At 39.7% G+C, this 144,179-nt stretch overlaps 2 protein-coding genes across 3 annotated transcripts in view; one reads left to right on the top strand and one right to left on the bottom strand.

Moving 5' to 3' along the window:
* The window catches only part of LOC108712232 (PH and SEC7 domain-containing protein 3), a 291,364-nt gene extending 248,098 nt beyond the window's left edge, over nucleotides 1-43,266 (bottom strand). Inside the window, exons 1-2 of one of the 2 annotated variants that reach the window (XM_041561322.1) lie at nucleotides 43,133-43,266; nucleotides 33,611-34,438 (exon numbers count right to left, since the gene is read on the bottom strand). In XM_041561322.1, coding sequence (XP_041417256.1) covers nucleotides 33,611-34,327 — 717 coding nt within the window. In that variant the 5' untranslated portion in view covers nucleotides 34,328-34,438; nucleotides 43,133-43,266. The remainder of the gene's footprint in view (nucleotides 1-33,610; nucleotides 34,439-43,132) is intronic. The other variant, XM_018254300.2, reaches the window with a different exon arrangement.
* Nucleotides 43,267-84,115: 40,849 nt separating this feature from the next.
* Nucleotides 84,116-129,034, top strand: sh2d4a.L (SH2 domain containing 4A L homeolog). Its single transcript, XM_018254283.2, has 10 exons — nucleotides 84,116-84,264; nucleotides 92,600-92,954; nucleotides 108,113-108,272; nucleotides 110,089-110,245; nucleotides 114,474-114,551; nucleotides 124,243-124,384; nucleotides 126,240-126,438; nucleotides 127,020-127,159; nucleotides 127,436-127,650; nucleotides 128,459-129,034. The coding sequence occupies exons 2-10, from the start codon at nucleotides 92,774-92,776 to the stop codon at nucleotides 128,549-128,551; spliced, it is 1,365 nt and encodes a 454-aa protein (XP_018109772.1). The 5' UTR covers nucleotides 84,116-84,264; nucleotides 92,600-92,773; the 3' UTR covers nucleotides 128,552-129,034.
* Nucleotides 129,035-144,179: the final 15,145 nt, after the last annotated feature.

Genomic DNA, 144,179 nt, shown 5'->3' with positions numbered 1-144,179 from the left:
ACTTATACTGGCATGCACACCCATTGGCACAGGATGTTTAAAATATCACAAAAATTTATTTTTTTATACATCCAAGAATGAATGAGTGGGAACATTCGGGAGGCTTAACAAATCTGCTTATGTCATTGGGAAATGCCAAGATCCTTAAAATATAAAATGACATCCTTATAAACAGTGAGTAGTGATGTCATCAGTTATAAGCGATGAGTAGTGATGTAATTTTTGTCACACGACTCACTAAAACTTGTGTATTATAATAAATAAAGTACCCCTTGTTGGAAAATATGAGGATATTAGAAGTAACTTCGGAGTTCCGTGACCTGTATAAACGTTTTATATGGTCACGAAACTCCTTGGTGACATAATATCCTTATATTTTACAATAGGGTGTACTTTATTCACTATATAATTGGGCTTTAGTGATGTAATTTCTGTCATGTGACACTTGTACACACTTGTGTATCATAAAACATAAGGAACCCCCTGTTCTAAAATATAAGGATATTATAAAGTGCCATGTTCTTTTATATGGTCATGGAACTCCTCAGTGCCTTATATTTTATATTGTATCCTTATATTTTATGATAGGGGGTACTTTATTCACTATAAAATCTAAAGTTTGGTCAATTGTCTGTGGGATCAAACGGTAAATCATATCCCTATAAATGGTGCATTCCTACGTTCCCTCCCAGCAGCTCTTCCTCCACACTCGGAGTGTTGCATGGGTACAGAGATAACAAACTGATACTGTTGCTTAAAAAAGAAAAAAAAAATGCTGGCTCCCTAAAAAGGTCAATGCTGCCCCCAATAATGGTCCTGCATACATTATTGATTCAGCTACTCTGCAAAAGCAACCAGACAGAATTTAGTTTTCACTCTTTTTACCTTACGTGACCAGTCAGAGCTAATCAGAGGGACTGCTGTAAGACGCCATAGTTACTACTGGTGGAGGGCTGGTTGAATCTCTGTGTACTTGAAATGCCAGGGCCTATTTAAATCCCAGTCTGAACCTGCCTGTGGCTTAGGTTATCCAGGATACATTCCTACAAGTTACCTGTCTATCTGAGCTGTCTAGCTAAGGTAGACGTGCCAGCAACCCCACCCCACAGTGGCTGAAAAGGCAGCAAATACTTGTTCTAATGAAAAAAAGCAAGCAATAGCATCCTGTGAGCAAATTTACCATGCTGGCGATAGGACTTATTTGCTGATATTTAGCTGTTCTGAATGAAAGGCTTTCAGCGGATATAATACATTTATTTCTGCCAAAGTTTGAAGTAGAACATAGAGCATTGTTTACTACATAACATCTTTCTCCATCATTAAACAAAACGTACTGCTATAGTTAAACCATTGTCTCTCCCATTAGTAATCTATGCATAATCTGTCACATTACAGTAATGAGTCTTAGGGTGCATGAACTGTTTTATGTGCAAGAAATCAATTATAAGACATACATTTCCATGTTTTATACCTACTATGCAGCATTTTTCCCCATGTTCCAGCATCCAGGCCTGGGTTTGAGAAGGCCACAAAGGCCAGGGCCTACAGCAGCAGGAATTCAGGGATGGCATGCTGCCCAGCCACATCTAAAACATTTTCGGAGCACAGACAAAATCCTCTGTGCTCTGGAACCTATAAGAAACATCATTGCAAACTTGTGAGAAAGGGAGCGGGGTAGAGTGAGTACAGGGGCCGCCTGGCCTAGGAGAGCACAATTTAGAAATCTGGGCCTGTCAGCATCATTGAAAATTCCTTTTATCCAAAGATAGCTGTCCCAAGGCTTACTTTCCATAAAAAATTTTCTTTATTTAAATTAGCATTAAAATTCAAATACAAACAGACCCCACCAGGCCCACCTTACGCGTTTTGCACCATCCGGCGCTTAGTCATAGGTGTATCTGTAAACAGCATAGCCTCTGCGGGATTTATACCCTATCAATCCCTCCCATTTTCCTTAAAACCAATCAAATTCTATGAGGGATTAACCCTATTTTGTTAATTGCTTCCCAAACTTGCCTGTATGGGGTGTTTGTATTCCTTTACATGTATCACTGTTTGTAAATTCAAATGTTATTTAAATATAATAATAATTATAAAGTACGTACAGCATATATCACGACAAAAAAGTGTAATTACCAAAAGTCAATTGCACTCACTTCTTTTGCACTTATTATTCATAAATCGTCAATGGCTTCCTCTTTAGTCTAGATAACCCCATCTTAAACCCCTAAACCTTGTTAACCCTTTCAAGTATAGCAGGTAACATCGAATTCATGGTTGAGTCCCAAGGGCAAACGTGTGCCCAGATGGAATATCCAAAATACTTCTCTCCTCTCTAAAAGGCTCAACTGATCACCTCCTCTCTCTCCCAATCTAACTCTCTCTATCCCCTGAATACTGAAAAATTCCAGGGCACTTCCATTACATGCAGTAAAGTGTCTAGTGACATTGCTCTTTTCAGCCATTCGCGGGTTTTTTATCTGGCTCATATGTTCCCTTGCTCTTTCCTTCAGTTTTCTAGTCGTACAACCCACATATTGCATTTGACATTTAAGGCACGTAATTAAATATATCACAAAAGTAGTATTACAATTGATATAACCTTTAATGTCAAACTCCCTCCCTGTCACTGTTGATTTAAATTTTTTTGATACTTTCATATGTCTACACGTTATGCATCTGTGGCTCCCACATCTGTAGTTACCAATTGATGTAAGTGGCCCTAAGTCTCGTCCTTGGCCTCTCTTTTTAAAATGACTGGGTGATAGCATATCTTTCAGGGTATGGGCTCGCTTGGGAATCACATTGATTCCTGGATTCAGTACTCTGAAAAAGTGCTCGTCACCATAGAGGATGGGCAAAAATTTTTTAACAATCCTAGATATTTCAAAAAATTGTTTACTGTATCTGGTAGTGAGTACTACTTTATCTGACCAGTTAGAGCTCTTGTTCTGCTTTGTTTTAGTCCTTAACAAGTCCTCTCTAACACTCCCTTTTGCCCTCCGTAAAGCTTTCTGTATAGTTTTGTGTTTATAACCTCTCTCCTCAAATCTCTGCTGCATGTCCTGTGCCTGGTTCCCAAAATCCTTACTTGTGGAGCAGTTTCTTCGAAGCCTCAGAAACTGTCCCACCGGTATTCCTTCTATTAATTTTTTTGGGTGACAGGAAGAGGCATGCAAAAGAGTATTGCCACTACAAGGTTTACGAAAAATGCTCGTATTTATTGCCTGATCCTCTACCGTTAACATCACATCCAAGAATTCTATTTGATTTGGGCTAAATTGACTAGTAAAACCCAAATTCAAGTCATTTCTATTGATATCCTTCACAAAATTACCAAATTCTTCCTGAGTCCCCTGCCATATACACAGAAGATCGTCTATATAGCGCATGTACAACTTTAGACGTTCTCTCTGTTTCGCAGTAATATGGGTTTCTTCCCACCACCCCATATATAAATTGGCAAACGAGGGAGCGAATTTCGCTCCCATCGATGTCCCCCTCCTTTGTAAGTAGAAGTTAGCGTCAAAGGTAAAATAATTATGTTTCAAAAGGAACCAAACAGCCTCTAACAGAAACTGTATAAGTTCACTTGAGTAATCACTGTATTTATTTAAGTGATACCGGATCGCTTGTATGCCTTTATCATGTGGTATCGAGGAATATAAGGAAACCACATCCAGTGTTCCCCATGCATTATTCTCTGACCATCCGGTATCACTTAAACGTTGTAATACGTGTGTGGTATCCCTAGTATAACTCTCTAATCGAACTACCATTGGTTGAAGATACGCATCCACCCACTCTGAGAGATGTTCATTTAGGGAGCCAATACCAGATATTATTGGTCTCCCCAAAGGTGGTCTCTCCTTCTTATGTACTTTAGGAAGGTGGGAATAGTTATTGATTGTGGGACCAAATAATCCCGCAATACCATATCAATTACTTTCCCTTCTACACCCTTTTGTACAAGTCCTTCCAATATTATCTGAAAATGTCTTGTGGGATTTCCTTTTAGTCTAACATATGCATCCTGATCACTGAGTTGCCTAAGTGCCTCTGCTTTATACACTATAGTATCCTGTATTACCACCATGCCTCCTTTATCTGCATTTTTTTTTAAAAAGTCTGTTTGCCATTGCTGAAGAGGCGGCCTGACCTCATCTATTTTGTTTGCCTGTCTGTAATTAAGAACTGTCATTTGAAACTTCACAGCAACTGGCAGTTTACACAAATCTAATGTAAACAGACCCATGCTGAGATGCAATGAAATCTTCCAGTTTACACCAGTATTTCCCTTTTAGGGCTAGTCCACACGGGGAGATAGCGACGCGTTTGCGGTCGCGGCGACAAAGCGCCGCGACAGTCGCCGCGACCGGCGCAGGCGACAGTTTTGTATGGGCGCCTATGTAAAAACGCCTGTGCTAACCACACGAGGCGATGCGCTTTTCAACAGTCGCCTGAAAATGCCTGGCGAGGCATTTTCAGGCGACTGTTGAAAAGCGCATCGCCTCGTGTGGTTAGCACAGGCGTTTTTACATAGGCGCCCATACAAAACTGTCGCCTGCGCAGGTCGCGGCGACTGTCGCGGCGCTTTGTCGCCGCGACCGCAAACGCGTCGCTATCTCCCCGTGTGGAATAGCCCTTAAAAAGTGAGACATTTTGCTGTGAGTGATCTATCTCTAGCACTGCAAACCTGTTTATGCAGGAAGTAATTTGAAAATGATGTGAAGGATTTTTGTTGGCTAATACTAACATTGTTTGCATTTTATCTTACTTGTTCCTCACATTATACTAATTTGCCCCACTGCAGTAACCATTAGTAATACTTCCTGCGGAATGTGTGCTAATCGTGGTGCAGGATGCAACGTAAGAAAAAAATGGCAGTCTGGGGTGGGGGAAATTTTTGCTGTACACGCAGGGGTCACCAGTACGAGGGGGAGGTGGCAGGGGGCCTTGCTGCACATTCTGCACCTGGGCCTGGCCACGGCTAGTTATGCCACTGGTCCTGTTAATGTTTGCATCCCAGTACCCAGGAGGGGAACAAAGGAGAGCTTACTTTAGCTACACTATTACATTTTTCATTAAGTAAATATTAGTCTGTAATCTTAAATATATTATAATATTTTACATTGATATACATGAGAACGTGTGTGCAAATTTGTTTTTTTTTTAATACTGCCTGACTTATGCTCTCCCATCTCAAGACTTGATACAAGCTTCATACAAGCTTTGTGGGGCTGTCCAAAGCTCTCATAGGTGAGGCACATTGGGGTATAAATATAAATAAATGTTGTAAGCTGCTTATTTTAAAACAAAAGCACAAAAGGTGCAACATTAAAATATTTTTAAAAGTGCAGCATTTCATATAATGCTACAGTTCACCTTTGTCATAAATTCCATATGTAAACTGTCTGACACACCCTATTTATAAGTGAAAGGTACTCCAGAAGGAAATAATAACAAAAATGCAGTGTGTAAATCTGCTTGGAAAGTGTCATTGAAAAAGCTTAAAGGGATTATGTAATGATTTTTACAATGCATTTTTTATTTCTAAATTACACTGCAAATAATTCACTCTACAATATAAAATTTCATTCCTGAGTGAACCAGCAAGTGTATTTTTTTTAATTGTAATATTGGTGTGTAGGCAGACATTGCAGGTCATTTTGCCTTGTCATGTGCTTTCAAAATGAGCCAGCATTTTAGGATGGAACTGCTTTCTGGCAGGCTGTTTCTCCTAGTCAATGTAACTGAATGTGACACAGTGGGACCTGGCTTTTTCTATTGAGTGATGTTCTTAGATATACCAGGCAGCTGTTATCTTGTGTTAGGGAGCTGTTATCTGGTTACCTTCCCATTAGGCTGCTTGGGGGGGGGAGGGGTGATTTAACTCTAACTTGCAGTACAGAAGTAAAGAGTGATTGAAGCTTATCAGAGCACAAGCAACATGACTTGGGGCAGCTGGGAAACTGACAATATGTCTAGCCCCATGTCAGATTTTAAAATTTAAATATTTTGCTTCAACACAATAGGACAATATTGTATGTATATTTTTATTTGTAAAGCGCTCCTTGAGGGCAAAGCACTGTATAACAAAACAATAAATTAGTAGCAACAAACAATGGGTCATTGGAATAAAAAGTAACAATAAGTGCATTATTAGAATACAATTCACATAAATATAAAATATAATTACAATGCAGATCAAGTGCTCAGTGTCAAGGAAACAAAAGGCTAGAGGAACCTACCCCGTAGGGTTTACAGTCTAAATGGGAGGGTAACATACAGACACAATTCAGAGGGGGTATTAAGGTGCTGTGGGTTACAGTTTGTTACACTGTAATATAAGTGCCAGTTCAGGTGTTATCCAGGTGCTCCCAGAGGTAGTCTTTGAGTTTTGTTTTAAAAACATTGAAGGAGGATTCTCTCCTGAGAGATTCAGGAATGGCATTCCAAATATAAGGAGTCTCAAGAGAGAAGGGTTTGATACAGGAAACAGCAGTAGTAGTGTGGGGTACAACCAAGCGGTTGCTCTGAGAGGAGCGGAGGTTTCGGGCAGGAACATATAGAGAAACAAGAGATGAGATGTAGTTAGGTGCAGAAGAATGAAGGGCTTTGAAGGTTATGAGGAGGAGTTTATAAGTTATTCTTTGTTTTATAGGAAGCCATGATAAGGACTTCAGCAGTGGATGGGCCTGTACCCTTTTGGATGAGAGGAGGATAATTCTTGCAACAGAGTTTAATACAGACTGTATATATACCAGTTTGGTAAGATTCTTTAATATGCCACTTAATATGATAAAATCTGTATTCATTTTGGGGGTATAGTTTTCCTTTAAGAAACGTGTTGATCTTCCACAACCACAAGTTGACTAACTAGCTTACTACACTCATGTTGCCTATTGATGCTTCATAGCTGCTTTTCAGCTTTTGGAAACATGTTGCTTTTTACTCTGTAATCAGTAACGTAAAAAGCTAAAGTAAAATAACATCTGAGAAATGGCAGTGAAAAAGCTTCATAAACATCATGCAATTGATTTTATGCCAAAGCTATTTTTATAGGTAGAAGCCATCACTTTTAGAATGAAGTATAAGACGAAAATGTCAATATCACATTTTTGATGTAAAATACTTCTGTGGGCAGAAAGATAAATTATTAAAACTGCAGTCATGTGATTTTAGATTGTTATGGGGAAAATAATATGTTTCCTTAATGAAAAGAACATTCGTAAAGACCACTGTGAACGTTAGCAACCAAGATTTTCATTGACTGCTGTCTTTTTGACTGATTTCAGACTTCAACGACTTTCTCATAAAGTTTGCTAACAAATGGCTTTTGTGAACATACACAGTGAATATAAATTATTATAATACACAAAAGCCATGAATATCTTGTAAATTATATCCTTATAAACGGTGAGTTCTGATGTCATCAGTTATAAACGGTGAGTAGTGATGTCATTTCTATCACATGACTCACTGAAATGTGTGTATTATAATAAATAAAGTACCCCCAGTTGCAAAATATGAGGATATTATAAGTTACCTCGGAGTTCCATGACCTGTAAACTATGGCCATGAAACTCCATGGTAACTTATAATATCCTTATATTTTACAAGAGGGGGTACTTTGTTCACTATATATTCACTGTGTATGTTCACAAAAGCCATTCGTAATCACAAGGGGGCAGATTTATCAAAGGTCGAATTTCGAAGTGACATATACTTCGAAATTCGATCATCGAAGGGCTATACTTCGACTTTGAATATCGAAGTTTTTTTTACCGAATTTGACCGGATTGCGGTCGAAGTTAAATCATTCGATTGAACGATTAAATCGTTCGAATCGAACGATTCAAGCGATTTCAGTGATCGATCTAATGATTTTACTTTGACTACAAAAAACTTAGAAAAATGCATTAGAAGGTCCCCATAGCCTAACATAGCACTTCAGCAGGTTTAATTTGGCGAACTATTGAAATCAAAGTTTTTTTTAAAGAGACAGTACTTAGATTATCGAATGGTCAAATATTCAAATGATTTTACTTCGAATCGAAGTTGAAGTCGTAGTAGCCTCTTCGATGGTCGAACTTCGAAAATTCACTTGAATCCACTTCGACCCTTGATAAATCTGCCCGGAAGTGTTTTTTGCGGCAAAACACGTAACAAAATACAGAGCAGGTATAAATGCTGATGTTTGCTAAGAGATAATGAGCAATGTAATATTCACCAGTGTATTATTTTAAAATGAGAGCAGCGCTAAACATTCGTAAAATTCGCTTTCGATTTTTAATTACATTTCCCCTTAGTCTTTTAGTGACTTAAAAAAAACACCAATGCTAAAAAAAATTAAATTCTGGTAAGTAAGGGTCCTGACTCCTAAGGCAACACTGTTGGGCAGTAAGTTCACTAAGGTTATGTGGACTTGTTTTAAATACACATGAAGGGGTTTTTTTTGTTTTGTGTTTTTGCTGCTCCAACAACCTTTGGCTATCAAGGAATGTAAAGATTGTCACTGAAAACAATGGAGTGCTGCAAGATTGTGCGTCACTTTTTGTGGGTCAGAACCAAACAGATCTAACCTGAAGATGCTGAGTTCAAGGAACTAGTCTTACATTCTGTGGTGTATTACATATAAAGGCAACTACTAGAAACTCATTGGTTAAAAAAATTCTAAAGTATTTTGCTTTATGTAAAGAAGATTAGGATCAATGGGGGTTTAAGTAAAACCAGAGTGCACATGTGTATGCACCAGTAATGTGGTCACAAACAAGCCAGATGTCAGCTTAGCAAGGTAGCAATAGGCTGCCCGTAGAATAGGGGAGCAAAGCACTACTTAATTTTAGCAAACAAATGCTTGTATTGCATTGCACACAACATGTTTAGTCCCATTTGTTCCCTATATTAGGTGGCAGGGCTTAAGGTGTAATTGTTGGGGTAGAGAGTCAGCAATCTGTGTGTGTCAGAATTTTTTTTTATTGTTTTCTACTAATAATAAACAATTTGGCACCTTTGCAAGAATCAGTGGCAACCAATCACATATTTGGTTTCAAAATGATTTTGATCCACCTCCTAAATAAATAAAATCTATACATCAAAATCTAACCTAGTGCTTCTAAGCTAGTGCTTTTAACTCACCAAAACATTTCTACCCTCATTCCCCCATATGCATTTTTATTGTACCCTTTGTTTTTATGATGATGACTCAGTGGAACCTTTCATCTCCTCCTAGAATTCATACCAGTGCCAAAATTGAACTCTGAACAAAAATAAACAAATCAGAAATGACACATTCTTCACTAATATAATTTTCTATTATTATATTGGTTTGTGCATTGTGATTCACGCCACTGAACCAATTCAAACAGCTCCTTTGCAGGCAATGAAGTGATTCTTTTCAGCAGAACAGCATGATTTAAATTATAGCTTAAGTAGTGTTCACTTTAGGGCTGAGACACACGTGCAGTTCGGGGAGATACATCTCCCTGAATCTCTATGTGTGTCTCTGCCCTTAATGGCACTTTTTTTGAAATTAACATAAAGTGAGATAAAGAATAACTAAACATAACTGCCTATTCTGACCACAAATATCTCCTTCCTTTCCAAAATTGTGCAAACTAACCTCTTGTACTGACACTGTATCATTACTAACAGCCATAGTTGTACAAAATGTCAGACATCCAAGGAAAGCAAGTAGGTTTTTCTGGAGTTAAAGGGAACCTGTAACCCAGACATAAAACGCTGTATAATAAAAGTAATTTTCAAATTAAACGTGAAACCCCAATTTTTTTTATTAAAACCTCCATACATGTTTAAAAGGTACTTTAAAATCTCAGCTGTCAATCATATCTTGACACAATAACTAAAAGTGACAAGGTAAAAACATTTTAGTCTTTTAACTTTCTCCTGCCAATCTTCACATAGTCTCTCAGTTGTATCCAGAAAAAATCTCCAAAATTTGTACATAGATCAGGGCCTATGGCAAAAGAGAAAAGCAGAAAACCAAAATAATGCAGTATGTTTGGATATTTGGACAGCACCCAGTGTTTAAAAATCGCTTTGTAAGGTGTGCTTCCCATTTAAATCTTCCACTGCTGTGAAAGCATGCAAAAGAAAGATCCCTTTATATCCAAGTAGTTGTATCCACCATGTGGCTAAAATGCCTACTAACAAGCCAAAATTAAGGTCAGACGAAAGTTCCTGTGAGGAACTGAAACGTGGTCTAATAAACCTACACTATGTTTTCAAGCTGATTCTGTTGTTGATGAGTCCTTGGTGTGCCGTCTATTGCTCCATATGTCTACTTTTTTCCAGGCTGGCACCCAGGCTTTGCCTTTGGCTTAATGGTATGCGTTCCGTATGCTCTTGTTTTATATATATATATATATATATATATATATATATATATATATATATATATATATATATATATGTGTGCTTTTATTATTTTATTAAATGGGGAAATTTGCATGCCTGCGATTGCACTAATGGTCATATGTGACCAGACCCCTGTCACATATTGCTCCCTTATATACCTATTTCTTGCACTTCATATAAGGCAAGTATTCCAGAAGGGAGGGTGGGATAATTAAAAAGGAATAGAACTGTACGCTGGTATATGGAATATTGACAGTAGCGAGAAAGGTGACACTGGGTAACGTGTAATAGTGACATACAATGCAGAGAATCTAAGAAACACTTAACATGTGCTTGATAAAGAGAAAAGGAGGAGTAGGAGGAGGAGTAGGGTTATTAACTGAATGAAATACAGAGGTCACACAAGACATATGATGCATGCCAATATATTCGGCACACCCCTTACTTGATTCACCTGGGTGCATTCAAATCCCAAGCTGCTTCCAAACCAACTGACATACTCAAGCTCCAAACAAGGAGGAAGCACACCAATACATGCCTGCTATGCCTTTAAAACATTTATTCAGCAGAATTGTGCCACATTTCTGCTGAATAAATGTTTTAAAGGCATTGCTGGTATGTATTGGTGTGCTTCCTCCATGTTAGCAATTGCCTAGAAAAATCTATATTAAATTCACGCAAAGGGAAATTTGTTCAAGCAGAGGCATACATTTTTACACTCAGTCCCATGGTCTTGTTTCTAGAACACTGCTCCCCAACCAGGAAGTGCTACAAAATGAAAATCTATAATCTGTGGTACTTAAATCCCTTTATCCACAAATCCAGTAAATCAATAAGCCAGGAGCCTACTGCCAGTGTAGCAAAATATGAAAATACAGTATATGATATATACTCTTTACATTTTTTTTTCTGATTATTATATATTATTTAAGAAACTATAAAATATAATTTAATTTGCTGTGAGGCCCAGTAACATATAGTTACATTACTGTCATGCTCTGTTATGAAGAGAGCTAGAGCGTGCTTACTGCCTCTTTAAGCAGGAATAACATTCTCAATACTTTAAGCAATACCGACACGTTCCTATAAAAATCAAAGGAACATGTCAGTATCAAGTAAATGCTGCACCCGGAATAGTTCACCTCAAAGCCCTCTCAAAGTCGCCCCCAGCCCCGCAAACCTGCGTTAACCTAATCCTCCGACACTGCTTAAAGATCTTCTGTACAGTTTCAGTGACGCTGGGCTTGGGGCAGCACAATCCTTCCATAGGCTAATTACAAATGAAAACAGCCTATGGAAGGAAAGCTCCGCCCCCAGCCCAGCGTCACTGAATCAACATGGAAGGTCCGTTGGTAGTGTCAGCAGGTCGGCTGCACACAGGTTCGCGAGGCTGGGGGCGGCTTTGAGGCATTTACTGACAAGATCCTATGATTTTTATAGGAACGTGTCAGTATCGCTTTAAGTAAATTCCTTCCCTACTACAAATGCACATTTTTTCAGACATGTAAAGCAACTAACTATGTAAAAGTAGATTCACCTACCTAGCAGTATTGGTAGTCTCTGCAGATAGTTGCAGGTTGCCACCTGGGCAGTTTTCTTTTCTATCACTCTTGGTGATTGACATTTGTACCATCCTATTGCACTCACACTTGCTTAGGTTGGAAGAAGGAAAACCCACATCATAAATTGTATGTTTAAGAATTCCAAACATGTTTTTTGACTTACTGTTGTCCTGTTTTGCCATTGGTGGCAACCCTAGAAAGCTGCTACTTGCTTCACGCTTCCACCTTTCCTTGCAGCTGTGCACCATATACAGTAAACTGATTTACAAAATAATGGGCTGAAGTCCCTGTTTGCTTTTATAAAAATTCTAATTATCTTTTGAATGATTATCGCACACTGCTGCATAGTGCTTTCATGGGATACACAATGAAGATATCTTGTGTGATTTATAGTGACATTGGGTGCCATTATATACTCAGTACTGCATGAGGGTGGAATATTTATATTTGTAATAAGAACTTTGTGATTAAAAGCTTGGGATAGTATTTTGCCAAATCTAATAATAATGTTATTTGTCTCATAGTTATTCCCATATTGCTTTATTTATGTAACTGAAGCTTACCTACACACAGAACTAGTACAACACTTTACAATAATCTTAATAAATGTATTTGTTTTGCAGACGACTTGCTTCATACAGGTCATGGAGTATATCTATCATTTTGAACCTGCTTAATTTGCTATTGAGCTACTAATTCCAGCATCCCCTATAGGAATAATTTGCCGCAACAGCATTAAGGCCATGGATTTTACTTCCTTTTCTAACCCAAGGGCCACATCCAGCCTAATTGTTTGCCCTTTGTGGGCTTTGGCTGTATATTATCCTGTCAGCTCTAACTAGAGAGATGAGCAGACATTAATCATAAATCATACATAAAATATATCAATGTGGGATTTACCACTGTATCTGCATTGTCTGAATGTTTTAACGTTGCCATGGTAAACTTAACTTAATTACATTATGATGATATAATATTTACATAATTTTCCTGCAGCCAGCTGTGTGCAAAAAACACTTTGTTCACTTCTGCATAGTTGCGCTTTGCTCCACTTAGAACTTAGAACTGAAGCGTTGTTGCGCCTATTGACACAGGGGAACATGTTGATGCACAACATAAAATGTACCTGCAGCACAGCTCAGTTCCATATTTTAAGTTTGGGTTTTAATATGCCATATGAGAAGATAGCATTGAAAATAGAAGACACAAAAAAATACCCCTATGTGCATAAAGACACTGAGGTCTACTGAAGCAGAAAATGTAAAATTGATCTTGGCAAAATTATTGCGTGTAGTGCACTAATATATTTCAGTTGCATAATACCTCAAAGCTACATGGTACCATGTTCTGTCTCAATACATCCCAGGGATAAGGTCGGAGATCCTGAGTATGGGGGGACAATTAAATTCAGCTTGGCTGGCATGAATCATATGGCAATATAAGTAGCTGAGGCAACACCTTGCTACCTATAATATTTGAACAATGAAAGGCTGAATCATCCTAAAGGGTGCTGATGAAAGACAAGGATAGCAAGCAGCGAGAGGAGATTACGTGCACGCTCAATTTTTCCACTGGGATAACTGTTTTATGTGGTGCTTTATTTCATTCATAATTTTTAAGAGTTTTTAATATACCATATAAGGAAACTGTACTCTTTTTTTAACTTTGTTTTTAAAATGTGCACAGTTGCTATAGATTAGATTAAGGTACTAATGTTCCAATTATTTCAACAAATCTGCATCACTATGTTGCCAATAAGATTTCTGTCAGAAAAGGACTACAAAGGGAAGGGCACTGAGTATTTAAGTCTTGTGATTATTACAAAAGTATTATAAAAACTCTATGCACTCTCTGAGTACAGCATGGACCTTTTTCCCTATGCACTTGTTTGGCCACAACCACAGAGACAATAGGGCCAATTTATCAACACTAGGCAATTTTACAACTGGGCAATAGCCCATAGCAACGTATCACATTTTGCTGTCATTATAAGAAAATAATACTGATTGTGTATTATTATTTATAAACACATTTATAAAGCCCCAACATATTATTTAGCACTGTAGTACAATAGAATGGTATATACATGAAGCATACAAATACTGATTGATACAGCAGGTAAAAAGGGCCCTGCTCTTACATGTGTATCACATAATGTTACGTGATATAAATACAGGGGGCATGTTTTGTATCTGGGCCAAACAGTTTCCATTATATTATAGGTACATTTCCCAAACCACCCACATATATTGCTGTGATTTATACTCGTTTCCAACCTTCAAAACTGCCTTTGTAATTTCTTCATGAAACCTCAGATACTAGAAGTAAACATTTTGTATGCTCTTGCCATATGTTTCATCAGATCAAGAGTGTTTTTCCCCTAAACCAAAGCTGAAAATCTCCTGCTTTGAAATTGCTGTTTGAAACCAGTTTGTAAGATGAAAGCTGAACATTTGTTGGAAATTGTGGGCTTTTGCCATTAACATGATGCTTACAAGTAATAGCTTATCGTTAGTTGCAGCATGCTTAATCCTTTTTTTTTTCATGTTGGAATTCTAAAGGGGAATTAATCAATTATGTGAAAAATCCAAAACATTTATATCATTTTCTTGCTGTCAGTGGCAGCAAATACTAGTGTATTCTGAACTACAAATCATTACTGGCCTGGGGGCCATTAAATAATATTAGAATATATTGTCCCTGAGGAAGGTCATTGTTACTGACTATGTTGAGTTGATTTAAATAAAATATACAAGCAGTTGTGTGCAGTAGTTTGTTCAGTATATAGTACAAAACAATTATAACTGTACCAAAGAACATGCTGTTTCTCAGCCTAACAGCAGGCTAACAGATTCCCAGGAGCAGCCTCCCATAGGCTTAAATGTAAGTAGCCTGAAGTGTTTGTATTGCCCTGAAATTGTCCCCCAGCTCTAATTTGCTTTATGTACAGTGTACAGAAGGACAAAACTAGACAGACATGCAAACACACACATAATGAAGTGTAGAAGTGGTAGAATGCTCAAACTAGAACAGTAAAAACAAAACCCCTATTGTTTCAAACTGCTGTGGGTCTTTACAGATCTGACTTCTTCCAATGTAACACTGACCAGTCTTGCAGCTGATGTACAAGTGGGAGTTTGTTGCTTTTGGAATAGATCTGTTATTGTTTTGTTGCCACAGAGGAATGTGGAACACTTTAGTGTATCCCTTCTATTCAGTAAGAACTAAAGTAAATATACTTAAGAGAGAAAACATGACTTCATTATTATTTATGAAGCAAATATAGAATGCAGTTGAGTAGAGACATAAAGTAAATAATGCTAAGGCACTAACCTAGCAAATTATTATACCCAAAGTAAATTATGTATGTATATACACAGATAATGTAGTGAAATAGCTGTCCTATAGAATTACTTTCAACCCTCCTGTAATCTGACTCATTTATGAAAGTGAGAAAAGCCCCAGGTAGAGTTTAAATGTTGGTGGGTCATTTCACATTTTGTGAAATAATATATGTTTTGAGATTTAAAAGGATAGGTGCTTCAGTTACTTTTTGTATACAAGTGATCTATATATAGTCATTGTGAATGATAAGCTTGCAGTTACAGAAGCAAATAAGCGGTCTTATAATTGCTCAAACATTAACTTCCAGACTAGGACATTTATCTCATGATGTGTATTCGTAAGGCACTGAGTAAATAGCCCAGCTGTAATCTCTAGAATATTAAATGAGCAAGAAGTGGGACAATTAACATGAATACTGTATAGTTGTGACTGTAAAGCTGACCATACACAGGCAGATTTAGTTGGCACTCTGTGAACAATCCTATCGGTTTAACGATTCTTTGAACAAGATCTGTTCCTTTTGTGGCAAGCTGGCAGCTTGAACATGTAACTTTTGGGGGAATTAGTCAATGGTAGGCAGGCAGCATAGGCCAAAGGAGCATAAAGACAGGGACACACAGCTTCTTCCAGGAAAACAGCAGTTTATTTTCCCACTTTAAACAAACAGTGAATTATCCACAGACACAGGGGTGACCATTGTATCATACAAACAAATCATAAAACAAAACCTAGCCCACTGGGCACTACCTTCCAACTTTGGAGCAGTCCCTAACTAGGCTGGGCCCCTTGTGGACTGCCAGCAAACAAAACAATGTTGTGGCTCACCCCTGTACTCACAGGACTCTTTCCTGTAAGATTTCAGCTTTCTGGCTTCCTTCACTCACGTTGCCTCAAGCTTGACCAACTCACGGTCCCAGTCACTTTCTGATTCAGGCAGACACAGACAGCACTCCCAGCTCCTCTGGGAGTTCCTCACACAGCCAGGTCTCCTACCTGCTGTGCCCTGCTGAGAGACACTCTCTCCCATTCTAATTAACTTTAAATAGCCTTTTCACAGGACAGCTTTCCTGTGGAAGGTGAACTCCAATCTCTGGACTGGATCTGCAGAATGCAGTCCCTGGCTACTAAAGTCTTTAAATAGAGCACTGTCTCTGTTTAGTAACTCCCTTCCTGGAGCCTATCTCAGTACCTGGGGAGCAATTAAAGGCTAGAGTGACCTTTTTCCACCTTTTCCTAGTCATTCTACCACACTTTGTTTAGTTTCCCAAAAGGCATGTGCAGTGAAAGATAATTCAATAATAATTATCGGTTTGTCCCATCCACTGACCAATTTCAGAATTTCAGAATGAAAATTTGTTAAAACTGTCCAATCTGCTCTTGGTACGATATGGGAATGATACGATCATTTGCACCCCATCAATATAATAATAAGTATCTTATTGGAGCATGCTAACAGAGGTCATTTCACACCATTAAATCTGCCTGTGTATGGCCACCATTAGGGTCTCTGTACCGTAGCTGAATAGGACACACTAACATATTTCTACTGAATAAATCTATTGCATGGGTGTGCACTGAGCGTGAGGGTCTGGAAATATAATCCATGCCTTGTGTATAACATAGGTAGGAGTGCAGAAAACCTAATAAAATGTACAAGCATGATTAACAAAATGATATATATATTTAGCAGATGATAAAATGGCTACTAGCATACTGCTGTTGCTTGAGTTTCGGAGTTAATCATTACATTGACGCCTAGTGGCGATTTTTGTGCAGTACTTGATAAAATATGATAAATGTAATTTATTAATTGTGATAAAATTATAACTAACATAGATCTTCTTGTACCTTAGCTTAAAGGATAGGATTAGCATGGTGTAAAAAAGGACCAACGTCAGAGAAATCATCATTGATTATAAATTTCAACTGAGGATGGCAACCCCATTAAAGTACTTCAATTGGAGTAGACCCTCGCACACCCGTTGTATAGATGTATAGATTTGCTCGGTGCACAGTGGATGGAGGATACGGTGACCTCCTAGTAACTGGAGCAAAAAAACACACTAGCTTGACAAAGGGGCGGAGCCCCGAAACGTTGCACCACCGCAGTAAAAACTTTTGCAAGGGCTTGCCCTGTAGATACAAGTCTTGTGTGCTAGTGTGGTTTTTAACCCCATTAAAGTTCCATTCAAATGACAAATCCATTGTAATAGAAATGATTCTGGGGTTCAAAATAGTTGTGTGTAAAAACCCGTATGAAATTCTCAACCTCACCATCACCCTCACACTGGTGACCAACAACCCAGCCTTCCCACCCGCTTTAAAACCAAATACATTCAAGGAGTGTTAGTAGAAGGACATCTCCAAACGGTACACCTAATGACAGGCAACCAACTAGCCACTTTAGAACTGCTGAGACAAGCCAGACCAACCAATATCCTGCCTGAGTTCCAATACTACCAGATCAAACATTTTTACAATTACGTAGGCGGTAACACTCACATAGGAAAAGACCTTACCTTCGAACAACTCTGTAACAACACAGAAACATACAATCAACCATGTACAGACTTCAAGCACAGCCGAAGGAAGTATAGGAAACACTTACATTTTGTCAAATCATGGGAAAGAGACTTAGACCTAAACCTCTCGGAAGAAGATATTGAAAAAGGAATGAGGGCACTGCTATGCAGCTTGCGTTGTTGTAAAATACAAGAGATGAACTATAAGCTCCTCAACAACTAAAACAGATATACCCTGATGCCAGCAACACATGCTGGATATGCAAAACTGAGGTTCACATCTTTTGGTACTGCAACTTGCTTTGTCCCTTTTGGGACAAGGTACTAAGCTGCTGCTCACAGATACTGGGACAGGATGTATTCTACACCCCGACACACTCCTTACTATATCTAGAAATAGGCAACAGTGATAGACCACCGGATTCTACACTTGAAAGACTACTGCTCAACGCAGCTAAAATACTCATACCTAGCAAATGGAAGACAATAGCCCCTCCCTCCATATCGGAATGGTTAGGAAAGATAAATGAATAAGCACAAACGGAGAAACAAAAACAAAACTTCAGAGATATCTGGCTACGCTGGTTTCTATATAAAGAAACAGACACATACAAACAACACAGCTAGGGTATCAGATATAGCAAAGAACCCCCAGTGACTACTATATCACATCCACATACCCCGCCTAGCGGGTTAAGCAACACAGTTAGAGGAACCCATTGACAGTCATGTAAGAAGGCATTACCCTACAACCACAAAGTGTACTATAATCATGAGTATAATGTAGATATTATGCTCAATGATATCCTGGTATAATGTCAAGATGAGAATGTGTATGTCAAAATAAAAATGTGTTATGTCATGGTAAACTGGTGCACTATTTCAATGCAGATATGACAATGTACCCTTTATGTGGCTATTCCCCCCCTTTTTTTCCACTCACCTTTTTTCCTTCTGTACCCTCCCCTTACATATTAGAAAATTACAATAAAAACTATTGAAATATAAAAAACACAAAAGATAAAAAATGAAAAACGATTGCAAATAAATAAATAAGTTGTGTGGACATACTTGGAATCTTTGTAGGGATATTCACAGGTCATTCATTTATACACAGAGGACCTGTTAGTTGACAAATTGCACAATTCACAACCATACAGAGTGGTCCAAATAACTGCATTAGCCCATAATGAACTGTCACTAAACTCGAACCTCTCCCCTAGCTTCTGGCCAGAGTCGTAACTAGATGTTGGTGGACCCCACAGCAAATTCAATTTAGGGCCCCCAAACCATTGATAAATTGACCCATTCTACCAAGATATATTAAAATTGTTAATTATGTGATTGGAACAATTGAAAGAAGGCCTTCCCGTGTATGTACCATTGTATGGCTTTCTTCCTTTGCTGTCCCATAAGTTCTTAGAAGTACGGCTGAAGAAATTTTTTTATGATCTGTAACTTTATTAAAGGGCAACTAAAGTCTAAAATAGAATAATGTTAGAAATGCTGCATTATGTATACTAAATATAAACATGAACTTACAGCACCAGCAGCCTAATAAGACAAATGATTTATGCTTTCAAAGTTGGCGCAGGGGGCTGTCATCTTGTAACTTTGTTAGACATTTCTGCAATATCAAGACTCGCACATGCTCAGTGTGGTCTGGGCTTCAGTTGGGAGGTTAAGCTTAGGGATCGTCATAAATTATCAAAACAGCACAAGTCAAATAATATCTGCCATAGAAGCCAATACAGCAAGACTGATTAATAATCATAATATAGAGACTGCACTGCGTCTCTGGATACAAATCTCTACAGGGAATCCAACAATGCTGCTCGAGTTCTGGGAAGTAAGGTGGGGGGGCTCCCCCTGCCATTTGAAAGTATGATCGTTTACCTGCACAGCAGTTGGGGACCATCTGACAATTCCTATCAACAGCAGTAAAAGAAGGGCGAATTGCACTGCATACAGTCAGGTTTATGATAAAAACTGTAGACATCTTTTAATTAAAGTATATTGGAGATTTATTTTTCATTAAAGAAAGTAAAAATGGGATTTTATATTTTTGCCTTTACATGCCCTTTAAGAGCCCTGATGAAATTTTGGACCTTAAAGGTGTGGTTCACCTTTAAGTTAAATTTTAGCATTTTATAAAATGCCAAATTATAAGCACATTTTCAAATGGCGTTCATTTATTCTTTTTTATAGTTTTTGAATTATTTACCTTCTTCTGAATTTTTCAAGCTTTCAAATGGGGAGTCAATGCCCCATTAAAATTTCTGTAAAAGTTAAAAAATTACAGTCATTATTATTTTTAATTTTAATCAATGCATGGTTGCTGGGGTAATTTGGACCCTAACAACCAGATAGCTGAAATTGCAAACCGGAGAGCTGCTGAATAAAACGCTAAATAAGTAAAAAAACACAGATAATAAAAAATGAAAACCAATTGCAAATCGTTTTAGAATATCACTCTCTACATTATATTAAAAGTTGATGAAAAGGTAACAACCCCTTTAAATGAAGCTTGGACTTAAAAACCACTAATCTAGACCTTTACAGTGTTAAAAATAAAAAATGCTGTCAAAAATGAACATCTAACGAACGGTCGTTATTAGTCAAATTGCGGATTTTACTAAATACCTCTTGCGCCAGAGTTGCCTTCTTTACCTCAGACCAGGTGAAGTGCATTAAAGTAGCTTGATCTTCCTCAATCTTCTGTCACTTACATTATATTCTGTGAGCCTAAAATGCATCAAAGTCCAAAAAACGCTGGCGTCTTTTACTTTTTTCAACCTGATTGCCTGCAAAAGACCTAACAAACTTTTTTGGGTAACCGGTTTTCCCCATACATTTGCAAACATATGGAACATTAATTTTACAATGGGCACATGTGTAGGGCATTAGAATAACTCTATTGTCTTTATTATGGTTCGCTGGACATGTGTTTTAAAAAGTGTAATTTGTAAGTATATGCGCCAACATTTAACATAAAGACGTCCATACAACTTTTCCCGCCCTATGCAAAGCGCATCTTCACTATCAAATGCTCGCATTGGCGAAGTAAAACACTGAAAAGTCACCAGTGTTCTGCGCCCATGGCGAAACTCCGCATTTCAGTGAATTAGTGTAATCTGAGCGCAATTGCACCTAAGTGTAGCAATGAGTGCGAAGTGGTCGCTGGCGACAATTCGCCATTTAGTAATACTTCCCAATAGAGCTTACAGTTTTGTGAAGAGATAGTCTAACTAGTCTACATAGGTTTAAAACAAATCTAGGATCTATAATTCTATCATGATATTTAATTTAGGAATCAAACATAAGATACCAACAAGCATGTTTGGAGAAGGGCAAATCTTTACATAATTTCTCTAAATTTTGTATTAAAATTAGAAATCGCACAGGTCTTTTTTATAGAAAATGACAAAATAACAATTGTTATGCACACAGTCTTCCAAGGGGTTGGTGTGGGAGTAGTCATGTGCATGTAATGTTGGTTATAATCATTAATACATGTTTCCACTGGTCAGTTGTTTAAAACATTGTCTGCTACAGAAAGGGCATGGAGGAATTCCCACATAAATAGTTACATCTGCAGAATGCTGCTTATCTTTTCCATTGATAAAGCAGTTATCACTGGGCAGTTTTTTCATAATATTGTATTCATGTATCTATGAAATACATACATTTTGACTATGACAGTTCAGATTTAAAATAGTAAAGTTGTTTTTTTAAGTGCCTTGAGGAAAAGTAAAGTTTTAAAAATCAAATAAGCAGATTGTATTTTGACCAGATTCCTGTAGGTAGGAGTGGCCAAATAGGATCTCAGTTGTCAACTGTCCTTTTTTACAGGGATAGTCGCTGTTATATTCTCCTTCTGCCCCAATGCATGTTTGAATTCTATGACCAGATGCACAGTTCAGTGTCATTTCTCATGTAGAAACACACAGGTAAATGAGTACCGGTAGTTCTAAGTTTTAGTATGTTATAAAATGTCCTTTTCATAGCAACATTTAAATTTGTTTCTATTTCTTATTTCGTATATAATTCTAAATAATTTTTATTCCTCTTCTCAATAATTTTTATTTCTATACCTCTTCAGATTTCAAATTGGGGTTTGAAACAACAAACAACTCTTTCAAAAAACATAACTCTCTTTAAACTACTCTTGCTTTGTGAGGTTATAATTTTAATTGGTATTGTTACTTTTTATACTAACCTTTCTTTTCTATTTATTTTCCAGTCTCTTGTTGAAACCAGGCTTGGTTTCTAGGGCAAGTTGGACCCTAGCAACATGATGGCTGCTGGAATTCTAAGTTGGAGAGTTGCTGAACAAAATTATTTAAAAAACTACAAGACCTATTGAAAATTGTAAAATAACTACCGTATATACTCGCGTATAAGCCGAGTTTTTCAGCACCCAAAATGTGCTGAAAAACTCAACCTCGGCTTATACACGGGTCATACCGTAGATATGCCCAGCAGTGCGACCCCCTGTGACCCGGCCCCAGCAGGACTGTCTGTGACGCCGCCCGGAGCAGGTCCAGGAGCTCCGGGCGGCGCGTCCTTCCCTGCCGGCGTTCGCTCCCAAAATGGCGGCGCCCATGGCCGCCACGTGGGTAGCGGCGCCGGCCGCTACCCACGTGGCGGCCATGGGCGCCGCCATTTTGGGAGCGAACGCCGGCAGGGAAGGACGCGCCGCCCGGAGCTCCTGGACCTGCTCCGGGCGGCGTCACAGACAGTCCTGCTGGGGCCGGGTCACAGGGGGTCGCACTGCTGGGCATATCTACGGTATCTACGCCGGCAGGGAAGGACGCGCCGCCCGGAGAGTGGACACAGTGAACCGTCCTGCAGCTCTTTCACAGGGCCCCTGGCGGCCATTGTTAAAAGGTCCTAAAGCTTGATTCCAAGTTTGCCAGCAGCAGAGTGCTATCTGTGGAGCTGTACATGTACATATAAATTGCCTTGTCACTCCCCTTTCATTCTGTCATCATTACGCCAGGTACATAGGGCGGAGAACAATGCTGCCTGGCAAGTTCTTGCTGTTGTCAGATAGAAACATGCCAAGCTTGTGACTTATGGTGGGAGTCACAGGGAACTCCAACATTCAAATGTACTGGGTGCCAGTATGTGAGGTTCAATGGCTATTTATAACCTGGCCCACACTGATCCTTCTCAGGGTAAGCATATTTTTGCAGTGTCATGTTCCTGCTGATGGAATTATGGGGAGGCTCTTTTAAATAGTTTTAGATAGATTTCTATGCCATAAAACATGATTACACATTTACACATTCACATTTTGAAATCTGACATGGGGCCCCTAGGCTTATACACGAGTCAATACATTTTTCCAGTTTTCTTAGGTAAATTAGGTACCTCGGCTTATACACGGGTCGGCTTATACACGAGTATATACGGTATGTCTGCGTCATACAAATAAAAAGAGTTCTTAAAAAAATTAATTTGTAATAATTTTTAATGGTCAGTTGATATGACAAATGTATGGAGCAATACACCTGTTTGTATTTACAAAAATGAGCAAAGTAAAAAGTAAATGAGAAATGGATGCAAAGCTGTGCTTCATACAGCTCTGCATGTAGCAGGGGTGATAGCCAACGGGACTTGAAGAGCTAAATACAAATTTTAATGTGATTTTGTGCCCATGATAACTCCTACGGCTATGACTAACCCCATTTTACAGCACCTTTTTTATACTGTCGAGCAACAACAGTGTCTGGAATTTCTTCAGAAATATTGACATCTATGGAAGATGGTTCCAGTTTGGAATGTTTTCTAATTCATCGAAATTAAAATGTATGTCAAAATATCATTGTTAACTATCATATAGATATAGCTGATTTGTACTCTGTTGGTTATTCTCAGATAGTATGACAGAATAAAAAGGATTGCAACTCCCTCTGCCGGTTCAAACTTATTCTTATTCCTCCAGTTTTCTCATTCAACTGTTTTGAGGTGTATACCCTTCAGATCTTCCATTCTCTCTCTGTATGGGTGGATGTCATTTACAGACTTAAAGACTTACATTTAAAGTGGAATACACAACATAGATCTACAAAACTTTGCTCACATCACTGACTCATTTGCACCCTTACAAGCTAAGCAAACTCTTGCTTAAACCCAAATGCTCTTCTATAAGATATGCAGTACGTATGTGGAGGAAATGTCTCAATTCTACCCTGTCAAAGGCCAAACAAAAGTACTGCAGTACTCTCATAAACAATAACAAATCCAATCCATGATACCTGTTTTCTACATTCAATTCATTGATTAACAGAATCCCACAACTTCATACACTCTCCTCAGGACTGATTTTTTCAAAAACAAAGTAGAGTCCATTCTCAATCGGATTTTAACCTCTACTAACACAGACCAGCTCCACTTTTTATGCCCCTTTCTGCATGACTTAATTCTTCCCAGCCTCAGAAGTCTGACTAAACTGAACTAATCCATCTTCCACCTAAACCTGGTCCTGCTCCCTCCTTTACTATCTTTGTTGATGGCATGCTCTTTTACTCTGCCAACCAATATTTGACCCCTCTCTATCCTTCTCTGACCACTGTCGAAACCTGTAACTTTTTTTATGCAATATTGCCAAAATTGGTCCCTTTCTTTCACAAGTAACAACTAAGATGCTCATGCATCCTCTCATCCTATCCTGGCTGGACTACTGCAGTTTGCTACTAACTGGCCTTCCAGATTTCTTCCGTCCCCATTATAGTTTGTATTAAATATTGCTGCCAGAATCCTCCTCCCCACATCCAAGAGGGTACAGGCTATTTTCCTGCTGAAGTCCTTATAATGGCTTACCATAAAACAAAAAATAACTTACAAACTCTTTCTCATAACTTCAAAGCCCTTCATTCCTCTGCACCTCACTACAACTCTTCTCTTGTCTCTCCATATGTTCCTAGTGGACTCCTCCACTCCCTTCAGAGCAACTGCTTTATTGCACCCCCTATGCTGTTTCCAGCCTTAAACCTTACTGCCTTGCTGTGCCTTACATTTGGAATGCAATGCAATTCCTCTGAAGAAAATCTTCCCTCAGTCTCTTGAGGGAGGATTCTCTCCAGAGGAATTGCTCTGCATTCCAAATGTATGGTTTTTGTGAGCACTCATATAACATCTGAACTGGGAACTGGCATTTATATTGAAGTGTCAACCACCTACAGCAATTAAAGGAGAATTCAACCCATAACTAAAAAAAACCCTACCCCCTCCCTCCTCCCCCCAGACTAGCTGCCCCCCCCGGGCAAATGCACCTAACTTTTTACTTACCCTTTTGTCACAATCCGGTAAATTGCTCCAACTGCGCATGCACCACTTTGCTAGTCTCAGTCTCATCTTACCAAAGACCCGGAAGATGGCAGAGAGGTAAGTAAAAAGTTAGGGGCATTTGCCCGGGCGGGGGGAGGCAGCTAGGCTGAGAGGGAGGAGGGAGGGGGGTCTATGTAGGGTAGGGTTTTTTTAATTATGGGTTGAATTCTCCTTTAATATCCTCCTATTTGTGTTTGCAAGTTACCACTGGCTTAAATTGTAAATTGTACAGGACAAGGACCTAATTCCTCTTGCCTATTTGACACTTTGCTCTTAATCTTTAATGCAACTGTACTTTGTATTGATTTGCATTTATTATTGGATGTACAGTGCTGTGTATATAAGTAGCACTATATAAATCAAAACATACATACATACAAATTTCAACTCTGAACTCTGTCAATGTCTAAAGTGGTCATACATTGGCAATTTTCAAAACAAGCAGATCTTTTCCAATCTATTTTGACCGGCCTCAGAACCATCAGAATACAATATCTACCCAATATATATCTGGCTGTGGTTGGTTGGGTAGGCCTATCAGAAAGTAGATAAACTGTCTGGAGGGGACAAAAGAGTTCATACAGTAATCAGATTAATAATCTAAGTAGAAGTTTGTAAAGTTAAGACATTTGCATTCTGAGTAGGGAGGAACAGTACAATAAATTAATAAATAACTGATGAAAAGTTTAAAACAGTTCCTGCCAGTGACAGGTTTATAAGCAAAGCAAACAGTACATGTTGTCAATCAGCTGGTTCTGAAACAGTTTACATGACAGTTTATCTCTGACAGCGCTTTTACTTGTGAATTACACTAGTCATCTGCTTTTCTCTGAAGACCAGATTCTGCCACTTTCAGTGTGCTTTCTTTCTAACTAACTGCAAATTGATATATTGTTACATGGTATAGCAATGTATAGTAAGAGTAAATGGACAGGAAATACTACACATAAAAAAGCACAGCCAAAGAATAGGGGAAGATTGGTCATGAGCAGCCTTTTGAAATGTTACTTTCGTATGCATACTAAAGCACACCATTTTCTCTGACTGTTGTCTTAAGTTGTTTCTTGTTTTTTCCCTTTGGTTTTTAGAAACAGGATTGCTTGTCAAGCTTATACCATCATTTTTAAAGCATTCCGGTGTTTTTTTAATAAAACGAAAAAGAAAAAATAGGCATTGGATGTAAGAAGCACACACTTATCCCAAACAGTAGAGCAGTAGACCCAGTGGCTGCTGGAGGGGTTGATGGTATAGGGGCTCCAGTAAGGGAAATAACAAACAAACAATATCCCACTGGGATGGGGTGCAGGGACAGTAAGTTTCACGGTTAATGCTCATACAATCGCCAGCAGTATGAGTGGAATATAAATTCAATCTATTAAGTGCACAGAATAGCCAGACTTATAAATGCAGTGTAAACTTCATGTTTAAAGCCAAAAGAAAATATTATAAATGCACTGGAGCTGGCAAACAGGTGGGTGAGCAAGTGAGGGCATGGGAGAATAGAGGGAGCAGGTGCAAGACATACTCGCCCTCAGTGGCAGTACCTCTTAGCCTGACTTTTTTCTAGTTTCTCTCTTTTTTCTGTCTGCTGTTGTCTCCATTCCCTTTCTCTTCTTTTTTCACTGTCTGTGTGTAACGGGCCCGAAGGCACAGTAATAGTGTAGACCAAAGAGGAGACCAGACCAGGTTCGAGGTACAAAAGGGTTTATCCAAAGAATCGTCAAAATACAGGCAAAAGGTCAGACCAGGCAGAAGACAAGCAAAATCGAAGAACAGGCAGGAATCGGTACACAAGAATCAAAATAGATAATAACACCCAGGAACACTGTAGCAGGAACCTATAGTTGGGCAAGGACTGGAAGGGGAAGTGAGTTTAAGTAGTCCCTGGGTTGGCGCCAAATTTTGACGCGCTTGCGTCAGACGCAGACGCCAGCGTCCCCACGCTGACGTCTTGACGCCGGCGCCCGATTTAGACGCCGGCGTCCATTCCGTCGCCGACGACCAATCCTGGACTGGGAAGGAGATGAGGTCATAGACCTGTGCCCGGCAGGAGCCATGTGGTGAGGCAGGCGGTCGCCATCTTGGACGCCATCTTGAAGACTTGGAGTAGATTCCATTACAGTACCCCCCTCCTTAGGGGGGGCCTCAGGACCACCGAGTCTAGGGGAGAGAGGGAATAATTTATGGAATCTACGAACCAAGATGGGCGCATGGACATCTGAGCTCCTGACCCAGGAGCACTCTTCGGGACCGAACCCCTTCCACTCGATGAGATATTGAAGAGTGCCCCTGGAAAGACGAGAGTCCAAAATCCTCTTCACTTCGAATTCCTGGTGATTGTCAACCAGGACTGGAGCTGGGGGAGAAGAAGAAGAAGAAAGAGACACAGCAGGCTTAAGGAGAGAGACATGGAAGACATTCGGGATCCGCATCTCTGGGGGGAGTTGAAGACGAACCGCCACCGGATTGATGATTTCAATGACAGGATAGGGACCGATGAATCTGGGACCAAGCTTTGGGGTAGGAATCTTCAGGCGGATGTTACGGGTGGAAAGCCAGACCTTATCACCAGGAGCATAGGGCGGAGCAGGAATCCTCTTCTTGTCGGCAAACCTCTTTTGGATCAGAGAGCTCTTCTGTAGATTAGAGGCAACAGCAGCCCAAATCGCCATCATGTGGGCAGCCTGGTCTTGGCGGCAGGAACATTGGTGAGGAGAAGATCCTGGGGAAACGCCAATGGATTCTGACCGTAGACACAGAAGAAAGGGGACTGATGTGATGAAGAATGCAAGGCGTTGTTATGGGCGAACTCAGCCCAGGGAAGGAGATCCGACCAATCGTCTTGGCACAGGGAAACATGGCAGCGAAGAAATTGTTCCAACGCCTGGTTCACTCTCTCAGCAGCTCCATTGGATTGCGGGTGATAGGCAGAAGAAAATTGTAAAGAAATGTTGAGAGCTTTGCATAAGGATCTCCAAAACCTAGAGACGAATTGTGAGCCCACGGTCAGAGACGATCTCGGCAGGAAACCCATGGAGACGAAAAATATGATGGATGAAAAGCTTGGAAAGTTCGGGGGCAGAGGGAAGTTTGTGGAGGGGAATGAAATGAGCCATCTTGCTAAACCTGTCAACGACAACCCAGATGACAGTGTGACCGGAGGAGACAGGCAGTTCCACAATAAAATCCATGGCAAGATGAGTCCAAGGACGAGATGGAATAGGTAATGGAAGAAGGAGTCCTTTAGGGGGAGAATGTCCAGACTTGGAAATGGCACAGATAGTACAAGAAGAAACAAAGTCTTTGACGTCTTTCTTCATGGATGGCCACCACACCAGGCGAGAAAGGAGTTCGGTAGTCTTCTCTACTCCGGGATGACCAGCCTGTTTAGAACTGTGAGCCTGGGATAGAATAGACTGGCGACAATCAGGAGGAACAAAGGCAACCCCTAGAGGAATATTGTCCGGAGCAGAAGCTTGAGCGGAAAGGATTTGCGAGGCCAAGGAGGGAAATAGGGCAGCTACGATCTTGGAGGAAGGCACAATGGGTTCAGGATCTTCGGAACAGGGAACTTCAGGGATAAAACTTCTAGACAAAGCATCAGCCTTTCTATTTCTAGAGCCAGGACGAAAGGTGATGACGAAGTTAAAACGGGAGAAGAATAGTGACCATCTGGCTTGTCGAGGATTCAAACGTTTGAGGCACTGGATAAATTCGAGGTTCTTATGGTCTGTAAAGATGGTCACGGGAATGGAGGATCCTTCCAGTAAATGTCTCCACTCCTCCAGGGCGAGTTTCACTGCCAATAACTCACGATTCCCCACATCGTAGTTCTGCTCGGAGGAGGAAAACTTCTTAGAGAAGAATGCACAGGGATGCAATTTCCCATCCAAGGAAGATCTCTGTGACAAGACAGCTCCAGCTCCCACATCTGAGGCGTCGACTTCGAGGAAGAAGGGAAGAAGAAGATCAGGGTGTCTGAGAATAGGTGCAGAAGAAAAGGCAGTTTTCAGGGATTCAAAGGCTTCCAGGGCTGGAGGAGGCCAGTGTTGTGGCTTACCCCCTTTGCGGATGAGGGCCAGGATAGGAGAGATTTTGGAAGAGAAACCTTTAATAAATTGTCTGTAATAGTTGGCAAAGCCAATAAATCTCTGGATAGCCTTGACACTTGTGGGGAGGGGCCAATCAAGAATTGCTGAAACCTTGGCTGGATCCATCTTGAAACCCCTGCTGGGAGATGATGTACCCAAGAAAAGGGATGGAGGACACTTCAAACGAACACTTTTCCAATTTAGCGAAGAGATTATTCTTTCTTAGACGAAGAAGAACTTCCTTCACTTGGGAGCGATGCTCGTGGAGATTTTTGGAAAAGACAAGAATGTCATCCAGATAGACAACAACACTTTGCCCCAACAGGTCTCTGAATATATCATTCACGAACTCTTGGAAGACCGCGGGGGCGTTACATAGTCCAAATGGCATGACTAGATATTCATAATGCCCATCTCGGGTATTGAAGGCGGTCTTCCATTCGTCCCCTTCACGAACTCTAATGAGGTTATAGGCACCCCGAAGATCCAGCTTGGTGAAGATCTTGGCCCCTCTTAACTGATCGAAGAGTTCGGAGATTAGGGGGAGAGGGTAACGGTTTTTAATGGTGATTTTGTTTAACCCCCTATAGTCGATGCATGGTCGCAGACCTCCGTCCTTCTTTTCGACAAAGAAAAATCCAGCACCAGCAGGGGAGGAAGAAGGGCGGATGAAGCCTCTTTGGAGATTTTCCTGAATGTAGGTCTTCATGGCAGCCGTCTCAGAGGGGGAAAGAGGATAGGTGCGACCCCGGGGAGGCATGGAACCAGGAAGAAGTTCGACTGGACAGTCATAGGGTCGATGAGGAGGAAGAATCTCTGCCGAGCCCTTATTGAAGACGTCAGCAAAATCTTGATAGATGGACGGAAGGGTCAACTTGGGAGAAATAGAAGAAACTTTGATAAGGGGCACAGCAGGCAAGCAGTTCTGTTGGCAATAGGGGCTCCAGCGGGAGACTTGAGCGGAGGTCCAGTCAATGACTGGATTATGGGTACACAACCAGGGGAGCCCCAAAACAAGTGGAGTTGAAGGGCAGTCGATGATTAGAAAGGCCAATCTCTCCAGATGCATGGTGCCCACTCTAAGAGAAAGTTCGACGGTGGTTTGAGAAATAATGGCCGAAGACAGAGGGCGGTCATCAATAGCCAAGACTCGCAGAGGAGAAGCCAAAGGTTGTAGAGGAACCGCATAGCGAGCAGCAAAAACTCTGTCCAAGAAATTTCCAGCAGCACCAGAGTCCAGGAAAGCTTGCACTGGGATCTTCTGGGAACCGAATTGGATCTGTGCCGGAAGAAGGAAACGTTGAATAGAGGGTTGGGGAGAATGACAAACACCACCCAGATAGGTCTCCCCAAACCTACCTAGGTGCTGGCGTTTCCCGGCTTCACAGGACATTCATGGGCGAAGTGTGATTTGCCCCCACAATACAGGCATAGGCCGGCAGCCCTTCTCCGTAGCTTCTCCTGTTCGGAAAGACGAGCCCGTCCGATCTGCATGGGTTCCTCAGTAGATGGAGCAGAGGAAGCAGAAGCCGCAGGAGTAGGAGAGGGGAAAGCAGAAGCCGGATTGAAGAGTAGGGGTCTCTGAAAGCGAGGAGCCAGGGTGGATTGGAACCGGGGATACTTCTTCGAACGCTCTCTGTCGAGCTCGAGTTGAAATTCCCTCTGTCGGGTGTCAACCTTTATGGCCAACGCCACCAGATCCTCCCACCGAGAAGGAATTTCCCGGGAGACCAAATCGTTTTTGATCCGCATGGCTAGGCCGTTGTAAAAGGCGGCATGGTACCCATCATTGTTCCAGGTGGTCTCCGCCACTAGGGTGCGGAACTCAATGGCGTACTCCGGAACAGAGCGAGTGCCTTGCTGGATCTGGAACAGGCGAGCAGAGGATGCCGTAGCTCGGCCAGGGGCATCAAAGACAACCCGAAGTTCACGGATGAAGGCACTGGCATCGTCAATCAAAGGATCCCTCTTTTCCCACAAAGGTGATGCCCACTCCAAAGCCTTCCCCTGTAGGCGAGTAATCATGTACCCCACTTTAGCTTGTTCAGATACAAACTGACCTGGCAGCAGGGCGAACTGGATCTCGCACTGGTTGATGAAACCTCTGCATGCAACAGGATCGCCGCTGTAGAGGGGAGGCGCAGGAATGCGAGGTTCCGAAGGCTGAAGTGGGCTTGCAGGAATGGCCACAGGGACCGGGGCCACAGGTGACAACGCCGACAACTTGTCCAGGATAGCTTCAAGAGCCTGACCGAAGTGTGTCTGCTGGGCTTCGTATGACTGCATGCGGGAAGCCAAACCGCGGATAGCACCACCGACATCAGGTGGAGCTGGAGTCTCCTCCGAAGGGTCCATGGCCCAACTATACTGTAACGGGCCCGAAGGCACAGTAATAGTGTAGACCAAAGAGGAGACCAGACCAGGTTCGAGGTACAAAAGGGTTTATCCAAAGAATCGTCAAAATACAGGCAAAAGGTCAGACCAGGCAGAAGACAAGCAAAATCGAAGAACAGGCAGGAATCGGTACACAAGAATCAAAATAGATAATAACACCCAGGAACACTGTAGCAGGAACCTATAGTTGGGCAAGGACTGGAAGGGGAAGTGAGTTTAAGTAGTCCCTGGGTTGGCGCCAAATTTTGACGCGCTTGCGTCAGACGCAGACGCCAGCGTCCCCACGCTGACGTCTTGACGCCGGCGCCCGATTTAGACGCCGGCGTCCATTCCGTCGCCGACGACCAATCCTGGACTGGGAAGGAGATGAGGTCATAGACCTGTGCCCGGCAGGAGCCATGTGGTGAGGCAGGCGGTCGCCATCTTGGACGCCATCTTGAAGACTTGGAGTAGATTCCATTACACTGTGATGCTGTCCTACTGATCTTCACTTCTCACTCTTTTCTATACTGCTCAATAGTACATATCTTCATTATTTTATCCATTTATTCTACTTGAATAAATGCACTTGAACTTTGACTCCAACAACCCCAGCCTTTTGTGAGAATCAGCAATATAGAAAAGTCAGGACTATGCAGCCTAAACACAAGCAATAATGACAGAGAACAATGACACTTCTGGCTACCAACAGACCTTCATCTTGGACAGACTTGGGGGAGATTGGGGCTGGGAAAATTTGCCTATGGGTATTAACCCATGGCGATCATTTTATATTGTTGCATTCATTGTTCTACCTGCAGCTGACTTAAAAAAGCCAATAACTACAAGGGAGTAAGCAGACCCTGTGGCTGCATGGGGGCCCATAAGGCCATAATTAATGAGCAATTATATATTGGTAAAACAGGACAACCTCTGGATATGTTGGGGCCCCTAAAATGAATTTGCTGTGGGGCCCAGCATCATCTACTTACGACACTGAATAACTGACTGTTTGCTATGGGTAAATGCCCATGGGCAAATTTGCCCAATGTTGTTAAATGAGCCCTAGTAGCTTGTCACAGCCACTGGGGCATTGTGATGGGAGTGACAGCAGTGGGAGATTGCTTTGGGACACCTTTGCCCAGGGTCCAAACCAGGTAATGGGGACAGATGATAACCCTAGTTGAAAAAAAGAGATATCAAAAGTTATTGCTTTATTCCAGGTATTTGGCATGGTTTGGCATGGGGATCTATACTCTGGTACTGCTATTTCATTGCTTGCAGTTTCTAGAAAAAAATTGAATCACAGCCACTGTTACACAACTTTTACTTTATCTAAATAAAGCCCTGGGTGAGACTTGTCAGTAGACTAACTTGAACCGACTAACATACATTCCCCTTCAATGTTTTCACAGCAAATGACTCAATGCCTGCTACTTATAAACTACAAGAAATTAACACCACAGAAAGGAAAAGTCTTCTTCAAAGCCTAGAGGAAGATCAAGGTTTTATCAAGCTATCAAGCTAACTTTAATGCCTCAAAAATAAAACTTAACTTGTTATAGCTCATGTTAAAAAAGTAATGGTATTATAGCTATGGGATATGATATGTGATAATCATTTCCCTTTAAATCTTTGGGCTGCATGTAATTTAAGAAACTGTAAACATCAGTGTCAGCTCCAGAAGTGATGTCTTCCAGCTGATTCGCTACACAGCACAAAGCGCTCTCCTGTGAATATGTGGCAAAATCGAACACAAGTTCTAAAGTTGGCATAGATTCCTGAACACAGTGAAGAAGGAGTATTCAGTGCAGCTGCAGCTATACAGTATACTCTTCGCCAAGCAAAGTTTTTAACGAAAAGCAAAACTGCAAAGAAAATTGTACATAATCATAAACAGTAGGCAATGTATACAACAATTAAAGGATACACTCTTTTAGGACTCTTATGTCTGAATGTTATAGTGTAATCTTTTGTAATCATATTAAATCATATCACTTACCTTTTCCAGTTTAACAGGACTGGCCGTAGTTACTTGCACAGTATAGTTTGCAGTTAGAATTTCTTCCTTTGCTGGCTCAGTAAATCCTGCTAATTTGGCTGATTTCTCTGCCACAGCATCTCGAAAGCTTTTACATTCAGAGCTTTTTAAAATGTTTGGTGTTTTTACAAGGGTGGGTTTACAGACGTCTGCCTTCCACCATACCCTTTCTCCATTGATATTGTTCTGGTGGTGATCCATTGTATTCCAACTAGACACATAACTCTGGCAGGGAGGAGGGGAAGAAAGTCTGTCCAAGGCAAAGTTATTTTGATTTGGGACAGAACTTGTATCGTATGCTGTCAGTTTGTTCATTTGATAATCCAAAGATGTGCCGTGAGAAAGGAGGATGTGCTTATTCTTGGCATTAGTAAGTGGCACAGCATATGCCTTAGCTGCAAGTGGGCTTCTTTCTGTGCCATTGTTCATTTCTGTACAGATGCTGACACATGATATGCCAGTGTGAGGAGCACAGTCCAGAGCACTCTGGTTTCCTTCTAAGTTACTGTAACAAGTATGTGTGTCTTCTCTCACAGGAGGATCTGGCCTCGTTGTGTCACATGCTTCTCTGCTCACTGCTGGCAAGATACACGCCTCTTGTGAACGCTCAGCAGATTTGCTTGGTGACTGCAGCTGGATAAAGAGGAAGGAAGTTTTCATCTTTTGCTGCTCTGCCATTTCCTTGCCATGAACTTGACAAGAGATAAATGTCTATTCTACTATGGAAAAGTACTCAATCGAGCCCGGAGTGACCCTGAAGTAGGCTTCACCTTTGGCACACCCCCATACCTTAAACAAATGTAAAAAGGTTTTACTTTAATTATAATCCTCCTAATGTATTTAAATAACTATACAATTATCATTGCAAACCTACACTTAAAGGAGAAGGAAAGGTAAAACTAAGTAAGCTTTATCAGAAAGGTCTATATAAATACACCAGTAAATCATCAATGTTATGTTGATCTGAGTCCTCTGTCATAAGAAACACCATATTTCTTTCCTTCTATTGTGTACACATGGGCTTCTACATTACACTTCCTTCTTTCAGCTTAAGCCTCCAGGGCTCAGGCTTGAGCATGTTCAGTTAGCTCCTCTCCCCCTCCTTCCTCCTCTCAAATCAGTAATCTGAATCCAGAGCTATGAGCAAGCAGGGAGAGACTCAGGCAGGAAGTGATGTCACACCAAGCTAATATGGCAGCTGATATCCTAAAGAAACAGAGAGAGCTTCTAGAGCTGTTTGCTTCTAGAGCTGTTTACTCAGGTATGGTAAAGCATTCTGCAGAATAAATATAGTGTTAAAGCACAGTTGTGAATAATCTATTGGCAATAAACTTCCTCAGTAGCTTTCCTTCTCCTTTCAATTATACCCTGATTCAGCAGAAAGGCCTCAAAAGATGTTGTACATCATCCAGTGCACCTGAGAGATCTGCAGGACACATCTTCTCCCACCCTATAATTAGAGGGATTAAAATATATTTAACCAATTCTTCTAAGGGACTTGCTATTGAGTCCTCAACAACCCTGCTACTTTTCCTGTGGAATGAGTAGAAAAAGATAGTGTTGTTAAAGACTGCACTTGTTAAGGTTCCCCATGATCCCTCTTAGCCAGACAAATTAAACCCCCTTCCTGTTGGTTGTGTCAGTGCACTGTGACAAGTGGCATTGCATTTCTTTACATATCATTGATATGGCTGACTAATTTGATTCAACCAGTCAGATCAATGAAATGCAAATTAGCTTTTTAATGAAGGAGCATGCACAATAGAACTTGGTGCCTGTACTTTCTACTGTCACGGTAGTGTCTAAAGACACAGGCAGGGAGATGGCATCACTAGCATTGGAATGCTTTTATACATTTGTGTATAGAACTGACAATTTGCAAATAAACATGCATTACGCACAACTCTCTCTACCAGGTGGGCCCTTGATGGGAGGATGAGTTTTTACACTTACTTTTTACATCTTCAATAACTTGGGCTCTAATAGTTTTTAAAAACACAGGTAACTTCTTACTACTGATAAACTTTTTAATTCATGATAGTACAAAGTAAATTGACTTCATAGAGTCACTTGATATATAATCAGGGTCGGACTGGGTCGGCGGGATGGAAGTGTGCACCATTCACGCCATAGGAAGAAGCATTGCTGAAAGGAGAGGACTAGGGCTGCGGCGTCCCTGCCAGCCCCTAGTCCCCACTAGACCACCAGGGTAAGTCTTAACATTACCCCCCCCTCTAGAGGGGGCCACCAGACCCCTAGGCTTATCAGAAAGGGGTAACGTTCAGTAAAATCTGCATCTTAGTGAATATGCGGAGTAACATTCATTAGCCTGTGATAGGGTGCAAATGAGTGCTAGCCTCTGTCACTTTTGCTAGCAAAGTTACACCTGCGCCCCTTATTAAATCAGCGAAGTGCCTGAAATTGGTAACGTTGGCGAATTGTCGCCAGTGTTAGTCACTTCGCCCTTTAGTAAATCTGCCGTTGTGGAGCCTTAAAATGAAGAAGTAACACATACTGTAAGTTTCAATTTCATTATCTGATTTTCACATGCTGAGTATGTGTTCCATTGTGTGTTCCTTTCCCAGACAATTCACAAATTGATATTTCTAAGCAATGAATGGGTTGATGCAACCCTGTTGTGGGTTGTAACCAAACCATACCTAGATATGTTTAACATATGGCCCACCCTGGAACATTCAACCTTTTTGCCACCCCATCATCTCGCCGTATAGATCGATAAACTTTAGTATGTTTGGGTCATAAAAGTGGGTGCACTGTTCAGGTCAGTCCAGATCTGCATTGTAAAAGTAGTTCACGTTTCTACCTGCACTCATGTCCATTCACTTCAACATCCTCTGTGCTCTCTGGAAGTAAGGGAACTGCACCTCCCAAATATGTAAACTGCAACATTATTCTCCAGGGCACTTGGGTTCCATAAAAAGTTATCTTTATGTATCTATTAAAAACTTCCAATTCTGATGTTGGTTCTAAAGACTTAATTAGCATTGACTCTAACCTGTTTAGGTTTGAGTTCAATTGGTTCTAATTAGACATTTACGCATATGTCGTTGAAGGTACGCATGAAAATCCGCGTTTATTGCATCAACTCTATCAATTGCACCAACTTGGTGATTTATACGCATGTTCATCCGCATAATCGGATTTAACACGTAAATTACCGCATACGCACTGCGTATTAAAACTAAGTTAAATTCCGCAAGAGAAATAAAAGAATCAAGAAATTGATATACGAGAATGGAGCAAATGATAAATACCCATGACGCATTAATAACATACTTGTAAAAATAAAATGTTACGCATAATTAATGCGTAACGTGTAAGTTACTTCAACTCACACTCTTTCATTCAACTTAGTATTACGCGTAAGAATACGCAAAGTACGCATTAGATAAGTTTATGTATCTATTATATAATAACCGACATTTCAGAACAGTTGCGTGCCCCTTTCTCAAAGTATACAACATTGAATACATTGTGTACTTTGAGAAAGGGGCACACAGCTGTTCCAAAACATCAGTTGTTTGAAAAAAAGATAACTTATTAAGAAGCTCTAGTAATCTGAGGAATTGTGTAGCTGTTTTATATTGAGTTGATATGTTCTTCACTAATATGTCTGCAGCACTCCAAATGAGCATTTGAGCAAATGTATATTGCCACTTGTTGTCAAATCATTTTGTGTCCACATACAATATATACAAGAACAGTTTCTATTGTACATTAGTGCAGAAAAAACAGTAACAATCTAAAGTGCTTTATATGTGCAGTTATGCTATCGTCCAGTATAAATACAGTCAGCTTCTTTAGATATGTAGATAGTCATAAAATGGGTCAGATGATGTTACTGATGTCAGAAAGAAGACATCTATTCTTGAAACCTTCTTTAAATAGAAAACTCATTAAACTAATAAGAAATTACTAATTCTAATGAGTACACCAATTAAAACTTTTTTTTCCCAGTACAATTTAAAACAAGATTTACTTGGCCTATATTGGTACTTTATATTAGAAACATCAAGTAAATTAATTTGAAAGTTCTAACATAGGAAGAGAATGTATAATTTTTTTTAGAAAATATGAATTGGTTCATCTTAACTGCTTATGAGCTGTGCCTTATTTCCCTTTAGTTATTGAGAAAAGCTGGACCTAAAGAAGCTAAAATAAATAACAGTGATGTGTTCATGATCTGATTTACTGGTACTCTGCAAACTAAGTGCCTATGTGTCTGGCATTTTAAATTGATCAGAAGTCCTGCCAACAGTGGCTGTTTTTCTAATAATGAAGTTTCATTTTTCACTTTCTTATGTTCTAAAGCAGCTGGGGGGGGGGTCAGCAACTCTGTAACTATTCTACTTGATACATTTAGTTGATACATTTCTTATCTCTGGCCCTGCTGAGCAGAATCCCTGAGTTTCATTAAAGTCATCTGTTAGAATTGATACAATAGTTGCTAATATTCCAAAGATACTGCTGAGAAATGTATCAACTAATGCAGCAAATTGTAACAGTTCAGAATCTGCACCTGAATTACTGAGCTGCCAGACTAAAACATTAGAGACAGGAACATTGAACTTGGAAAAAATAAAGGATGGAAACAACTGAAAAAAGTCTTTCTGGTGAACAATCTGAAAAGAGCTCAACTAAAAATAGTGTTTGGAAGGTGTTTGGGTAGTGCCTAAAAGCTTCATAAATGTTTGGTCAAAGGGCTCCAGCATGCAGAGCAAACCTGCACCCTCCCTGCCCCCCCCCCTTCGCTTGCGCTGCAGCAGGTTGGTGTGCACATTTTAAGACACGAAAGTGCCTGCTAAGGGAGGATTTATGCACAGCAGAACTTGTGGTGTCTCTATTGTTACGCCACTGGGGTGATATAATGAAGAGTCTTACATTTTCCCACAGCTATTAATCCATAGCACTCAATCAGATATTTGCTTTCAAGCAGCTAAACGGTAATTGCAGGTTGGTTGATATGGGTTACTACAGGTAACAAACTTACGTTACCCCTTTAATCTCACACTATCATACACAGTAGTACATAGATCTTATCCATAAGCCACACCCAGTAAAATTCACACAATTTACTCCAAATCCCACCCCCTAAGCACAACATTTCTTTGGGATCTGCAAATTAAAACCTACCTAAATAGAGATAGCTGGGAGGAACTTTAACTATTAGGCCAATGCCTCCTGAAAAACGCATGCCGAGAATCAGCTCTTCACCTTGCCTGCCCCCAACCATTGCATTGGCTCAGGTACAGGCACATGTGGTGGATTTCCTAGCCAAGATGCAAAGCTGACGCAATGGTTCCAGTTGCAGTGGAGGAGGAACTGAATTGTTGGTTCCTATACCAGGGGACATAACCCCAATTTAGCCATTAAATAAACAAGACATTTTGTAATAAAATATTAAACATTCACATATTTTCACTGGATTAGACTTCCATACTTTGTTACTTTTAACTGTTTTTTTCATCACCAGAGAGTACTATGCTGTGGCTTACGTTAAAACGGCTCATCTTTGCTATTAACTACCATTGTCTTGGGTATTTCCAAATACATTTATGTTAGTTTCTTTCCTAATTTTGAAATTATTTCACTGTTCTTTCCTTTGGGACTGACTAAATTGAAAATGTAATTTACTGTTGAACACATTTTGCACATAATAATTTGTTTTCATAGTTCACTGAAAAAGCTACGGGGGTTCATATAAATGTGAGCCCCAGAAGTAAAAACATATAATATATGGAGGTTTTTCCAATGTAACAAAAGAAACACGTTGCCTTTTTTAGCTATATATATATATATATATATATATATATATATATATATATATATATATATATATATATATATATATATATATATATATATATATATATATATATATATATATATATATATATATATATATATATATATATATTATATGCAAGTGTTGGTGCCAATTGTATTGCTATGAGGAGTGTGGTGTAATTTTGAAAATATTTTTTGAAATAATGTTACAAAACTGTATAGTGATTAGTGAGTGAGATGTTATGTGAATTTTTAACCACAGCGAAAGCAGTATTTTCTATTTGTATTTGCTGTATGGTTTTGCAGTGTAGGTGAATCCTTTTCCTTAGCACTGTATTTTGCCTGTGACTGTGCATTATTAGGTCACAGTGCTGAATTCACAGTCTGTACATTCCCCAGGTTTTCCCTGACTGAGAGTTTTAGCCTCTGCAACTGTTTCAATTTGGCTAGCAACTGCAATAGCCTTTGCAAGGGTTAAATCCTGCTCTAGGAGCAGTCTCTCTCTAATGCGAGGTGAGTTTGTTTTTTCCACTATTTGTCTCTTAGCATTTCATCTGTTAGATTCCCAAACTCACAGGTAACAACCAGCTCTCTCAAAGCTGCTACAAATTGTTCTGTGGATTCGCCATTACGTTGTCCATGTTGGCGGAATTTATGTTTTTCAGCAACCACATTTACTCTTGGCACGAAAAAGTTCTTTATAGCAGTAAGTGCAGTTTCATAAGTATCATCAGCTAATGGTAATGTATAGAATATACGCTGTCCCTCTGCTCCCAGGCAGTGAATAAGTAAAGCACACTTTCTAGCAGCAAAAATCTCCCCTTGGTCAGCAGAAATAATGTAATTTTCAAACATATGGATCCAAGTAGTAAAAGCAGGGGCGCTTCGCCAATGAGGCGAGTTGAGGCTGTCGTCTCAGGCGGCAGTGCCCCACTAGGTACCAGGGGCAGCAAAAATGTCACTCTTTCCGAATTTCCGGCTCTTTTAGCACATAGAGTGCAGTTAGGCTCTCTGCGCTAGCGTACTGGCCCTCTCTGCTGCCCTCGTGGACCCCCTCAGGCGCAAAAAGGTAAGCGCACGGGGGAGGGATGGTGGTGGCAACTGCTGCTGCCTCAGGCGGTGGAGGGGCCAGGATTGCCTCTGAGTAAAAGGTATGATAGGCTCACCAGAGTTTGGAAGAAAAGGTGCAGGCTGCTGCAGAGGTAGAAGAGCCATCTCGTCGTCAATTTGTTATGTTTTGGTAGCCGAAGATGAGTATAACAGTGCTTTATGAACAGAGACTCATGCAGCCATTATACAACAGTAACTTTCACTTTTAGGCTGTCAGGAAGTATGCACAGTATAATTCTGGGCACAGTGACATCTACAGGCCATTTGTATAAACACCACAAGAGGTCAGAATGAACAGGCAGACAATGGTCAGATAGGAGAGTTCAGAATAAACAAGCAGACTAGGGTCAGGGTACAGAGTTCAGAACAGTCAGGCAACAGGCAAGGTCAAAAAAAGTAAGTAAGTCAAAAAAAGGAAAATCAAAACAGGATTCACCTAGAATAAGCACCAAGGAACTACAAAATAGAACCTAACACCAGGAAATGAGTTTTCATTCAAAGCCCCTTTAAATACTTTGAAAGTCATGACGTGAGCGCCACACGCAATAGGGAAAACTGGAGGAGGAAGGATGCACATGGTGGGTGTCCCCGCCGACCACTAGGGATAGCCACTGGACCACCAGGGTAACTATTGTAATTACAAGATGTTAATATAAGCTCCAGAATACTAAATGTAGTATGAACTTTTTTGGCCCAGGTGCAGGCACATACGAGTATGCATTTTGGTGCTGAAAACTGCAGTCACATCAGAAATCTGATAGGGGCTGATTCTCAGTCTGCAGTCTAAATGAAATGTGCTCCAGCAGCTTATCGTTGAGAAACATATATTACCTTGGATAAATTCTTGCGTTACTTAAATCAGGAGCACACAGTCATGGTGCATATGAAAGCTGCATACTGCTCATAATAAGATACCAGGGTAGATCACCATATTTCAGTTGACTTTTGAGAAAACATTTATAGACCCTATTAAAAAAATAAAAACAAAATGCCACAACCAAACAATTAAATAATGTATTCAGAAATACTTCATACCTAGTTCAGGAAAACACACGACTATAGGAAAAAAAACCCACAATTACTCTTATCAAGTAAACTGGTCATACATGAGCAGATTTAAGCTGCCGATTTGGGTCCTTTAGACTGATTCGGCAGCTTATCTGCACGTGTATGGGGCCCTCCAAAAGGCCTCCCTGATCAATATCTGGCCAAAAATCTTCCAGATGTCGATCGGGAAGGCTTGATTTTTCTGTCAAATCGAGGACCACATCAGCTCATTGATGTGGTCCTTGCTCTAACTTTACATACCCTTTCATTGACCCTATGGTCAAACGATCACATTACCACGATATTGCCCACCCAGAGTGGGCCTGTTGGTGGGAAGATTTTCTCATTGGCGACCTAGCCAAACAAGCAAATCTTACAGTGTATGGCCACCTTTAGGGTGAAGAAAAAGGCTTAATCACAGGTGATGCATACTATTCTACTACACTAGTTAGTGTCTTGCTCCATCTTGTTTCCTGCCTCTGAGATTCTAGCTGCAGTCCAGGCCTGTGCATATACAGTAGAGAAAAGGTTTGGTTTTGGTTTCGTTCTATTTGTACTCTACTGCACATACACAGCTCAGACTAGCTGCAAGATTGCTAGAATAGCAAATGAGTGTTAGCCCATGGTATAAAGTTAGTAATTGTAATCACTGAGGTTACCTAACAAATTGGCACACCCCAATGATAAAGTGTTTCATCCATCTTAAAAACAACTATAGACACTATTTTTCTGTTACATTTACAGAACTGTTGTCACACTTTTACATTTAAATAGCTTCCTACAATGAATGGTTAGTACAAAACTGTCAGTATTTCATGACAAACACACATACACAACCCCCCTGACAATCACAATGCAGATTGTTAAATCTTTAATAACTTTTAAAAGCCTTGTATTAAAAACAGGAACATTTCTTTAGAAAAGTAGACAAACAGAACAGAATTGTGTACAAAATTTAAGGACACAATAAATAAGCAGCTATGCATAAGTATTATATATTATTAATCCCTATATATATTGTTTTCTGTGTTTACAGATAGAAAATCTACACATCTATAAGGCTTGGAAAAAGGATAACTATGGGACTAAAGATAATTTTATGGATTGGACCCATGTTTTATCCAAAGAGAAGACAAAAATTACACTTACAATTCATTGCAAAAGTCATTCTCAGTTTTTGTCAAGCATTCTGATGTAAAAAAACAACAGGCTCTTTAGCTGAACATTTACGATGGTATTATTTGCTGCAAAACAAACTTTATTGCTACATCCTCTAAATACCAGAATGCAATGTATTTCTTTGCAGAGCCCCCTAAAGATAATGTAGTGAGTTCTCGGCATGGAAAGACTGTGCAGCATTATTTGTTAATAGAAAACATCTGGAAATGAAGCAAAACCTAAAAAAACACACACAGCCAAGAATAATCCTTAGTCGATTTCCTGAGGCACTGAAATGTCTAAACATTTAAAAAGCAACATCAGCAGTCAAATGCATATATGTATAAAAAAACAACTTACTCCCAGAGAGGAATCTCACACAATCCTTTCTTCGTGGTGTGCCTACAGATTGAGACAGCTTTTTCTCAACACTAAAGATTCCTTTCACGCATTTTCACAATGAATGAGAAAAACTCAATAGGACCCAGCAAATAAGGAGGGGGAGAAAAATAAAGCTGGAGTTGAAAGAACAAGTCAGGAAAGAAACTCAATCAAGAGTAGGAGGTCTTTCTCTTCCTCTTCTAATTTCAGTACCTTCAAAGGGCACATATCTCTAGGTTGCATAGATTAAATGTAATTTCAAGCCTTGAGTTAAACAGCCTTCAAAGAATTATCAAAACACAAAGTGCTAAATGGTGTCTTTATTTTATTTATATTTACAAAAATTTAATGTAGCTACTGTTGCATAGTTCTTGTCCTCTTAGGTTATTTTTCTTCTAAAAGAAAAAATATACTTTTTATAATCATTTGGTGTCTTTTATATACATAAATCATTTTCTGTACTAAATATATTGTTTGCATAAAACATTTGTTTTCTTTGCCATGTCAGTCAATCTATATATATATCCTGTGGCACATGGGTTGGTTTGATTACTACTATTACCAGGATGATCATTACTATAGGATTGGCTAGTGTATGTTCCTTAGTTTATAAGTTTTTAGTTTTTGTATTCCAAAAAATATATTTTTCCATGATTTTCCAGTGATCACTTGGCCAGCTACCATAATAGCAGTAAACTGGGTTGAATTTAACTCATCAGATTTTTTTTTACATAATAGCACATACTAGGAGGATGTCTAGGAACCAAAAAGTCAGAATACTATGTTATACATTTGTATAACAAAAAAAGCAATCCCTCCATACTTGGAACTTAGTTCTAATTTCTCCAGACCCTGCTTATCCACATCGGTGGTGACGTGGCGGATTTTTCGCCGGTGAATTGTCGATAAACGACTCAAAAACCAGGAATGCTAGAAAATTCAAACCAATTTCAAATTGTCTCAAAATATCACATCATACTAAAAATGTACTTCAAATGTTTAATTTAAAGGTGAACAACCCCTTTAAAATATGAAAGTGTATAGTAAACTTTTCTTGGCAACATTATTCAGAAACTTGCCAAATTCTCTCCATTTACTGAATAACAAATTGTAAACTGAAATTTTGTTATCTGTAACATTTCTGAACACTGAAATAAAATTAGTTTGGTTTTGGCAGGGTACTGAACTTTAGAGAATGAAGAAGTAAAAGCCATGCCCTGAAGCTGTTACATAGAAAACTAAGTAATAAAGTCAGGAAGTATTGCTTTACTGAAATGAAAGTGGGGGGGGGGACGGAATTCAAATTTAGCAGAAATAATAGCAGCTAAAACCAAGAGAATTTATAAAATATGTAACCAATAGAAATGTAATTAAAGAATGTGCATTGGTGCTTACCCAAACGGTTCTTAGTGTGCTGTTTGTATAGCAAATGAAAAACTGCTGATAGTGATTGTTGTATGCAGTATCTGCAGGATTTATTGAATAGAGTGGACGTTGCTGAACTTGCACACTGTTTATTGAGTATAATAAATTAACTGCTAATACAATAAACTGCTCTTAAATACATATCAGGTTATACTGACCATGACTGTCTTTTTGGAAACTTACAGTAAACAGGAATACATATATACCACATTCTACTCTACATTTTAGAGTCATTTAATGCTTATGTTTTTGCTGTGTGTAGAATTTATATGTAGGTATTGCTTCTTGTAAATGTCAATGAGTTGTTTGGTAAGTATGATGTTTTCATAAATGGAGATGTCCAAAGTGATCAAGGGCCTTATTTATCAAAATCTGAATTATATTTATTTAAATAAAAAAAGTCAGACTAAACTACGAACCACTAATGGACCTTATTTATTATTAAAAAAGCACAATTTAATAGGATCAGGGCCAAACTCGATAAAATAGAGTGTATCCTGAATCATATGATTGTTTTCTGTTTTTTTCCCAAAACAACTGATTTTTTCAGATTTTTGCCTGAAAAGTCTGATATAGTCGGATTTTCAGGTTAATTCCAGCCCAGACTACAGAAACTTCCAAATAGGATAGGAACCTCTCCCATTGACTTATATACAACCTAGGCAAGTCTGAGATGCCGGATTTTTGGATTTGGACTTTTTACATCCTCTGGGTACAATAAATCTAAAAAAAAAAAAAAAATTCCCACAAAAAAAAACGATTTTATAGTAAACAAAAACTCAAAATGTTTGCGTTTTTGGTATTCGGACTTTAATAAATAACCCCAAAATGTTTACTATTAGACTCCAGCACTCTAAATGTAATTTCCTTACTAATTTCCCTTCCAAGAGAGATGTACCCCTGATACTGATCTGGACAAGTGGACAAATTACAACAGAGCTTTTCATAATGCCTCTTTGTTTAAACACTTTTACTACTTGAAAGGCAATATTTGGAAGTATTAGTGTTGGATCGGTCTGTCGCTTGCTTAACAGCCTTAAATTCTGATTGTTAGGACTGCAGAAATGATGGAACCTAGGACAGCTTTAACTGCAACTTTTCATACGTCAACCTCTACCAAGTCCCCCCTGATATTATCTACTCTCTGCCTAATCCAGTGCTGTGAGATAATCCAACTGGATGTCAATCATAAAATCTCCTGTGCTTTTCAGTCATAAAATTTTACTCACAGCAGCAAAGCAGCAGTTTAATATAATATAATAAATGTACCAGATGCAAAAGTTTTAGATTAAGTAAAATACCAGATCCTCCATAAAAGTGGCAGATCCCAATTTATACTCTAATTTGCCCTAAATTGTCTACACCCAGATTACATAATCAGTGAATAAAAATTTGTCATGTTCATTTGTTTACAGCATTAAGGTCACCCTTTAAGGGATATGCTTTGCTACTGCTACTTTTATTACCCTTTTATTCCCATTTAATGGCAACTTCAGCAGGCTTACAAGAATGTTCTGTATCTGTCTTCTTAACATTTGTGTTACATTCATTTTCAGATTGAAAATACAATACAAAGCCATGTATGTTTATCTAGAACCATCATAACTGCTATAATTGTTCAGAAAAGCAATTATATCAATTTGTGTCACACTGAAGTAATTTTGAACTAATTCAGCTGTCAACGCAAAATAGCTGAATGCTTCAGAAAACCAATGGACTGAGGGTCTGAGTAATTAGTTAAAGCACTGTAAAATTAGATAGTGTACAGAGGTAAAAACTATTAGCCGAATTTTGTACAAAGGGAATTAATATACAAAGTAGAGCAAGTAAGTGATAACAGTTGTTCAATTTATATGACCCTCTGTGATTACTTCCTTTTTCCTTGTAATTTGGAAGCGGTTCAAGTTGTAGTGATCACATAGCACAGATAAGCACTCAGTATTAGTTTAGAGAACGTTTAACTGGAGCCAGGAGGATAAAACATGACAGCTTCTCTTCTGAATTTGTTTATACGGAGGAAGTCTTTGGGACATTTTTTGCAATGATCTACAGCTATCTCCATTAAAGGGATACTGTCATGGGAAAAATTTTTTTTTCAAAATGAATCAGTTAATAGTGCTGCTCCAGCAGAATTCTGCACTGAAATCCATTTCTCAAAAGATCAAACAGATTTTTTTATATTCAATTTTGAAATCTGACATGGGGCTAGACATTTTGTCAATTTCCCAGCTGCCCCTGGTCATGTGACTTGTGCCTGCACTTTAGGAGAGAAATGCTTTCTGGCAGGCTGCTGTTTTTCCTTCTCAATGTAACTGAATGTGTCTCAGTGGGACATGGGTTTTTACTATTGATTGCTGTTCTTAGATCTACCAGGCAGCTGTTATCTTGTGTTAGGGAGCTGCTATCTGGTTACCTTCCCATTGTTCTTTTGTTTGGCTGCTGAGGGGGAAAAGGGAGGGGGTGATCACTCCAACTTGCAGTACAGCAGTAAAGAGTGATTGAAGTTTATCAGAGCACAAGTCACATGACTTGGGGCAGCTGGGAAATTGACAATATGTCTAGCCCCATGTCAGATTTCAAAACTGAATATAAAAAAATCTGTTTGCTCTTTTGAGAAATGGATTTCAGTGCAGAATTCTGTTGGAGCAGCACTATTAACTGATTCATTTTGAATTTTTTTTTTTTCCCATGACAGTATCCCTTTAAGTAAGCAACCACAAACAATAGAGAAATTCTATTTAATGTAATATGTTTGATATTACCATTTCTCGTCCACCCCACCAACCTTTTAAGAAAACAGTAAAAAAAACTTAAAGCTTAACTAAAGAAGTAGGCCAGAAATGTTGTACATTATGTTTTGGGCTTCTATGCCAGATCTGTGCCTCCAAAAATGCTGCAATAGCTCCCTATCTTCTTTTCTGCTGATTCACTGCACATGATCTATGCTGCTGTCACTCACTGAGTTTAGGGGCCGATGCACAAGATACTAAATATATATAATAGAATTGTCACAATATGTGGCCAAGTCTGATTAGTAATGAATTATTAGTACATGTCAGCTCTGAAACCACTGTGAAAATAAGCTGTGGGATTTCAAGGAGTTGATTTCTCATCCCTTAAACTAAGAGAAAGATGACTGAGAACCTGCTGCTGTAATAAAGACCCCCTATCAAACACATGACATTTGATAGTTTTATATGTGGTTGGATAATGGATTCCTGAGCAGGGCTTAATTACTCCTCCCTAATATCTTACCTTTGAGATAGGGACCAAAAGGGGTATTTATTACTTACCAACTATAGTACATATATGGTTATGTGCATTATTAATTTGCAATCTTCAGACTGTTGAGGTGCAAGCCCCCTTTGGCATCACCCATAACTTATAACAGTTACAAGAATGCGGTTTCCAGAAATGTCCAGGTAAAAAAAGCTTCATGATAAATTATATTGATCCTGGTACTGGTCAGTGGGTCAATCCCAAAGTTTTATAAACACTGCCACAGAAGGTAAACAATGACTGCTATGTTGTCTGTGTCTCTGATTTGGAGATTTCTCACAGGGGACATTGGAGGAAGGTACAGAAGGACCTCAGGATGAGTTTTTAATCTGTTGAAGATTAAAGCTATAAATGAGCACTGGCGTGCATAAATGTGAGCCTCTAGTAAGGAATATGCTGTATGTGGACAATGTTCTCTTGTAACTTCTAAGACTATTGCTACTGTACTGTACTGTACTGTAAATAGTAAAGTATAAAAGTATTGTAAAAATGAATTCAATTCAATAAATTGAATGTGTTGTAATACTATGAGTTTGTGCCAGCATGGTTTTATGCATAATAGATCTTGCCAGACTAACTTAATTTCTTTTTATGAGAAGGTAAGTAGAGACCTCGATTCTGGGATGGCAGTGGATGTGATTTACTTAGACTTTGCAAAAGCATTTGATACAGTGCCACACAAAAGGTTGCTGGTTAAATTAAGGAATGTTGGCCTGGAACATAGTATTTGTACCTGGATAGAGAACTGGCTAAAAGATAGACTACAAAGAGTGATGGTAAATGGAACATTTTCTAATTGGACCAGTGTTGTTAGTGGAGTACCGCAGGGCTCTGTACTAGGTCCCTTGCTTTTCAACTTGTTTATTAATGACCTGGAGGTGGGCATTGAAAGTACTGTTTCTATTTTTGCAGATGATACTAAATTGTGCAGAACTATAGGTTCCATGCAGGATGCTGCCACTTTGCAGTGTGATTTGTCTAAATTGGAAAACTGGGCAGCAAACTGGAAAATGAGGTTCAATGTTGATAAATGCAAGGTTATGCACTTTGGCAAAAATAATATAAATGCAAGTTATACACTAAATGGCAGTGTGTTGGGAGTTTCCTTAAATGAGAAGGATCTAGGGGTCTTTGTAGATAACACATTGTCTAATTCTGGGCAGTGTCATTCTGTGGCTACTAAAGCAAATAAATTTCTGTCTTGCATAAAAAAGGGCATAAACGCAAGGGATGAAAACATAATTATGCCTCTTTATAGGTCCCTGGTAAGGCCTCATCTGGAGTATGCAGTGCAGTTTTGGACTCCAGTCCTTAAGAGGGATATAAAAGAGCTGGAGAGAGCGCAGAGACGTGCAACTAAATTAGTTAGAGGGATGGAAGACTTAAATTATGAGGGTAGACTTTCAAGATTGGGGTTGTTTTCTCTGGAAAAAAGGCGCTTGCGAGGGGACATGATTACACTTTACAAGTACATTAGAGGACATTATAGACAAATAGCAGGGGACCTTTTTACCCATAAAGTGGATCACCGTACCAGAGGCCACCCCTTTAGACTAGAAGAAAAGAACTTTCATTTGAAGCAACGTAGGGGGTTCTTCACAGTAAGGACAGTGAGGTTGTGGAATGCACTGCCGGGTGATGTTGTGATGGCTGATTCAGTTAATGCCTTTAAGAATGGCTTGGATGATTTTTTAGACAGACATAATATCAAAGGCTATTGTGATACTAAGCTCTATAGTTAGTATAGGTATATAGAATTTAATTAAAAGTAGGGAGGGGTGTGTATGGATGCTGGGTTTTCATTTGGAGGGGTTGAACTTGATGGACTTTGTCTTTTTTCAACCCAATTTAAATTTAACTATGTAACTATGTATATTTCCTGTTATTAAAATGCTATACTGAAATGCGTATCCATTACCAGCAAAAAAAAAAAAAAAGCTTCATTTTGTTGTTACTATTAGAGTCAAAGTTGCCTATCAATATTTACACAAGGCTCAATTTCATCATAAGTGCCTTGTGGAAAACATACAAGTCCTTGGAAGAAGTCAGGGACTAGTGCCACAAGGCAGCAGCACTAATCACTAAGCCAATGTGTCCAACTACACTAACAGGCAAAGGGCTTTACACAGTTATGAGGGAAAAGTAAACATGTTAAATAAAATAACTGTCATTCTGACTACTTAAAACAGAATGTGTAGTCGATCCACAAATGAATAATAAGGAAAGTGCAAAATATTGGATTAATATGGCATGCTTTCTTCCCGGTGACTCAGGAGCTGAAGTGGCACACATTTTACCACTATATAGCAGAGGCATCACAGGATACTATATGCATGCAGCACTTTGTGTCTTATTCACAATACAAGGTGCCATAAGTGCTAAATATTTTAATGTATGTTATTTTAATTGGAACAATTCTATTACTATTTTAAAGAATACCAATGTGCTCATAAATAGTAATTGAGTCCTGTGGGTTCTGAATCTGAATCTCTAACACACCTCTTCCACCAATCTCCTGTGATGCTTCAGTTTTCTAGATGCCTGGCTAGGAGTTCCCATACATCAGCAAAGTTTGGAACCAGACTCATAGAAACATAGTAAGTTAGGTTCAACCTTTTTTTAACCTGCCTAACTGCTAGTTGATCCAGATGAAGGCAAAAAAACCCATCTAAAGCCTCTCCAATTTAAATCAGAGGGGGAAAAAATCCCTTCATGACTCCAAAATGGCAATTGGACTAGTCAACTTGTACTATGAGCTATCTTCCATAACCCTGTATTACCTCACTTTTTAAAGCTATCTAATGTATTAGCCAGTACAACTGATTCAGGGAGAGAATTCCACATCTTCACAGCTCTCACTGTAAAAACCCCTTCCGAATATTTAGGTGGAACCTCTTTTCTTCTAATCGGAATTTGGTGACTTTCTGTCAGCTGGAAAGACCTACTGGTAAATAAAGCATTAGAGAGATTATTATATGATATCCTTATATATTTATACATAGTTATCATATCACCCCTTAAGCGCCTCTTCTCCAGTGTGCACATCCCCAATTTGGCCAGTCTTTCTTCATAGCTAAGATTTTCCATACCTTTCACAAGCTTAGTTGCCCTTCTCTGTACCCTCTCTAATACAATAATGTCCTGTTTGAGAGATGGAGACCAAAACAACTGTATGGCATATTCTAAATGGGGCCTTACAAGTGCTTAAAAAGTGCAAGAATGACCCCTTCCTGCCATGAATCAATGCCCCTTTTAATACAATTTATTGCACCACAAAGTGACCAGTGTAGCTGCTTTGGGTTAACAATGCCTATGACAGAGACTACACATCTAACAGCACACAGACAGTTGACCAATTCTTGTTGAATGATAAATTGTCTATACAAATGGAAAAATTGCTATACACACAAATTTTCTAGTATTCCAAAAAAGGCAAAATAATTACCCAAGTGTGAAATGTGAAAGCAAGAGGCTGTAAGAAATGACCTACTGCATTTAAACTGAAAAAAACCCCATGTATTAAATGTTGTATTACCAATACAGGAACAAACATTATACAGGGAAGGTAAGAGGGTGTTTAGTCAGGGCATATTATTTTTTAATGGTATTAAAGTATTGTGTTTATATTTAAAATAAAAAATAACTGTCTATGATAATTATTAGTGACCAGCAGAGGGAGTATTTGCCTCAGTTTTCATCTCACAGCCATGTTAGAAAAGTCATGGCAATAATTTCCAAATATGCATACCATATAAATAGAACAAAGAAGAGAATTGGTATGCCATTTTTTTTCCTTTGGTACATTTATTAAAACAATTCTAAACAACAGAGCAAATAATCAAATGATCTATAAGCACAATATTTTGGAAACATTTGGAGAACTCTGTCTTTGTGTAAGTTTAGGGACACGTTTCTGTTTTTGTAACTGTTTAGTCAATGTGTTTTTTAAAGGATTGACTGAACCCAGGATTTGGAATCTGACTGAATTTTAGCCAAAATGGGGGAATGTAATAAAAAAAAACAAAATACATTCGCAAAGAGCATTGTGAACGTTAGTGACGAAGATCTTCATTCTCTGCGACCTTTTTGCACTAATACTTTTAAATGATACCTCATTCATTACACTTAAGCTGGCCATACACGATAAAATCCGCTTGTTTGGCAACATCGTCAAACGAATGGATCTTTCCACGATATGCCCAACAACACAGGGCTATATTCCAAATGTTCGGCCCTAGGGATCGGATTACAACGAGGAGCAATGGGCTTTGATGGGTCGGTCACCTGAAAATTGAATCCTTCCCGATCAATATAGTGGCCAGATATCGATCAAGGAAGACCCGTCAGAAGCCCCCATACACGGGCAGATAAGCTGCTGAATTGTTCTAAAGGACTTATATTGGCAGCTTTAATCTGCCCGTGTATAGCCACCTTAATACCCCTTTGACATATCAGCTATAAAAATCACTGAATGAACATATTTTTCCAAGACCATTCATATGGTTAAATATTAAGTGTTAGTTTCTATGTTTTTGGGAATTTTATTTACCCTTAAGATAAGAAGTATGCCAGCTCTGCATAGCATGTGATTGGGACTTGGGTATCTTAGCATGTACAAAGTAAAAGTGCCTGGTTATACCATGAGGAATGGAACATTATACCAAACGTCTCCTCTGTTCCAGCGTGAGCTTGTATCTGCAGTTGGTACTCAAAATGAGTGTGGTCAATACTTACACATATGGGTCAATAGCACTTGCATCTGTATCAGTATTACATGAGCTTTTTGGTCTTTTTATGTTTATACAAAATCCCAAACACAGATCGGAATTTAATTAGTGGTTACAAACTGATTAATATGAGATTATCTGCTTTGAATGAGGATTCATATTTCATCCTGCAGGTGGCATTATTCAGATGAAATTATTGCTTGCTGGAGACTCTGTGAAAACTGTTCACTTTTTTCTAGAATTAGCAAATTCACATTTTACAAACAATATTATGCTCATACAAAGGATTTATACCGACATATATTTTCATTATTTTTAGTTTTTAAATCAGGATTAGGTATTTAAGTTGAAGCAGAAGCATTTTTAAGTACCTCTGTATACTGATAATTAAAGCCAGTGATTGTACTGCAATAATTTTGTCTGAAGCCAAAGTACTAAGTACAAAGCTAATGCAACAATGTCAGACTGGAGTACCTGGGGCCTACTTGAGAATCTCACCTTAGAGGCCCACAAAACACATAAGCATACCAGTCGCCAAAACAGCTTTTGCTTCCACCCCATCCCCCACTATGTAAACAGATAAACTGGGCTGTTATAAAAATATGACAGCCAAAAAATATGAGGCAGCACTAACTTTTTTAGGCACTTTGCTTAAAATGCATAATAAGTATATCATGCCAGAGACATGCCTGTCAGATCATTGCAGAAAATAGATAAGGATCATATTAATCCCAGACATGCCAACAAGATCATTGCAGAAATGCCCCATTGGCATATAAACCCCAGACATGCCAGTAAGATCACTGGACTATGAACACATTAACCATAGACATTCCAGCAAGATTACAGCAGAAAAAAGAAAATTACTTTTATCTTGTTTAAGATCAATCTATGCAGTAATCAGGTTCTCTCTGTTCTGGTCTGTAACAGAAAGTTCCCCCAAATCGGTGAAGACAGAGAATTGGTTGAAGAGTGGTGGTAAAAGGAACATTTTTTTTGTTTTTAAGGTTTTTTTTATTTGCACACATGTTAGCAGATTTGTATACACAAATTACAATTTACATACATAGGTTCAGTAGGTAACAGGTTACAACTCACATATAGTATCTTCTTAAGCAGGGCCGCCATTAGAAATCACTGGGCCCCGTACAAAAATTTTTTCGGGGCCCCCAAGCCCCACCCTTGCCCCAAGCCCCACCCCAGATCCCGCCCACTCCCCTGGCCACACCCCTGATAAGCCCCAGCGAAATTTGTCGAAACCCCACCTACTCTCTGGCAAGCCCCACCTGGAACCCACAAATAGTGTGTTTCCATCTCGCTCTGCCACAGTCTCTTGTCTGCAGTTCCCTCTCTGCCTGTCTGTATCAGCGGGTACCAGCTGCACATACTGGGACTGTGTGGGAAACAAACAAATATAAATTCCCAACCCAGGATTGATTCCCTTTTTCTTTTCCATTTGCCACCATTTCCAGGCCCCACCCACTGCACCCAAGCTCTTCCTTCCCTCGTTTCTCAGAATGTAGTGTGGACTGTTCCCACCCGGGTAGGACTGGGGGGCTTGGGGCCCACTGGGAATGCTGTCCAGGTCCCCCCTTGCTGCAGTGCCTGCCCCACGCGCTCCCTTGCTGCTGGCCCTTGTCAGCGTGCATGGATGTGGGCCCGCTCCCTTGCTGCTGCGCCGGCGCGCATGCGCAGACGGTGCCTGTGCCAGCGCGCATGCGCAGACAGCGAAGCGCGCCAGATAGTTTTTTTTTTAAATATCTCAGGACGGAAGGGGCTAGACTGCCGGCTTTGGTAAAGGGGACGGCGGGTGGTGAAGCCAATGGGTGGTAGGCGGCGCGGAGGCATAGGTAATAGATGTAGATGGATGTAGAGCGGGAAGGAGTGGGGTATATCACAGAGGGAGGTAGTGCGCGCCATTGGGGACAGCCAGACAGGAACGCTCTGGGGCCCGAGATTATCACTCTCCTTAAAGGGGGGCCCGGCTCTTTTGAAAAGTGCAGCACTGCCGGGCCCCCCTTCAGGCCCGGGCCCGGTACACTTGTACCCCCTGTGACCCCCTGATGGCGGCCCTGTTCTTAAGTATGAATGCCAAGCCAGACCTTATTTTTCCCTATAACATCATATCAATTTTGTATTTGATTGCAGTTTAGGCATTTGGTTTAAAATGGTGAAAGGAGGTGTATTTATGTTGGTTATGCAAATAAGTTGATCAAACTGTGGCACAAGGTATTAAAAGAGACAATGATTGGCTTGTTACTGTCTCTACATTGTAGTATTTATGGGGTAAAGGCAATCTAAGCATACATGTAGCATGCATGGGACTGTGCTGAGCATATAGTGGTAACATTTAAGGTCTGGCATTATTTTTAAGCAGGATGGTGTACATCCTATGATGCATGAATCTGTGTGCAATTTTCAAACAAACATAGAGAAAGGAAATCGAAGTTTTGAAGATATAGAAATGAAAGGAAGAGAAAAGTTGAAGAATAAGAAAATAGTGTTTAGAATTCTTCCTTATAGAACTCGGTTCCATGGGTTTCTTTTATTAGTGTTCCACTCTGCCTTGATATCCAGCTTCATATGTAGTGGCAGTGGCAGATTTGGCTGATGTGATGGTGTATATGGCCATTTCATGGGGGGTCTTGCATTATAAAGTTTCATTCATGTGTTGTGATTGATAATAGTAATTTGTAAAAAGTGCAGTCAGATGGGGTGGTTACATTTCAGAGTGAGAGGCAGGCCGTTTCTTTTCTCAGTTTGTAAGATCGATCCAGAGGGGTATGAAAAGGTCATTCAGATAAGATTCCAGCAGGTTTGTTAATTGTTTTACAGTCACTAACACGTGTGGGGGGATAGAGTTAGTCTTTTTCCCCCCGCAGTAGTACTGAAAGTTTCAGGAATGAAGGCCTCTGACTCCATCTTAAACGATTAGGCTGTGGCCTGTAATTTACTTCTGTCTGGCATTCCAGGGTGGTAATAAGAGTGTATGGTAGGGAAATTTGCTCTTATTTCCTTTAGGGTCATGGTCAGGCTCCAAATAGGTCTCGATAGGGCATGGGGCGTTATGCAGATGGCCAAGTCCCCCTGGAGCTCTGTTCAGCATGTCTTCCTCTGATGGCTGCTCAAACCGGAAGCCAAAAGGAACGTTTTTTAATTGGATTAGTGTTGTTCATCGATGGATGCAAGGTTATGCATTTTGGTAAAATAATAATATGTGAGTTATACACTAAATGGCAGTGTGTTGTGTGGTATCCTTTATTGAAGGATCTGGGGATTTTTGTAGATAACAAGTTGTCTAATTCCAGGCAGTATTATTCGGTGGCTACTAAAGCAAATGAAGTACTGTTCCCCAGTGAATATTGGTTTTCTTGTCCTTCCTTGTAGGCTGTTCTGTAAAGCTGGCCATAGATGTTGAGATTTTTAAAAGATCAGATCCTGATCGTGAGACCACGATCTTCTCAGAACGATCGTACGATCGTACGAATTTACCATCAACTAAAAAGACCAATTTGCCAGGAAAACAAAGGGGAGCTGCCTGCTTGGCCCTGCAGCTTTGTAGTTTCGAAAAACGGTCCGCACACACCAATATTGCAGTCGGGGATTGTGCCCCTTTTATTAATGCCACCAACAATAAATATTCAACGTTTCGGGGGGACACAGCCTCCCTTCTTCAGGATAAATTCACAAAGTGCACAGTGCCATATTCTCATTAGTATCATTTATGTGATTAACTCATTCAGTTCATTTAAGTACAATTTCAGTGTAAATCATGTTTTAAATAATGTTACATATATTTCTTTAGGTAGTGGAAAGCATTTCTTTCAATTAATAAAAAACATTTTTTACTCACTGCCCCTGGTTGCGTTTTAACTTTAGCTTTAATATTTGGAAAATCTTAACACCTCTCGTGTGTAATTGGGCTATCATGATACTTCATCTGTGAAGGAAAAGGGTGATTGTAAAAATTATTAAATAGTGTATAAATATCTAAAAAACCTACGAAACCACATATATTACAGAAAACATGTCAAATTAAAATCTTCATTGAGGCCTTTAGGCGAAAGTGTTTTCAGACGCCAAATCCAATAAGCTTCTCTCCTCAATAATGATTTTTTAAAATCAACACCTGCATTTTTATAAATAACTTCTAAAACTTGCCATCTTATTTGGGAGACATTATGTTTCACATTATAAAAGTGTCTAGCCAGTAGGGTTTCTCTTTTATACTTCTCTTTACTTTTTTTATCTTTAGGATCGGTTCCCTCATCTGGTTTGTAATTTCTAATCACGCTTTTATGTTCATTTAGACGTGTTTTAACTGCTCTTGAAGTTTGGCCCACATACCCAATTACACACGAGAGGTGTTAAGATTTTCCAAAAGCTAAAGTTAAAACGCAACCAGGGGCAGTGAGTAAAAAATGTTTTTTATTAATTGAAAGAAATGCTTTCCACTACCTAAAGAAATATATGTAACATTATTTAAAACATGATTTACACTGAAATTGTACTTAAATGAACTGAATGAGTTAATCACATAAATGATACTAATGAGATGTTACACAGATGAGATGGGAGGAGTTAAGGGTATAAGAATATGGCACTGTGCACTTTGTGAATTTATCCTGAAGAAGGGAGGCTGTGTCCCCCCGAAACGTTGAATATTTATTGTTGGTGGCATTAATAAAAGGGGCACAATCCCCGACTGCAATATTGGTGTGTGCGGACCGTTTTTCGAAACTACAAAGCAGTAAGGTGACCTGGCAAGGTCAACGGTGGGCCAGCACCACTACGCAGAATAAGTGGAAGGAGGTGTGCGGTAACACAAAGTTTTATTGAACCAGATTCAGCCAAGAAAGTTAACCAGCACCCTACCCATTATGTCGTTTGTTGACATAAGCCAAACCACCACTAAGTGTGCAGCACCATTCGGTTACACAGAGGAGGAAAGGAAGAAAATCCTAAGCACTGTTCAAAATATACCAGTGTTAACCCCCAAAGAACCGGAGAAAAATCTGCTAAAAAACTACACATATGTGAGTAAAAAGGAATTAAGTCTTACCCTGCATTTAAGTACGATGGCAGAATATATAAAAGTGTCTAGGATCCCGAGGGGACTACGCATCCATCTGGAGCCCATACTCTGTAAAGAAAACAAAGATTTTCAAGAAAAGTGGCACCAAATATTAGATAGATGCAGTCTGGATCTAATGACCCTGATGATAGAGGCACTACAGGTGGAGATTCAGGAAACCACACAGGAGGTGTACAAGGCAGCGACTGAGTTAAAAAATATACTCACTAAAGAGAAAGCCAAGGAAGCGTTTGAAGAAACGAAGCAAGAGCTGGATAAACTCCACGAAATTATCCTTCAGAAGAAATTGAAGAAATTCAAGCGAGACACGCTAGATTATGAGCGGAGCCAGGTATACACGTGGGCGCAGCAAAGAAGGGAAGAACGCCGAGGCCCAGTCAGCAGACGCTTCCGCACACGTGACCGGCGCACAAGGATGACGTCAGCAGAGGAACACGAAGGGCATCGCAGAGGGAGCGCGTCAACCACCGGATCGCAAGAATCTTCGTTTGAAATGCCGGCAAGAGAGGTCAGCGCATCCCCGTCTACTTCATCTCCTTTTTTGTCGACTACAGGAGAACGAGGAGAGGACTCAGGAGAGGCAGGAGGCGATACCACAGCAACACGCAGGACTGCACAGCCGAGAGGAGAAGGAGCGCAGGCAATACAGCAAGGGAACAAGTCGAATCCACGCAGAGTGAGGAGGTAAAAGATCTTGTCATAAACCTTTCGTCCAGTACTATAACCCCAGATGAATTGTCTGTTTTAAATAAAGGTTTAGGTTTTGTGCCCACAGCTAGGAGTGATCCTTTTACTGTACAGGTAGAACTTTTTAAGTTTATAAGAACCCTCAAATTAAAAATGATATTCATGGATAAAACCAGGGGAATTTTGCCCCATAATAAAACTGAGGTTCTATATAATAAACTTAAAAATCGCAGTACCTATAATCCGAATGTTGTTAATTCCTCCATAGAAACGTTTACAAATGTGGTGTATAAAGATGTGGAAAATAATTTGAATGCATGTATAACTCCTAAAAGGGAAAATTTAACGCTAAAAGAAAGGAAAGCATTGGAAACCCTACAGAATGACACAAATATAGTTATAAAAAAAGCGGATAAGGGAGGAAGTATAGTGTTAATGGACACAGAGAAATATGTGGAGGAGGTTAACCGACAATTGGAAAATGTTAAACATTACTGCAAATTACAAAGTGATCCAACTAACAGATTAAAAACGGATATTGGGGTATTCCTAAATGATGCATGCATGATGGGGAGTATCACACCTGAGATTGAAGGTCTGTTAAAAAAGGAAAATCCGAGAATACCAGTCTTCTATATATTACCAAAGGTGCATAAAACATTGATTAATCCTCCTGGAAGACCGATAGTCTCAGGTGTGGACTCCCTATTACAACCGCTTGCAATTTATGTGGACACATATTTGCAAGAAATTTTACCTAAGCTTGATACCTGTCTCAAAGATACAACACATTTCCTGAACACAATTAAAGAGTTAAAAATTGATTCCCAGTCACCCATACTCTGTACAATCGATGTAAAAGATCTTTATACCTCGATTAAACATGAGGAAGGCATTGAATGCTGTAGAGATTATTTAGTGACAGAAAAGTTACCCATGCATGAGGTTAATTTTTTATGCAGTTGCTTGGAATTTGTGTTGAAGCGAAACTACTTTCGCTTCAACACAGATTTCTATCTACAACTGCAAGGTACGAGTATGGGTGCTAATATGGCGCATATGCAAACATATATATGCATTGGTTTGAACATAAGTACATCCTTCAACATCCTGAATATAACAAATATATCGGTATGTGGCGACGGTTTGTGGACGACATGTTTATAGTTTGGACTGGCACTGAAGACCAATTGGAAAATTTTTTCGTGTATATTAATAGTGTACATGACACAATAAAATTTACAATGAGCAAGGGTCCACAAACCGTCAATTTCTTAGATGTACAAATAACAATAAAGGAAGGTAATTTTGTTACGGATTTATATAGAAAGCCAACAGATAGAAACAATCTATTAAGGAAAGACAGTTTTCATCCAGCAGGGGTCAGCAAAGGCCTACCTAAAAGCCAGTTTATAAGGGCTAAAAGAATCACCTCAACAAATGATCTGTATGAAAGACAGGCACAAGTGATTGTAAAACAATTCAGTGAAAGAGGTTACAATAGGGGTGAACTGAATCAGGTTAAAAATGAAGTAATGGGGATTGAAAGAGAAAATTTGTTAACACCAAAAGGAAATTTGAAAAAGAGAGAACAGGAGTGTGTTTGTGTAACCACATTTGGCCCACATTCCAATTTGATAAAGAAAAGTATATTGCAACACTGGCATATTCTACAAAAAGACCAAATTTATGGTAAATTATTTACTAAAAAACCAATCTTTAGTTTTAAAAGAGGTAGAAGTGTTGCGGATGGAATAATAAGATCGGATTTTAAACCAAAGAAAATTAAGAGTGTGATGTTTAACAAGAGGGGTACCCTTCCGTGTCACGATTGTGGCCACTGTAGTGGCATAATTAAAGGTGACAAATGCACCCATCCGAGTCAAGGATATGGAATTCAATTAAAACATATGGCAACATGTAATACGGAGGGGGTAGTCTACTTGTTAAAATGCCCCTGTGGTCTTGGGTATGTGGGCCAAACTTCAAGAGCAGTTAAAACACGTCTAAATGAACATAAAAGCGTGATTAGAAATTACAAACCAGATGAGGGAACCGATCCTAAAGATAAAAAAAGTAAAGAGAAGTATAAAAGAGAAACCCTACTGGCTAGACACTTTTATAATGTGAAACATAATGTCTCCCAAATAAGATGGCAAGTTTTAGAAGTTATTTATAAAAATGCAGGTGTTGATTTTAAAAAATCATTATTGAGGAGAGAAGCTTATTGGATTTGGCGTCTGAAAACACTTTCGCCTAAAGGCCTCAATGAAGATTTTAATTTGACATGTTTTCTGTAATATATGTGGTTTCGTAGGTTTTTTAGATATTTATACACTATTTAATAATTTTTACAATCACCCTTTTCCTTCACAGATGAAGTATCATGATAGCCCAATTACACACGAGAGGTGTTAAGATTTTCCAAATATTAAAGCTAAAGTTAAAACGCAACCAGGGGCAGTGAGTAAAAAATGTTTTTTATTAATTGAAAGAAATGCTTTCCACTACCTAAAGAAATATATGTAACATTATTTAAAACATGATTTACACTGAAATTGTACTTAAATGAACTGAATGAGTTAATCACATAAATGATACTAATGAGATGTTACACAGATGAGATGGGAGGAGTTAAGGGTATAAGAATATGGCACTGTGCACTTTGTGAATTTATCCTGAAGAAGGGAGGCTGTGTCCCCCCGAAACGTTGAATATTTATTGTTGGTGGCATTAATAAAAGGGGCACAATCCCCGACTGCAATATTGGTGTGTGCGGACCGTTTTTCGAAACTACAAAGCAGTAAGGTGACCTGGCAAGGTCAACGGTGGGCCAGCACCACTACGCAGAATAAGTGGAAGGAGGTGTGCGGTAACACAAAGTTTTATTGCTTGGCCCTGCAAACATAGATAGATTGCACTGGGACCGACAAAGATTTTTTGACCTGGCCGATCAATTTCCTGACAGATGTCGGCCAAAAAATTGTAAGATGTACGATCGTTCGAATACCACTAACCGCACGATAATTTCGGGCTTCCCTAAAATCGGCCGTTCGGCAAGAAGAATCGTCTATGGGGAGCTTAACATATCAAAGAAAAAATAGGTATGATCTGCTGCTTTCTCGAAAAATAAATATACACGCACTCCTGCAGCCGTGACAGTTGAGGTAAAAGTAGTAGCTTTATTCCATCATGTTAAAAGTAACGTCCTAAAGCGTTTCGTATCAAAAGATACGTAATCATAGGCACTTGTTTGCATGCAACCGTTACAGGTATTTAAACATAATTGAAGGAAGTGACGTCCATATTAACCTTGCATAGGTACTTTCCATGGACTACAAAGTAAAAGCAATTAACTCTTAACAATCAGGAAAAGAAAACCACAGAGTAACTTTTCTTATACAAAATGTCATCGTGTGAGGAAACACTTAAATATGTTCCACCTTAAAACATAAAGATTTTTTGACCTGGCCGATCAATTTCCTGACAGATGTCGGCCGAAAAATTGTAAGCTGTACGATCGTTCGAATGCCACTAACCGCACGATAATTTCGAAGGATCGGTCGGGCTTCCCTAAAATCGGCCGTTCGGCAAGAAGAATCGTCTATGGGGAGCTTAACATATCAAAGAAAAAATAGGTATGATCTGCTGCTTTAACTTGCTTTTTTTCTGATTTATTGTAAGCAGGACCTGGCCATGAGAGCTGCAAAGCATTGAAGATTCTGACAAAAAGATTTGCAGTGTACTTGGCCCTGTTTTGAGAGGTGAAGAAAGGAAGTGGACCGTTAAAGGACAAAAAGACTTTCAATAAGGCAAACAGAACTTAAATGATAAAATTTTTAAGTACAAAATGTTCTATAACATACTAAAGGTAATTTAAAGGTGAACTTTCCCTTTAACTTGCCTTATTTCTGATTTATTATAAACAGGACCCGGCAATGAGAACTGCAGAGCATCAGAGTTTCTGGCAAAGAGATCTGCAGTGCACTGGCTCCTGCCTTCAGAGGTGAAGAAAGGAAGAAGACTGCTAAAGGGCAAAAAGTTTTTCAAGTGAAGTAAAAAATAACTTTAAAAATTGTTAAAGGACAAGGATACTTAAAATTTACTGTGGATGCTTAAATTATTAGACACCCTCCAATGAGATTAATTCTTATCTTTTTTCCCAAACTGGTGCTCCTTTTAAGAAAAAAATGCACTGACGTGGATTGAAAGATATTGCAACACCACCATTTTATTTACTTTTCCCAGGTTTATCAAAGGTCTCTAAAACCACAAATGCCATGACATTTGTCAAAAAATATCCGAAAACCTCTAAAAGTCTGAATTGATTAAAAACGGTCCAATAGGATCGGCATGGCTCCCACTGACCATAGGACCTCAAAAACTTTTACCTGGCTAATTTTTGTATTTCAGTTTTTCGTGGTGTTTATAGGGGCGCATTTATCAAGGGTCGAATTTGGAATTTGGAGTTTTTTTTTAACTGACATGAATTCGATTATACTCAAAATTCGAATATTTGACTAAATATGTAAAAAAACAACAACACAGTTTTACTGACTCAAAAACACAAATTGAATTGAAAAGTGAAATCAAAATCTACCAAACCAGACCAAAATCTACCAGACCTTATTATTATTATTATTGTTAACATGTATTTATATAGCGCCAACATTTTGCGTAGCGCTGTTAAGTAAATGTGATTATACAACTAAATCTCATGAATTATACATAGAACATATGGAGTTACATACATTACAATCAATACAATCAAAAGGTGAGGAAGGCCCTATCTAGAAACAGCTTACAGGTTCAATTTAAGGTAGCGTTTCGACATCAAGGTAGAGATAGCAGACAGGCAGGAGGAGACGCGAGTTGGGAGTTCTGGGTTGAGATCAGGAGATGAGAGATAGATCTGAGTATCGTCAGCATAGAGGTGGTAGTGGAAACCATAAAAGTTGATTAATTTGCTGAGGGAGGAAGTATAGAGGGAGAATAATAAGGGTTCTAGGACAGAGTTTTGAGGAACCCCAACAGAAAGAAGTAGGGGAGAAGATGCTACTCCATTGCAGGAGACACTAATGGAACGATTGATGATATAAGAAGAGAACCAAGACAGGGCTGTGTCACGAAGGCCAAGCGAATGGAGAGACTGGAGGAGGAGAGGGTGATCTACAGTGTCAAATGCAGCTGAGAGATCAAGCAGTAGTAGCTAGTAGTAGCTTAGTAGTGAGAAGTGATTGTTGGCTTTAGCAGTTAAAAGGTCATTAGTTAGTCGGGTCAGGGCAGTTTCAGTGGATTGTTGTGGCTTAAAACCAGACTGTAGGAGGACCTTAATAAAGAAATCTCAAATTTCAATTTGACCCTTAATTAATCTGCCCCTAAATAATCTAAAATTTTTAGCGCTTTTAAGAAAAATAGGAAAACCACCGATTTTTAGAGATTCATGGAAAAAATACGAATTTGATTATTAGTGAATTGGCCCCTTATATTATCCAATGTGCAGTATAGTAAAATCCACAAATTTTGCTTTAATGTGCACGTTTATTTGTATATATAAAGCAAGATGCCTGGGAAAGGTATGATGATGCTATGGTGTTGCACTGATTTTTTCCCTGGGCTGGTACTGATATAATATAAACAGAACCTGGCAACAAAAGCTGCAGAGCATCAGAGTTTCTGGCAATGGAATTTTCACTGCACCTACCTTGAGAAGGGATAAAAAGGAAGAGAGCTGCTAATAGTCAGAAAGACTTTCAAGCCAAGATAAAGAGATCTTTAACTGAAAAGTTGTTTAAAATAGCATACTAAATTGAATTAGGTGACTTTTAAGATTTCAAAATGCCCCCAACTCACAATTGTCAATAATGTCACCTAGAATTGGAAATTAAGAGCAACTGCGGAAGCCAAGGAAATATATAAGATATGAGATGAATATAAGACCAAAACTTTCAGAGAGAGCTGACAAAAAGGCAAAGGAAACCCCTAATATGACTACAAAAGACCTGAGGAAAGGTTTGGCTAGTAATATTTTTTTGACATTTTTTTATTCTTTTAAGCAGGACCTGGAAATGAGGGTTTTTTTCTGCAGATAATGTAATGCAAGTAATGCTGCACCATGGAAAAGTACAACACCACTTCTGTGTCAGCAATATATTATGTTGATCATATATTGCCTTCCCTTCCTCTATACCTCATGCATAGAAATGACTTACTTTTTGCATTTTCTAAATGTCACACCAATCCACACATTCTCCTCACACATTTTAATTACTGTAATTATAATTGTTTAGTATGTTGTACACATGATATTCTGCAATCGGTTTAATTTTTTGTGGTTTTCAGTTGTTTAGCTTTCTGGTCAGCAGCTCCCCAGTTTGCTCTTTCAACAGATATCTTGTTGCTAGTGTCTTATTTGTCCTAACAACAAGGCAGCAGTTTGAAATAGACTGGAATATGGATAGGTGAGGAACTAAATATGAAGTAATACAAAGTAAGAATAACAAAAGCATTGTAGCCTTACAGAGCAATCGTTTTATTGGTTACCGGGTCAGTGACCCCCATTTGAAATTTGGAAAGAGGTATAAAAATTCCAAATTCCAAAACTATAAAAAATAAACAATGAAGACCATTTGCAAAGTTGCAATGGACATACTATAACATACTAAAAGATAACTTAAAGGTCAATCACAAAATGACAACTGTCTGCTTGTTGTGATTGTGAATTCCAAGACTAAATGAAACAAGATTTCAATAATTTTCATAGTGTAAGTAATGTTTAGTTTGCTTTACTAACGTGATAGCAAAGGATTTGGAATTTGTTAGGGTGACACATGGTGCTATTTCAGTGAAGTCAACTTTTAATGCAAGGATATCACGGCAACCAGAATAGCAGCTTCCAAAAATACACATTTAGGTCTAATTCTATGTATAGATGAGGGCTGCGTGTTCTGCTTGTTGCATTATTGCAAGTGCAAGCAATATAGTGGATTAGTGATGTGTGTGCCAGCCCAAAACCCCCAGGACCCCCAGGTTTACCAACACAATGTTCACAGGCCATGGGCACAAGGACCTTCTCTACTAATAACTTTCACATCAAGATAATTAATACTCTTCATACTGAAATCTACTGTGAGCTTTGCTAAATTGTGCTAGGATATGATATAGTTAATCATCTTTGCGACTAAGCATTCACCAAATCCACTATTTTTGGGTTTCATCTGTATTCTGACAATTGCTGTAATGATTGTTGATTTCCCTGTAAGACCTCCCTGCTTCGCTCAGCAAAGTTGCGCTCAGGGAGGCGAAAGGTAGCAAAGTTGAGCTAGCATTAATTCGTCAAGCAAATCGAAGTTACACTAGCGATGCCTAAATTGCATACAGCGCCAAGTTAAAGTACAATGGATGTATATGTAGCAGCAAATACATTACACTACACAAGCCTGTAAAAGCTTCATAAAATAAAATAGAGTTGATATTTTGCCCTAAACATGTGCCCACTGTATAGTTTAGGTGGCATATGTTAAGAAATGTAGGGGGAAAGGATGGTTCCCCCAAAAAAATTTACAATCTTTTTCAGCCTATCACCCTTAAAAAAGTAAAAGACGCCAGCGTTTTTGAAGCAAGCACTATCTACTCTATTGCACTTCGCCTGGTCTGAGGTGGTGAAGGCAAGTCTGGCGCAAGAGGTAACGTTCAGTAAAATGCGAAAGTTAATGAATTAGCGTAGTTACATCCCTTCGCCATAGCGCAACTTCACCTGGCGTAAGGGTGCGCTAGAGTAGGTCCACTTCACTAGCGAATTTACGCCAGTGCCCGTTAGTAAATAGGCGAAGTAACGAAATTACGTCATACTGGTGAATCTGCGCTAGCGTTAGCCGCTTCGCGCTTTAGTAAATTTGCCTGTGAAATCCACAAAGCTGCTTTATTTGGGGTGATTGGAAACATGTAGTGGATGTGGATGTACAAGTGCTGCAGGTCAAAAAGAATATTTCTTTCCTAACCTCTGAGTAGCTCCTCACTCATGGTAGGAGGAAGTATAGAGCCTGCCTTTTAGCTTTGGTCACTAGGTGGCAGCATAATAATGGGTAAGCGTAAAAGCACTAAACATATACATTTTAACATTACAAACTTAACTACTGGAACAGCACAGTCTGAATCCGGATCCTTAATGAAAGATTTGGCCAAATAATGAAGTGAATCTGAGACCCTAATCTGCATATGCAAGTTAGAGCAAGGAAAGGGAAAAGAGAACTGTGCATGGCGAAATATTTTTTTAACTACCTTGTCTTTGTGACAAAAAGTCATGGGGGTTTGGCCAGGCACTTGTGGGCAAATATACTAACGTGAGAAGCGGCTAACCATAGCGCAAATTCGCCAGTGTGACTTAATTTTGTTACTTCGACAATTTATTAACGGGTGCTGGCGTAAATTCACTAGCGAAGTGGACCTACTCTAGTGCTACTTCGCACCCTTACGCCAGGCGAAGTTGCACTATGGCGAAGGGACGTAACTATGCTAATTCACTAACTTGCGCATTTTACTGAACATTACCTCTTGCTCCAGACTTGCCTTTGCCAGCTTAGACCAGGCGAAGGGCGGCGAAGGCTGCGCTAGCGCAACTCCGCATGTTAGTGAATTTGCCCCTTGGAGTCAATGCTCCCTCTAATTTCTTCTTGGCTATGTGAACACATCTTTAATGCGCATTTTTAAAAACTATGTGCACATGTTAGAATAAAAGCAACATTTCGTTTTTTCACACAAAATAAATCCTGGATTCGGTGCATCCCTAGTTCAGATTCATCTGATAACCACATGATAAAGATAGAACCTACTTATCAATAATTACACTGCTCCAGAGTTGTATGGTGGCAAGCTTTTCACCACTTAGCCGACACTTGGCAATGCACATGGTTATTTTAGGCTTGTGTACAGCTTCTTGGTTATAGAAGCTCAGTTCTTGAAGTTCACAATGAATAGTTTTTCAGCTGATGTTGCTTTCAAAGACAATTTGAACCTTGCCTATGAGTGTTACAGAGGAAGGCCAATTGATTTTTTGAGCAACATGCTTCAGCACTCAATCATCCCGTTTTGTCAGCTTTGGAGATATGGTTTGGATGGTACTGTTTAAGATAGGGAGGACCACATGTTGTACTTACAAAATTCTCAGGCTGGTTCCAGTATGAAATGTATGTTTTCTAGGGATGCACCAAATCCAGGATCCGGTTCGGGATTCGGCCAGGATTCGGCCTTATTCAGTAGGATTCGGATTCAGCCGAATCCTTCTGCCCAGCCGAACCGAATCAGAATCCTAATTTGCATATGCAAATTAGGGGCGGGAGGGAAATCACGTGACTTTTTGTGACAAAACAAGGAAGTAAAAAATGTTTTCCCCTTCCCACCCCTAATTTGCATATGCAAATTAGGATTTGGATTCGGTTCAGTATTCGGCCAAATCTTTTGCAAAGGATTCGGGGGTTCGACCGGATCCAAAATAGTGGATTCGGTGCATCCCTAATGTTTTCAAATGCAAGGAGTCTGACTGGTAAAATGGGAGACCTGGAGGTGCTGTAGCTTTTCACTTATTGAAAGAGTCCAGCAAATTAAATGTAGGAGTATGCAATAGACCCCCTAATGTAAGTGAAGTGGAAGAGGCTAAGCTCCTGATTCAAATAGAAAAGTCAAAAACTGGAAATAAGGAGCGCATTGCGTCAGAGGCTGACTAGCCCCAAAAAGTTTTTTAATTATGTAGTAAATAGTAAAAAGATGCAGGTTGAGAGTGTGGCTTCTCTAAATAATGGTACCAGCATGGTTGTAACAGATACAGGAAAGACCAGTTCTTTTCCTCAGTGTATACAATAGAGCAGGGCTGTCCACCTGGCAGCCCCAGAGCCCCCTTTGTATGGCCCCCCACCTACCTGCTGTGTTTGCTTACCATGTGTAAACTTTAAATGGTATCACTACAGAGATTAACTGGCCCCTGAATTGTTTAAACCTCAAATTCAAACTAATCCCCTGTATTGTTCACACCTGTGATCGACCTGCATTGTTCACACTTGTGACACCAGGGCCGGGCCAAGGGGAAGGCAGAGTAAGCACGTGCCTAGGGTGCAAAGCTGGAGGGGAGCCAGGCACGTACCTCCTCTGTCGCCTACCCCCAGTCCGGTCACATCTCGGTCTGACTATCTATGCTTCCTCTTCTTTTTGCGGTCTAGCGCATGTACACGCGAGTGCCAATTCGCGAGCGCCACCTTGCGCATGCGCACGCGAGCGCCATCTTGCACATGTGCAGGAGTGCTAAACCAGCGCTGCAGCTGGCTTGCCTGGGGCACCTGTGCGCCGCGGCCCCCCTGTGTGACACCTCTATTGTTTACATCCTAAAGTCCCATACTGTTCACACCTGAGACCCAGACTGAAACTGCCCACATTGTTCACCTATTCACACTTTATACAAAATGCTAATGGGTCCCCAGCACTGTGTCACTGTATGGAGTACATACTCTGCCTGTGTGTGATATATTCTGACTGTGTGTGCACTACTCTGCCTGTATGTGTCCTACTCTGCCTGTGTGTGCCCTACTCTGTCTGTGTGTGCCCTACTCTGCCTTTGTGTGCCCTACTATTCCTGTGTGTGCCCTACTCTGCCTGTGTGTGCCCTACTCTGCCTGTGTGTGTGTCCTACTCTGCCTGTGTGTGACACATCTGCCTGTGTGTGACACATCTGCCTGTGTGTGACATACTCTGCCTGTGTGTGACACACTCTGCCTGTGTGTGCCCCACTCTGCATGTGCGTGACATACTCTGCCTGTGTGTGACATACTCTGCCTGTGTGTGCCCCACTCTGCTTGTGTGTGCCCCACTCTGCATGTGCGTGACATACTCTGCCTGTGTGTGAGACATACTCTGCCTGGGTGTGCCCTTCTCTGCCTGTGGAACATAAGCCTGGTATTTGTTCTGAGGGTTTGTTAGCATTTGAAAATAAATGATTGTAAGGGGCCCCTAAGGTGTTTAATCATGTGTTGGGGGTGCTGTATTAACCATAGGGGATGAGGAAGTATATGAATTTAAGGGGATATCTTAATATGATAACTTTTTTCACATATGAGTGATAAGTAATATCCCTGCAGTGAGCACCAACCATTTGGTCTTTTGGTGTGTTGCCACAATTAATGTGTACATGGTCTTGTGGTAACATGGGTGTGTTTAAAGTGGGTGTGGTCTAAAAACAGGAAGTGGCCAACACTGGCTTCCATTATCGGCCCTCCACCATGTAGGCCAGAAAAACCTCGTCCTTGACAGCACCAAAGCCATGCTGCCTCTTCCTAAGTCCTGAACCACCAACGTCTTGAAGAGCCGAAAAACCGAAGTCCCGAAGCCGCAAAAAGACCCAAAGTCACGAAAAGAGACAAACTTGAAGTCGCGATGCTGCAAAAAGAGCCAAACTTAAAGTCCCGAAGCCGTGAAAAGACCTGAAGTCATGAAAAGAACCTAACTTGAAGTCCTGAAGCTGCGGAAAGATCCGAAAACGAAACAAGACAAAATTAAAGTTCTGAAAGTGCCACAAGTTAAGTTCTACTGAACACCAATGTGTGTCTTTTATTTTTTTAAATCCCTAGCCACCAATGTATTATTTTAATACTCTATAGGGCCCTGCCACCAATATTTTTTTAAAAAAAATATTCTCTGGGGCCCCAATGTTTTTTTTTAACTTGTAAGGGGACTTGACTACCAATGATTTTTAAAAAAAATGTTATGGGGACGCCAATGGATTTTTTTTAAAAAAATGTATATAGGGCCCTGTCGCCAATGTTTTTTTTTTAACTTATAGGGGGTCCTAACCATCAATTTTTAAAAAAACTTTAATGGGGGACCCTGACCATCAATGGCTTTTTATAACTTGTGTGTCAAGGGCAATCACGTTTTCTGAGATAAAGCAACTTAGTGCATATGTGTTATATGACATGAAATTCATTATGATCCCTACATATGTATATATTATATAACATACAGTATGGGTGCTTTACCCTATATCCTGTATACAGGGCCGCCATCAGGGGGCACAGGGGGTACTCCTGTACCAGGCCCGGCTATGCTGCTCTTTTCAAAATAGCCGTGCCCCCTTGGCAGCGCAAAAGCCATGCCACCTCTATTGAAGTCCTGAAACGATGAAGTCCAAAAAAGCCCCGAACTGCCGTACATGAAATTCATTATGATCCCCACATATGTATATATTATGTGACATACAGAATGGGTGCTTTACCCTATATCCTGTATACAGGGCTGCCATCAGGGGGGCACAGGGGGTACTCCTGTACCAGGCCCGGCTATGCTGCACTTTTCAAAACAGTCGTGCCCCCTTGGCAGCGCAAAAGCCATGCCACCTCTTTTGAAGTCCTGAAACTTTGAAGTCCAAAAAAGCCCCGAACTGCCGTACATGAAATTCATTATGATCCCTACATATGTATATATTATATAACATACAGTATGGGTGCTTTACCCTATATCCTGTATACATAGCCGCCATCAGGGGGCACAGGGGGTACTCCTGTACCAGGCCCAGCCATGCTGCGCAAAAGCCATTCCACCTCTTTTGAAGTCCTGAAACGATGAAGTCCAAAAAAGCCCCGAACTGCCGTACATGAAATTCATTATGATCCCTACATATGTATATATTATATAACATACAGTATGGGTGCTTTACCCTATATCCTGTATACATAGCCGCCATCAGGGGGGCACAGGGGGTACTCCTGTACCAGGCCCAGCCATGCTGCGCAAAAGCCATGCCACCTCTTTTGAAGTCCTGAAACGATGAAGTCCAAAAAAGCACCGAACTGCCCTACAGTATACAAATCCTTAACATCTATTTTAGAGTCCTGCATCGTGTCTGATACCCATAAAGTGGTCAGGTGTCGGGCAAAAAAGTCCTTGAATCCTTGATTCCTTGTGCGGGCAGTCAGCGGGTAACCCGACTGGGTACCCAACAAATGGTGCGGGCTTGATCCCTCCCACCCTCCCTTGTGGTTCTTCCATTTTTTAAAAAAAATTTGCAAAGATTCAGCGCAAGAGTGAAGCCGCTTCTGGTAAAATGTGTTGTAACTTCCGGTTCTGCATGTTATGTTATTAATTAACTCTCTGTAATTAATGGTAAAAACTCTATTTTTTATATGTAATCATAAGACTAGCAAATAGATTGAGTGTGTTTCACTGCACAGTAATATTTAATGCAGAATCAAGTCCAATCTGACTTGGAAGACTATCAGCATAACTGTGTCTGATATGCAGTGAAGTGTGAGTGCAACTGTGTTATGCATAATGCAACTGCATCAGGTGCAATATCCTTTTGCGACAGCAACAGCATTAGGATTTTTGGGTAAAATGCTGCATTATGGGGAAAATGTCAAGTATGCTCAAAATTGCACTTGTTTTGTCGTAGAGATTTTGGTGGTTTTTACACTCAGGGGGTTATTATTAGATAAAAAATTTTGCGGCGTCAGTTTTGATGCCAAAAACCTGAAAAGGGTGCAGTAAAAAAAGACAATCTTTACGCGATTTATTATGCCCCGAATTTATTCCAAGCCCAAATCCAAAAATACTCCATCTAAAACCAGCCAAATTCATGTAAAAGTCAATGGCAGATATCCACTTAACAATTTGAAGATATTTTAACCCTCATTTTCTGAGTTTGATGCTGGTTTTTCTGTAAATAGTCACATTTTTCGTGGTTTTCAGGCATCAAATGTGAAATTTTTTTGGATTTTTTGCATGACAATCTGAAAAAGTTGTGTTTTTTCTTGATCTGATTTTTTCAACATTTTTTATTGATAAATAAGGACAAATCATGGATTCTAGTTTGGTCAGACTTTTTTATTTAAAAAAAATCAGAAAAATTCAGATTTTGATAAATAACCCCCTTAATATATCTCAAATGTTTGATTTTTTTTAGAAAAATAGAAAAACCACACATTTTTCGAGATTCATGGGAAAAAACTAAATTCCATTGTTAGTAAATGAGGCTCTTGGTGTTAGTCTTTGTGCCATTCTGCAGTAACAATCCATACAAAAATAACAACAATTTTTTTAACAGGCATTTAAAGAATTGGAATGACCACTAAAAGTCAGATTGTGACAAACTGGTACTTTTAGTTAACCCCCTAAACAATATACAACATAAACACATATTCTTAGTAGTATTATAGAGGTAATAGGAAAAAAAAAAGGCAAAATGAATCAAAGCATCAAATGTGTCCTGCCATCAGAGAATGGAAAATGCACATTGGTGAATAGTCAGGGAATAACCAGCAGTTACTGGCAGATGTAGCCAACATACTGAATATGCACACATGTGCTGCTGTAACTCATATGAGTGCAACTTTAGAAGTAAGAAGCAGGGAAAATATTTGTGCTTTTTGAGATCAACTATTTTTTTTTTTATTAAAAAAATACTTAATAATCTAAAGAAAAGCAATGGTAGCAAAGTTAAAGGCATTTCACTGAATAACTTTCTGTTGATGACATCATAATGGCAACCACTGAATAACTTACTGTTGATGACACCATAATGGCAACCATTGAGTGAAACTTCCAGCATTTTCAGCATTGATACTTTAACAATGCATGAAGTGATGACATCATAATGGAAAGCAAACCTTTAAGCAAGGTAACGCTCCAGATTCACTACTGTTACTGTGTCTTTCGTGAGAGCAGCAACAGCAGCAGCAGAGAGAGGAAAACTTTACTTTGTTGATATTTTACAATTTTATTATCATTTGATTTTTTATTTTCAATACAAGAAGCAAGTGTAGCAACAGATATAAGTTACATTTTGTGTAAGCAAGTCAGCTTCCCAAAGCCTTATGGCACTAGAGGAGGTAAGATAAGAGCAGATTTTACATATACTACTGTGTATAATTTATAGGTTAGATAGATAGAATGAATGTTATTTAATATGACCATGGATGTAATCTTAAAGCCCACTAAATAATAATTGGCAATGATAAAACAAACAAAAGTGTGGCCTAAATGCCAATACTATACTTAATATAAGGATTTGATTGTTTTTAATTGTTTTTAGAGTGTTTCCCAATTCCTAATTGTAACAACTTGTGATAGGCGAATCTATTCACCAGACGCAAATTCGCACTGAATATTCACATCTCGCCAGTGGCAATTCTGATGCTGTCGACAGTTTTACTGCCAGTGACAATTTACCGCATGCCCATTGACTTTAATGCAATTGGATAAAATAGGCACGCATGTATTTTGACACCCACAAAATTAATGCTGGCGTCAAAACTCACATTTCGCTAATTTTTCGCCGTTTCGTGAACTTTGGCAACATCTCCAGAAATCTCTCCAGATATTTATCTCCAATGTTAGTAAACATGCCTCTATGACTCTAAAGCTAGCAATATAGTTTAGAATACTTCCTCCCTGGCAGAAAAAGGGATACATTTATATTATGTATAATATGTAATCTAAATAAAACTTCCAAAATGTAAGTAAAATAAACATAAAATCATTTCCATCCTGTTTTATATTCGGAAAGGAAACAAGTAGTCAAGCAGACATGACTGGCGTCCCAATGAGGAGATCTGCAAGGATTAGATGCAGACAAAATGGGCTACAATTTCACAATTGTGACAATGAGAATGGTAGGTGCAGTTTTTGTGCTGGTACAAAGAATTCTCAGCTATGATTTGGACTGGTGCTTTCCAAGAACTTGTACAAGGCATTAATGCACATGCAGCACTAAACAGTTAAATATACATTTATATCCAGCATTAGTTGGCCCAAAATGTATCACTGCATTGTCCAATAGCTTCTAGTTATACAGGTATGGGATCTATCATGCAGAATGCTTGGGACAAGGGGGTTTCTGTATAAGGGATCTTCCGGTAAAGTTGATCACCATATCTTGTCTGCTAAAAAATAATTTAAAAGTTATTTAACCCTTACAGGATTATTTTGCCTTGTAATTTACCTTTTAATAGATTGGAACTAATCTAGCATAAATCCACGTTGGTAGCGAAACAAACATTGATCCAAGTTATGGAGAAACACCTTTTCCAGAATGATTTATTAAATCATTAAACTATAGTAATGAATAAGGCACATACACACACAGAACGCATGTTCTCTCACTGTATATTTCTCTTCTATTTTGTAGCTCCAACAACATCCAGGAAAAGAAATTGCCCTATTTCTGACAATGATGAGGCAGAGCAGCAGTCTTCCAAAATGTAAGTAATAATACCACCTGTATCAAACTTAATTCCCGTATAGGGAAAATATATTGTAACTCCACAACCTTACAGATAAAAGACAATGATTAAGGGATACATTCCCGAAACACGTTAGGCTGTTTACAGCAGTTATCCCAATAAACTACATCCAGAAGTGCCGTCTGCCTGTGGAGTTTTTAATCCACAACTTTATATATTTGGCCCATACCTTTCTGCTAATTAGGCAGGGAAAGGTACAAAACATTATGTTATGGGTTTATGTTTTCCCTTTTTTCCAGATGCATTGGCCTGGAGTACCAGGCAGAATTACCAGTCCTACGACCAAAATCCTTAGCTGCCTTTGACCATGATGAGGCAGAACTGGTGTCAGAGCCAATGGAGCAGGAAGGAGTTGGTAAAGGTAAAGATGAGATACAAATCTAGAAGAAGTGTTTATTAATGGACTTAATACTTATTTGTCTATGTTATCATTTAATTACTCTTCATTGTGACACTGAGCCATCTATATGATGTATTTCTTCTGTAGGATCTGATGAGTGGTCTATGGAGGAAAAGATAATTTTCTCAACAGGAATGTCAAGACATGGAAAAGATTTCTGGAAAATACACAAAATGGTAGGCAATAGTTGTTAAACTCAATGTATTAAACGCAATGGCAGACTTATATGTTTTATAGTCAGTCATTGGCGGAAAAAATTTGCGAATTTACCGCGAAATTTGCAAAACGGTAAAAAATTTGTAAACTCATTGAAGTCAATGGGCATCAAAATAATTTTGACGCACATCAATGTTGATGAGAGCAGTTTCGCAAATGAATTTGCTTGCGTGGCGAAACACGGAAATTCATTCTGGCAAACTTAATCTCCCATCACTAATAGCCATAATTCAAATGATGTAATAAGAATAATTTCAAGTATGCTGCTATAGAGTTAGTTAAAGACCCCTTACAGCACATACCTAAATCCATTGCCTTTTTTAAGTGATTGAAAATGTGAGGCTTTAGATTCTTATCCTACAGATAGAGCCCATTCAAAGTGGATACATTATTTTATACCATTAAGTTTTATTAGCATGCATTATGTATAGGTGTGTGTGTATATATATATATATATATATATATATATATATTTGTATCCTTAGCAGTCACACTCTTCCCTTGCCTGTTACAGGTCCAGACAAAAACCACAGCGCAGTGTGTGACATTCTATTATAACAATAAAAAGCATGCGAAGATTAGCAGCAAGAAGAACCTGATCTTCAGAAATAATGAAAGTGCATCTACTGGTCAAACTCCAACAGAGACAAGAGGTATGAGGACATATCTGCATATTTGTGTGTGAGGTTGAATATGCGTGTGTATGTGACAAAATATGAGTTATAGTAACATTATTAGAATTTATGAGAAACTAGACATTAAGGGGAGAGAGAGAGAGAGAGAGAGAGAGAGAGAGAGAGAGAGAGAGAGAGAGAGAGAGAGAGAGAGAGAGAGAGAGAGAGAGAGAGAGAGAGAGAGAGAGAGAGAGAGAGAGAGAGAGAGAGAGAGAGAGAGAGAGAGAGAGAGAAGAGAGAGAGAGAGAGAGAGAGAGAGAGAGAGAGAGAGAGAGAGAGAGAGAGAGAGAGAGAGAGAGAGAGAGAGAGAACCTGAATCAGACGCTTGCACTCTGAACCAGTCTTCCATAAGCTTGGGTGCAGGGTCAAAGCATTTATGTAAAGTTCAAGAGGATGCACAAGTTTGAAAAATAAAGATATTTTTGGTTCACTAACCAAGGAGTGCGGGTCCTCTTGAACTTAATATATATATATTTATTAAATCAGTATCATTGTGATACTCATATGGTGGTGTAGAAACAGGAAAGATTTAAGTAAAGTACAATCATGTTACAGGATCATGTTGTACCTCAGACAGCAATGCAAAAATGATGTGGGTAGATACATAATGTGCAGCGTGTACATACACAGGACATATGTTACTCATTAATTGTCACTAATACATTTTATAGCATCAACATCAAGAAAAAGGCAAAGGAGAGAAGGCCAGGAGGAAATGGACAAAAAAAGGTAAGGACTTCTTAAAAAAACTAAGAAAAATCTGTATTTTGAAATGACAGGATTGTTAGAGACTAAAAAGTTTTTAGGAGGGGAAATTCTTGACAGTTAGAGTATAAAACTATATTTAATACACAATCAGTATATAAAACTATATTTAATACACAATTAGTATAAATACACAATGCTGTGGGTTGGAGTAACTTTAAAATTATAGAAGTGATTTGTTCTCATTTGCTTTTCTTTTATGTTTAGGAGAAAATAAACTCCAAGTACATAAATTCTAAAAAAAAAAGAAAGAAAGAAAGAAAGAAAGAATTGAGATTTAAAATGTGGAAAAGTCGCAAGGACAACCCTTTTTGAACATCTGAAAGGTAAACTTGAGAAACAAGATATTTAGATTTAATTCTCTGGACCCAGGCACATGGTCTGTTATAACATCTTTTCATTGTGATGTTTGCAGTGACATCAATGTGAACTTGTTGAAGAGAGAAAACATGAAGTGAGCAAAAGGAAAACTTCAGAAGAAAGAAATATTCAAAGAAGCGAGCGGCTGGTGAATTTACTACAGCAACCAATCGCATGTTTAAATGATGCAGAGCAGAATTTGCATATTTTTTATATTAAACTTTTGTTCAGCTTGAGCAAATAAACATCAGATTGCATCAAATAAAATGGTCATTTCTCTGTATCATGATTTTGAGCTATTTTTCAGAACATAGATTTTTCAGTAGGGAGACTTCAACTTTCAACATCTGAAAACTAGTATTTATTGCCTGCTTAAAGTGATACTGACACTAAAAAAACTACTTTTTAAAATATGAATGTACATTAAAAGTTACCTATAGGTCAAGTTGATCGTTTTTTGCAGAGAGGTTTGTTTTTGTAAGTAATTGTTAGTTTAAAGTTTGTAAACCTGACTTTTTGCCAACCTGACTGTCCCATCAGCCTGTCAGCTAAACTTTCTAATGCTAACGGACTCCTGCTGCACAAATATGGCAGCCCCTCATACAGGAACATGGGGCATCAGACAGGTAATGTAAAAGTATTGTACAAATACTTTATGGCAAAGTTCTAAGTAGCTTTCAAAGCCAATATTATGATAGATGTAAAAAAAAGAGTTGAATTTCTGGTGTCGGTATCTCTTTAAGGGAAATCCTAAATCAGTCCAACTGGTGGCCTGCAGGCCGCATGTGGCCCGAGAGCCCCCTTTGTGTGTCCTCCCACCTACCTGCTGTGTTTGCTTACCATGTGTAAAATTTAAATGGTATCACTACAGAGATTAACTGCCCCCTGCATTGTTTAAACCTTAGATTAGACTAATCCCCTGTATTGTTCACACCTGTGATCCCCCTGTATTGTTCACACTTGTGAACCTCAATTTTTCACATCCTAAAGCCCCGTACTGTTCACACCTGAGTCCAGACTGAAACTGGCCATATTGTTCACCTGTTCACACTTTATATAAAATGCTAATGGGAAACCAGCACTGTGTCACTGTATGTAGTAAATCTTAGAGTGGTCCTGGTGGGGTTCCGTGTCTCCTGCTCTGTTCTGCCTTCCCTATGCTCCCTGTGTGTGCCCCACTCTGCCTGTGTATGCCCCACTCTGCCTATGTGTGCCCCACTCTGCCTATGTGTGACATACAATGTAGTAATTATCTGTATTAATTATTATCAGACTTATATTGTGACATTTCTATTCTATGCGTACTGTATATTTTGAGTCAGTCCTTAAACTCAGTAACTGATATCAGCACAGAGCATGCGCGGTGAATCAGCAGAAGACAATGGGGAGCTACTGTGGCTTCTTTGGAAGCACAGATCTTTCCTGTTAAAAGGCTGTGGTTGCCGTGGACTGGTACAGAAGCCCAAAATATAATATACAGCATTTGTAGTCTACACCTTTAGTTAGGCTTTAGTTCTCCTTTAAAGGGGAAGTAAAGTCTAAAATAGAATAAGGCCAGAAATGCTGTATTTTGTATACTAAACATAAACTTACTGCACCAGAAGCCTAATCAAACAAATGATTTATGCTTTCAAAGTTGGCCACAGGGGGTCGCCATCTTGTAACTTTGTTAAAAATCTTTGCAAGACCAAAGACACATGCTCAGTATGGTCTGGGCTGCTTAGGGATCGTCACAAATTATCAAAACAGCACAAGTCAAATAATATCTGCCAGAAGCCAAAACAGCAAAAAGTATATTGGAGATTTTATTTTTATTTATATTTTGTTTATTTTTCATTAAATGTGAAAAAGGGAGAGAGAAAGAACTGACCCATACTTCTGCACCCTCCCATCTGTTGTAGCCGCTTAATTATGTCTGTTGCGGCGCCCTGCCTAATCAAATCCTGCAGGGTGTTGGCGAAACGTGCGTCTGCGCAATTTTAGAATTTGGTTAGGCAGGGCGCCGCAACGGACATAATAAGGGAGCCATCCACGATCTGGGAGGGATAACTCTGTGGGTGAAGCGGTTGGCAGTGAAATATGTCTTTGGGTAGCGTTTTCCAAATGATCAAGTGCCTGAGGCACAATATACTTAGAATTACAGATAAAACGGACACTACGGGGCACATTTACTTAGCTCGAGTGAAGGATTAGAATAAAAATACTTTGAATGTCGAAGTATTTTTTTGGCTATTTCGACCATCAAATTGGCTACTTCAACCTTCAACTACGACTTTGAATCGAACGTTTCGAATTAAAAAATCGTTCGACTATGCGACCATTCGACCATTTGATAGTCTCTTTAAAAAAACTTCGACCACTTACTTGACCACCTAAAACCTACCGAGCACCAATGTAAGCCTATGGGGAAGGTCCCCATAGGCTTTCCTAGCTTTTTTTGATCGTAGGAAAATCGTTCGATCGATGGATTAAAATCATTCGAATCGTTCGAAGGATTTAATGGTTTTTCCTTCGATCGTTCGAACGAAGGAAATGCGCTAAATCCTTTGACTACGATATTCGAAGTCGAAGGATTTTACTTCGACGGTCGAATATCGAGGGTTCATTAACCCTTGATATTCGACCCTAAGTAAATGTGCCCCTACGTGTTGATTTGCTTATCTATTGTCTGGGAGGGGAATTCATACGGGCGAAGGGGATGGTGTTGGATCGGGCCTGAGAAGGCTAAGGCTTTGATCTCCTAATCCATTTAACCACTACTGACAAATGCCTGCCGCTGTGATATAGTATACTATATCAGGCAGGATATTTAATTCCCCAGACACATCATAAGTGTGTAGATACGTGACCAATCCATTGCCCCTGGTCAATCCATCTCCCTGCTATGAATCTTGTTTTAATTGCTGATTACTGGACAACTTTTTCATTTGGTTATTAAAAGTTGTGTTTTGATTAACCTTCAATGTGAGTCTTTGGATACAACAGATGGGAGGGTGCAAAAGTATGGGTAAGTTCTTTCTTTCTCACATTTAATTGTTCATTTGACTTTGCCCACCATCTACTGTTCTCTTTTTTGGATGTGAGGTGCTCCAACAATTTTTTTTTATTTATACACTTCCTTTTCATTAAAGAAAGTAAAAATGGGATTTTTATTTTTTTGCCTTTACATGCCCTTTAAGCATGAAGGAGCTACTGGTATTTCCGAACTAGACTGCAAGCCAGCAGACAAAAACTTGATCAGACCCTTGAAGACAAATGAAAGCTAGCACAAGCTATAAGCCAACCATCTCATCAATTTCATGATGCTGAAATGATATCCAGGAACAGTACCCCAGTCTGTGCATAATAAACCTGGCAAAAACAGCCAGGTTTGTAAAGGTTAGCAAAATGTAGAAGAAATTAATATTAACAGGAATGCATATACCATGAATGATACAACCCAGAAGCCATGTGCACCACATCAGCACCCTACAAGCCCTTGCAACTGGACATACCACCAATTGGTTAGCAGTCTCTATTCATGCCAATATCACCACAGGCCGGACTTTCATCACAGCATCTGTTTTTCTGGTGCCAGTATTTAGATGTACTGCTGCTAATTTATTTGGTAGCAGTATTTGCAAAGTGGCAGCAGATTATATGCCACTGTTTGCACACGATGCTGACTCAAAAGCATGTGCTGCACCTATGGACTTTTGTGATAAAGCTAGATGGCATTCCCAAAAGCCAGGACCCATGCTTATAGACACTGGTGCCAAATGCTGGCATCACACATGCAAATGTTGATGCAAAAGCCCTAAAAGGCTATAACTGGGAGAAATCGTGTTTGTGGGATTTTCTTGTTCTTCTCCTGTTCTTTCTTATCATCTGTGTCACACCAACTTAAAGGAGTACTAAACCCTAGCCCCCGCTACCCCCCACACACTGCCCGCTCTATTTCCCCCCTCCAAGCTCACTGTCCACAACATCTGCCTGTCTGCGGACCAACTATAAATCTGCAGAGCTGAGCAGCGGAGTTCAAAGGTGCCATCTTCTGTCTGCTTCTGATCCTCTGTAGAGCAGTGACACGGATCTTAGCAGCAGCATGAGCAGTCCAATCTGTACCCTGAATAAGCTTTTGCATGTGTTAAGAAGAGGATCAGAAGCAGACAGAAGATGGAACCTTTGAACTCTGCTGTGCAACTCTGTAGATTTATAGCAGGTCAGGACTTTTAAAAGGAATTGATGCTGAACGGAGGAAGCTTGGAGGGGGGGGCAATGGAGTAGTGGAGGGGGTGAAGGGAGGTTAGGGTTTAGTTCTCCTTTAAGAAACAGTTATTTTGAGCCCCTACTTTAAAACATGTAGGAAAAACTTTATACATGCAGAAGCATAACTATGATTGGTTGAGTCCCTTCTGCAAAAACAATCTTCAGGGAGGCCCGTGCACACTGTCATCATGTGCACATACCAACCCACAATATTATCCCCCCGGTTGGCCCTTGTCTGCCTGCTGTTCGGTTGGGCAACTAATTTAAATTAGCTTGTGATGGGATCTACTATATAGGTAGTTACGTCACTGTACATACATGTTTACAGTCAGCAGCACTTCATATACAAAAGAATTGTCGATAAATATTGTGATAGAAATGCCATATAATGTATGCACCTGCAATCCACAAAACCTGCTTCAATATCTTATGCTATGGTTGGGCGACAACAACCAGCAATCCTTCTTAGCAAGAGGGGGAACTTTTTTTAAAATCAAATAATACATTGGTGAATTTCTTTCTTTACAATTTCAGTACTGAAGCAAATCACTATTTATAATACATAATAAAAACAAACTGCCACTTATGTACCCCAATGAATAAGGTTCTATGAAAATAGTATGTAGATGGATTGGGGAGTTTTGGAATAATTTAGCAACAAGCAAGAGAACTGCAAACCAGTGGACAGGGCTGCCAATCAATCGGGTGAATGACCCAAAACATAAGTGTTTATGGGAAGTGACTAACACCAATGCAATCAGACTCATTCAGCTTCACTCTCACACATTGACCCAATCCCATTCAGTATTGTAAATCATACTTCACTGTGCTAATAGTTTGTACATGACAGTTCTAAATCAAGACCCTGCAAATGTTTGGGGCTCAACAGAAAGTGGGCAGAGTTCTGACTCATTCATCTTAAGACTGTCCCATTGGGGAATCAAATGCTAATGGGTAAATCAGTCTCCATAAGGTTTGGAAATTGTGTTCACTTCGGGTTTACTGTATGTTTGCACTTTATGTTCCAGGTCACAGAATAGAAGTCATTGAGTATTTATGTTACAAATAAAATTATATATATATATATATATATATATATATATATATATTTTGTGGCAAGCAGGCGGCTTGAACATGTAACTTTTGGGGGGGATTAGTCAATGGTGAGCAGGCAGCATAGGACAAAGGAGCATAGGAGCATAAAGATAGGGACACAGCTTCTTCCAGGAAAACACAGGTTTATTTTCCCACTTTTAAACAAACACCGTCAATAATGCACAGGGGTGATCATTGTGGCAAACAAACATAAATCATAAAATAAAAAAACTTGCCCACTGGGCACTAACTTCACACGTTGAAGCAGTCCCTGACTAGACTGGGCCCCTTGTGGACAACCAGCACAAGAAATAGTTTGGCTCACCCCTGTACTCACAGGACTTTCTCCCAGGTAATATTCAGCCTCCTGGCTTCCTCACTCTCTTCACAATAATCTCCATGAGAGCCACAGGCTCCCTCTGCTTCATGCAGTAACAAGCAATACCCCCAGTTCCTCTGGGAGTTCCTCACACAGCCAGGTCTCCTACCTGCTGAGAGACACACTCTCCGATTCTAATTAACTTTAAATAGCCTTTCCACAGGACAGCTTTCCTGTGGAAGGTGAACTCCAATCTCTGGACTGGATCTGCAGAATGGAGCCGATGGCTACTAAAGTCTTTAAACAGAGCACTGATTCTCTGTTTAATAACTAACAGAGGGTTTTAAGTGCCATTTAAAAAAAAACATAGCACTAAATTACTTGAACTATACTGCCAGAGGCTGGCATTGAAATCAACTGACATGTTTTTACCAGCTGTTATGATGCAATAGTTGTCTGAAAAAAACATTTACATACTTCTGTGTGGGGCCTCCATGAGAAACTTTAGAGCCTCCATGATTACAAGTGCGAACTACCTAAATGTTTGGCCATGCCCATTGTGTGTGCTACACAAATAATCAACTGGCAGGTATGGAGGTTTTGCTGGTACAAAAGGTTGAACTTGTTGGATGTATTTTTTTCAACCACAGCAATGATTACAGCGAACAGACCCAGCAAGGGAGAGCACAATAATACCGTCAGATTTGCTAGCCCCAAAACCTTAAAGGGTTGTTCACCTTCAAACAACTAGTTGTTTTCATATAGATCACCAGAAATAATGACTTTTTCCAATTAATTTCTATTATCTATGTGTCACAGTTTTTCTAATATTGAAGTGTAAAGTGTAAATCTAAAGCAGCTCTGGGAGGGGGGGTCGCCGACCCTGTTCTAAAGACTGTTCAGAGACAGGAACATTCAACTTTAAACTTAGATTTTGGAAAAACAGTAAAAAATAAAGAATAAAAAGTCATTTAAAAAAGTCTGAAAACATCTGAAAACAATTGAACTGAAAAAAAGGTTTGGAAAGAGAACAATCCCTTTATAATGCAATACATTGGTGGAGGAAGAAATCTGAGGTTTGAGGGACACATTATCAAGATTGTGTGTGTCTATACATTACATAAAGTGCTGTTAATATGTTCACTTTATTACAAGGCCCTTAAAAGTGGGTGTGCTAACCGCCAACATTTTTAACCCACGTCCGAAACCCAAACATGTTTATTTGTACGTCATACACAGTTATGTGCCATATACTCTCCTGGAAAATTATTCATCAGTACAAATATTGTCAAATGACACAATTTTGGTCCTTGCATGTAAAATAAAAGATTTACACTAGGTGGCACTCCACACACAAGCACAGTACATGCAGGAAAACTACAGAATGGCCAGTATCCAGCAGCAGCGAGAGGAGGAGTTGCAAACAGGGCAGTGCGGATTTCATTCCTGCCCAACAGAGAAACTCTAGATTTGTTGTACTTCCTTAAGTGCAGGGACGGGATTGTCACTGCTCTGTTTCCCTGGGGAACTCTCATATTCCGGTATGTAACATCTGTATTATTATCGCTTTTGTGTTCGCTTGTTCTTAGGAAGGAATGTGGTCAGTGCTACAGAAAGTGCCTTGCTGACGATTTGTGTGGCTGATATTGTTACCCTGTACAGGTAAGGCAACATTAACCTTCTAGGAACTTTGCTGGCTGTGCGCTTTGTTTGCACTACTTTGTGCTTCGGATTTTGAAAAACCACATCTATTGTTTTACTGGAGGTCAAAATGGCCATTGTATAATATGATGAGCCAATGCACGGAGTGCTACAAGCACCCCACCCATTCCTTCCACTTATACTTCTGTAGCTCAGCTGAGTAGGTTATAGGAAAAGACGAGTTGTGGGGGTATGCAGCAACATGGCCATGCACACTGTCCATTGAGAAGACTTAAACTATGAGGGATCACTGTACCAGAGGCCACCCCTTCAGACTAGAAGAAAAGAATTTTCATTTGAAGCAACGTAGGGGGTTCTTCACAGTCAGGACAGTGAGGTTGTGGAATGCATACTCTATAGTTAGTATAGATATGGGTATATATAATGTATATGAAAGTATGGAGGGGTGTGTGTATGGATGCTGGGTTTTCATTTGGAGGGGTTGGACTTGATGGACTTTGTCTTTTTTCAACCCAATTTAACTATGTAACTATGTAACATACAAGAATGAATAATTCCCCAATAGTTTAACAGATGGGTTTCACTCCATTTTCATTCATGAGGCAATAGAACTGATAATTATGCACATGTTCATGAAGCTGATTCTCCTCTCTGTTGCCACTGGTCACATGATCAGCTTTTTATTACCTTTTTTTTTTAAATGTTTTATAAAGCTAGCCCTATGATTAGAAAACTAAACTTATATGTATACAGAAGCATACAGTTCTACCAATCAAGGGTTTGAGGCGTATTGATAATTGTTACACGTTTGTTAATGGTTGTTGGGGCTCTCTGCAATGGAATGGCTACATTTAAAGGTTGTTGTTCACCTTTAAATTAACATTTAGGGGCATATTTATTATGCTGTGTAAAACAAAATTCACTGAAAAAATAGTGTAAAATGCTGTGTAAAATAAATGAATTTATCAAGGTTTTATTTTACGCCATGTGAACGCCAGTTTTTCTGCTGTTATTGGTGGAAATCACTCTAAGAAAAGACGTGTAAAAAAATTGACATTTTCTACGCTGTTTTTTTTTTTTTTTACACGTAAAAGCCTGGTGATGTGTGGTAAATCCTCCTGCCATTTTTTACACCACATAATAAATCTGCCTCTTAGTATGATGTAGAGGGTGATACAATGAGACAATTTGCAATTAGTTTTAATTTTTTATTTGTGCTTTTTGAGTTGCTTAGGTTTTTATGCAGCAGCTCCCCAGTTGATAAATATATAACCTTACAGAGCATTTGTTTTTTAGATGGGGGGGTCAGTGACCCCCATTTGAAAGCTGGAAAGAGTCAGAAGAAGAAGGCAAATAATTCAAAAACTATAATGAAGAAAAAATAAAGACCAATTGAAAGATTGCTTAGAATTAAACATTATATACCATACTAAAAGTTAACATGAAGGTGAACTACCCCTGTAAGGAGCTTTGTGATGGAATGCATTACTGAATGTATAAATGTGCAGTGAACTGTTACTGACAATCCTGTTGGATTCTGTTACCTGTTGCTTTCAACTAGAAAAAAAATTTGTAATTCCACGGTTACACTCAAAATGCTAAGTTTTGTGCAATTCTTAGCAGCTTGCCAATGACATATTTTCAGTTGTTTTGTGTAGGGCCACTGACAAACATTTTGAAAGATCACACTAGAGGCAATAGCTCAAAATGGAAAACCTTCATAGTGATCCCATGGGGCTTGTTGACTGGATACGAATGGACAGATTTGTCCATTTATTTGCAGGGAGCACAGTTATTCTATTATTTGTAATGCAAAATAATTCAAGACAAAGCTTTAGGGCAGAACTACATGGGCGATTTACATGCGTTGCGAGGCGACAAAATGCTGGCGTCAAGTTGGATGCGACGAAAATAAGGTAAGTTGTAGACATGTCGGGTGTTGCAGCAGCATGTGGCCGACATGACACTACTGTCGGATGCAGACGCAACATACAGACATTTCTATACCTTATTTCTATACCTTGTTTTCACCGCATCCGACTTGACGCCAGTGTTTCGTCGCCTCGTGTCAGAACGCATGTAAATCGCCCATGTAGTTCTGCACTTAGAGTTCCTCTAACATGTTTTGCCACTTATGCAATCAGCTACCGTTTTTACCCAAATCTCTTCTGAATTCTGTTCTGTGCTCTTTGAACTACACTGTGTTAAAATGTAAATTAAAACAGAGCATGAACAAGCTTTGCACTGCTGCAGTTAGAACAGTGAAAGACGATGTGTACATTTTTTACCGTTCAGTGCGACGAGGTGAAGAGCTGAAAATTATCTGACTCTACTTCCTTGTAACAAAAACGTTGTAGTGCTTTGTTACTATGGCAAAAAAGTTATTTTGTTTACTGCAGTCTTTTCATGAAGAACATGTGCTATAGGCCTAAAGCATGACATTTTTTTTGTTGTTGCTGACAATGAAGTAGAGTTACAGAAATATTGATTCATTGATGCAGATATACATTTATTTATATCTATCTATCTATTTATATCTATATATCTATATATCTATATATCTATCTATCTATCTATCTATATATCTATATATCTCTATATATCTCTATATATATATATATATATATCATATCTATATCTATATCTATATATCTATCTATATCTATATCTATATATCTATCTATATATCTATCTATATATATATATATATATATATATATATATATATATAGCCGCCATCAGGGGGGCACACGGGGTACTATTGTACAGGACCCGAGCCTAATGTGGGGCCCAGCTGTGCTGCACTTTTGGTAATAGCGAGGCCCCATGCTGCATTTTCTGCAGTCCCGAAAAAACGCAAAGTCACGAAAGGCTCCAAAATTTAAGTCCTGAAGCAACGAAAAGACCAGAAGTCATGAAAGTAGCCCAATTTGAAGTCCTGAAGCTGCGAAAAAACATGAAGTCACGAAAGGAGCAAAAATTTAAGTACTGAAGCCACGAGTTCAGTTCCACTGAACACCAATGTGTGTTTTTTTATAAAACCCCTGGCCACCTATGTATTATTTTAATTTTATTTTAATCTATAGGCCCCTGCCACCAATTTTTTTAAAAAAAAATATTCTCTGGGGCCTGAATGTTTCTTTTTAACTTGTAAGGGGGAGCCCTGACGCCAGTATTTTTGAGAGAACTTTTATGGGGGGGCCTGACCACCAATGATTTTTAAAAAAAACTTTTATGGGGGGCCATCAGGCTCCACAATTTTTTTTAACTTATAAGGGGGCCCTGACCATTAATGGCTTTTTATAACTTGTGTGGGGGGGTTTACTGTTTTTAGTGCTGATGTCTGTGTGGTCTTTTAACTGTGGGCGGGGGCCCTGAAATTTTTTTTGTATGGGGCCTCGTGATTTCTAATGGCCGCCCTGTATAAATTTGTATTTGTATATAATTTTTTTCCCCTGAGCAATACAACACTGAATATTTTTCTTCCAGTAGTACTAGATACAGGCCCTAACGTCGGACATGAATGGAGTAGAATTTGCGGAAAGGTCAAAAACTGTGATGCAACTTTGTTGGTAACAATAGAACTTTTTGTTAGATAGTATTTGACTTTTCTTTCTTCTTAACCATTTCATGCGTGTCTGCCTGCTACATTTTGTCTCAGCGTTTTCTTTTGCTGCGCATTAATGTAGAAATCAAAAATGGACTGGCACTCGCAATAACTCCACGAAGGCCAAGTGCAAAAAGCAGAAAGATGATTTGTTCTACCAATAACATGTCTTATGCATTTTGTGTCACAACACACTTAATCCCAGGCTGCACATTAATTGTCTAACTGTCAAATGATATAGATGTATGGTGGTATAAAACAGTTCTGTCTACATGCATCTACATTAATTTCTAAAGTAACCATGCAGGATATCTATCTATCGATCTATCATCACAAATGGATAAAGCACCAATATATTCCTCAGCACTGTGCAAAAGAATGTTAAAGTGATTATCTGGAAAGCCTAGCATTTCTATCTTTGCCACACATTTTCACTTAAAGGGGTGGTTCAACTTTAAGTTAACTTTTAGTATGTTATAGCATGACCAGCTCTAAGAAACTTTTCAATTGGTCTTCATTATCTATTTTTTTTATATAGTTTTTTAATTATTTGCCATCTTTTTCTGACTCTTTCCAGCTTTCAAATGGGGTTCACTGACCCCATCTAAAAAACAAATGCTCTGTAAGGCTACAAATGTATTGCTATTGCTGCTTTTTATTACTTATCTTTCTATTCAGGCCCTCTCCTATTCATATTTCAGTCTCTTCAAATCAATGCATGGTTGCTGGGACAATTTGAACCCTAGCAATCAGATTGCTGAAATTGCAAACTAGAGAGCTGCCGTATAAAAAACGAAATAACCACAAATGATAAAAAAATAAAAATAAAAATTGTTTCAGAATATCACTCTCTACATCATACTAAAAGTTAACTCAAAGGTGAACGACCCCTTTAAAGGGATACTGTCATGGGGAAAAAAAATGTTTTCAAAATGAATCAGTTAATAGTGCTGCTCCAGCAGAATTCTGCACTGAAATCCATTTCTCAAAAGAGCAAACAGATTTTTTTATATTCATTTTTGAAATCTGACATGGGGCTAGACATTTTGTCAATTTCCCAGCTGCCCCATGTCATGTGACTTGTGCTCTGATAAACTTCAATCACTCTTTACTGCTGTGCTGCAAATTGGAGTGATAATCACCCCCTCCCTTTCCCCCCCCAGCAGCCAAATAAAAGAACAATGGGAAGGTAACCAGATAGCAGCTCCCTAACACAAGATAAGAGCTGCCTGGTAGATCTAAGAACAACACTCAATAGTAAAAACCCATGTCTCACTGAGACACATTCAGTTACATTGAGAAGGAAAAACAGCCTGCCAGAAAGCATTTCTCTCCTGAAGTGCAGGCACAAGTCACATGACATGGGCAGCTGGGAAATTGACAAAATGTCTAGCCCCATGTCAGATTTCAAAATTGAATATAAAAAAATCTGTTTGCTCTTTTGAGAAATGGATTTCAGTGCAGAAATCTGCTGGAGCAGCACTATTAACTGATTCATTTTGAAAATTTTTTTTTTTCCCATGACAGTATCCCTTTAAGATTCAGCCAGTCAGCTTCTGAATACCACAAAAGGTGTTGGAATTCTTTTATATCCTATGTTTGGTTCAGTCCCAATTTGGCTAGCCTCAAATCATCCATACCCTTCTGACTTCTTTCACAATGAATTGTCCTTTAGTCAGCACTTTATCCATGTACAAATAGCACCAGGATCTGCAGGGTCATCATGGGGACAATCCCCAAACCTTTTATTGCTGACAGTTTGCAAGTGTGAAGTCTATTAGACTAATTTGAAAAAAATATATTGAATAGTATATTGAATAGTAAATAATTGTTAAAAATCAGCATACCATTCAGGAATAGGACTTCCCTGGAAGGCTCTGGGTTTGCAGCTAATCCTGCATGTTGGATCAGGGTGTAGAAAAAACTGGTGTAATTTTCATCTGGGGAGCCTTGGGAGGCTCAGTGTGGCCAAGTTCACGTTTCAACCCAATGATAAACATAAAAAGTATGCAGCAACTGTTTTCCCTACTTCTAGATTAGTACAACTTGATTTGAGCAAACGAGGAGATTTGCCTGTACTATGCAAAATAATCACCATGAAAGTCAGGAAATTTTTGAATGTATTGATATGGTTATGAAAGCATTTACTGTTTTGATCGCTATAGCATTTGAATGCTATTCTGTGCTACAGGGTGAGAGTTTAAACGCCCTATGGAATAGTGGAGTATTAATTCCAAATGAATGCACTGCAAGTTTTTGGGGCTAAATGATTCATAAAAAAAAGTTTCTGCATTACTTAGAGCCTAGTTTATTAGATCTGGCCATGTTTACAAAAACAGTTCTTAAAGGAAGAGTAACACCAAAAAATTAAACTGTTTAAAGTTATGAAAATATCATGTAATGTTGCCTTGCACTGACTGGTAAAACTGATCTGTTTGCTTCAGAAACACTGCTATAGTTCATATTAACAAGCTGCTTATGAAGCAATGGGGGAAATAGACAAAAGGCTATATGGTACGAGATTGTTTGAGCTTGAAAACTAGAGCAATCTTAAATAAGCCCCATAGTTACAATAAGATAACAGGCCCAGAGAATATTACAGTAGTAAATTCTTCCCTTATACTACCTGCAGTGCCGGGCCAAGTCAGCCAGGTGCCCAAGGCAATCCGGACGACTTCATTTCCCCTTCTGAAGTATGCACAGGCGCGTGCACTAGGGAGCTGAATCTCACAAGTCAAGCATCCGTGCATGCATGCGCAGAAGAGCGCACGCGTCTAGGAAGGGCCGATTGCTCTCACAAGCGGGGGAAAAGGAACTCTGAACTAGGGGTAAGGTGGCAAAAGAGGTACGGTGCCTGGCGCCCCTCCACATTTGGGCGCTAGGCACGTGCCTCTTCTGCCTACCCCTAGTTCCGGCCCTGACTACCTGTGTCCAGTTACCGATGGTGTGATTATCTCAAATTGTCCAGTAGTGGAATTACTGTTCAGTTTGTTCTTAAATATTTAAACTTTTTGAAAAAGATCGCCTGCTTGTCCACCTATAGAAACCTAGCTCTCAGCTGACTTTCCAGTACATCACATGGGTGTTCATTTGTGTAGAGGTCAGGGCTCTGTGCAGGACCATCTATTTATTTTTTTCATCTCAATAAACCTACATGAACCTCGTTTTGTGTGTTGGCCATTATTGCAGCGAAATGGAAAAAGCCATTCACATACTGTTGCCACAACATACTTTCCCTCAATCTCTGTAACTTTAAATCACTTCCTAAACTTCCTCTGCTTATTTATTAAAAAATCAGAACAGTGGGGAACAATAGTGGGGTAAACGCAAATACCTCAAATTTGTGAGATTATTAGAGCAAAAAACTAAAATTTGTGTGTTTAGAAAATCTCAAATGAAAAAAAATGCCTTAAATTCTGCCCAAGACAACTTCCACTGACTTCTACATGAACAAACTTTTAGATGTTGAAGTTTAACATTTTATTTTTTTATTTTATTTTTTTTACCAAAAAACATTTGAAAATATAACTCGAATATGTGAGTTTTTGTGCAAAAAAAAATCGAATCAGGGCAAAATTAAAATTCAAAGTTGAAAAATCTCCCCCCTTGTGTTTCATACCCCTTCTTCTTTTAGAAAGTAGGCAGGGTACTCCTTACCTCTTGTATCAGTTATTTTTCATTGGTAATCTGTTTGTTCATTGAATACACTAGGTGGAACAACCGGGGGAGCAGGGGGTGCGAGCGGGCCATGGCCTGCACCCCCTCAGGGCCCCCCTGGCAGCCCATGCGCCACTGAAAATGCGGGCCGTACGGGGGGGGCGGGGCCCGGCTGTGCGTCACGCACCAGGGCCTGCCCCCCTCTAGTTAAATCCTTCGAATCGAACGATTCAAAGGATTTTAATCCATCTATTGAACGATTTTCCTTTGATCAGAAATTGCTAGGAAAGCCTTTAGGGACCTTCCCCATAGGCTAACATTCGTGCTCGGTAGGTTTTAGGTGACAAAGTAGGTGGTCACGTTTTTTTTAAAGAGACAGTACTTCAACTATCGAACGGTCGAATAGTCGAACGATTTTTAGTTCGAATCATTCGATTCGAAGTCGTAGTCGAAGTAACCAAAAAAATACATTGAAATTCTAAGTATTTTTCTTTCTAATCCTTCACTCGAGCTAAGTAAATGTGCCCCTCATTCATTTACATGTTAAGAATATTAAAAATAAAGTAAGAACCTTGGAACCACAAAGACGTATTCTGTAGCTTTAAGCTTCACTTGAATCTGGGGTCCTCGCCACAGTTACTCCTTCAAACTTTAAAGAAGCATTACTCTTTCAGACCTGTCCATCAGCTTGCCCGAAAATGAAGCAAGATGTTAGCCTTGTTGCAGCTGCTCACCCATGTAAAAACCATATTTTGCAAAAACATCTTGCGCTAACTTGGATTCCAGAGACATTTTCAAACTCACTGAAGTGTTCCACACAAGCTTTTAGAAAAGGTGTCTAGATACTTTTGACCATGTAATGTATCCATTTGTTTTAGTAAATACTCTTGCAGTGTGTGCTTTAATAATAATTTAATGTTTGATTAATGAATGTTACTTTTGTTTTTCAGGTAACATGGATATATTATTAACAAATAAGCCTATTTCTGTATTTCATACGTACATCCTCCTGGTGTGAAACACGGACAGTCATTCTTTACATACAGAAGGAAAATTCTATAACTGGGATCTGTCCCTGAATATTTTTTTTTTGCAATATTTCTAAACTAAGATCATTCTCAACCATGCTTAAACAAATATTAGCCGATATGTACATCGACCCAGAACTACTGGCAGAACTTAGCGAGGAACAGAAGCAAATCCTGTTCTTTAAAATGAGGCAGGAACAGATTAGACGATGGCAAGAGCAGGAGGCAAAACTCGATCAAAATGGAGATTTAAAGAGGAAGTCTCAACCAAGAAAAGGTAAGGTCTGACTTTGATTAACCATTAGGAGTTTGGAAAACGGCATGCATCCACCTTTTCTACAAGTGAAGCATGTCGTGATTTATAGATGAAGGGGAGAGATGATCCCTATTGCTTATTCAGTGACAAGGGCTGTATTTATCATACAGGCACCTAACAGCCTGTAACTATGGTAGCAGCTTAAGGGGCAGCCTTCAGGTGCTCATGCGGAGCTAAAAAAGCTGTGAAACTCCCTTCACTTTGCCTCTGGATTTCTAATTGGTGCATGTTCAGTACAGGCTGCAGTGCCTAGGGCAGAATGATGGAGGAATTAATGAATATATATGTGTACAATGTATTTGTTACACTGGTTTACCTTCTGGCGTAGAAAAACTTTGCCTTTATTGGAATAAACTATCATGACTAGTGATGGGCGAATCTATCCCGTTTCGCTTCACCGTATAATTTGCAAAATGATGAAAAAATTCACGCAACAGTGATAAATTTGCGGAGCGCATTGAAGTCAATGGGCATCAATATTATTTTGACACATGTCAGTTTTGACGCAAACGACAATTTTTATATGCGTGACTATTTGGTCCAAATGCTTTGAAGTCAATGGGCGAACTAATAATTTTGCACGCTGCAATTTTATAACCTTTTTTTTGTTGCATCGGATTTTTCGTAGGCAAATTTTTTGCAATAGTCATGCTGGAACATTAACTTAATAATCTGACTGGCATTTGTTGCGTCTGTATACACGATCTGTTGTATATTTTGATTAGTTAAGGTTACACATTCTGCCCATGTTCGGCTGATGTGTTAATCCAAACAAAACAAGTTTATTTGTGTTGACACATTTGTACTTGTAGTGAATAATTTATCATCAATTTCCTGGCTACATGGTTATCAAGATGTTATAAAGAGAGTTTGAATGCGTTCCATAAAAAGACTTCCACACTATGCTACTTACTGGTGCTTTATAAACATGTGGTCACAACACCTACAGTATATGTAAGTGTTAAAAGTACAGATGACTGCTAAAAAATGCAAAAGAGTTGGCAGGCCTGGAAATAAAAGCAGGATTTTTTATACTTTGTTAATTCTTAAAGGAACAGTTCAGTATGAAAATAAAAACTGTGTAAATAGATAGGCTGTGCAAAATAAAAAATGTTTCTAATATAGTTAGTTAGCCAAAAATGTAATGTATAAAGGCTGGAGTGAACAGATGTCTAATAAAACAGCCAGAATCCAACTTCCTGCTTTTCAGCTCTATAACTCTGAGCTAGTCAGCGACTTGAAGGAGGGCCACATGGTACATTTCTGTCCAGTGAGTTTGCAATTGATCCTCAGCATTCAGCTCAGATTCAAAAGCAACAGATATTACCCATGTGGCCCCCCTCAAGTCTCTGATTGGTTACCGCCTGGTAGCCAGGGTAACCAGTCAGTGTAAACCAAGAGAGCTGAAAAGCAGGAAGTAGTGTTCTGACTACATGTTATATATAAAATCACTCCAGCCTTTATACATTACATTTTTGGCTAACTAACTATATTAGAAACATTTTTTGTTTTGCACAGCCTGTCTATTTACACAGTTTTTATTTTTACACTGTACAATTCCTTTAACATTACTACTTAGGCTGGAGGTTAGTTACCTGCAGCTTTAAAAAATTATAGTGAAGTTAGCCAGATTTGAAGGCTGTTTCTATGGTTGAGGTTTGTTTATAGATACTCGGTTTTCTGTTAATGGGCAGTCCTGTGGCTTAGTTGTTAGCATTGCTATGTTGCAGCACTAGAGTTCTTGGTTTAATTCCACCCACAGTTTGTATGCTTTACCCATTCTTAAGATGGGCATGCATTATAATGTTGATGGTGCCAAATAGGGGACCAGGGTTGCCACCTTTTTTATGTTAAAATGTACCGCCAGCATTAGAGAGGCAGGTGATGTTAGGGGCAGGTTGTAAGCGGGTTTGGACCTAAGCTTACAAGTGAGTGCTGTTGCGGAAAAGTTTGGGAAATAGAGGGGGAAATAGATTTGTAATACTGGTATCTGCCATAGCGATGAATAACCAGCCTAGGAGAAACCCTAATGGAGAACCATTGTGAGAAGACTGCATAAACGAGCCAAACATAAAAATGATTTGCCTTGCCTTCAATGTGTAGGCTATCGTTAATATATTATTAAACCTAAATCTAGGGACAGTCAGGGCTGAAGCTAGGGGTAGACAGAAGAGGCACATGCCTAGGGCACAATGGTGGGGGATGCATCAGGCATGCACTTTTTTTTGGTCTGCCTACAAACAGTAATGGGTGATCTTCACACTGCTCATTCACCCCCTCTCCTTTGTGTCACCGTAGGAGCGAGTGAGAACGGTTCGGTCAGTATTAAGCCGTTGTGCTGTAACTTCAATGAAATCATTTTTGAGCCACATGTAAAATGTGTACTCATCAAGCGAATTTAAATTAATTTGCATTTATTGATATTCTTAACCCATGAGAAGTACAGAAGCATGACCAGGCAATTGAAGGATTAACTGACACCGATATAATTAACACAAAGTGACGTGTGCATATTCAAAAAAGTAATGTGTGCAGTGGGCACTGAACAGGAAACAAGCATTTTGAGAAAGGCTGTTGTTTCAGCCAAAACGTCGGTCCCCGTTTTTTGCTTGCAATACAGAAATCCGAGATTTTTTAAGTCTTGCGAGTACGTTTTTTTGACATTTTGATGGCGTAACTGCCGAGAGAGCGGGGTCAAGAATATACGCGTCTGCAGGGGGCACAGGTGCACCAGGTAGGGGATCTGTTACCTGGAAATCCATTATACAGAAAGCTTCAAATTATGAAAAGCCTGTCTCACATAGACTGCATTATAATGAAATAATCCAAATTTTTAAAAATGATTTCCTTTTTCTCTGCAATAATGAAAGAATACCTTGCCCTTGATCCAAACTAAGATATAATTAATCCATACTGGAAGCAAAAACAGCATATTTGGATTATGTCATGTTTACATGATTTTCTAGTAGACCAGTTATGACGATCCAAATTACAGAAAGATTTATTATCCGGAAACCACCAGGTCCCGAACATTTTGAATAACAGGTCCAATACCTGTATTTCAAATTGTGGAATCCACACAGGCGTTCAACAGTAACAATGTAATTTACAGTAATTACATTTACAGTAAAACTAAAATGCAAATACAATGCTAAGGAATGTCCAGGGGTCAATGATAGTATGCAGGATGTAAGAAATCCTCCTTGTTTATATAGAAATGTTTTCCTTCTTGTTCATTTTCTGCTTCCCTTCCTTATTTGTATCAGCGTGTATTGGTTTCTGTAATTCTGTTTGTGCCTTCACTCACTTCCAAAGCTTTAAAGGGGTGGTTCACCTTTAAAGTAACTTTTAGTATGTTATAGAATGACCAATTCTAAGCAACTTTTCAATTGGTTTCCATTATTTATTTTTTATAGTTATTTGTCTTTTTCTTATGATTCTTTGCAGCTTTCAAATGGTTGTCGCTGTCCCCTTCTAAAAAAATAAACAAATGCTCTGTAGGGCTACAAATGTATTGTTATTGCTACTTTTTATTGCTGATCCTTCTATTCAGACTCTCTCCTATTCATATTACAATAGGATTCAAATCAGTTAAATAACTCAAAAACGTTCAATAATAAAAAATTAAAACAAATTGCAAATTATCTCAGAATATCGCACTCTATGTCATACTAAAAGTGAACAACCCCTTTAAAAACCATATACCGTATATACTCGAGTATAAGCCGTCCCGAGTATAAGCCGAAGTACCTAATTTTACCTCCAAAAACTGGGAAAGCTTATTGACTCGAGTATAAGCCTAGGGTGAGAAATGCAGCTGCTTCTGGTAAATTTCAATCCAAAAATTTAGGGTTTCTGCTCCCATTGGAGGTGCCAGCATCTCGTTTTTGGATGCCGGTGACCATTCTTGGACGCCGGCGAATATTCTTGGAGACTATTCTTAGGCGACTATTCTTAGGCGACCGTTTTTGCGGTTGACCCAAGTATAAGCTGAGGTACAGTTTTTCATCATATTTTGGGGGCTGAAAAACTCGGCTTATACGGTAATGTGACTCGTTCATATTAAATTGTGTGAAAGGAACACTATTCTGGCTAATTATGACTCCATGCTTGCTTAGTAAATAAGAATACTTTGTAAGAGAAAATAAACTTCTCACAGAAATTAACAACAGAGGTTTAGCAAAGGTTTCGTTTTTGGCCATCTAAATTTTAGGTTCCCTGTAACAGAACAGAACACTTGTGTGGCATTATAGCAAAAAAGGGAAAGTTGTGCTCACCACTAAATTTTAAAGCAATAGACCAGAGTGCAATGAGGCTGTGACTGCAAAATTCATACAAATACAAGAGGTCCTATGCACGCTCCCATTGTTAATATATTAAGGACTTTAAGACATTTTGTACATGCTACTAAAAATGCCATTCCCTCTAAACAAAACAGGGATTGTTTTGCCATATATTGCAATATATATAAGCTGGCCAACTATGTCAGAGTCATCCCTGGTATAGTTAGTCCGACACTCGCTGTCTATTGCCTGGTTATATCATTTACACAGGGACTAAGTTTTACCTGTACCTTACTTACTTTCAATGTTACTCCCAAATGGTTGCCTCCACTGGGTAATAGCTGTAGTTTTTCTATGTAAAAATTGAATATACTACAATATAGAAGACTGTAGTGTTTCATGTACCTGAATAAGGGGAGATAAAGAAATAGCGGGAGCGATTGTCAGACATGCTCCCATGCACCTAAACAAACCACCCAAAAAAAACATTGTTTTCCTGAAACAGATACATTTCTAGGGTCTGTAGTACAGGACTGTGCATATTGATCAAAACCATGGGAGTCCATGTCATTTCAGTTGAACCATAAGACAAGGGCTGCACCCTTGTACAATAAACATTAACAGGCAAGTTAGATCTCTGAAATTTACAGAAAAATATGAGTGGCAGAACATTGTACATTTCTATATTTTCTAGATCTATTTGTGGCTACATGGATGCAGCATGTATTCATGAGTATGTGTGTTACCAAATAAATCAGTGGTTTGTATGAGATACTGGAATAGGAGAGGGCCTCCTGGCTGCTGGGGTCAGTCCTTTTGAAAGCTGCAAAGAGGCATGAAGGCAGATTCTGTCAAAATAGATAATGAAAACCAAATGAAAAGTTGTTCGGATTATGACATTTTATAGCATACTTAAAGTTAACTTAGAGGTGAACTGCCCTTTTAAATGTGGGAAAACAGGTATGTCGTGCTGTTGTCTTTGCTGACTTTTTGGTGTTTTGAATCCTAGAAACTCCAAATGACATTTGCACTATGACTGTTTCCCCTCAGCATTTCTTGTTTCACTGCATAATCCCTATTAAACAGCCCTGGTATTACATTCCTAAAAATAGCATTGTATTGTTTAACAAAGTTAGCTATTCCAGCAATGCAGTTTAAAGAAAAATAATCAAAGCTTAATTGAAGGTGCAGCTTTGAGTACACAACAGAACATTTGCACTCTGTATATTTATAGTCCTACAAATTGTATTAAAGGGACCTACCACATTGCTTTCTTTTGCTAATGCATTCTGCATAGGCAGCAAGAGAAATGCTTCAGCATGAAGTTAAAAATTAATGCAGTTACATTATTATGATAGCTTCAGACCTGGCTACCAGGTTGACATTTTTTGAGCTTTAAATGGCCAATATACCCACCCCTACAACTTTATATAATTACTCAGAGTTCTCTTCTAAAAACTTCTGCAGTAATTTTCCCCTTTGTTTTCATGATAATAATAGTTTAAACAGTGCTAATACCAGGAATGTGTAACAAGAATGCCCTGCTGTTCTGTCTTGATGTTCAGTCAGGAAAATAAAAAAACTCAAGTTACTGATGCAGGAAGTATCTCCTGACCATTCTCTGCTCAGGCCTATGCTAAATGTGACAGGAGTGAAACCCAAAAATGAAATTGCATCTTATGAAACAAATTAAAATTCTAAACAACTTTCCAGTATGCATTCATGAAACATTTTTAATGTAAACATAATTGCTACTGAAAGCAGTAACTTGTGCAAAAGAAGGCATTTTACTGCAGTTATTCCTGTTTTTAATAGAGACCTAAAGAAATCTTATAATGGAATATGGGTACCCTTCCACGAATATGTGCTTAGATGTTTTGCTAATAATGCAAATTGAGCCTTTCTCTTTTGATAGTGTAGAAATGCCCTTGTCGCTGTAACAAGCACAAAAGTGAATTGTTAGCGGTGAGTCATTACAGCGATGTTTCATGACTGATTGAGAAATCCTATTCCTGTTATACCTCATTCCAGTGTTCTGGAATGTACCTCCCTGAAACTGTGTTTTTCTCTGCCTCATGTTACGAATTAGAAGTGTGCTGCTGCAAAAATAAGAGATCTGCCTGATCTGCCTGCAATACAGAAGTTTTTATATTAAATAACAAATACAGTTATGAGAACAAAAAAATTCTTGCTACTAAAAACATTTTTTGTCATTTTGTCATAGGATTTTGGAAGATAATGTATGGCTGCAACAGTATTGGTGTGTTAAGCATTTATGTTGTGCTGACAGATTTGTGCTCTAAGGGCACCGACACGCGTGTGGATTCTCGCCTCGGTTTTGGCGCATTTTTTTTAAAAAAACTGACCGCTGCGTAAATACGCTAGCAGTTTCAAGTATAGGCAATGGCACAATACGCTTTTTAAAAACCGTGCTGCGGACTGCAGCGAAAATCCACACGTGTGTCCAAAGCTTAAGGACAGGGGCATAGTGTGCAGATGATCCACTTTTCTCAGCCTGCATTTTGTATACAGGTAGAGGAAAGAAGAACCACTGTCACCTGGTCCTACAGGCATGGCATTGGCCTGTGTGGTGTTTCACTGAGTAGATGGCATTAAAAATCCACTGAAATCCACTCAAAGATTAAGCACATGAAGCACAGTAAACGGAAAAATACATTTATTGCATACATGAGAAACAAGACAGGGGCATAGTGTGCAGATGATCCACTTTTCTCAGCCTGCATTTTGTATACAGGTGGAGGAAAGAAGAACCACTGTCACCTGGTCCTACAGGCATGGCATTGGCCTGTGTGGTGATTCACTGAGTAGATGGCATTAAAAATCCACTGAAATCCACTCAAAGATTAAGCACATGAAGCACAGGAAACGGAAAAATACATTTACTATCTAGATATCCTAGCCCAGAGATAGCCATTGATTATTAAGGTCAGTTGCCACATATCTATGCCCCCAGTTTGTGGGTGTTACTTCACACACCTGCACATGATGTTACATCTACTACGTGTGACATCACTGCTGCTACATGTGACGTCGCACTTCCCAGGAATCACCACCTCACCCCCCAGCATTCATCAGTTGTTGAATGCAATGTTATTATATTACTAGATAGTTTTCAGCAAGACAGGCTGGCCAGACACCCTAGGCAACCTGGCAAACAAACTCCCCCTCCCCCACAGTGCATACATGAGAAACAAGACCATGAACAGGCGTGCACTTGAGAGAGTGCTTTTTGATGGTGGGAGCAGGGAGAGGTAAACTACAAGAGTGTCACAGATTAGGGAAAGGTAACAGAAAAGGCACATGCCTAGCACCTGCTTCTCCAATCATTGTGATCTAGGCATGCCTACTCCTAGTTTGAGCCCTGCAGCATCCTGTGAAAACTATTTTGTGAACTACATTACTTCCTTGTCAAGGGAAACTCCAATTTCCAATGATTATTTGTTACTGTTGTATTTTGTTCTATGTATACTCAAACATTAACTTGTTCAAAATAAATGAGATGTCTACTTTTTTCTGTATAAAAAACTGCCCCTCAACTAACAGTTTGCAGTTGGGGGGAAAGGTTCGGTTTGTTTATATACAAGGCTGGTGATTTGTTTTTATTGTGCTTGTTATCATAGGCTGAGGGTGATTGTTGTGTTTGGACAAGCTAAATAAAGATATTATGAACACTGATTCCTTTTCCCAGGTACAATTTCATGTATAATACCCAAGAACAAATAAAATAATAAGATAATACATATAGTACCTATTGTGTATATATATACATTCCACAACTAGATTGACTAGATTGTTCTAAACTGTAAAGCAGACAAGAAGACTATTTGAATATTGTTTGGCCTTAAACTCCTATAATTGGGTGTAGTAAGCAGTTTAATTAATAATGATTAACAATAAATGTGGCTATAGCTATAAAGCAACAAGATAAATATGGCATGTTTAGTGCGGGAAGTGGTAGAATCTTACCATTATCGTGACAATAAAAGGGCAAAATACTGTATCTGCAACATTTAATTGAGTAAAACATACTCTGGTGATTTCAGAAAAGAAAGTATTGCCAATACCTGTATTTGATTTCAACGGGGTGCTCCCACTTTTATTCAAGGTGCTTCCAGACACTTAACAATGGATCAAACGTTTCGGGACCGCATGGCCCTTCCTCAGTGATACCCAACCATAGAGCGTGTACATATTTATAGACATTCAAACAGCGACCTCTTGTGGTGGTCGATACAAAATACTTTAAAACAATTAAATAACAGTGTAACAATGTTAAAAGCATCACAGTGTATCCATTTCACTTTCAAAACCTGTTTCTCAATGTGACTATCATTATAGATACATATAAATGGATTCAAATTACTAAAATACTCCTTTATCATGTGAATCGTGAATTATTATTCTCTATTTAACAATTGGTAACATTAACCCATTAATCCTCAACCTGAGTGATATACTCCATGCTTACAAAAAACACTATTTACACTTTACAACACATAGTTTGTTAACATACTGATATTTGTTACTCACTGACTATAGTACAATTAGCTGGATGATGCATACATCTCACTTCTTATTGAAGATGTTCCTTATTTTAATGCTACTGCTTGTGTTTCCTCCGAGTCACAGGGGTTTGCGCAGTGGTGTCCATTGATGCTGATTCTTTTCTGAGATTTATACTGGCGTGTGGCTAGGCCAGGGCCATATATACCTGCATCCCCTGCTACGATTATTTTATACTCTGGTGATTTCCCTTTCACTGTTCTTTTCTGTAAATCACTGTAAATGGCTTTCTAAAAATTGGGATCGATTTGGAAGATTTTCACTAGATATTTAGATTAGTGTTCATTATGTAAATCCAGAGAGACTTGTGCTTACACACTATTTATATGATCAATGCACATGCAAGATATTTTGTACATTCAGCATATGATGTGTCTCACATGCACGAATTAAGCAAGAGCCATGGGTGTGTGAAACAGCACGTTTTACCATAGCCAAATAATCATATATGCACATAATTAGTCACACGTGCTTGCGTTTAATATTCATGTATCTTTGACTGCAGTTAGTGAGCTGGTAGTACAGAAAAAAATGACTACATTATGAAAAATGTCACACAAGGTACCGTGTTTATTTTCATTGTCAGACTGGTCCTCCAAGGGCCTGTTCAGAGAATTTGCCATGGAGGGCTCACTCTCAGAACTACAAAATAGGTTTATATAGTGCAAGATTTAACAGGTGTCATATACAGCTATAGGGAAAAATAATACAAAGCTTATAAGAATTGTACTTGGCTGGGGCCCATGGGGAAATGCTCTTACAGGCCTGCCCAACCCTGTTTATTCTTAGTTAAAAATGACAAGCACCATTCACAACATTTTCAGATATTAATGGCTTCTAACAGATGAGTTTACTGTGTTCAGCACAAGCCCTGTGAATTGAATGGAGTATATTGCCCATTTCATACTAAACCATAAAGTAGCTCCAAGAAATCTGGGCCTTGGCCCACCCAAGATGCTCCAACTGCTCCTGTTGAATGCAGTGTAATGTCTTGCAGAATCAACTTTCCTCGCTCTGTGTAGGCTTTTAAGCTAAGCATTGTGATGCAATGTGTGTGAAGACGCACAGAACTACTAGTAGCAGCTACTTGCAATGGCTACAAAATAGACAATAATGATAATTGGCTATTAGCAGCAGCTACTTGTTGTGGCTACAACATACCCTGCTATAGGCAATACTGAGAATTGCCTCTGCTAAAACACATGTTGTTTTTGTGTCTTCACACTGGGGATCCTAATGGAATCACAGTCTTGCCGACTGTCTAAATTGTGTTCTTTTCTCAGTAATGCATCATTGGTCACTGGTTCTAGTTTGGATGCAGGGGTCTAGTATAAGTTTCCTGCCAGGTTAATGTCTGCACTGAAACTCATTAAGTTGTTATTGCCACAGGCACAATTTTGAGTGTAAGTAACCAACAGAACGAACAGAAATGTTGTTTAGTTTGACAGTCTGGCCAGACTCCCATGAAAATATTATTCAATCAATTAACACGTTTTTTTGACAAGGATACAGTTATGCAATATTATTTTCCACTAGCATCTTCTTTCAGACTCACAGGTAAAATTACTATGTAAATATAATTAGTAATGCAGTCATAGGTATTGTAGGTGTGTTATAGGATAGTCACTTCCGTTTGCTTTTATAAAAGCTCAAGGTTCACAATTGATTCACCAGCTATTAGAAGTAATGATCTTGGTTGATGTGTACACGAGTTTGCTCATTTTTAAATCATTAAATGCAAATATTGCTTCTAAGGTCAGCTGGTTTGAAGCAGGGGTGTCTGGCAATAGCCTTTGGGCAGATATCATTTGGGCAGGTTTGATTTTGCTATCAGATCGAGGACTGCATCTACCCATAGTTGCGGTTCTGGTCCCAACTGCCTGCCTTGTCACAATTATGCTTACATTGGGCATATTGGTTAAAGAACCACTTGTTTGGCAACCTCGCCAAACAAGCTGATTTTATAATGTATGGCAACCTTAAGCATACAAAGCATGGCTTGATATGTAATGCAAGGCACTAAGTTTTACCAAGTGGAGTAATTTTATAGCAACCGATAAAATGTTAGCTTTGAATCAGGTGCCCAGTAAATGCTACCTGCTGACTGGTTTCTTTAGGTAACTGCTAGGGTTGCCACCCTTCCTATATATTTATCTTTTTTTTCTATTAATAACATTGGGATCAGACATCATTTTTACCGGTCGGACCAGTAAAATACCGGCCAGGTAGTAACCATAGTCACTGCACCTGGGAAACCTTAGTGCATCTTATAACATTACCCCCTTATTCTCTTAATCTCTAAATCAGTTATGTCATTGGTGGGATGGTTCAGCTCGACAGACTGCACATGAACTGATTTTAATGCAGTGGTGGAGAGTGTGCCTCTGTGGGTAGCCAACAGGCTGTCAAATAAAAATGTTTATTTTGAATTGTGATAGAGCTATTAGGCAGGAGTCACCCTGCTAGAAATCAATAGCAGCAAATATAAACCCATTAGCATTAGAAACTTCAGCTCGGAGAGGCAATATAGCAAATAGTAAATGATGAAAGGTTGGCACATACCGGACCACACTCCAAAAGTTAGATGTAGTAAAAAAAATGTTTATTATAGTAAAAACATCACAGCAAGAGACCTTTATGTATGTATGTATGTGCCAGCCTTTCATCATTACTATTTGAAGAATCTGTTGCCCTGCTGCTCCCCTTGTCTTTTCAATTGCGGGCAGATTTCAGCGAAAAATGTCACGTTTAAGTCCTGAAATCCACCCCGTCTACTTGCACCCGAGCGGATAAAATACTTCATCGTGCAGGCAGAGCTGGAGCGTATAAGCAGTGTGGGAGTAGATTCTCCGCTGGCAGAGATCTGCTGTAGTATGGCCCTAGCCTTAACTTCTGTGATAGAAATACAGCCATGCCATAGAACTCAAAAAAGTGTTGGGAGGTGAACAACCCCTTTAAAGTGATACTGACACTAAAAAAATATTATTTAAAATATTAATATGCATCAAAAGTTACCTATAGCTCATGTTGATCGTTTTTCACTGACAGTTCTGCTTTTGTATGTAATTGTAATTTGAAGTTTCTAAACTGACTGACTGTTTTGCCAACCTGACTGTCCCTTCTCAACATGTCAGTTAGGGTTTCTAATGCTAACAGACTACTGAAGCTCAAATATGGCAGCACCCTCAAAGAGGAACATGAGGGATGAGATGGGGAATGTAAAAGTATCTGTAAATACTTTTAGCAACCAATCAGTGGGTAGCTTTTTTCAGCCAGCTGCAAGGAAAACAATGAAAGCAAATATCCAATTAGTTGCTATTGTTAATTGCCCATGTGCAAATTTGCCCAGTGTTTATAAATGACCTGGAGTATTTCTTTAATTAGATAAACCCTACAGGTTTTAAGGAGTCAATAATTTAATAATCTCCAGTATCCTGCCTAACTTCAAAACAGATTGCTCCATTTGTCGCCCTAGCTTTTATGTCCCTACATTTTCATGTATAATAACAAATGGCCTAAGAATCAGGCCCAATGTTAGAGTGCTGTAAAAACAAATTACTTTCAAATAAAGTCAGACTACACCACATCGTACCACACAGTACGGCACAGAGCTGTTGCCAGCTGTTTCCTAGATAATCATTTCTTTGTATTTAAGATCAAAATTACCCCATGTATAGTGAAACAGAACCCTATTCAACAGATTTTGAATGGAAAGAAACTGTTTCCTTATCAGATGGGAAAGACTATTTTGCAACAGGAAAGCCGTATTAGCTTTGTCCTTCCCTCACATTTGAGGTTCTAAGTAAATCTTATACAGGTATAAGATCTATTATCCAGAATGCCTGGGAGCTGGGGTTTTCTGGATAAAGGAATCTTCATGGTTTTTCCATACCATAAGCTTGTTAAAAAAATAAACCCAATAGGATTGTTTTGCTGACAATATGGATAAATGTAGCTTAGTTACAATCAAGTGCAAGGTACTGTTCTATTATTACAGAGAAAAGGGAACTAAACTTTAGAATTATTTGTGTACAATAGTCTATGAAAGATGACATTCCTGTAATTTGTAGCATTCTGCATAATCAGTGTAACGGATGCCTGTATTAGAATATACAATATGGTTTATCGATGTATACAGATTACTATGCATAGAAAGAAAAATAAATCTTTTAACCTGTTCGATCGACCAAACAACCGATCTCCGCCAGATGAAAAATGTCGGGACTCGCCACACACGGTCCGAAAATCGTACGATTCCTCGATTTGTACGATCAAATGTTTGCGTCTATGGCCAGTTTACCCCTAGGTGCAGATTCTGTCCAGCGGAGTTCACGGGCGCCATGTTTTTTTCATAGTTTTAGGGGGTTATTTATTAAAGGTTGAGTTGTGTTTTCCTGAAAAAGTTTTTCAAGGGTAGTTTTCAGTAAAAACCTTGAATATTTCAGGATTAAAATAAATAGACGTTTTTGAGATTTATTATGCCCCGGAGCTGTAAAAAGCCATAATCCAAAAATACTCCAGCTAAAACCTGTCATAGTCATGTCAAAGTCTCAAAAAATCGATCAATTTTAGGTATTAGAAGTTTTTCTCATCGATAACACAATCAATTCAAGTTTCGTGCTTTTCTCCCCGATTGTATTAATTGGAGTTTTTTCATAAATAAGAAAACATTCCAGTTGTGAGTATATTTGAGGTAGAAAAAAACCTCACAAACATTATAACAGTATATAGCTGGAGGACTATGACTTCCCAGAAGGAACTTGTGTGATTAAAATATCCCATGATTCAATGCTTTATTTATGGTATAGTGTTAGAAAACTGATGACATTTTCATCTATTGCAATGCCATTTTAGCAAGTTCACTACCTGTCTCAATCAGAGACAGCTGCAGCTGACATTTATAATTAGAGAACCCTAGTGTTGCCCTAAAGCTATAGCTTCAGAACAGTAACTGATACAGTAACTGGGCCAGAATGTACAGAATTGCTGGAGTGCAAACAATTTGAGCAGAAAGGGCACAGTTATGCATCAAGCAAAATATACAATCTTGTAAAACTGTAGGTCCCTTTTCCAAAGGCCAAATTCCTGCAGAGTTTTAGTTTCAGTACCAGCCCCTTTGTTGTTATGCTAGTTTGTCTGTAATAAGATTCAAATTCCATCCAAATTAAAGGGTTGGTTCACATTTAAGTTAACTTTTAGTATGTTATAGAATGACTCATTATAAGCAACTTCTCTTAGGGGCACCCAAGATAGAAATTCAGGCATTATTTCTTTCTTTTTTTTAGGTTTTTAATTATTTGCCGCCTTCTGACTCTTGAGGGTCACTTACCTCATCTACATAACAAATTCTCTGTCACGCTACAAATGTATTGTTATTGTTACTTATTATTACTCATCTTTCTATTCAGGCCCTCTCCTATGCAAATTCCAGCCTCTTCTTCAAATCAATGCATGGTTACTAGGGTAATTAGGATCCTAGCAACCAAGCCCAGATTTGTGGTGAGGCCACAAAGGCCCGGGCCTAGGGCTGCAGGATTGTAGGGGCGGCATGCCACCCATCCACATTCTAAGCAGCGAAAAAGGAGTTAATCCCCAAAAAAACACAAATAATTAAAAATGAAAACCAATTGCAAATTGTCTCAGAATTTCATTCTCTGCGTCATGCTAAAAGTTAATTTAAAGGTGAACAACCCCAGTTCAGTGTAAAAATAAAAACTGGGTAAATAGATAGGCTGTGCAAAATAAAAAAATGTTTCTAATATAGTTTGACAAAAATGTAATCTATAAAGGTTGGAGTGTGCAGATGTCTAATATAACAGAACAGAACTTCCTGCATTTCAGCTCTCTAACTCTGAGTTAGTCAGTGACTTTAAGGGGGGGACACATGGGATATAACTGTTCAGTGAGTTTGCAATTAATCTTTAGCGTGCAGCTCAGATTCAAAAGCAAACTGTTATGACCCATGTGCCCCCCTCAAGTTACTGCCTGGTAACCAGTGGAAACCAAGAGAGCTGCAAAGCAGGAAGTAGTGTTCTCGCTGTTATGTTAGACATCCAGTCACTCCAGCCTTTTAACTGTACGTTACATTTTTGGCTAACTGACTATACTATGACTTCCTTTAAGTCAGAAATCTTATGTTTCTGTATAATGAACTAAAAAATAAAGCATACCAAATAAAACATTGTTCCATTTGTTTTTCACAATTAACTTGTATCTTGTGTGTGATATGTTTACGAATTCCTTTCTTTGTAGCCTTTAACAAATCTGTACATTGGAAGTTTGGAGCTGATCAGGAAGTCTGGGTCTGGGTTATGGGAGAACATCCGTCTGATAAATCCTATGATGAAATCTGTGATGACATTTTTGCAGAAAGGGCACGCAAAGAAGCAAAAAAAGAAGCAGAGGAGTTAAGGTAAACTTGCTTTCTGCTATTGATTGGGTTTTTGGTAGGAAAATATATTTTAGAAATAGTAAACCTTATTGTTAACATGGGGCAAATTTAAACCTGGACAGTAAACCAAGGCGAGTAGTCATATATTTGCTTTCCTTGTTCTACCTTTAACAGGTTGAAAATATCTAATCACTGATTAGTTGCTATGGGTTACTGCAAAGGTTCAGATTTACCCAGTATTGACTATAAATGGAAAATATTCCAGCAGAATATAATACCAATATTGGAGTAACTTTTTTTTCTGTACAGGCAATGGTTTATTTTGAAGTGTGCTACAAAACTGTTGTAGAATATAAATACACTATTATAAAGGATGGTACTAATTGAGTAGCCAGATTACATAGTACTGGCATGTCTTGTTCTTTACTGAGCACTATACACACACACAGACCAATGCATACATCTGATTGGATTGGCTGACCCCTTAAAATCCAACAGAATGCAGATGGTAAATAGGTAAAATTATAATGCTGGCCTATGCAGAGATTTGTGTTGGCTCACTTTTGTAGGTAACTCATATCTGCAATCATATGACTGACTACACTTTGGTATTTGGGAGGTTTTGTAATAAAAGTTGTAAAGGTTGTACAGGTCCACTCAACTATGCTATAGGCAACTGCAACAGTCTGCAAATAAAAGTGATTTCTTACTTAGGTATGTTTATGCAATCCATACTAACGTTTTGAGTCATCCTTGTGAAATGTAAAGAACCATTGTGACTGTGTTAACTTACACAGGTGCTTTCATCATTGTTGAGCCGTTTACTGATTAATTTCTTGCTGAAGATATGTGATGTTATGCACTGCTGTATGACTATGACTCCTACTGCTGTTTTTTAGCATTGTTTTCTCTTTAAAGCCTAGGCATGTTTGAGCAGAAAAGAGAGCAAGGTAATATTGGGTGTTGTAGTGAAACAACATGGCTGATGATCTGCTCTATATAATATAGAAATAGATGTTCATGCCACCTTACAGGTATTTTAAGCACAGTTCTTGAATAATGCAAAGTCTCAGGGCAATGTTCAAGACCTTCCTTGCATGACATGCTAAGTGGTCATGGTTATATCTTATCTTGCTTCCAATCAGTAACTAACTATTTTCAGTCAGTTGCAGCAAGAGTAATGAGAGCAAAATGTGAATGACTGCCCTGGGTTAGTGCCCAGTTACAAATTTGTGAACCATTGGTAAATAAGCCCATGGTTTAAAGCACCCTTTTCATTGTTACAGAGAAAACTGACCATCTGTGGTTAAGGTAAGTATTTCTGTGGATTTATTTCACAGAAGGCCTCCTTTACAATTAGCAGGCAAGAAGGACAACATTGCCATTATGAGATATAAGTCATTCACAAATATTGGGCAGATTGCTTTCACGTCATATCACATTGTATTACATTAAGTTTGCACAAAAAAATATAAGTAAAGGGAACCCTGGTCAGTGGTGTAAAGTACATAATTATCTTGCGCCATATTGCTCTGTGCAGGTCGCGCCAAAATTTCCTATATGGAAGCAATAGAAGTTTTGATGCTAGAAGTGGCAGGTGTCAAGGCACATGTGCTTCCACTATGGACTTCTGTGGGCCTGCAATTAGGATTGGCTAATTTTTTAAAAGTATATGTGACCCATCTGAGTCTTACTTCTTATTTACTTGGCTTACATTTTCAAAGTGTAAGTTTGAACTCTTACTTAAGAAAATAACTAGGTAGCAGTTTTACATGATTTTTTCTTAGACATAAATTGCATTTACTAATCTAATTGTACAGCAATGTTTGCCTCTCAGGAAAAAGCAAGAATCAGAATTGTCCAAACTGTCTACCATGACACTGCAACCTCAAAACACCACCACAGACATACTAAAAAAAAGCACTGAAAACAAGAAAATGGTCAATGAAAATGTAAGAATAACCAATCAACAAATCAATAAAGATGAAAAACAGGTAAGGAATTATAATCTCTATCCCTAACAAGAACTAATCATTTTTTGAAAGACCTGTAAACTAACCCACTGTGAAATATTTCAGCCTTCTCTTAGCACACACTTCTAAAGGGCTTGCTCAAGTTTATAATTAACTATTCTGCAAACTGAATATATTCTCTACACACCTTGTAAAATACTTCGGCTGATTTCTTTTAAGCATTGAATATTAGACTGAACCCTTTTTTGCCACTGTGCAGCACTCTAGAAACCTAAAACATCCTGTATACTGATTCTCCTGTATACTGATTGCTTATAATTTATCATTTCTTTTTAATATGAAATACTCGTTATAAAAGTGGCATGTTTTGGTAATGTACAATAAAAAGGGAACATAACAAATAGCAGAACTGTTAAAAGTGACACCAAATTACAGCCTTACATGTGTGCTAGAGGTGTTTTTTCCCCTCTATGTCAATTTTGATTGGGAGGAGTGCCATGAATACAAGGTACATGAGGTACGAAAACTTTTATACACTTCATGGAACTACAAGATTATTTCTAACCTTTACAGCGTCGGAGAGGGCAGGGGCGGTCCACGACGCTTAGTGCAGAGAGCGCAATAGCGCCCTCTGCACTAGAAGAGCCGAATTTCCGTTTTGAAACCGGAAATTAGGCTCTTAGTTACCAGGAGCGGCATTTTTGCCGCCCCTGGCAACCAGGGGGGCGCTGCCGCCTGAGGCGAGTGTCTCAACTCGCCTCATTGGTGGAGCGCCCCTGTAGACAGTCACTAACATTACAGATCCACCATGTCATACTGTAAAAGAAAATCATTTTACTGTAATAAGAGTTCTGTCTCATTTCTTGTAAACTGAAAATCATCTTGTATGGACACTTTCAAAAACTGTGTGCTGGATGCAGGGCTGGAACTAGTGGTAGGCAGAAGAGGCATGTGCCTAGGGCACAACAAAAGTGGGGGCGCCAAGTACGTATCTCTTTCGCCTACCCCTGGTCCAAACCCTTGTTCCCTAGTGGTGCTCAGCCTGCTCATCCATGTGCCTAGGGTGCCTGGCCGGCTCCATATTTCTGGAGGTGGACTAGTACGTTTAGAACACTTTGGTATTTTTTTTTCTTTATAGGCATCCGAGGGCCACTCTCCCAAGGCACTATCCTAGGCACATCACAGATGTAATATAAAAATGCATCCCATGTTTCCAGGGAAGGAACATGCCTTATCTCACTAAAAATATTGAGACATTTTGGCAAAAAGTAAACTAGAGGTTCCAGATGCTATACAATTACAGGTCTATATGTTCAGCTATCTCTGCCATCCCCCACACAAACCTTGCATTTGCAATAGTGTCTTTGTATCCCGTTTACAGATACAATAGGTTTTGATACAGTGCATGAGCTACCATCCCTTCACCCCAAGAGGTTGCAATGTAAACAGGCAACATACATTTGTTCAACACAATTCAAATAAAAAGGGCTTGTGTTTAGTTTGATTAATTGCCTTCTCCACCAACAGTGGTAAAATATAGAGGTTACATAGGATTAAATAAAGAATGAAAGTCTCATTGTTCTACACTGTTTAGCAAAAAAAAAAGTATGTTGAATATCATTCAACCCAAATTGAACTTGGGAATGTAAAGCCTACACTATATGGCCATATATCAGCCTAATTCATATATACAGCTTGGCCACAGACATACTGTAGATGGCCAGATTGCACTGATAAAATCGGTCAACAACAGAATAGGAGAGGGTCCCAGTGTAAAGATGGCCATTCAAATGAAGATCTGCTTGTTTGACGATGCTGCAAAAATAGCAGATATTTCACTAATATTGTACTGATTGGTGGGCCAATAGTTGGACCATAATTACAGCTATGCTATCCTGCAGATCTTAAACTGCATCAACACACAGATGCAGCTTTTATCGGCTCATGCATGGCCCCTTTATGTGGGGGACAGCAGATGAACTCTCACTACGGATTAGACAGATGAGATTCAAGATGGTTTGCTGAAAATTGGTGGGAAACAATTTAGGCAGAATGGCACCATCATATAATTTTGTGTATGGTCAGCTTAACTAAAGGTGGTGAAATTTTGGACTAATCTTGGTAAGCAATTTTTCTCCAAGTGGGACATGGGATTTTATTTTTGGTATAGTATACTCTAGGCAGTGGCATTTTGAAATGTTGTTTGGTCTTTTCTGTTTTTGTTTCTGCTTCTGTTTGTTTATCCTTTTTACCATTGAGTATGGGAAATAATAACTTCTTCTAAACATGATGTACTGTATTCTCAGTACACACACTTGTATGTGTTTAATCGGTAGGGCTTGTATTGAAAATATTTTAATCACACAAAATGTGTGGTTCTTATTATGTTTTGAGGTAAACAGGGAAATTTAAGCAACTCACTCCATGTTTATTTCTTGTGAGGTAGATATTGATATTACCAGTGCCAGATTTTGTTAAAGCATTGGAAACAGTACCACACAGAAGGTTAATGGTTAAATTAAGGTATCTTGGCCTGGAACATATTTGTATATGGATAGAAAACTAGCTGAAGGATAGAGTTCAAAGAGTGATGGTAATAAACAATTTAGAATGGGACGTGTGTCTTTCCTTGGTACTTTGTTTTTTAATTTGTACATAAATGACCTTGAGTTTTACATTGTTAGTACTGTCTACTATTTTTGCTGATGAAATGAAAATTGTGCAGAACTGTTAGTTCCATGCAAAATGCTTTTTCTTTGCAGAAAGATTTGAGTAAGTTCGAGAACTTGTCAGCAAACTGGCAATTGAGGTTCAGTGTTCATAAAGGCAAGGTTATGTTATGCACTTTGGTAGAAATAGCTTAAATGCTAGTAATATACAATAATAATTGTTTACTGGTAGTCTCATTAATTGAGAAGGATTTGGAGATTTCTGTGGATGCCAAACTCTAGGCAGTGTCAGTCAGTGGCTACTAAAGTGAATAAAGTACTGTCTTGCATAAAAAATGGCATTTGAGGTGGAAAAACATGGTTTCAACCCTTTATAAATCTCAGGTAAGACCTCTTCTTGAGCATGTAGTGCAGTTTTGGGCCTAAGCCATTGAAAAGGCAGGGGTGCTCGGCCAATGAGGCAGCCTGAGGCGCTCGCCTCAGGCGGCAGCACCAGTAACATTTCCAGGGGCAGCAAAAAGCTGCTCCTGTACTTTTAAGAGCCGAATTTCTGGGTTTTAAAATTCGGCTTTTCTAGTCCATCGAAAGAGCACTCACAGGTCTTACAAGAAAAATCAAAAAAGTGTTTATTGTGGGCACAAAAACCAACGTTTCGGCTGTGGCACCAGCCTTTCTCAAAGTGATTTCATGGTGCTAAAAAAAACAACGGTTCGTATACAGGAAATGGCAAAAAAGGGGCGTGTCAAGCAGGGAGTATATGATGTGTACCCACATAATTGGGTAGTGTGTTAAGCTGCACAATTCAAACCATTGTATATAAAATGTACTGAACTATGTTGGTGTAACATGGCTATATGGTGGAGATAACCGAGTACATACATTGGGGCCCACCAAGGCCTTGTTTCAGCTGAAAGTGTGCCCCAAATTTTTTTTATGTAGAAAAAGACAATATAATATAATCAATATATTATTATATGTGTGTATGTAATGACAATATAATCAATGCAATGTGTTGGGGTTTTAAATTGTATCATGTTTAGTTTTGTAGATGTCCAGTTTGAGTTTTCTCTAGTTACTAACCAGGCACCCCATGGTGGTGCTCCTCATCTCTTAAAAAAAAAAAAAGGTGTGCTACCTTACAATACCCTGGGTAAAAATAAAAATATGTACAGTATTTTTTAAGAAAAGCACCACCTAGGGTGGTGAGACTCTGGGGAGGTTGACTACAAATTGGCAGCCCAAGAGATTTTGGGTTGAATTGTACTGAATGGTCAAAAAGCTAATTCAAAAAGTATTTCCAAAACTCCATATTTTTTTTAGTGATTACGATGAATACCACAGAACATGCTGCTTTAATTGCAATTTTATCCAGTCTGCAGTAATTTGCATGCATATTATATATATAATTTATATAATATAACTTATGAAAAAAAATTATTTTATTCAGCCCGCACCTCTAAATGTGGTTGTATGGCTTATGCACTTTAATGGGTGCACATTATTTTTGTGCTTGCTTTGATGGTGACCAATTATGCCGGTTGGGTTCTGACTTTCAATGCATACTGTGATTCATTCTCCAGTCAATCAATGAGAAATCAAGAACTGTTGAAGACATACTTTCAGCTGCCACCAGCAAAAATACACATGGAGTAAAACAGGTAAGATTATTCCATACTAGTATGATACATTAAAAATTTTGGTTAAGGTCATTTTACAGGGCTAAATGCAGATCATATTTGAATAACTTGATGTCAGCACATTCATTGTATTCATTGAATGTACTTTAATTAGTTGGCAAACACCATAAAAGCTTCACAAAAGTAACATAAAACAGACCTGAATTTTATTATCAACTATTTTTATGTTTTATGTACATGGCATTTTCTGTACTGATGTCCACCTGCATCAGTGTTAGAGGCTTTTTACAGTAAAGCCTTTAGTCGAAGAACCCCAAAAATTTAAAAGTATTCAGGTATAGGATCCCTTATCCGGAAACCCGATATCCAGAAAGCTCAGAATTACGGAATAATTCTCCCTTAGACTCCATTTTATCCAAATAATCCACAATTTTAAAAATGATTTCCTTTTTCTCTGTAATAATAAAACAGTAGCTTGTACTTGATCCCAACTAAGATATAATTAATCCTTATTGGAAGCAAAACCAGCCTGTTGGGTTTATTTAAATTAATTTCTAGTAGACTTAAGGCATGAAGACCCAAATTATGGAAAGATTCGTTATCCGGAAAACCCCAGGTCCCGAGCATTCTGGATAACAGGTCCCATACCTGTACTATATTTTTTAGAAATCATATGGAATATTATATATAAGATACAGGTATGGGACCTGTTACCGAGAATGCTTGGGACTTCGCGTTTACAAATAAGAGGTCTTTCCGTAATTTACTGTGCTAAAAAATCATTTAAACAGTAATTAAACGAAACAAGATTGTTTTACATCCAATGAGGATTAATTATCTGAAATTATAATACAGAGAAAAAAAATCATTTTTAAAAATGAGAATTATTAACTTAAAATAGACTCTATGCAGGATGGACTTTCTGTAATGTGAAGCTTTCTGGATAACAGGTTTCCAGATAACGGATCCTATAACTGTATAATGAAGAGGCAATATACCTGTGTTTTTTATGAACGAACATAATAGTGCTTGTATTGAAAATGTGTGCTCTGTCTTTTTAGTAAATAAAAATAACAGTACTTAATCCCAACTAGTTTAGCATAAACAGGTGTCAAAACAATCCTATTGGGTTGATTTAAAAGTTTCAATAGCTTTTTGGCATGGTGATCCAAATGTGTAAAAAAAAAAACAAAAAAAAAAACCTTTACCGCTAAACCCCAAGCATTTTGAATACCATATTTTTCCCTATCCCTAGAATCAGATAATGTGCTTTGTAAAAGCCAGCCTCTTCCAGCTGTTGCCAGAGTCTCAGGTTTAAAGATAAAGAAGAGTTAATTATACAGGCAGTTTTACGTATAAGGGCAATGACACACAGGGTGTTTTGTAATCTACATTAAAATGTAGGCATCTAAACATCCAAAAATAAACTGCCATTGCCAGACACTGAAATTGCTGCAGGTATGTTCATTAAATTGTACAAAGATACATTGGCAGGCATTTTCACACAATTACATATTTCTGGCATTTTGCCATCCACGTGTATAATTGCCCTAAGAGTCATCAAATTAACTATGTTTTTCTTTTACAACCGCTATAAGGAATCAAGCAAATGGGATCGCTTTTCTGTAGCATATGACACAATTCAAAATAACTGTATTTAAAACAGTGTTGTAAATGTGCATTTACAACACAAGCTCTCAGTGTCGGACTGGGACACCAGGGGCCCACCCAAAAACCTTAGACCAGGGGCCCACCAAGAAAATTTAGACCAGGAGCCCACTGTCATTACTATTATTCTTCCTCTCCTCACTCAACCTCTATTCTCCTAGTCTCTTTTCTTTACATACTATAACCTATTATTCAATCTATTTGGCCTCTTTGTTCTCATAGAAACAAGGAATGGCCATGAAATAGGCCAAATGTTTAGCAGCACAAGGGCCCACTGACACCTGGGCCCATCGGGAGTTTTCCTGGTATCCCTGTGGGCCAGTCCGACACTGCAAGCTCTGTTTATGAGAAGGCAGGTGTCCCTGAAAGAGAGAATTATGTTATGCATTCGGGAAACAGTGTGGTAGCTTCTCTGTTAATATTACAAACCCCTGAAAAGGTCTAACCCGGTTATTTAACAATGTCAGCAATAATCATTTTTGGAGGCTAGTCTATGTCTCTGTTTCTATGTCTGCACCATGTTACTTACTGCTTATTTTTCTTCCATGTAGAAATTCGGCCAGCAATGCTTGGTTTGTTGCATGGCAAGTCACTTTGTTGTTATGTACAAACTCTGTTGTAAATGCTTACCAAGATTTTATACTTAGGTTTGCTGTCTATAGTGCTTTTAACTTAGCCTACGGAATCACTGAGAAATCATTATATACAATATTTCTCTCTCACAGGAAGCATTCAGACTCAAATGAGAGAAACTGCATTGCAAAATCTGATTAACTGCTTCGGGTTACCTTTTTCTGCTGAAAACTAGAGAGAAATATAACTACTGTTGCAGATGTATTATGAAAAAAATGGCACTTTCTGGCCATTTACTGTAATAGTTCAGGTCCGGACTGAGAATTAAAATAGATACTAGCATTTCAGGTACACAGAGGCCCAATCAGCCCACATAGAGGCCCAATCTGCCCCCACCAGCCCACTAAATACTGACTTTCTATGGGACCTTATAGCAGCCCCCACAGATTGCCAGTCCGGGCCTGTAATAGTTTATTAAGGTTATAGCAAATATCCAGTTTTCAGGACCATATTAAAATAACCCACAATCTCAATATCAATTTTTTATCATGCTGAATGAGGAAATGGTACCAGCTGTATTGTGTATTGAACATATTATACAAGCTTGTGTGAAATCAGTAGTTGTAATTGTAAGTGATAGAGGGTGCAGAATTTACTAATAATCTATGTCCTCATCCAGTGTATCTGTAGTTAAGGGTAAGCGTGACAAACAATAATAGAGACCTGGTTTGTATTGCATTGTATGCATAACAAAGGGTATCACTGATCAAAGTACATTAATAAAAAACCTTTACACCAAATGAGTATGTTTATAAATACATTTATATATATTACATCAAGATTCAAAAGGAAGGGATCTCTCAGATAAATTAATTAGCAATGTCAGTGCAAACAATTAATGGGGTCATTCCCTAATTTTCATCCCAGTGGTGAACAACGTAAAATGTCTAATGAAGCAGTAGAATTCTTAATGTATTAGATGAAAGTTGAGTGTAGGACTGGTCAGAGGGTAAGGCATTTTTTAGTAGCTTAATGCAAAAAATGTCACAATGTCCTTAATATATTGATAATGGTGCAAAGGACATCTCTTCTTTGTATGAATTGTGGTCACTTTAGTGGTGGGCACAACTTTCCCATTTTTGCTACAATTCCCAGGTGCATACTCCATCTTTCTATTGCCTAGACCAGGGGTCAGCAACCTTGACTATCAAAAGAGCCATTTTGCCCCCTCTTCCACTAAAGAAAAATAGTCTGGAGCCGCAAAACATAACACAGTTTATAAACGTAAAAGTTTTAACCTTTTTTAATCTTAACTTTTACAACAACAGAATACAACAAACAGAAGTGCAGTGTGTATGTGTAGGCCTACTTTGAAATAAATGAAACACTGAATTACCCCTATTAAATGATAGTGTTCTCATCCAGGCCCGGACTGATAGTCTGTCCGTTTGGGCAAATTCCCGAGGGGCTGCTCTACCCTGCAGTCAAGTGGGCCGCGCGGTGGCACCCTGGTATTGCAGGGTCACCGGATGCCTTTTTCACGCCACTGTTGCTTTCCTCATTCCCAACCCTGTTTATACCGCCAGCCCAGGACCTGTTATCCAGTCTCCAGGGCAGACCAGCTCCCGGCCACAAGATGCCTCAAAATGCGCAAGCGGTCAGCCCTCTAGGAGGCAGCATCTGAATGAACATAGCTGAGTCCGTGTGGAGATCATGGAGATAACGCGAAGCAGCAGCCATCAGACTGCATACAAATATTCCTTTCCTTACTATGGGACCCTGTCTTAAAAGTCAATCAGCACAAAATTATATAACTTACATTGTGCAGACTGAGGAGGGGGAGCGGGTTTACATCGGCAGTCTGGCGAAGGATCGCACTTAAACATGACGTGACTCATGCATCTGCACGTCTGTGATTTATGGGAGCTGGGCCTTTGTAATTGTGCTTTTTATAAATAAAGTACCATGACTGCATATCTGAACAGGGGCCGTAGTAGAGAGTGTGGATACTTTTATTTGCTTCAGCAGCAATTCAGTTATCCGTATCAATGTGACACAACAGTTGCGTCCTCAAGAATATAAGTAAGACCAGATAACTTTTTATATATTTTATAAACAAAAACTCATGTCTGTTATTTAATGAAGACACACTTATAATTTAGCAAACTTCATCTAAACTCATAACGAAACTGCAAAACTTGTATCAATATCTCAGTATGTAATATTTCATGTACATCAGAATCAGCTGCGGCTGCATCTCATATTACTTATTCACTTATTTACTGCCCATACAAGGGGTCCTCTGCAGAAATTTATGGCTGTCTACTTTGCATATTCTCTCTCCCTCCCCCCCCCATCAGGAAGGAGAAGACCAGTAAGAACTCCAGTTTCCTTGTTGTCTGCCATTACCTCTGAAAATGTGATGTTTATTTTTATAAATGTGCTGAGGCTGTTTACATAAAAATAACAGTTCAGTGGGTATTACAAGGGATATTGTAAATGATCAGGATATTAGAAGTCACTGAGGGGTTGTTCTGTGACCAAATAAAGGCACAAGGCTGCAGGCTGAGTTATACAGGGAACTCTGAGTATCACTCATGTATTATAAGGGATAATGTACCCCCTACTGTAAATGATAAGGATATTAGAAGTCATTGAGGGGTTGTTCTGTGACCATATAAAGGCACAAGGCTGCAGGCTGAGTTATAAGGGAACATGCACCCCCTACTGTAAATGATCAGGATATCTATATATACATATATAAAATATGCGTGTGTATAAGTAAAACACCAGAATGCATTTATGTGTGGGCTGCTTTGATTTTTTTGGCCGGGGCTGCTTTTTACTCCCAGTCTGGCCCTGTTCTCATCTGTTTAATGTGACTTCTGTTTCTGAAGCTCCATGGTGATCTTCCCTCTCTTGTCTTGAGTGTGTGGCTGCGGTTCAGACCATGATCTTGCTGCGGCTCTTGGCTGTCACTCCTGGGACGTCTATACAGTCCTCGCACCTGCTTGCGGCTTCGTGAGTGTGTGAATGCGTTAAGCTAACTGTTAGCTTACCACGGTCGCACACTCAAGAAGCCGCTAGCAGGTGCAAGGGCTGTATAGACGACATGACAGGCAAAGCCACAAGACCGAGCCTCAGCAAGCAGGATGAAGAGCCGCATGAGGCTCCGGAGCCGCGGGTTGCCTACCCCTGGCCTAGACATAAAACAGAGCTTATTTTTCAACAGTAGAATACTTTGGTTCTGCCTTTATATTAGGCCTTGTTGCATAACATATTTGACATGTCCAGAGCAGGAGCATAACAAAATAACACCGGACACCCCTGCAAAAAATCTACAGAGGAGCCCAGCACTTAAAGAAAACTTAACCTCCCTCCATACGGGTTAAGAGAACAGCAGCAGATGCGTAATTGTTTGCCAGTAGATGGCTATAGTGGAGGCTGACCCTGAGATGGACCAGATATTGAGGCAGAAATCTTTTGTTTTTCAGAAGAGATGTTCTGGACTCAAATCCGTTGTCGTCAACGTATAAAAATAGAGATGACTATTACAACTGACGATTTAGAGGCAAATGGAGGTGTGTAGCTGTGATCACTTGATTAATCAAAGCTTGAGTGTGTAGTGAAAAGGGTTTGCCTTCTCTCTGAGGATTGGGTATCCTAGAAGGTTGCTCTGCAGTGTAGCTACTTCCATCCATATAGGTTGAATGAGTGGGTAGTCCCAGAATATGTAAAGTAGAGTGCCTTGCATGCCACAGTTCCTCCAGCAGGTAGGCGGATCGTCTGGAAAAGGTTTGTGGAGCTTGTTTGGTTATTGTACTAGAACATTAGTAGTTTATATTTGTTTTCTTTTTTGTCTTACTTGTGTCAAAATCTTTTTAGCATTTTCCCAAATCGATGTCTAGGTTGTTTTGGAGAGAGGTTGTTGTAGAGTCCCATTTGGACTGGAATGGAAATGGTCAGTACAAGGTTGAAATAGCAATTTATAGATGGCTGATAGCAATCCTTTTTGTGGTAGGCCACTTCCTGCCAAGGTTTCAAAAGTTTTAGGTGAAGTAATAGCAGTTTTATAATCAGGCTTTTCTCTTTCTCTAGTTTTGCAAAGGGGTCGGATAATAGTAAGTGTGTGGTTCAGTTTGGTTTTCAGTAGTAATTATTTTTTTTATCCATCTGTTATAAAAGGAGAGCACTTTGCTAGTTCTTAAGGTAAATCACCTTCTGGGGCAACTTAGATGCGAGGTTGTGCTTTTGCTTCAGCATATTCCATAGGCGAAGAGTTAGTTGTATATAACTAAGTAGCATAGGTAGGGCCTTAAAAGCTTTATTTGGAGACCAAATGAGTGATTTTATGTGCATGTCATCTAAAGTGAGGTTATGTGCACTGGGAAATAATCTTCTATTTGTGTGCAATTACATTTGTGTACAATTACATTTTGTGTACACAAGTATTTGTAGAGCCCAGTGAGGTATTGCAGAATGTACATTTAAAATGTAAATTTAATGCAGCAAATAGCTGCTAACTTTACTTACACTGTAAAATTCAGTTTTCACGGTGTTTGATTCATATTGCACAGTTATTGGCAAGCAATCAAGCATGATCGGATCCCTTCAGTAACTGGCAAGTTTCAGGGCTGTTACAAAAAGCAGATCTTTTGCAAAGTATTTCTATTAAATAGTATCTGGTAACATAGAAACAGCGCCGTTCAGTAGGCCTGTTAGTGGGCTCCATACATGGGCAGATAAACTGCTGAAGGGGCCAAATTGGCATCTTAATTCTGTCCATGTATGGTCACCTTTAAATTATCAAACTGACAAATAAATGCAAACTTATAAAAAGCTGCTACAAATAGTTTTTTTCATTCATCATTACAGTATCCACATTGGTCAACTTTATATCATTCAGCAACCATATTTACAATTAGCAAATTATTTTAAGCTGTAAGAGCTGCTTCATAAATAACATCTAATTATGGTATTAAATATAAAATTCATTGGCTCGGGAGTCACACCACAGATTGGTAGAAGAGGTAGAGGCTGCTGTAGAAACAGAAGAGACATCCTTGTTGGTAATTTGTTATGAATGTTATGCTTACAGTGAGGAATGCATATGGTGGAACAGTACTTCATCAACAACTTCAACCCCCTAGCTGGACAAATTAATTAAATGAATTCCTAGAAATAAAGAAAGTACTTGGATTACACCATACCTCCCAGGTGTCCTGTTTTTCACTGGACAGTCCCGATTGTGACAGCTCAACCTGCAGTCCCGGATTGTTACTGAAATATCCTGACTTTCTCTTTGATCTCCTGCACTGAACAGCCAGAAAAATATACAAAGTTTCTAGTTTAGTTGGCTTTTGGCAGAGAGCCCAGAATATGTGGCGGGTACACTTGGATACTTTTGTAGCAATTTATGATAATCAAAGTAACAATTGTAATAATTTAAGATAAGCAGGTCTCTTGGGGAAACTGTGACTTGCAGCTTTAAGGGCAATTCACCTTCATTAGCAAAACTGTAATAACAGATAAGAACCTCAGAAATGTGTTCAAACTTTCATAACCTGCCAAATTTTGTAAAATGAACATGGTAATTAGGGGGTGTTGCCACAAAAATGAGCATGGTCAAAAAAAATGTTGCAGATCTTATTGTCCCTCTTTCTATTTCCAAAATGTTGGGTGGTATGATTATGCAATATAAATTTAGCACACAGTGACATCTACTGGCCAGATGGATATACACCCCAAGTCTCACCTTGCCCACAAAGTGTACTGTAAAGTAAAGTATGCAATTTGACTAGGGATGCCCAAATGTTTGCATCCAACTGTGTGTATGTATAGGCACATTTTTTCAGAACAACTTAAATTTTCTAAATCTGATTGAATGTTTGTATTGACTTATATAGTAAGATATGACCTAAGAAAATAAAAAAAAAATATGGAGAAATACGTAAATTGAATGTTATTGTATACTATATATATAATAGGAAATTGGAAAGCTCCATGTCTCCTGGGTGCGCCAAAAACAAATATATAGTTTTAGCATGAACTTTTTTTTACATTAGTAGCATAACAAACTGTGCTTGTGAATTCCAAGTTGAGACTAGGACAAATGTTACTGCACAATGCAATACTGTACTAAAATTATCACTGTATGACGTCAGATGCGTGAGATTTATTCCAACCATGAGGTCTATAAACTTTAAAACACCTTAAATCTGGCCATACACTGGGTAAGCCTCTGTGGTATGGTTTACTTTAGTATTGACCTTCAACCCCAGCTACTTACAAGAGAAAAGTAGAGATAAAGATCTCTCCAAACCTCTCAAATTGCACAGCATGCACTTTCATAGTTGAATATAGTATTCAACACAGTTGTGTAGAACAGGTATGGGATCCATTATCAGGAAACCTGTTATCCAGAAAGTTCTGAATTACACGAAGGCCACCTCCCATAGACTTAATTTAATCAAATAATTTAAAAAAATTTAAATGATTGATTTTTTCTTTGTAACAATAAAATAGTACATTTGGCTTGAACCTAACAAAACAATCATATTAGGTTTATTTAATGTTTATATTTAGCAGACTGCAGATTATAGAAAGAGCCCAGGTCCCGAGAATTCTGGATAACAGGTCCCATACCTGTATAAATATTTTGCCTGCTTGTTTCTTTTCAATTGTAGGGTTGAGCTCAAAAAAACGGTACGGACAAAAGATATATATTACACTTGCAGGTTTCAGCTATATAACAAACATGAAAAACACTGAAGTATAGTGGGTAGGTTAGCCCTGCCAAATTAAGGCCCCCCCCCCAAACTCATGAAAACCAGTTCAGGTTATCAGTAGGTTCGGCTAGGTAATAAACTGACTCATAAAACTTTTTAATAGATACTTTAAAAACCAAATGTCCATTGGACGATGTTAACATAGCAAACCAAACCAAAGTATGTACAAACCCACTGCCATTAACAAATAAGTGCAATGCAGGACACAGATTAAAAAAACGCTAATAGGTGGTAGGTGGGGTTAACTTGAAACCGCTAGGTGTGTGCGGATTAATCGAGAGAAGTTAAAGAAAAGTACGCATCAAAAATGTTCTGCTCCCCCTCTCTTCAAATGCCCAGTTCCCCAGTAGTAAGTGCTACCTGTCTACGCTGGGAACGGATGGGATCTAGGTCCCCCACCGTCCACCTATGCTGCGTGTTTCGCCAACTATATGGCTTCTTCAGGGGCATAGGTTTGCTATGTTGACATTGTCCAATGGACAGTTGGTTTTTAAAGTAAATATTAAAAGTGAAGTTTTATGAGTCAGTTTATTACCTAGCCAAACTTACTGATCACCTGAACTGGTTTGCATGAGTTTGGGGGGGGGCTTAATTTGGCAGGGAAAACCCACCCCCCATACTTCAGCTTGTTTTTTTTTCAAAAAGGTTTTAACAAACCAGTTCCTTATTGTGTATTGTTACAGAAAAAAGAAAATAATCTGAAAGTCCAAGAAAAAGAGAATGACAGGCTTCAAGAGAGAACTCAAGAAATATATATGAACTGGAAAGAAGCACAAGAAGTAAAACACAAATTAGAAAAAGAAGATAAAGAATGGCAGGAATCATGTAAGTAGCTGTGCAAATATAGTTGAATGCAAGAGTTTCGGTACCCTTTGCCAAACTCACATACAGTATTTAGGTTAATTTTGTAAAAAGCAGTAAGCAAGTACTGCAGGAACCAATATGTTAAACCATATTTTCAAATGTTAAAGCAAGTAGTTATTGTGCACTTCCGGCCACACAAGCTCAAGGCATAATCGATCCATCTTCATGTTTAACAGTGTTTTTTTTCCTTCAAATGCTGCTGTTGACATTTGTGATGAGGTCACAGGTAAGGCTTCTTCTTCCATGCAAAACATATTTGTGCAAACACTACTGCCCCATGGAACAGCGCAACTTCCTAATCCTTGTGTCAGCTAAACCTTCCTCCGGGTCTTTGTAATGTCAGAGATATTATGCTATTAACGACTTATAAAGTAATTAGGGACTAGGACTTTTCTAGCCAAGTGGAAGGGCTGCCACACTTTTGTGTATTCCTCAATTTTCTATTTTCTTTTTATTCTATGTTTTAACATTTGTGAAATAAGATCTGACTATATAAAACAAATATGTTGTTTTTAACAAACTGATCCCTGCTCTAGGTGTTTGCTTCTTTTCACTTACAAAATTAACTAAACATATAATTTGACAAGGGGTGCCCAAACTTTTGCATTCAGCTGTAGGTTTCACCTTTTCATCTTAAGTATAAGCAACACTGCAAAGAGAATCAGCTATGAAAAAGACAAAGGAGAGATCAGAAGCACATCAAACTTGCTGGACAATGTGCCCCCGAAATAAAACAAGAGTATGGAAAGTCCTCTTTTCCGTCATTCCCAGCTCTTTGGGGGTGATAGCAGCCATAATAATCACTTATCAATTGTGGTCTTTTTCTAAGATTATTATAAAAATATTACATTTAAAAAGACATATGATTTGAAAAAATAATTGCTGATTTGAAAACATTCTGCATATTGCCTATTTTTTGGAGGCAATTTTTTTTGTACCACTGTTAAATAAGTAAATGAACATTCTCCGTGACAATGAGGCAACTAAATGGCTATAATGATTAATTACAGCATTATTAAGGCAAGTGTTTGCAGAGGCCAACACACCGGAATACAGATTGAGCAGACGTTATTGATGTATCTGTTTGACACACTGCACCAGCACATGTACAGTAGTTCATTGGAAAACAGCTGAATGACATATGTATCAGTTTATATATAACTATTTATATAAAATAAAGGATTCTTCCATATGATAACAGAATTTTGGGACTGGCTCTGATATGCATGCACTTTAAAGGAGAACTTAAACCTAGTCTGCCTTACACTGCCCCCACCCAAGCTCCCTCCCTACTGCATCTATTCTTTTCAGAAGTCTCCCTGTGTGCTGACCTGCAATAAATCTGCAGATTTGCACAGCAAAGTTCAAAGGGGTCAGGGGTCGTCATCCCCTGACTTCTGATCCTCTTTGGTTAGAGCATTGAGACTGCTCTTACAGGAGCATGAGCAATTGAACCAATGTTTTGAATCAGCTACTGTACATGCTCCTGGAAGATCCGTATCCCCATTGACAGAAGAGAATCAGGAGATGGTAAATTTGAACTGTCCAACTCTGCAGATTTATAGCTGGTCAACACAAAGGTAGACTTCTGAACAGAATAGATGCAGTGGGGAGGGAGCTTGGAGAGGGGAGTGAAGGAGAGGGTGAGGTAGGGTTTAGTTCACCTTTAACATAACTTTTGTAACAATTTGATCATATTTGGAGCAGACTTTGGGGTTTATTTTGAATTTTCTGCCCATAATGAGATAAATGCTGGATATATTTGCGGTTCTATAAGAGTCATAATAGGAATTAAGTTGTCGTATGTTATCCCCAGTACGTAAGTCAAAGATAGCAGACGAACGAAGAAGATCAGTGGCTAAACAAGCACGGGATGATTATAAGAGACTATCAATGCAGGGAATTGAGCGAGGCAGAGTGGCTGACACAGCCAAGAACTTTGGAGCGGTAAAACGGCCACCTCTACCACCAAAGCCAAAACTAGTTACACCTGCAAATAACAGTAATATAAACAGGTAATATGTATAAACAAGTAATAAGTATTATGAATTTTGTATGCAGGTCTGTGGATTCAGTACTTAAATCCTTCAAAAGTGTATCAAAGTAATTAAAATCTAATGTACTGTTGCACTGCACTGGTAATAACTGGTGTGTTTGTTTCAGACGACTACTGTAGTTACTATAAACAAACTACTGTGTAGAAATACAAGAAGTTCGAGCTGTATTGGATCAAATAATTTCCAACAATATAGAACACATTACTCATGCACATATAATAGAACAACTGGGTGATATAATATAGGCTAATTCAAAATACTGTATTTTTCACTGGCATACCAAATACGCTGAAATAAAAAACATTGCTTTAATGCATAGACTTTGGTAATACTCTCCTATAAAAACACTAATGTTAACTAGCTACTAAACTGTAAACAATGCTCACTTTACTCACTTTAATTGCCAGGCAAGTTCCCTATCATGTTCATATAACACATGACCCAGTGAAACCAGAACATATTTCTTAGCATTCCTTTTAGCTTCCTATTTAAGTGTTTCTCTTAAAGACACCTTTCTTTAATATTTATTTATTTTTTAGACTGGAAAGGCGACAGTGCATTAGAAGGCTGAATTCTGCCACCAACCGAGAAAATATCATTAAATGGTTTAAAGAAGAGCAGTTACCTGCAAAAGCAGGATGGGATAAGTCTGGGTCTTATATTGAGTCTTGGTTTCATGGTAAGATTTTCATAGTTCTTTTTTTAAATATTTTTTCCTTTGGTTATCCATTTAGAGTATGATTTTTTATTTTTATCTGCCCCTTACTGTCTTTTAAGGGCTCTAATACTTTCCCTAGAATTTTCTCTAGAAATCTTGCAGGTCACTTTCACTTGACAACATTGTTGAACACCTCAATTAGCACAAACCTGTCACCACTGTGGGGTTGAGTCTTGATGATTTTACTTTGTCTTTGCCCAATTATTATGGAATATTTTTTTTATTTGCTGTGTATAGGCATCATATCTCGCCAAGAATCAGAAGAACTTCTGAAAAGTCATGGAAGCTTCCTTTTGCGTGTCAGTGAAAAGATTCAAGGCTATGTCCTTTCTTACTGTTCTGAAGAAGGATGCGCACACTTTCTTATAGATGCTTCTGCTACTTCATATAGCTTTTTGGGAGTGGATCAACTGCAGCACGCTACTTTGGCTGATCTTGTTGAATATCACAAGGTAGGCATTAGACATTTATACTCGAGTACAGCTTTGTTCCTTTAATGGGGATATAAGCCCTTCTGACAACTTCCAACTAAATGTATTAAACTGTATGTGCTCTTTGGAGTAAGATAAGTCTGCAGGCAAACAATAGCTTTTCTGAGCAAGTAGGTAATGTGGAATATGACACAGTTATAGTCCTGATGTATCAACTCCCCTCAGGATCTTTCTTCTTAAACATTATTATAGTATTATAGTATTACCGTTTCATGCATATCTCCTGATACTGTATAGTATCAGGAGTCAGAATGGCATAACACAGGAGACAAGTCGGATGTAGTAGCAGGCATCCAAATATAATGTGAGTGAACGAAAAGTTTCATGTAAAAACTACGACTGTCGGATATGAACATAGAAAGCTGCGTCTTTATCCAACAGTCGTATTGTGTGTAGTTTTTACCTGTGACTTTTCGTTCACTTACATTATATTTGGATGCCTGCTACTACATCCGACTTGTCTCCTGCGTTATGTCATTCTGACAAGATCCAATGAAAGATGCCCGTGGAGTTCAGTTCCATCAGTCAAATCTATAAGGGACAAAGCATGCCCTTAGCCTCTCTAACATTTCACAGTTGGTTACTGGTTACTCCAGTAACATGTAAGATGGCACTTTATATTAATTTAAGGAGCTGTAGCTGTTATTTCCTTGTTTGGCACTACATCCAGCCCAGTATATTTAGATTTCCCTGTGGCTATTATTTAGTGTTTAAACTGGAATGTTTCTTAAGTGGAAAAATAATTGTTTAATCATATTTATTTTGACAGACTGAGCCTATTCCTTCATTGGGAAGGGAGTTGCTACGCTATCCATGTGGCCAAAGAAAAGGAGTTTGTGATTATAGCGATCTTCTGGAATGAAACCACTGCCCACATGTGCCTAAGAGGAGAAAACCACTTAGTTGATGATTGTGCCTTCGTGAACAACAAGTATTATAGCAGCAGGACTGCATAGTTATAGTAGATTTCGTTTTCAATTTCTGTAACTGAGCAAATCTGGACCTATAATGGACTTCCTAATGGATGAAGGGACATGGTAAAGATATAAATTATGTCACGAACATTGTTGCAATAAAAGACAGTTTATCAGGTTCCACACTGCTAACATACTCATGAATTATATTTGAAATGTGTATGGAGTAATACCAATGGCTATTCAAAGTCTTTCAAAAACATTTAGATCATTTTTGGAGCTTGTAGATTGTACCAGCAGTGTGTTATAATTTTACCTAAGGCTTGTGGCCAGAAACTGACTTTTCTTATTGCACAAAGCAGCAAAGAGCAACAGCAGCAAAGAGCAACAGTACAGTCATATATATATATATATATATATATATATATATATATATATATATATAGGTACACAAAACTGGAGCACTCGTTATGTAGCAACAACTGCCTGGGTGCAGAATTCAAAAAATTATGTAAACCAAATTGCTGTACAAAAAACGCACAACCAGGTCTTTTCAAAGGTGTCCAAAAAACCAAAATTTTATTTCGACGTTTCGGCTTCTATACTGAAGCCTTTCTCAAGAGGTGTGCACAGTGCAAGTAACAGTCAATATTTAAACACAAAATGGCGCCAAAATTCACAGTATGACGTCATGACCTCATGTGGGCGTTACCCAGTGAATGAGTATAAGTAAAGTGTACTAAAAAAACGTTTCCCCTATAACCACATAGGGGAAACGTTTTTTTAGTACACTTTACTTATACTCATTCACTGGGTAACGCCCACATGAGGTCATGACGTCATACTGTGAATTTTGGCGCCATTTTGTGTTTAAATATTGACTGTTACTTGCACTGTGCACACCTCTTGAGAAAGGCTTCAGTATAGAAGCCGAAACGTCGAAATAAAATTTTGGTTTTTTGGACACCTTTGAAAAGACCTGGTTGTGCGTTTTTTGTACAGCAATTTGGTTTATATATATATATATATATATATATATATATATATATATATATATATATATATATATATATAACAAGGTGCGTAATATTTCTTACAGCTTCCCTTTCAGCAGGTAAGATGCCATGTCATAGTTTCTGGTTATAATCTATAAAAATAAATATGGCTGCCATGTTGTCAAATTCTCTAGTCAGAAGGCAGTGTGATTGCTTTGCCTTTTGACCCTTCCAGAAATAAACCAACAGTTTTATTGCCAGCTTTTGAAATTGATAAATCCAGGATGTTATTAACACTGGAGACGTTTGTCTTACATGCCCTCCTTTATGTACACATATCAATACTTGAAGGTGGTGGCCTTTGCCAACATTATGATTGTTCCAGGAAGAAGGTTTATTATATACAAAAGTACTGTGGCGCCAAAAAAAAGCATTTTTTTCTATTACTTATATAGATTCTAATACATTCAACACAATAATGATTTGCATTGTGCACTATTTCCATAAACACCATATGTTATTTTACCCAATAGGTTCTTAAAGATATAAAGCCAGTATGCTACATAAAGGTCTGTTCAGTAAATATTTTGTATAAAGAATGTGTAATGAATAAAAATATGTTTGAATTAACTGCCCTGGTCTTTTCATTGGAAATGATTTGTTTCCACTGCGCACTACTGCCAATAATACAGTGGCAATAACCGTAAAGGGGTCTTTTACCCAAACATAACAGATATCACCAACCTCAAATACTTTCTGATAGACTCCATTTTATTTAGACTGCTTCAAATAAATTAGAAATAAAAGTCCCATTTCAGTACCGTATACAATCACAAGTCGGCTGGTGCTCTGCTGTTTTTACTTATTTCGGGAAAACTAGTTGTTTATAGTGTTTGTGCCACCAAAAATATCATGCTTTGTTCCACAGGCTTCTGTAACCATGCTTTGTTCAGAAAGAGCAAGTAATGTAAAAGTATTTGTATGACAAGCCAGGGACAAATAAAGGCACAAATGAAGATTCCACATTTTTAATGGCAGTGCTGCGGAAGGGGTGGATGAGCTCCGGTACTGTTGGCCCAGCACTAAATGTATTTAAGCAACCATAACACAGGGCCACCCAAAATCATTGCAGTGTGTAACAAATATATTCAATATGTAACAGGTATTCAGTTCATAGTTATTCATATATTCAGTCCAGTACTTTGAATTCAGCAGGGTCAAATGACATTATGTTTGGCTGCTGGGTTCAGACCCACTCAGACCATAACTGATAGCATAAACATAGCATGCAGTTAATATATTGAAATACGCCAATTCCATTGCTTTAAACTGAAATCACGACTCAAATGGGAGAAGCATTCAAAAGTTTGATTCTAACAAATCTGTATTCTGACTAAATCTAATATAAACATACCAAGTGGCAGATTTATAAATCTGAATATTCTTAGCTACTGACTGGTGCTATCAGTGTTGGACTGGGACACCAGGTGCCCACCCAAAAACCTTAGACCAGGGGCCCACCAAGAAAATTTAGACCAGGGGCCCACTGTCATTACTATTATTCTTCCTCTCCTCAACCTCAACCTCTATTCTCCTAGTCTCTTTTCTTTACATACTAAATACTAACCTATTATTCAATCTATTTGGCCTCTTTGTTCTCATAGAAACAAGGAATGGCCATGAAATAGGCCAAATGATTAGCAGCACAAGGGCCCACTGACACCTGGGCCCACCGGGAATTTTCCTGGTATCCCTGTGGTGGGCCTGTCCGACACTGGATGCTATTCTTACTTCCACTACCCTCAGCCATCTGTAAAAATAAAGAACTCTGAAAAACACATTTAAACTTTCATTTACTGTACACAGACATGGGGCTGTTTGGTAAACTGGGATTACATGGAGCATTGATAATATTGCGGGGTTTGTAAACTGAATGTCAGGAGCTTTTCACAGGTACCCAAGTGCATAACTTCAAACATTTAGATATTGAAAAACAGGACAATTAACACCTCATCTGCCATAGCTATGACCAGCACTTACTAGGCAAAAAACTTGAAGGGACAGATTTCACTGGAGAACCTTCTCTGCAAACAGGTTTTAGTGTGGCAGCATACACTAACCAGTAGGCATGGGCGAATTTGACCTGTTTCGTGTCACCAAAAATTCACCGCCGGCGAAATGTTGCTGACACCCATTAAAGTCTATGGGTGTCAAAAAAAGTTTTGACGCACGGCGCAATACAAGTCTATTGGCGTCAAGGCAAAAAAAAATCAGCCCATCCCTACTACCCAGCACTTCCCAGATCCAACTAAAATTCCACTCATGTTCTAATAAAAATGCAGATAAATTAGCGTCCCTTTATGCGCTATACACTTTCAGCCATATTTATTGGAGGTAAAACATTTTTTTTTGTTAATGCATAATTATGACAGCAGATGGCAGCAACAAGCTGTTAAATGGAGCAAAGGTGCTCCTCCAGGGGCTCTCAATGTAAACTTTTATCATGAGGAATTCTAGGTTCTACAAAGCAGTGTCACTGTCTTCTCTTACATGTGAGCTGTAGTAATTAAAGTGGGGTGCTTAAAAGACAGTTTCATAACGTAAAAGTTATACCTACAACATGTCAGATGAAGCACATTATACCCTCTAAACCATTATTGTACAATGTGATCCCAGTGGTGGTGTACTTGGAGATTATTTTCAAAAACCCTATGGAGTTTGCTTATGCCAAATTTAAACAAAAATTATTTGCAGAGCCAGGTTAATTAACTGACACTGCCCACTAACACAATAGACAGATGAATGGGAAACAACTTTAGGATGAAAAGAGCTTTTAGACTGGATCAAGTCCTCTACAGGAGTATATAAAAGGGGATTGTCTTAACTGGGCTCTTGCTGTTTTGGCCTACCAAGATCTGGAAGCAGGGTGAGCCATCAACTAGGGCCACCACAACTGGACAGGACTAGAGTGAGTAGAATTCAGATTGGAGAATCACCTCAGAGATAGTTAGTTAGCTGTAGATAGTAAGGGCAGTTTTGGGCCCTGACTAGGAGGTAGAGATTGGGGCAGTACCCCAGGCAATGGAATGTCAGGTAGGGACTGAGCATTTAGGCATAAGTAAGGGAACCTACGGTCTGTAGTGCACTTGTGTACTGTATGTGGACACAACAGAAAAGTGGTGAGTACATATAAAAAGAGAGGACATCTTTAAAGGGATACTGTCATGGGAAACATTTTTTTTTCCAAAATGAATCAGTTAATAGTGCTGCTCCAGCAGAATTCTGCACTGAAATCCATTTCTCAAAAGAGTAAACAGATTTTTCAGGGCCGGAACTAGGGGTAGGCAGAAGAGGCACGTGCCTAGGGCACAAAGGTGGAGCGGCGCCAGGCACATACCTCTTCTTCCACCTTCCCGTAGCTCAGACTCTTGCTTCCTCCCAACGAGCAGTTACTCCTCTTCAGCGCGTACCTGTGCTCTTCCTCGCACACGTGCTTGTGCTCGGACGTTGAGTCTCCACGGTCGGCAGCAAGCCTAGCATCCTCATGGTGCACTTTCGCTCATACGCACGTACGTGCAATCGCACGTGCTTCCGCGCATGCACGCGCAAAAACGCTTGGGGAGGGGGTGACGTAGCCGGCTGGGTTGCCTAGTGTACCCTGCCGGCTTGGCCCGGCACTGAGATTTTTTTTTATTCAATTTTGAAATCTGACATGGGGCTAGACATATTGTCAATTTCCCAGCTGTCCCAAGTCATGTGACTTTTGCTCTGATAAACTTCAATCACTCTTTACTGCTGTACTGCAAGTTGGAGTGATATCACCCCCCTCCCTTTTTCCCCCCAGCAGCCAAACAAAAGAACAATGGGAAGGTAACCAGATAGCAGCTCCCTAACACATGACCCATGCATCCGCCTACACTCACTCCTCTGACACATAGTAACCAGTGACAAATATCATTATTTGGAATGATCATGGCCACAGCTTTTATTAATACATAACAATGCATAACATCAATACAAATGTAATCGTGAATAATTTATCCATAACATTCATTTATATAACATTGCAACAATTCCATTAGATAATAACAATAAGTAACCCAAACTTGTCTGCCTGAGCCCATTGTCAGTCTACCCCTTCCAAAGTAACCCAGGATCTCCTCCAGCCGCCCAGTCCCTAGCTGAGAGGATCCCTGCCGCCTCTCCTGGGGCTTCCTATTGCCCCCCTTTAGTACTCCATCTGTTACACGTGGTCACCCACCTTAAGGGGTTAAACCACCCAATTGACCTGATATGTCCTCCCATAACAGATCACCTCCCCGGTAGACTGACAAAAAGGACCCGCCACAGTATGCCGAGCTGGACTCCTTCAGCTCCGCATACAACGCCATGCCCTCCATGCCAATGTAATGGCCTCCTGGAAACTGAAATTAAATAGGTCTAGGCCCAAATCGTTCAAATGCACTCCATCCGGTCGAAAATAACTCCGTTCTTTTTCCAGATCCATGTGCCTCACTATTATACCTCCATTCCCCTGCACAAATTTGGAAACAGCCCTGTTGATCTTAACCCTAGCTCTATTTACCGCTTGATGCGAATGGGCCCCCCTCCAATGAGCTCTAGGGATGATCTCTGACCATATCAGCACAACCCCAGGGAAAAGGGACCACAACCTGAGACAATCCCTCCTAATGTCTTTTATTAGGAATTTCATGGGGCATTGCCCTACATCATTGCCCCCCGCATGCAAGACAATAATGTTAGGTGGGCCGAATTCCTTTGCTTTTTGCACGACCAGGGGTACAATTTCCTCCCATTTAAGCCCCCTCCTGCTGACCCACCGCAACTGCACCTGCGTTTTCTGAAAACCCAACTGGCCATCTGCCCGATGAAACGTGGCCCGTTGCGCTGCCTAATGTATGTATGAATGTCCCAGCAGCCACGCCATGCAGGGCCGGGTACCTGAAAGAGATACAAGTCACTACCGTTTTATTATTATCAACCACCCCCAACCTCCTTTTCTTGTTTACTTTTTTTTTTTTTTTTTAAATTTTAAATTTTAACGTTCAACTCTATTCGGTCTAATGTAAGAACGGAACCTGTTAGACTCCCATCTGCCAATCCGTCTAATGACTGCTTCGTCCAAACCCCATCGGGCCGCTTCTGTGGCGGCCCCTATTCTAAAGGAATGACTCCCGTATTCGGCCGCCGCTAGGTTTAAACTGCCCAGCGTCCTCCTCAGCACCGCTACAAATTGAAATTTAGATAGGGCCGAACCATCCTGGTGAATGAGAAAAATGCCTATTTGTTCCCTCCTGACTCTATAGTATTCGTCAAAACATTTCACTGGGCAAGCATCAAATCCCCCTACCCCATGAAGCACCACTAAAAAACCTTTCCCGCTCTTGTCCGTTTTTGCCTCTCGAATCCTAATCGACAAACTGTGTTCTTCCCTCCTTATGTCCTCTCGCAAAACCCCCCCTAATCCTGCCCTGTTGGAACTCACCAGCTCAGATATTCTAAATGCCCCAAAGAAAGCCCATGAAAAAGCCAGTCTGAATAACAACAGCTCAAATGGTGACCGTGCAATGCCACCCAATTGGCTAAAAATTCCCTCCAAAATGTTCAGGGTGATGGGCCTCCTAATGTCTGTTGACCTCCTACCCTTCTTGAACCCCTTAAGCGCTTGTTTGATAGCAAAATCTTTTGTGACATCCGTCCAGCCCCGAAATTTGAAAAGAAAAGCCAAAGCCGATAGTTTCCTTTCAATCACACTGACGGATGTTTTGACAGTTGCCACGCCAGGAGCCCCAGCCTGTCATCACTGTTGTCCGACACCCCCATCTCTTGCTCTAATCGAGCCCAGTCACACCAAACTGTATTGTAACTGCTCCAGGTGCTCGGCGCTAATGACCTTCGTACCCACTCCATCATACCTGATGCACCAGCTCCCAAATCCAGTCTGGGCATCGCTCTCCCTCCGGCTCCGCCTCGGGCGCCAGCCCCCGAAATCTGATCCACTGTGAGCGAGACAAAGCATCAGCAATATCATTAACTTCACCTGGTATGTGCTTGGCCCTAAAATGTATATTGCGTTGCAAACACCGTAGCACCATGTGTCGCAGAAGAGCTAGCACTGGGCGAGAAGAGGAAGTCAAGTTATTGACCGCTGCCACAGCTGCTGTATTGTCTGACCTAAACAGCACAGATCTGTTCGCTAACAATCGACCCCACAGCTCAACCGCCACCACAATTGGAAAAAGCTCCAAAAAGGCCAAATTGCCGGTAAGTTTACTGTTTTTCCAATCCAACGGCCATTGTCCCGCACACCATTTTCCTTGGAAATATGCCCCAAAGCCAATTGACCCTGAAGCATCCGTAAATAAAGCAATTTCCGAATTTTCGACTGTGGTTCCCAGCCAATAAGCCTTCCCATTGAAGTCTCGAAGGAAATCACTCCAAACCGCTAAGTCTGCTTTGTGCCCCGAATTGAGCCTAATGAAGTGGTGTGGCTGCGTGACCCCTGATGTTGCCAAGGCCAACCCTCTGGAAAAAACCATCCCCATGGGAATAATTCTGCACGCAAAGTTCAATTTACCCAATAGGGACTGGAGCTGTCTTAGTGTTACCTTTTTTGCCCTCCTTGCATATCTTATGTCCTCGGCCAGCACGGACACCTTTTCTGCCGGTAACCTACATTCCTGCCGTATGGTATCAATCTCTATGCCCAAAAATTTCAAACATGTCGTTGGCCCTTCCGTTTTTTCCTCCGCTAAGGGGACCCCAAACTGTGCCGCCACGTCCTGCAATGTCTGGAGGAGCACTGCGCACAAATTAGACTGAGAAGGGCCCACACAGAGAAAATCGTCCAAATAATGAATGACTGACCCCACGCCTGCCTTGGTGCGCACCACCCACTCCAGAAATGTACTGAAGGCTTCGAAGTATGCGCAGGAAATTGAGCACCCCATGGGAAGACTCCTGTCAACATAGTAACGTCCCTCAAAATGGCAACCCAACTTATGCAGTGACTCAGGATGCACCGGCAATAGCCGGAAGGCAGATTCCACGTCGACCTTAGCCAACAAAGCCCCTTTCCCCGCTCGCCTTGCTAGCTGCACTGCTTCGTCAAAAGATGTATAAGACACCCGTACTAAAACCTTATCAATGTCATCGTTGACGGAATCCCCCTTTGGGTAGGAAAGATGGTGTATCAGTCTGAACTTTCCCGCCTCTTTCTTGGGCACCAGCCCCAATGGTGATGTCCTAAGGTTCGGTAAAGGGGGTTCTTTAAAAGGGCCTGCCATGCGACCCAAATCCACTTCCTTCTTCAATTTTTCCAACACTAACGCTGGGTTCTCCCGTGCTGACCTTAAATTTTTGTGGGCCCCCCCCTTTGATTTCGTCCCCCCAGGAATCTGGAAACCCTCAGAAAAACCCCTCCGCAACAGATCCGCTTTCTCACGATCTGGATATTTATTTAGCCAAAGGACCATCGCCTCTATTCTCACTGGCGTCACTCCCTTTTCCAGGACCCCTCCTGAAATCGCTCCCTTCTCTTTTTCCTTTCTTAAAGCATCTGCTAAGTGGGTGGTTCCCGGCACACAGGGAACATTCATGCCGGAAACGACAGGATGCCCCCCATTTGCAATGGCTGTCGTTAAACAGCCAACATGTTCCTTTTTTGTGCGCTCCAGCAGGGCTGGAAGCCTGCCCGCTGGAGCTGCCCTGAAAGGGCTGCTGCCCTGAAGTTCCCTGTGTGCCGTAGCCTTGATAGCCTTTATTGTTCATTAACCTCATCCACAAACCAATGTCTCTGTGATCCCAATTCAGATCTTGCCGAATCGACATTCTCTGTCTGAACTGCTCGTCATACCGAAGCCAGGCGAGGCCCCCGTACACCCGGTTTGCTTCCCATATGTTATCCAAGTAGCAGAACAGTGCCGAACACTGTTCAGGATGTTTCTCACCCACTATACTAGCTAAAATTGAGAACGCCTGCAACCAGTTCCCAAATGTCCTAGGGATGAGTCTAAAGCGCCTCCTGTCCTCATCTTCCTCCTTCCTATGCTCCTTGCCTTTCTCAAACTTGTCAATGTTAAACCTTTCCAGGGGTAATAACGTGAAAATGTCTACATAATCGCGTTTCCATATTTTTTCCCGCACCTCTGGTTTCAGGTGCGCCCCCATAGGACCCTCAAAGCAAATGTAGGCATGCCCCTTGGATGCATCAGACATAGGTATTGGTTTTTCCCCCGATTTTGTTGTTGCTGGTGTCTCCACCGCTCCCTTTGCCCCTGTTGAGGTTGATATGTTACTCCCACCAGAGCCCGCCACCTGGCCTGTACTGTCCCAGTGACCTAAGAGTTGACGCAGCCCTGCCATGAAACCTGCCAACGACTCCCCCCCTAAGTGAGGAGTGCCGGGAATAGTAGTGTCAGTGTTTGCCCCTTGCCCCGTGAGAATACCTTGTCCTGTGGTATTGATGATATCAGTCCCTGTTGCCGTGTCTGTGCCATTGTCTTGAGCTGTCCGCGGTTGCTGCACGTCTCCGTCTCCTCTTCTGTTAACCTGAGAAAACACAAGTGGGGGGGGTACACCTTGGCTGGCAGTGCTAAACGACACTGCTGCCCTTTCCCTACCCACCGCTGTGCCGCTGGGAACCGCTGACCCTGCCAACCATACTTGGCGCCCTGCCACCGAACCTCCTGCTGGCCCTGCCTGTGGCACTCCTGCTGATGAATTCCCTTGTAAGGCTGAACCTCCGCAACAGGCAGCCGTCTGGGGGTCGCCATCCAGCCCCCCCCTCTCCCCTGCTCTGTTCCGCTCTGTGCCAGCACTAGTGTTCATTGCCGGAGCCCCCCCAACAAACCCCCCCCCTCTGATTTTCACTTTGGGCCTCCCTGGAGAATGAGCGCACCCCCTGCTCACTTGGTACGGTCCATCTGCCGGTTTCCTGCCTTTGCGCATGCTCCCTTACAATGCCGGCAACTACCGCATCTCCCTCATTACTCGCCTGACCGCCGATGCGAAAGGACGTCTCCCTCTCCTCCTCCGTAAGTTGCTGGGGCTGAGACTCCGCACCTAGCTGGGGATGCCGGCTGTCACCTCCGTCGTTGGCGCGGGTTGCTCCGCTCCCCCTTTGGCCTGGCTGACGGCTTCTCCTGCTGCCCCTCTGCGCCGTGGATGGACCGGCAGTGGGGGTGGTGCGCCGCTCCTCCGTCAGGCGGCTGTCGCGGCCTGCTGTTCCGGACCGCCCGCTCCCCTTACCGCAGGCGGACAATGCCTGCGGGCTCCGCGACGGGACCCTCCGGCGCTGGGTTGGGGGTGATGGGCTGAGGCGGGTCGGCGGCCTGGATCTGCGGGTCCTCATCCCAGAAGTCGGTGGCTGCTGGGGCTGCTCTTCTGGCAGAAGCTGCCGAAGCCAATCGTCTCCCCTGCGCTCTGCCTCTGCCCTGATGCGAGCTAAGAGGGCATCCATATTGTCTGCCATCAGAGGTAGGTAAGTGTAACTTTCCTTCACTGTGCACTCTCCCAACCTCTTTCCTTGCTGTCCACATAAAATGGTGGCTAGCCCAACCTACCCAGCTCCTTTTGTTTCCCTCTCTCTGGCTGTTGCTATGCCCCTTCCCCCCCCTTTCCCTCCAATCTCTGCCTATCACCCGCTGGCATGCAGAGCTGGGTCATGCAGCCCCTCCTCTGACTTCGCTGCTATGGGGCTCTCAAGATAACAGCTGCCTGTTAGATCTAAGAACAACACTCAATAGTAAAAAACCATGTCTCACTGAGATACATTCAGTTACATTGAGAAGCAAAAACAGCAGCCTGCTAGAAAGCATTTCTCTCCTAAAGTGCAGGCACAAGTCACATGACCAGGGGCAGCTGGGAAATTTACAAAATGTCTAGCCCCATGTCAGATTTCAAAATTGAATATAAAAAAATCTTTTTGCTCTTTTGAGAAATGGATTTCAGTGCAGAATTCTCCTGGAGTAGCACTATTAACTGATGTGTTTTGAAAAAAACATGTTTTCCGATGACAGGATCCCTTTAATGGCACTCTGCTAGTGTGGTTAAATAGCACCCCCAGGAGAAATAAGAGCAAAGCTGCGTTGTTCAGGACTAGGAGAAAAGAATTGAATAGGTGAGGCAACAGCTGCCTGAAAAGAAGGCTGCCCATACACCATTGATTAAAACAATTAGAATTTGAAAAAATAAACCATTATTGATTGAAGAATTAAATGGTAAAATGAATTATTTGCAATGCAACACCATAAAAAATGACAAAATCCCTGTAATGAAGAAATACTTAGGAGCTCTAGCAAGCAATGTCAGTCAGCAATAGTAAATCCAAAGTACTTGTTAGCCCCTTATTCATTAATGAAAAGTTAAATAAAAGTAGACCCAATACAAAGCCCTGTGAATCCCAACTATTAACTTTGCTCCAAGTAGAGAATGTACCATTAACAACTAGAGATGTCGCGAACTGTTCGCCGGCGAACTTGTTCGCGCGAACATCGGGTGTTCGCGCTCGCCGGAAGTTCGCGAACGTCGCGCGACGTTCGCCATTTTGGGTTCGCCATTGTTGGCGCTTTTTTTTGCCCTCTCACCCCAGACCAGCAGGTACATGGCAGCCAATCAGGAAGCTCTCCCCTGGACCACTCCCCTTCCCTATAAAAACCGAAGCCCTGCAGCGTTTTTTCACTCTGCCTGTGTGTGCTGAAGAGATAGTGTAGGGAGAGAGCTGCTGCCTGTTAGTGATTTCAGGGACAGTTGAAAGTTTGCTGGCTAGTAATCGTTTTGATACTGCTCTGTTATTGGAGGGACAGAAGTCTGCAGGGGTTTGAGGGACATTTTAGCTTAGGTAGCTTTGCTGGCTAGTAATCTACCTTCTACTGCAGTGCTCTGTATGTAGCTGCAGTGGGCAGCTGTCCTGCTTCTGATCTCATCTGCTGACTGCTGCAATAACAGTAGTCCTTGTAAGGACTGCTTTTATTTATTTTTTTGTTGTTTTACTACTACTACTACTACTACTACTATAAGAGCCCAGTGCTATTAGTCTAGCAGTGTTGGGGAGTGGGACTGGTGTGCTAATCTGCTGCTCCTAGTAGTTCAGCAGCACCAACTTTAATTTTTTTTTTTAATATTCATTTTTTTTTATTTTACTTTTTTTTATTTTACTACCGCTGTAGTAGTGTATAAGTTGACCTTTTAGGCATTATTTGCCCTGTAGGCATTATTTGCACACTGTTTTCTTCAACCCGCCATCTAGCTGTGTGACCTTGTTCACATTCTGTCTAAATATCCATAATATTACCGTCTCCAGAAAAAACACCGGAGTGACTTTTTTCAAGCAGCCATAATATATTTTACGTAATCCGTATCCACCGCTGTAGTAGTGTATACGTTGACCTTGTAGGCATTATTTGCACAGTGTTTTCTTCAACCCGCCATCTAGCTGTGTGACCTTGTTCACATTCTGTCTAAATATCCATAATATTACCGTCTCCAGAAAAAACACCGGAGTGACTTTTTTCAAGCAGCCATAATATATTTTACGTAATCCGTATCCACCGCTGTAGTAGTGTATACGTTGACCTTGTAGGCATTATTTGCACACTGTTTTCTTCAACCCGCCATCTAGCTGTGTGACCTTGTTCACATTCTGTCTAAATATCCATAATATTACCGTCTCCAGAAAAAACACCGGAGTGACTTTTTTCAAGCAGCCATAATATATTTTACGTAATCCGTATCCACCGCTGTAGTAGTGTATACGTTGACCTTGTAGGCATTATTTGCACACTGTTTTCTTCAACCCGCCATCTAGCTGTGTGAGCTTGTTCACATTTTGTCTAAATATTGATAATATTATCGTCTCTAGAAAAACCACTTGAGTTACTTTTTTTCAAGCAGCATTCATATATTTTACGTAATCCGTATCCACCGCTGTAGTAGTGTATACGTTGACCTTGTAGGCATTATTTGCACACTGTTTTCTTCAACCCGCCATCTAGCTGTGTGTATTATCGTTTCCAGAAAAACCAACTGAGTTTTTGTTGTTGTTGTTGTTTTTTTAAAAATAATGCCAGGCAAAGGCAGGCCGCCACGCAGAGGCCGTGCTAGGGGCCGTGCTGCTATGCAATCCTGTGGCCCTAGCAAATTGCCCAGTTTTAAAAAGCCAATGACCCTGAACTCCCAAAATGCTGAAGAGGTAGTTGACTGGCTTACACAGCACACCCCATCCTCTACCGTTTCTAACTTTACCACAACATCCTCCTCATCCTCCACTGCTATGGCCACCCCACGTAACACTTCCTCCACCACCGGTGCCCCTTCTTCACTGGGGTCAGAGGAGTTATTTTCCCATGAGTTTCTTGAACTGAGTAATGCGCAACCATTATTGCCAGAAGAAGATGAAGGAGATGAGGACCTTACACCAGATTTAATTCTGGCAGAGAACACGATAGAGATGGACATAATGAGTGATGAGGAGGAGGTCCCCGCTGCTGCTTCCTTCTGTGATGTGTCAGAAGAAATTGATGCATCTGAGGAGAATGATGATGAGGAGATTGATGTTTTGTGGGTGCCTAGTAGAAGAGAGCAAGAGGAGGGTAGTTCAGATGGAGAGAAGGAGAGTCAGAGAGGCAGTAGGAGAATAAGACTTAGAAGAAGCAGGGAGGACAGCCCGCAGGGATCAGTAGGGCAACAACATGTATCGGCACCTGTGTTCAGCCGGCCAACGCACCCGCCATTGCCGCCAATGCCGCCAACTTCTACTGTTACCGCCAGATCGCACACTTCCAAAAAGTCAGCAGTGTGGGATTTTTTTAATGTGTGTGCCTCTGACAAAAGCATTGTAATTTGCAATGAGTGCAGTCAGAAACTGAGCCTTGGTAAGCCCAACAGCCACATAGGTACAACTTCTATGCGAAGGCACATGAGCGGCAAGCACAAAGCACTTTGGGAGCAACACCTCAAAGGCAACAGGCAAACCAAAAGCCACACTCCTTCTGGTCCAGCATCTTACTGCTCTACCTCTGCTCTCCTTGACCCGTCTGAACCACCCTCCACTCCGCCTTCCACCTTGACCACCTGTTCCCATTCCCAGTCATCTGCCACCAGCCAAGTTTCTGTGAAGGCCATGTTTGAGCGTAAGAAGCCAATGTCTGACTGTCACCCCCTTGCCCGGCGTCTGACAGCTGGCTTGTCTGCACTCTTAGCCCGCCAGCTTTTACCATACCAGCTGGTGGACTCTGAGGCCTTCCGCAAATTTGTAGCAATTGGGACACCGCAGTGGAAGGTACCCAGCCGCAATTTTTTTGCTAAAAAGGGAATACCACACCTGTACCAACATGTGCAGAGCCAAGTTACCGCATCTCTGTCACTTAGTGTTGGGCCAAAGGTCCATATGACTACTGACGCATGGTCCTCCAAGCATGGTCAGGGCAGGTATGTCACCTACACTGCCCACTGGGTGAACTTGGTAATGGCTGGGAAGCAGGGAATGGGTAGCTCAACAACAACAGTGGAGTTGGTGTCACCGCCACGGATTGCACGCGGTTCTGCCACCACCTCTACTCCTCCATCGCTCTCTACCTCGTCTTCTTCTTCTTCTTACTCTGCTGCTGGGTCCTCCTTCTCCTCCTCCACACCTGTGCACCCCCAGCTCCCCCTAGGCTATTCGACGTGCCAGGTACGCCGTTGTCACGCTGTCTTGGGGATGACGTGCCTGGAAAGCAAAAACCATACCGGATCTGTACTCCTGTCATCTCTGCAGTCACAGGCCGATCGGTGGCTGACCCCACACCAACTGCAGATAGGAAAAGTGGTGTGTGACAATGGAAGCAATCTGTTGGCAGCGTTGAGACTAGGCAATTTAACACATGTGCCCTGCATGGCACATGTGTTAAATTTAATAGTCCAACGTTTTGTCTCCAAGTACCCAGGATTCCAGGACGTTCTCACCCAGTCCAGAAAGGTGTCGGCCCATTTCAGACGTTCCTACACAGCCATGGCACGCCTTGCTGACATTCAGCAGCGCTACAACATGCCAGTCAGGCGTTTGATTTCTGACAGCCAGACTCGCTGGAATTCAACGCTCCTTATGTTGGAACGTCTGCTGCAACAACAAAGGGCCGTCAACGAGTACCTTTTTGAACTGGGTGGTAGGACTGGATCTGCACAGCTGGGGATTTTTTTCCCCCGTTACTGGGTGCTTATGCGCGATGCCTGCAGGCTCATGCGACCTTTTGAAGAGGTGACAAATATGGTCAGTCGCACCGAAGGCACCATCAGCGACCTAATACCCTTCGCTTTATTCCTGGAGCGTGCCGTGCGACGAGTGACAGATGAGGCTGTAGACCAGCGTGACGAGGAGCTGGAAGCGCACGATTTCTGGTCGGAATCACCAGAACGAACCCAGGCACCTGCTGCAACGCAGGGAGAGGTGCCAGAAGTGGAGTCAGAGGAGGAAGGTGGCTTTGTGGAGGAGGAGGAGGAGGACCAACAGGAGCAGGCTTCCCAGGGGGCTAGTGGTGACCTTTTGGGGACCCCTGGTCTTGTACGTGGCTGGGGGGAGGAG

This window comes from Xenopus laevis, chromosome 1L (assembly GCF_017654675.1).
Source record: "Xenopus laevis strain J_2021 chromosome 1L, Xenopus_laevis_v10.1, whole genome shotgun sequence".
Lineage (NCBI taxonomy): Eukaryota > Metazoa > Chordata > Amphibia > Anura > Pipidae > Xenopus > Xenopus laevis.
Note: the sequence above shows the minus strand (reverse complement) of the source record. Positions and strands in the feature narration are given on the sequence as shown.

What these genes read in the sequence shown, in the direction of transcription:
- sh2d4a.L (XM_018254283.2), top strand. Translation starts at nt 92,774, where the DNA reads ATGCTTAAACAAATATTAGCCGATATGTACATCGACCCAGAACTACTG. An exon ending in TCAATAAAGATGAAAAACAG is followed by an intron (nt 110,246 to 114,473) that starts GTAAGGAATTAT and finishes TTCATTCTCCAG; the next exon opens with TCAATCAATGAGAAATCAAG. An exon ending in TATTGAGTCTTGGTTTCATG is followed by an intron (nt 127,160 to 127,435) that starts GTAAGATTTTCA and finishes TGCTGTGTATAG; the next exon opens with GCATCATATCTCGCCAAGAA.